General features: G+C 38.7%; 3 protein-coding genes across 4 annotated transcripts; 2 read left to right on the top strand and 1 right to left on the bottom strand.

The window, feature by feature from the left end:
* Nucleotides 1-3,356: 3,356 nt before the first annotated feature.
* On the bottom strand, nucleotides 3,357-24,187 carry ptprr (protein tyrosine phosphatase receptor type R). The gene is made up of 10 exons (XM_081363026.1): nucleotides 23,874-24,187; nucleotides 18,760-19,109; nucleotides 16,281-16,470; nucleotides 14,555-14,639; nucleotides 12,768-12,847; nucleotides 12,341-12,478; nucleotides 12,145-12,255; nucleotides 11,908-12,065; nucleotides 11,613-11,726; nucleotides 3,357-5,303 (listed from the first exon to the last, which is right to left on the bottom strand). Exons 1-10 carry the CDS (start codon nucleotides 23,874-23,876, stop codon nucleotides 5,210-5,212), a joined length of 1,323 nt encoding a protein of 440 aa, XP_081219152.1. The 5' UTR covers nucleotides 23,877-24,187; the 3' UTR covers nucleotides 3,357-5,209.
* A 20,033-nt stretch (nucleotides 24,188-44,220) lies between these two features.
* rab21 (RAB21, member RAS oncogene family) lies at nucleotides 44,221-56,583 on the top strand. Its single transcript, XM_081363296.1, has 7 exons — nucleotides 44,221-44,646; nucleotides 48,241-48,300; nucleotides 48,970-49,077; nucleotides 49,739-49,802; nucleotides 50,279-50,333; nucleotides 52,405-52,493; nucleotides 55,191-56,583. Exons 1-7 carry the CDS (start codon nucleotides 44,515-44,517, stop codon nucleotides 55,331-55,333), a joined length of 651 nt encoding a protein of 216 aa, XP_081219422.1. The 5' UTR covers nucleotides 44,221-44,514; the 3' UTR covers nucleotides 55,334-56,583.
* Nucleotides 56,584-63,341: 6,758 nt separating this feature from the next.
* trim24 (tripartite motif containing 24) lies at nucleotides 63,342-99,451 on the top strand. 2 transcript variants are annotated; one of them, XM_081363554.1, is made up of 19 exons: nucleotides 63,342-63,462; nucleotides 63,560-63,923; nucleotides 66,136-66,254; nucleotides 66,453-66,600; nucleotides 70,188-70,320; nucleotides 75,046-75,162; nucleotides 77,456-77,570; nucleotides 79,932-80,078; nucleotides 80,306-80,420; nucleotides 83,905-84,302; nucleotides 85,372-85,503; nucleotides 85,605-85,719; nucleotides 85,896-85,950; nucleotides 89,005-89,137; nucleotides 90,876-91,099; nucleotides 92,194-92,326; nucleotides 92,433-92,507; nucleotides 93,126-93,272; nucleotides 97,961-99,451. In XM_081363554.1, the coding sequence occupies exons 2-19, from the start codon at nucleotides 63,668-63,670 to the stop codon at nucleotides 98,291-98,293; spliced, it is 2,895 nt and encodes a 964-aa protein (XP_081219680.1). In that variant the 5' UTR covers nucleotides 63,342-63,462; nucleotides 63,560-63,667; the 3' UTR covers nucleotides 98,294-99,451. The 2 variants fall into 2 exon arrangements, with proteins under 2 accessions (XP_081219680.1, XP_081219679.1); XM_081363553.1 differs by having other exon boundaries at nucleotides 63,383-63,923.
* The last annotated feature ends 44,728 nt before the right edge of the window (nucleotides 99,452-144,179 follow it).

Here is a 144,179-nt window from a genome sequence, read left to right on the forward strand (position 1 = left end):
TGTTAAAAGCGCTATATAAATGAAGATGACTTGACTTGACTTGACTTGACTTTTGATTTAACTTAGCCCAATCATTACCTGACTTGTTTATCTAGGCTACATTCGGTTACAGTCTTTGATTAGATTGTATTTCTCCCCAGCCACCCCAAACAACATTGGGCTAGAGTACTGAACAGTATCTGTACTGTAGCCTACAGTATAAAAAGTACTGTATCAGTCAATGACCGATGCCATAGGACCAGAGCGCTGTCAATCACTGCCTGATTCAACTTTGGCAATGTAAAGCCTTTTTTTACCATGCCAATAAAGCTATTTAAACCTAAATTTCTCAATTGCTGATTAATTTGCGATGCACAGTTTTTGAAAGAGGAGAGACACGACTTGACCACAGACCACAACTTTATTCTTATTACTTTTGTGTGATAAAGATGACTGATAAAGCTATTATATGTAGCTAGCTAGTATGAGTAACAAAATGCTTTTTCTGTGTCCATATTTGACTAATAATAATAATGCAAAAAATTGCACTTCAAATGAACATTTCTGAGAAAAATGTCTTTTTTTAAAAAATATTCTTTAAATCTTTAATAGTCTTTAATAATAAATATATGTCCAAATTAAAAACTTAATACATGCAAGAAATTATGACTGAAAACATCCAGCAACTGGAGAATACACAGCCATGGATATGTATATACAGTATATATACAGTATATATAGGGGAGAGTGGGGTGATTTGTGCCAGGGGGGAAATAGTTCCACCCCTTGTTTCTGGAAAACCATAGAAGAAATTTGTCATGTGACCACATAATTTTGAAAAGCAATCACTTTTACTCGTCCTCCAAAGAAGAGAGACACATGGCATGAGAGTTAAGCACATTTTAGTGCAAAAAACTGTTTTTCCCCTTTCAAAGTAAAATTTTTATGATTAAGGTTTTTTGATTGTAGTGTCTGAACAATTATAGACAAGTTTGAAAACATTTCACACATGTTTTAGTGCTTTAGTAGGCTACACAATGAGTCTATACAGTTAGCATGATGTTAGCTCTTAACTGCTGGATCATGCTAGTTTTTCAAACTTGTGGGTCTGGGGTGATTTGTGCCAAAGGGCCTGGGTTAAGTTGTGCCAGATCCAGACCACCTAGACCTACATACTCACAGGGGATAATCTTGAGAAGTGAGGAGATGGGCATGCCTCATCCTTGTTTGACTTAGGCCTGCCTGCTATTTGTTTAATTTAGCTAACACTGATTTCAGTTTTGAGTTTGCACTATGTTATTAAAGAGAAGTTTTATTCCGTTTTTAAGTGGCCTATGTCACAATAGGATGTTTAGAAATTAGCTTAGTCACTTTATTCTTATATGTTACGTAATTGACAGACAGCGCTATGTTAACAGGCATTGCCAAAGCCTTTTTGCCTGAAATGATTCACAAATATCATATATTGTGTTGCTATGGTGCTCTAAATGGTTGCTAGGGTGTAGCTTGATTTCTAGGGTTTCACAATGATCCTGAGAGACTGATTGGTCGTCTGAGTAAAATGAGCCCATCCCCTTGTCTCCATGACACTGTGATCCAGAGTTATGTTCAATACAAAATTCCTATGCAATTGACCATAGTAGGAAAAACGCATGCTATGGTATTCCAGGGTGACAATATCTAAATAAACCTTAAATGAGTAATTTAGTATTGAATTTATCAGCTTTCATATAGCATTACGGTTCATAACATTAAAATGTTCTGTTTTAAGTGAACATTTGTAAGTTCAGATCAGCGATTGAAATATGAGAAATAGTTAGCAAAACATGCAGTGTATTAAAAACGAAGTAAAAAAAATTGCCTGCGATTTATTCTTTTTCAGTTTCAAAGATATTTTATTTAGTTTCAATTTATATTTTCATTAGTTTCTTGAAAAGTTACATTCATTATTATTGGCACAAGAATAATTCCATAAAAATGGAGAGAAAAAGATGCGGGTTTTCAAACGAAAAAATATTAGTGTGGACAAGGCCTTAATCAGCGTGAGCACTGATTGTGTTAGCGAACAGCTGAGCCTAGGTAGCTGTAATGAGCAGAGAGAGAGAAAACAGAAAGAGAAAATCAAACCCAGCTCATGACAACTCTATGTAAGTCAAAGTACAAATATATATATAAAAAAAAAAAAACAATTCAACAAGGCAATGTCTGGTGTCAGAGAAGTATGGTACCAGAGAAGGTCTTCAGGTGGTCACGAAGCAGCATCTGATCTCAGTGTCATCATCTTGGATATTTAAAGCTAGATTAGTGACCTCCCCGAATGAGGTCAACCAGACTGGGAATGCCCTTTAGAAAATAACTGTTTTATGTGATCTCCTCCACATTTGGCAAGCTCTTCTCCTCTTTTGCATTTTCGGCATTTTCATCCACAGCCACATGCAACACATAATGATTATAAAGTTGCTCTAATACATGTTTTCTTCTCTACTTTGAGCATAAATAAGTAATCTGTAGAATGATGTGTAGAGCAGTTTCATCCTTATCTCTTGGACCTCAAATTTAACTGTGTACAGCAGCTTCTGCATTTGCACACACATATAATTCTGCAACACTCACAGTACTTCTGGGTAAATACTATAAAACATAAAACAAATGTTGTATTCATTGTATTATAAATAAAATACATATGTAGCAGTTAAAAATAAAATAAATAAAAAAAGCACTATACATAATCTATTTGTTAAATATGTCAGCCAATGAGGCAGGGTAATTGCATATTACATAAGGTATACATGTGAATTAAATATGGGACAATGGCCTTCTTCCTCTTTACAGTATGCTGTGTAGTATCTGATGCAAGGAATTCATCACTCATTTCCTACCAGTCACTGTCCTAACAGTCCTCACTCATGTTTAACAGTGCTTTAACACCACTTTACCTGCTTGCTTTAAAGGCTTTGAGAATCTTTCATTTTACCACTGATAATGTTTAAAGCTTAAGTGACTAACTTTCCAATCTAAACATTCAAATTAAATCCTACACTTTCCTTTCAGTTCTAAGAAAGACTTGTACCTTTAGAGAATAAGAGGTTTAAAAATAACAACAACTTTTATGTAGTCAGATTCATTATATTGGAGTCAGATAAACAAACAAATGCACGTCATCCTTCAACTGCTTTTTGTTCTGATTATTGGTTCAAAATAGCAGCGTAAGCTTCAAGCCTTGTAATTGCCTTCTCTTCTGCTACACACTCAAAAGTATAAACTTTTTCTTCACAAAAGCATTAAAAACATAGGCAGCTAAGGGAAAAGAACTGAACACAATGGAATGAAATGAACATTGAAATAAGAGTCTTAGAAAATAAAATAAAAACCCTGATCCAGACACGATAACAGGGTTCATTTATTGGCAGTAATGACCATAAAGTCAGAATCCTAGTTTCTGTATGCTTTCTGACTTGGCAGTTTCACTTATTTATTTACAAAAACACTTCTTCACATGACAGGTTTTAATAACAGAATAAGCATATTTTAACATATATAAAACATAACTTGCAGTGCCAAAAATGTAAACATGAGATATTATGGCTTTAGGTGAGGGTTTAACATTGTTATAGGACCAAACACACACTATAAGTGGAAAGTATAGTAGTATAGCACTAACAAATAACTTCTAAAGGATTATCGGGACCAAGTTATGCATTTATAATATACATCCCATTATACGAAACTAATTAATTCTACCACAACCAAAGTTTCATATAAAAACAGCTCAGATCATCAGTTTGGGTTGCTAATACTGCTACCCTCACAGTCTGAGGCATCCATATGTGCAGATTATAATACTGTAATTGTGGTTATGATGGATTTTTTTATTATTGAGAGTATTCACATTCATCATTATTAAGGATAAATAGGAAAAAGTCACTGACTGCCTAACATTAAGCCCACATAGTGGAAAATATATTGCGTAACAGTGCACAATGACATTAACCATAGTTTATAAAAGTATTGAGTAATAATAACAATAATTTTTAGAATAATAAATACAATAGAAAATAAATGTCTTAGAAATATTCACTCTCATACAACATATTTAATTCCTAAAGCCATAAACAATTGCAGTATTAGCAGCAAAACCCATGTGGTCCCAGGATACATGAACCCTTAAATACACAACAAATGTATGCATTTGGGGGGAAATATTAAAACATTAATATTTAATAAAACACTAGAATAATATTACCACTAGATAAAAATACAATCTCATAAGTTTTTGCTATATTATATAATTACATCATTTCCTCAAATGTATTTGCTTTTGTTGTTGTTATTTCTTTATATATTTATTCATTTTGTTAATTTTATTATGATTCTTTTCCCTAATAATGAGGATTTTTTTATATTACATTTTAATCCATTTAATAATGAGTATCTAGACTGATTGAGAGATTGTCTGTAAACCGAAAAATCATGAATTCCATATTTGTTTGTTATTTAAAAGAACCCGCTTATAAGAGCCATTTGCTGTTTTGCTGTTGGTTTGTTGTTGTGTGCATTACAGCGATGACAACACAATATAAATGTTGAGGCATCCAGTCTTTCTGTCTCATAAAATTCAATTCAGACTTTGAACTCACAGCTGTAGATTCAGCAGCAGCAACACAGGAAACATTCAGAATATTTCAAAATTGTGTTCTGCATCAGCATAAGAATATGCTCATAAATGAACAAATAGGTACAAAAATGAAAAAATTAATATGTATTCTGATGAAACATGATCGTACTATTATACACAGAATATTAATACCTCATTTATTTTGCAGCATAAAGACAATTAAGTAATTTTGCCCATTGTGTTTTGAAACCTATAATCAGGAACAAATTAAGGAAAACTGATATAGTCTTTATGCTGTGTGTATTGTGTTTAAAAAAGCATTATTTAGTGGAACTATATCTTGTACAATGACACTGATACACTTTAACACTAGTGGCAAAACCATTTGACAGCCTTGAAAAGCATGACAGCGGCAATTGAAAAGTTATGACAACTAATACATTAGCCGACAACACCGGCTTTCAGACAACATCAGATGTGTGCAACCCTTGCCTTGACATGCACAAACATCCTTCTTCACGGACACAATCTGGCGCCTTCTCTCTTGATTTAGAAATTTCATGGCAATAGCAGATCTCTTGGTATGAAAACTGAAGCTCCTCTAGGAGTTAAAATTCATTGTCCAGGCTCTGCAGGAAGGCGGCTTTCATAGAGACTCAAGGCATGATGCACAAATTCATATTGTTCCTCGGTCTGGATCATACCACCCCTGTGGAAAAAAAACCCACACAATTACAGGCGAGTCTCAATTTTATGAAAATCTTGTTTTGTCAGGTACATTGTTATACTGATAAATGCCATATAATTGTTTTTGCTGCTAAAAAGCAAAGGTCGTTTTTATGGCATTTGTTTTTTCAAAGAGTGATACCAAAGATTTGATATTAAACATAATTTTATGTAGACTATATTCTTGTTTCAAAAATTATATCTTGTGGTAATCTTACAGAAACAAAGATGTCCTGAGCCCGAGTCAAATTGGCTTCGTTCCAAATCACAGAACTACTGACCACATTTACACCTTTTGATTCTATTTGGCACAACAGATTATATTACAAACTTTTACAAAGTGGTGTAGGGGGTAAAATCTATGATATTATAAAATCAATATGACAAATGTGCAATACGAATTTGCAAAAAACATACAGAATTCTTAACCCAGAAAAGAGGAGTGTGGCAGGGCTGTAGCCTGAGTCCAACGCTGTTCAACATTTACATGAATGAACTAGCAGTGCAGTTGGAACAGTCTACAGGCCCTGGACTCACACACAAAAGCATCAAGCTCTTGCTCTGCTGTCACCCACTGCATCCGTATGGGACAGACATCCAAAAGAAGCCCGACACACAAAATTCTGCAAAATTATTCTAAAATTACAAAGGAAAACACCCAAAAATGCATGTAGGGCAGAATTAGGCCGATTCCCATTGATTGTCAATATGCAAAAAAGATCCCTCAAATTCTGGATGCATTTAAGTCCCACAGAATCACTACATTTTAAAGCATTACAAACCCAAGAACTGAACCCCGAAAAAAGTCCCCTCAGTCAGCTGGTTCTGAGACTTACTAACCTGACTAATTCTACTAACACTAACCAGTCTCAGACCAGCACTGCTTCTCACACAAACATCAGAATAAACCAAATTCTCAAACAGTCTAAAAATACATATTTGGAACATTGGGATCAGGAAACTAAAACACAAAGTAAATTACAATTCTATCGAACTCTAAAATCAAATTATGAATTGAAAGAATATCTCCAGTGTCAGAGACACAAAGCAGAGACGGATCCTAAGCAAGTACAGGCTCAGTGAGCACAGTCTAGCCACCGAGACCGGCAGACACAGAAAGAGCTGGTTACCCCGAGAGCAAAGGGTGTGTGTTCACTGTAGGATAGGAGAGATTGAGACAGAGACGCACTTCCTCCTTAACTGTCAAAAATACACTTCAATCAGAGACCTCTACTTAAACAAATTCACTAACTTAATAAAGAACTTTACAGCCATGACTGAAATAGAACCGATAAAGATCATATTAGGACAGGGATAGACAGCAGCACTGGCTGCGAGATATGTGTGGATGTGCCACAGTCTGAGAGACAGCAAGTGAACGTGTGTAATGTGTGTATTGTGTCTGACCTCAGTATGTTTCCCTACTGTCCACCACAGTGACCCTCAGTAATGTGTGTGTGTGTGTATATGTTAAAACACTGTGGTATCAAATGTTCACACATATTCTAATTTGTTATACTGTTAATTTGTACAATTAATTTAATTTGTACATTTCAATTTAAGTTATGTTATAATATTTTATTATTTTGATGTCTTTATTATTCTATGTATTCCAAGCTTTGGCAATATTGTATTATGTACAGTCATGCCAATAAAGCAATTTTGAATTTGAATTTGATAACATGCACATCATTCATTCTGATTCAAGTTGATAGTCTGATAAAATGTTTATTTCAAAAATACATTTACATGTTGGTGTTATGGGTTAACGGGTCTGTGTTCATTCTGACATGTCATTGTTTTGTTTTTGTCACTGGTCTGATTGCTTGTCAGAGTTGCCTAGCAACCAACTGTGATGACGAGCTAATCGCCATCTGACCACGATGGATCCAGTGAGTGCTTCGGAACTGAGAGACATCTTGTGAAGCAACAACCCCGACTGCCACCTCCAGCTGCTTATTCTGGTGGACACGTGGCTGCAGCGTCGACATTCTACAACCACTTCCATCGATACAGCCGGCCCCTTGTTCAGTGGTCAGTTTCTCCAATCCATTACTCATACCACCAAACCGGTGAGTCTCATCACCTCAGGCAATCTCAATGAGGAAGTTCATGTTATTTTAACAGACTCTCCCTTGGCTCCAGTTGTCCTTGGTCGTCCCTGGCTCACGTTATATAACCCTAAAAGAAAAAAATCTGAACACTGTCTTGTCATAGAGCAAATATTGTCATGCTTCTTTCTTCTTGGTGTCTGCGTGCTCTTCTCTGTCTTGTTCTGTGTTGCAGGATGAACATGCGGACCTGTCTAACGTGCCTATTGACTTGCAGGGGCTTCCTTTTTCACAAAGTTGGACCTTCGTAACACCTACCATTTGCTCCGCATCAGGGAGGGGGTTAGTGGAAGACTACTTTTAATAACCACAGGCCCTGCAGAGGTTTCTGGACATTGCCAATTTTTACCAGAATTTTATTCGCAATTACAGCCAATTGCCCCTCTGATTCCCTTGACCTTCACCACGCAGCTGAGACCGCATTTTCTAAACTCAAGAGCTGCCTTGTTCCAGCTCTATTCTTGTTGCCCCTGATTCCTCTCGTCAGTTTGTGGTGGAGGTCGATGCATCAGAGCTGGGGGCTGGCACGGTTCTCTCCCAGCGCTCTTCTGTGAATGGCAGGTGCATCCGTATTTTGTCACCCGCCGAATGCAATTACGACATTGGTAATAGAGAGTTGCTGGCAGTCAAGCTTGCCTTGGAGGAGTGAAGTCATTGGTTGGAAGGTTCAGGGGTACCTTTCATCGTCTGGACCGATCATAAGAACCTCGAGTACATCAGATCTGGGCAACTCTAGGCAGGCCAGGTGATCTCTTTTTTCCAGTCATTTAGATTTTTTCATTTCCTACCGTCCGGGTTCCAAAAACACCAAACCCGACACGTTGTCCAGTGTTTTTGACCAATCTGAAAGCCTGCATTCTCCCAAGCCCATCCTGCCACAGAGATTTGTGGTTTCAATGGTAACTTGGGAGATTGAGTCGAAGGTCTGCGCTGCCTTAGATGGGGTAACGTCTCCACCTGGGTGCCCATCAGATCGTTTGTTCGTGTCTGAGAGTTTATGATCCGACGTCATTCGATGGGGTCATTGTTTTATGGTGGCTTGTCATCCGGGGGTGACCATGTTTCTCATAAAGCAAGGGTTCTGGTGGCAAGCTATGACTCGCAACATACGTCGTTTTGATTTGGCCTGCTCGGTTTGTACCAGTTGTAAGACTTAAAATCAACCCCCTGCTTGACTCCTTCAATCACTGTCATTTCCTTCGAGACCCTGGTCCCACATTGCGCACTAACTGTAATAAACTTGCTCCTAAATTCATTAGCCCAATTACTGTCACCAAGATTCTACATCCAGTGGGAGTCCAGCTCAATCTTCCTCCGGCATACAGAAGTCATCCTCTCTTTCATGTTTCTAAATTAAAACCCATTTTTATTTGCGTTTTTCATTCTACCATTAATCCGCCTGCCCCAGTTCCCCCTCTGCTAGAAATCGTAGATGGGAAACCTGTTTATTCGGTCAATCGTGTTCTGGATTCAAGGCGGAGGAGGCACGGGTTCCAGTACTTGGTGGACTGTGAGGGTTACGGTACGGAAGAGAGGAGTTGGGTTCCTGCAAGAGACATTTGGATCACATTGGATCACTACCTTATCAATGATTACAATCGCCAGGCAATTTCCCCTGGGAACGGCAGGAGGCGCTCTTAGGGGGAGGAGTACTGTCACGGTTCATGGGTCTGTATGTATATTCTGACATGGCTTTGTTGTGTTTCTGTCACTGGTTTGATTGCTCGTCAGTGTTGCCTAGCTACTAATTGCGCTGACGAGCTAATCAGACTAACCGTACCTGCAGCTCGTTATTGTCACCCATATCTAAACTTGTGTTTGCTGTGTTCCTTGTAAGATCGTTCTTGTGCTCATGTCTTGCCATTCTGTTCCATCAGTATTCTCTCAAGTCTTCTGTTCCTATGTGTTTGCTCCCTGTTTGAGTGTGGATTACTCGCTGCCTTGCTGTTTCAGGGAAATGACTGACATCATTGCAGTCTCCTCGCTGCCAAGGCCTGCTGCTATCTCTGCATGACTACATCTGACCACACTGCCTTTTTTATTTTTCCTGTTTATTTACAATAAACTGTTAATTTGTATTCGTGACTGGATCCTGTGTTTTTCACCAAACAGTTAAAATATGTTAATGTTGATATTGAAATATTCCTGTGTGATGTAATCAGCATAATCTGAAAAGACTAAGACACAGTTTTCCCTCTATTCACAGTGAAAATACCGGAAATTCTTGCTCTTACCATTTATTATACTGCATTTATAGTAATATTGGATGTGTTAAGTAATGTTCTTAGTCTTTCCATCCTGTGGCAGTTTATGTGGAGTTAAAAGCAAGATACAGTTTAATGTGTAACCAAAACACCAGCCTGTAGGCTTTCTCTCTAATGCTTCACCTCCTCCAGCTCCAGCAAATGAGCTGCTGCTCCCGGCACAGGGGGCGGAGCTTCAACAGCTTGCACTCACACAGACATGCACTGGAAATTTCAAAAACTTTTGTGTTCCTTTTATCCTTTATGTTCAAACCGGAGTCAGACAATGATGGAGAGACTCAAGAAGAAGTCACAACATGTAAACAACATTTCTGAATGGTTAGTTGATGAATTTATGTAACTTATATGTAGTTATCTTTAGGGATGGGACGATACACTTAAACTCACGATACGATGCAGCTCGATATGCCAGGGTCACGATACGATACGTCACGATACGATATCAAAAAAGAAAAAAATATTACTGTATAACAACAACTTTATTATGGTGACGTTGAAGGTGGTGGTTCATGTTTGATGTGTTGGATGTGGTGTACGGAATGACAGCATGGCATAGCTTACAGACAGTCTTAAGGCCATTGCACACTGAGTCCGAAATTTTCGTATGCGTTTTTTCGTGTTCGTCAGCCTTAAAATTCGTCACGCACAGAAACCTTGCACACTGAGTCCGATGCGTATTTATTAAACCTTTGCGCAAAAAACCCCGCAAAAAATACTAAATGGATTCGTCAAGCAGTGAGGATGATTTCGTTGCCCTCTTTCTTCTTAAAAAGAGAAAAAGAAAGAGGAAAATATTGGGTCCATCCAATCCTGAGATTGCGCCGAGAGGAAGGAGAGTTTCACCTCCTTATCAAGGAGTTGCGAAATTATCCCGAGCAATTCAAAATTTACCTCAGAATGTCAGTGGAACAGTTTGATGCTTTGCTAGCGATACTGGAGCCACATATTAAAAAGAAGACGACCAATTTCCGTGAACCAATCGATCCTGAACAGAGACTGGCAGTATGTCTAAGGTATGGACACACACACACACGGCCGGCGGAAGCGCTGGGCAGACAGAACCAAACAGCTGGATTTTGTCGTTCGCTTGCACGGTGGCTCTGAATTGTCAAACACCATTCAAAATACAGGCTGTGGATACGAAAAACGCAGAAAATCGAAAAGAAAAGGTGAAATGTGACGTTCAGAGATATGTCTTCCTCAGCATAGGTCTTATGATACAATTTCCGGTTTCTTCGTGTGGGAAAATCACGCATTTATATTACACTATTTTCTATTGCAGGTGCTCACCGAGACTGGGGTTCGAATCCAGCTAAAGCCAACTTTTTGTAATATTTATTATTGAATTAAATAAGCATTCTTTTTGAATGCATACTGTTCCAGTGTCAATAAAATATACATATTTTATTACATATACTACGCAAATCATGCAGCAGTGCCATCTATCTTTATTTCGCGATCCATTTTTTTCGACCTCGATGCGTTTCGTCACGTTTTGTATCGCGATATTTCGTCAAACGATATTTCGTCCCATCCCTAGTTATCTTCTAGTCATTGATTAGCATATTCTAATCTATAAATCTATAATTGTGATAATCTATAAATCGTGTTCCGGGGGCGGGGTTTATGTACATTTTAAAGTTCATGATGTCACTAACCCGGGAGGAAGCTTGTGTAGTCCCAACCAGCCATTTGTTGTAGTCCTTAAAAAGCTTTTTCTTTAAAAGCAAATATCTCCCTTTGCCTTGAACTTTAAGCATTGGAACTTTGCAGATGTTGTTTATGCTCAAACAGCAACATTACACACTAACTAAATTTAGAAAAGTGAAATCATAATAAACCACCCCTTTAACATTTCAATTGCTAAACAGTGAAACAGTCGCAAATTTTAATTGCAAAACAGTGAAACAATTGTACCTGTCTGTCCTAAGTTTGCACACAATTCCCAGCACATCCACAACTCTCTCCAGCTCCAACTGGCGACAACCAATTGTTGTAGCCATGAAACACCCTGTCCGACCAATTCCAGCACTGCAAAAATTCAAAGGTAAGTTAAATGGTTTTCAAGCACTTTTTTACCAAGCACTGGATTATAGTAGTTTTATCATAGTAGTATAATAGCAGTTTTTCACAATGACACATGAATGATATTTTATATATAGTGCATCAACCGGTAGACACTTTTTAATGTTTTGCTGATAAGCTCCTGTACCTGCAGTGTACAATAATCGGCCCACAGGATGTAAAGCCCTTCCTGTCCTGCTCAACATCATTAACTAACTGCAGCAGGGGTCCAACGCTCTCTGGGGTCTTATGGTCCGGCCATGAGGTATACCAGTAGTGCTGCACTTTACGACTCTGGCCTCCTTGCTGAGGGAATAAAAATATATGATCCATTAGAGTATCTGACAATAGTATTTCTTTTGGATTATTACTTTTACTTTTATACCTTTAGTATAAGGGAGCGGATTATATAGTGGTCACATTCCTTAACATTATTAACGAAGACCTCCACTTTCCCATAGATCCCCCTCTTCTCAGGCCAGTACAGAACACATTTCTGAAACAGTAAAACAAACTCTTTGCACATGCACAGTCTATTTAGTCATACTAAGAGCATTATAGATCTCTTGAATTGAAATTACTTCATTTTTCTCTTTCAATTTAGTAATCATGACAATGACAGGGCAGTCCTCTTGCCAGGCCATTTGCCAGAAGTCATTCACCGTGTTGATCATTGGACCCTGAGTGGCAATGAAGGCCCTCTCATCTCCAAGATAGCCCTGGATAAAAAAGTGCTGAACTTAAACAGATATAATGACATAATGGAGGTGAACAAAGTATACCCCCATCAGAGCCAAGTTAGAGCAACAAGACTCTTCGATACTTCAAATCAATACTTGACTACAAATCGATACTTCAAATACAATCAAATTAAACTTTCTTGTTTATAATGTTTAACTTTACAATTTCTGATGGTAGTAGATTTAAGTGAAGTTACCTCAAGAAGAACATTAAGAGGCCCTGGCATAGGCTATTGAAAAAATTGCGAGTGTGTCACTGAAAACTTACTCGTATGTAGTTGGCGTTAATGTAACTGCTGAGCGGGTCGTTCGAGTTCTTAGTCTTCAGAATAACCCTGGAATGTGGATCTGAAATGAAATGTGTGAAAATTTCTGTTGCATTATAATTGATTCACCAGTATACTACAGTGGCCCACTAGTGCACAAGACGATGACATTTATAAAGCAAACATATGATATAATTAAAGGGGTAAATGGACTTTCAATAAAACTTGGCTGCAAAATTAAGCTCCAACCCTGATCAAACACAATGAACCAGCTAATTAAGATCTGCAGGAGTAATTACAGACGTGTGTTGGATCAGGGTTGGATCTGAACCCTGCAGGTAAGAAGATCTCCAGGAACCTTTTCAAGGATGTGAAAATGTCAAAATTTTCTCGAGGGAGCATTCCCCCTCACCCCCCTAACTACCTCAAACTTGGGAACACCTTTGGGATCTCTGTGATTATAAAACCCTGCCTACGGCCCTGTATGCTGCCTTAGCAAATAGCACTACATTACTGCTTTTCTCAAATATGTACCTTTTATAGATTATATTGGGATAAAATATACCTAGTGATGTAAAAATAGAAAATGTATAAAGTGTTCTTTCTGACCTAACTACAAGCAGACAACTTTAAAGTGGTCCACATAGTCATGAAGGGTCCCTGAGACATTAACAAGCCACCATTCCACTATTAACATACTGCAAATAGTTCACCATCTCTAGTCTAAAACCCTATAAATCACTGTTTAACTTCACACATTCTTATGTTATGTTTTATTGAAAATAAAAGTGCATGCTATGCTGATTTCAAAATAATGGTAGTACAACCACATTTCCAAAAAAGTTGGGACATTTTGTAAAAATGCGATAAAACCACGAATCTGTGATTTACACTGATTTTCGTCAATCCAAATAAATTCAGTCTGATTTCAGATTTTGAGAGTTCTGTTTACACCGTATTTACCCTAAACTTTGAATCTGATTCACATACGCATTTACATGTGCATGTGCGTCTATCATGAACAGAACCACAGTTGCTGTGTTTTTTTTTTTCAAATCAAGCTGCTGAGTGCTCGTTGCCGCTGCTATCAGTAGCATGGATACGTGTTCTCTTGTGGCTCGCGCACACAGTCTTCACTCGGTAGATTAATCTATTGCCGTTGCGGAGACTCTCTATTCGTTCCGGTGAAATCACAAAAGTAAGTACACACAAACGTGTCCCGGCTTGATAAACATCGGTTGAGTGAGTTTTATTCCGTTTTCCAACTGTACGTTGGTCAAGAATGAAATGGCTGGAATTTATTCACACATCTACTACTGAATCCAACGTATCATCAGCGCTTGGATTCGCTTCCATGGTGCTGTCAAGTACGACTTGCAGTCTGTGAGGTAAACTAAGCGCTATTGGCTATTTGAAAAGGGGAGAAGCCATTTAAAATGTCCCGCCTTAGCTTCCTGTTTCAGTGGAAATTACGTCAATGCATCATACAAAGCTGCGCATTCCAAGACACTTCAGTGGGCTTCAGATACATACATACAGGTAACTACACAACCCATTTCAATTGGATTGAAATGCCAATCTGATCGAACTTGGTTGTATCGATCAATGAGTTTGCAAGAAGGCTTTTCAGTTAGATTGAGCCACCAATTCAATTATTGACTGATTTATTTTAGTGCATGTAAATGTAGCACTTAATGTTGCCACTATACCAAAATTTCAGTAGTTGATACCAATACCATGGCATGACTCAACTCAAATAATAACAAAATGTAGAAATTCAGATACTAACTTGGCAAAATGGTCTTGTATCTATTTTTTGATCCATGATTTGGGATATCCAGTTCTTTCTGATCCACAAAGTTCATGGGAATTTCCTGTGGATAAAAAAGTTACATACTCAGCTGAGTAGAATGGAAATGGTCAACACCATTACATCAGCACTTCAAAGTGTACAGCCTTACAATAAATTTCAGCATATTACATTCAGATATAACATAAAGCATCCATTAAATCCTACATCTGTCACAGTTATGCTCAGTTTTGGTTTCATTTTAATTGTATTCAATCCCTATTTTGCCTGCTTTAGTTATCTAGTTAGTTTTCCTTTGTTTTCTGTTTCCCACCACTAGTCTGTCACCTTGGTTACCACCCGCCTGTCAGTTCTTTCAGTTGTTTGTCTGGTGTTGTTTGTGTTTAGGACACACTGTTACGTAACACCTTCTTGGATTATTGCCTTTGTTTTGTTTTATTAGTTTATCACTAGTAAGATAATTATCACTATTATTTGAACTCGATATTCCTCATCGTCATCCTTTGAGAACTACTACGTGACACAGCACCAGAAAAAAAGAAAAGAAAAAAAAATGGATTATTCAGCAGACACCATCCATCCAGAGGAGCAACTCCAATCCTTATTTCAAGGAGGACAGCTACTGGAGGATTTCATGGATGATTTACTGGAACTGTGCCATCAGGTTAGTTGGGACAAGTACACCATAAAGATGCACTTTTGGAGCAGGCTTTATGACGAACTGATCCAGATATTGCTGTGTCATTGTCACTGATCCCACCCAGCCTCCCTCTCCCGCCTCCACTTCATGATTCAGCCAGTCTGTCAGCCTCACCTCCACTGGTTTCCTTCAGCCCCTTGACTTCTCTTCTAACACCACTCAGTTGTGTGGATCTGCCTCGGGTCTTCTGGTCTCTAGTGTCGCTCAGGCAAGTGTATCCCCTGGATCCGCCTCTAGCCACTGATCCCGTCACTCTTTTCGGTTCGTCAACCTGTTGGCTCCACTTTGGCACATCCCTCCCTCTGCTCCACCAGATACCATCGTCCTTACGGCTCGACCGGGCTCTCTCATCCGTCCGGCTCTGATTGGTCAGACTTAACCCTGCCCCATGGACTTACGAGCCGTCCACTACATCTCTCCACCCCTTCGGCTCCATCTGGTTCCGCCTTCGCTCAGGCTCCGCCTTGGTCCTCTGTCCCACCAGCTCTGCCTTATTCGTCAGGCACTCTGGCCGGTCTTACCCGGTCCAGTCTGTGACTTGGGCTCCACTACCATCGGCTTCATCTCGATTAGCCATCCCCCGGGAGTTGTCAGCCAAGTCTCCACCATGGCTCCTCCCTCCGTCGACTCCGGTGTGGGCTTTCATCCTGACTGTGCTCTGGATCACCACCTGGCTACTCCTGCTCCTGGCTCCTCCCACCATCATCGCCACCTTGGTTTTTCCCACTACCATTCGCCTCAGTTGTTTGTCTGGTGTTTGTGTATAGGACACACTGTCACATTATACCTTCTTGGATTTATACCTTTGTTTTATTAAAGTAAATAACCTTATTTGTACTCTATTTTCCTTGTTGTCATCTTTTGTGGAGCACCCCCGTGACAACATCAAGGAAACAAACCTTAACTGAACCTCAACTGTGTGTAATTTCCATGACACATAAAAGTCAAGTTGAACCCCATTAATGCTAAAAGTATTTATTAGTGGTGCACTGGTGTGTCACTTACGACAAATTCTGCATGCAGTCTCTGGGTGTTCAATGTGATGTCACGAAGCTGTTGTCGTGAGAGGACTCGACTGGCAGACTGCAGGTACTCCTGAGTCACACGCTCTCGTGGAGTCACGACCCCACAACTTATAGGCTCCACTGATCCCAAAGCACTCATATCCAGCACTAGAGAGACATTAGATCCTCGTCTGCGAAAGACATAAAAATAACATTATATTTGAGGAAAACATTTATTTGGTCTTGTAACATATATAATTTGGTCTTATACCATACAGTACTGTATATCCGCACATGGATAAACATAGACAGGAGACATAGACTGCTGCTCCAAAGAGCCATGATAGATATCACGTTGATTTTAACAACTGCAAGACTGTTAAACATGACACTTAGTTTAATCTTGTTATGATTGCACATTTAGGAATTAATAGCAGACCACACAATATGCATAGAGATATGGAGTGAAATAGTGTTCACTTATCTTAGATGTTGATTCCAGTTGCTTTCTAATTATACAGTTTAATTATACAGTTTAATCCTTCATAAATATCACAGTACAAGTGGTCCTCTCTGTACTGTGAGCATCGCGTCGACGACATTATTAAAAAACATTTTTTTTGTAACAAAGGTTTTATTTTGTAAACGATAATAAAGACAAGATTTAAAATGTTCATTATTATGACAATTAAACGGTTTTAATTAAAACATACTGTTGGCAAAAATATGACAAGAAAAATAACACCTCAGACATTGCACAATGCACTAACAGTTTGTTGTTTGTTTGGTTGTTTTATTTTTGTTAGGTTTTTTTACGATAAAGAAAGAAAAATATAGAAAGAATGATAGTTTCATAGAAACAAGTCATAATGTTGGGTACTTAGTCGCTTGAGCTGCGAGAGTTGAACAGCGGTAAAATGAAGTGCTTTACAGTAGCAGGTTAACTCACTCACTCATAAACATTTGAAATTAATCAGACATATACACAACTTAAATGTTACATCTTACATCTACAGGAATTAATCTGAACTAAGTTAGGTGTGAGTCAGCATGTTTAAGTCATGTTGTGTACTCCGTAACAACACACTGAAACGTATATAACATGGATAATGATAACTAAAATAACTAAAGCATCATCTCACAACATTGTAGTTCAACAGTGTACCCATTATAATTAATATTTCATATTTAAAATGATTAATATTTCAAGAGACTGGGTTTTCACAAGGACAGTTTTAATTTCACATGTTTTAGTTAAATGTTGATACATTGAATATAGCTGAATAAATACCTATACATACTTGAATGTCACCTATTGTAATTGTAATGTCCTTATTACTTTTGATCAATAGGTGGCGCTGTGACAAAATTGATGTTGTGTGGTCAGTGTGGGGAGACAATAACACACAAAAACTTTTATGTCATATATGACATTGCAGATTTATAGCCTCATGCTGCGTCCCAGTTCGCCTACTTACACTATGCCCTAAAATTATGTACTGTTTTGGGAAGAAAAAGTACATGCCTTTGAGAGTGTAGCAGAAGAGTATATATATTGCGTCACAACTGCGTCTTTAATGGACAGCTCTGTCGCATAGTTATGTGCATCCTATCACCATTTAAACTGCCCTGTCAATCATCTTGTCACAGTTAAAATCCTCCACATTCCATTTAACACATCCGCCATGTTTGTTGTTTTATCACTTTTTATTTGTGTTTGTAGTTCTAGTCGAATCTTCGTCAAATGGCCAACGCGCAATGGGTTGTGGGCAATATTAGCCTTTAGAGTGAGCACGGATCTGCACTTTGGATCCTAACCGGAAAAAGTAGACCATCTGGTATCTTTGGAATACTCATTGAAATACTCATTTCAATACTCGAATACTCTTAAGGACTAAGTGTGAAGATCACACTGCAAGCCTTAATGCTCAATTCTGATTTATTTCTCAGATGTTTTTTTTTTTTTTTTGGCTGTTCACATTATCTTTTAAATGTGGCCACTATCAGATTTGAGTGTGAACTAATAACAGTCCTGAACTGACCCGCATGCACAAAAGAACAATCAGATTTGGTCCACTTTTGCCTGCAATGTGAACGCAGTCTTAGAAAAAGTCCAAATGTCAAGACCATGGTGCCCTGGGGCACATCACATGAATAATACCCACTGCATTATTAATTTACTGTCTAAAAGACTAAATGCTTTATTTGTATGCCATTTGTAATTAGACATTTTTGCCATTGAACTTTTATATTTAGTAAAACACTAGAAAAATAGAACTCTACAAAAGAAAAATGAGCTACAAAATATATATATATATATATATATATATATTTTTTTTTTTTTTTTTTTTTTTTTTTTTTTTCTCAAATTCTTCTAAAATTCTCCTTTTTGAGTTTACAGAAAAATAACAGCATGTGGGTTTGAAACAAAATGACTTTTGATTTTATTAATGCACTTTCATGCACAAAATAAGTCTTACCGCTCCTGAAGGCCTCCAACAGGCTTCATCCTAAAGGGGGAATGTGTGGAGGACACACTGGGTTTGAGTTCAGCCACAGAGTGGCTGGGTGGGCACTGCGGCTCTGACGTCGTCACGCTGGAAAGAGTTTGATTGATGTCGATGTTACAGGACGGGGTGCTTGTACTGCTGGTAAAATGGGTGGCACTGGGTTTGGACGTCTGGTTGGCCTGGACCATGCTGTTCTTGAGGGTCAAAGGAGGCTGAGCACCATGAACAGGGATGGGTGCCAGCTGGACGTCCCGGGTGGATGGGGATGGGTCTTTAAGCTGCTGATCCAAGAATTCCTTCTCCTTTATTCGGTAAAGCACCTGAGGAAAGAAAATATTGGCTATGTTTGCTATAGTTATAGGTTAAATCTCACAAAAAAAACACTAAAGAAAGTAAATTATTTTTGTCATTCCCATTAATGATTATTACTGTAATAATGATTTTTCGGCAAAAAAATCAGTACAACATATACTATTGCATGTAATCCTTCACATCCACTGCGATCTAAAAATTCTGGCCAGTACCAAGAATATCAAAATCGACTGTGGGCGGTAGATCCTTTTCCTATTTAGTGCCCAAACTTTGGAACAGTCTTCCTAGCCTTGTTTGGGAGACAGGCACACTCTTGTCAGTTTAATCCTAGATTAAAAACCCATCTCTTTAACCTGGCATACACATAACACACTATCACATTTCTATAATTCACGTGCGTTAAAGGATTGTTAGGCTGCATAAATTAGGTTAACCAGAACCATGAACACTTCCTATGACATCAGATGTATGTTACGTAGTAAAATACTAATATTAATCTGCCTCATTCTTATCCTGAGGTAACGTAGTACACCATATCCGGTCCATATCCAGATCAGATGGGAAACCTGCACCTTGACGACCACAACAGCCCTGAATGTCAGGGGAGACCATGAAAACTAGGCGAGCCCTAAAGATAGACCTCGTGTAAAGACCTTATTGACTAGACAGCCATCGGCACAGATCCTCACTAAAAACAACGAGAACCAGACAAGTCCTCTGCACAGACCCTATGACCAGCTTCAACTTTTCCTCCCTCTATATGCTGGCGTGATATATCCCCAGACTGAATGAAGTATTCTGAATGAAATCAATCCACAATCTGGTTTGTGATGCAGCCTGGAATCATAATCACACCATGTTCATTCGTCTGGCCAGAGGTTTTTTCTCCATATCTGAATTTGGGTTCCTTGCCACTGTCGCCTCTGGCTTGCGTAGTTGGGGACACTTAATATTCCATATTATTGATCTGACTGCACTGACAACATTGGATGAGAACTGAACTGAGCTGGAGGATGACATCACTGTTTTCTCCAGAGCTGCTTTATAGAACTTATTCCATACTTGATGAACTTTACAGTTATTGAACAGAACTGAATCAATTCTGAACTGATTTCAACTGAATAACAACTGTTTACTATTGTCTCTTTAGAGCTGCTTTATAGCAGAATTGAATTCTGTTTGAAAATTGCAGATTGGTGAACTCATCGAAAAACTCTACACACTCATTCATAGAATAATATAGAACATGGGAGTAGAGTTAAGATCAAATCCCAGTTACTGTAGTACAAATGCAGGTTTCACTTTATTTTGATGGTCCCTTTAACATTCTGTTGACTATAAGTAACTTTGTACCTACATGTCTACTAACTAGTGTTAGTAGAGTATTAGTAGACTGGTAGGGTTAAAATAAGTAGACATGTAGTTGCAAAGTTACTTATAGTCAACAATAGGTTCAAAAGGAACCATCAAAATAAAGTATTACCCAAATGCACAATGTTCACATGTGAAGATGCAGGGCACACTTGCTGAATTGCATAAATGTGACCCTGGACCATAAAACCAGTCACATGGGTCAATTTTTGGAAATTGAAATTTAATTGAAAAATTAAATTGAAATTGAAAATCTGGAATCTGAGGGTGCAAAAAATCAAAACATTGAGAAAATGGCCTTTAAAGTTGTCAATTTCTGTTCGCGATTGTGCTGCATCCACTCACAAAAATAAATGTTTTATATAGGAAATGCTTCATGGAACATGATCTTTACTTAATATCCTAATGATTTTTGGCATACAAGAAAAATCAATAATTTTGACCCCATACAATGTATTGTTGGCTATTGCCACAAATATACCCGTGCGACTTGTGACTGGTTTTGTGATCCAGGGTCACAAATGTGCAACTTTTGCAGAAGTACATGAGATGTTTTTACGGAGTCAGCTTTGCAAACACCTATTTCTGGGTCAGGAGAAGATATGAGATTTTAATTTTTATTGATAGAGTCGTCCCAGTTTCCACAAAACTTTACATCTAACCATTTCCCACCAGTTTTTGATGTAAAAAGCAATTCTAGACATTTGCAATGAAGGAAAAAATGTGTAATGTATCTTCATTTTGTAAGTATATTTTTTCTTCTACATCATAATTTAAAGCGTATCTTAAACTGAATACTTTCAGTCAGTTTCAAATCTTGTTGAGGACTTAAATAAGCTATTATAATCTTCATTAAACTCTGCATCACATTAAAACACATGCATCCATGATTAAATCAATTACAGCATTGCTTTGAGGGTCATAATTTAATTCAAAGCCATCTTCATTCTCATGGTTTTAAATCTAGTTGGAAAATACTTTAACATCTATGTTAGCAATGCCTCTAGATCAGTAATTATTCAAATATGAGTGAGTATGTTTTTTCTTACCATTAATAAACGTTTACATTTTTACACAGTAATTCCCATGTTTTCCACCAGAGGTCTCTATCTCATCATCATAATGAGCTGTGTGGTATGGTTCAGTGCTGGTTTCTATCAAATGAACTTTACCTTTGTACAAACAACACTTTTATTCATGTTTGTTTTCCCGGATACTAATGTGGTTTTTAAATTGTCTAATGAAACTTGCAAATGGATCCGGCTGCCCTACAGGGGCAAAAAGCAGCTTTCACAATGCACACTCACGATTCACATGTCAACTTCTGTCATCAAGTTTAAAAAAGTTTAATTTGAATAAATACTGTTGTTTAATGCAGATTATTTGTTAATCTACATTTAAATTGTTTGAAATGTCTAATTTGACCAATCAGAATCAAGTATTCTAGAGAGCCATGTGATAGTATTTATGAATGAATTTTTAATGAACACTATTATATACTGTTACTCAGTAATCAAAAACACTGTACCACATGCCTTCTTCAACATAAAAATGCATGTTGTGGATGTAAACATGGAGTAAATGTGTAAAAAAAAAAATATAAATAATGTTCAATGCAGATAAATTACATATGTTACAATTCGTGTTGTTTAAGTTTTATTATAGTTTAATTCATATTTTGAATTATCTATATTTTTATTTTTCATGTTACTTTTAGTAATAACATTGTGCATTAGTCATTTTATTATATATATATATATATGTGTGTGTGTGTGTGTGTGTGTGTGTGTGTGTGTGTGTGTGTGTGTGTGTGTGTGTGTGTGTGTGTGTGTTTTATATATTAGTACTATTTAGTTTCAATGTATTTTTTGTTTCAGTTTTAGTTTTATCTATTTCCAGTCAATCATTGTAGTGCTTCAACTTATTTCAATTTAAATGCCAAGTTAACATTTATCCTTTCCGTTTAAGTTTTTCAACTAATATTTTAATTTTAATTTTGTTTCAGCTTTATTTCAGTTAACATAAATGTATTTAATAGTTTCGGTTTTAGTTAACGATAATAAACCTGGTCACAATTTACCAAATTTTTTATAGTATTACCTTTTTCATACTGCTTTCTACAGTTGGAAATCATGAAATTAAACAGTTTTATTATCTGAACATAGCCATAGTTTTATGTTTCTTTTCACAAAGATGTTATGTTTCTTTTCACAACTAACAGTAAGCTAATGGTGGGTAGAATTTTTTTTAAAAAGTAAATATTTTCCAGATAATGTTTTACCGTATTTATAATATTTTGATCTTTCACAATATAAATAGAAATATAAATTTGAAAGGGGTGCCACCCGCAAAAGGATCATCATAAAGAGTTTATTTTTTACTCTTTAAAAAATAAAGAGTATCTTTTTTTAAGAGAAAACTCCTGTCCTAGTATTTACAGATTCACAATGCTAATAATGCTTTAGCAGACCCTGTCATTGAGATCGGCTCACAGCTTAACGCGGTAATTATTCCTTAAGCTCTTCAGTCCGTCAGCGCAAGAGAGTGCGGGTGCTCTGAGGACGTGCTATGATGTCATCGCCAGAGTTAGGACAGACTTAAAACGTTAAGAGCAAACGTCGACCAATCAGAGGGCGGAGTCAGTTGTGACCAAGATGGCAGTGCTGATCCTTTTAAAGTGCTGAACCACTAGAGGAAACCATGCGACTTCCTCTGCCACAATACATCCGTTTTGCAATGACTCTTTTCTGTATCATATCCTGTGTCTCTGCTTCTGTTCAGGTCTTTTTCACTATTACTCACTGCCTTTAGTGTATGCAGACTTGAATGATCTAAGTTTTAATGTTAATAACTGTTGGTGTTTACTTCACGAGGGTGTTTGCTGAGACAAGCATGAAACAGGAAGTATTTGAACGGTTCCAAGTGAATTAACTCAATTCAATATTTAAATTCAATATTCAAATTCACAATTCAATATTCAAACCCGCAGGACAGAAAAAAAATCACAAACGAGAACTCTTTAATAACTTATTTGTTTCTCCAAGAAGGCACTGAGATGGAATGGAGAGCAAATGGAGACTTTTACGTAGGTTTCCTGCTTCTCAGATGTTTCTCCAGAGAAAGATCCCAGCAATCTCACATGTATCTACTTTTAGTCTCAATACGAACTTAAACATTTCTCATCGAGTTGTCATTTCATCAAGTGTTATTATCTTCCTCTATGACAACTATCTACTCACTTATATCTATATCTATGAAGGAATGTTAGGAGAAACTTCTGAGACAAAATCAATAAAACATTAGGTTTCCTGAGATAATAAAGTGCATTTATTAATCTTCCCACATAGCATCATATCCTATTCAAATCAACTGAATGGTAAAAGACTGTGAGAGATACGTACCATTAAACAGCTGAAGATGATGATGAATATTGTGAGACAGATAACCAGCACGTAGAATCCGTCTTTACCCCAGATGCTGTTCTTCTCATGGTGGTTTTTGAAAACATTCTTCTGTTCAAAAACAGACACAAAAAAATATCAAAAGTGTCCAGAACCAACGTCAATGCATGCTACATCGGACATGAGTTTTGAGAGCCCTAACATGCATTTATACTGTGGTTGAGAGAAAGTGATATAAGGATTAACAAGTGCGATCTTAAGGAAGACATTGACATTGAGCTAGACAGAGGCTGACTCCACCCCTAAACCTGCCCACACAGACACACACTCACTGGATGAAAAGTCCTGCAACACATGCACCTGTCCTTGGGTAGTTGACAGCATGGTCCTGAGAGGTGACATATTCAACATAAAAAATATTCGAAAACAAAAAAAATCTTTCTTGTTGTTTTATAATCATTAATAATGATCTCATATTAGTGGAGAGTTTACATGAAACAACTATACTTAAAAATGCACTTGTTATACAGCAAAAAAGCTAAAAATAGTGCAAAATCAATATAATAATTATATAAATAATAAATAATTGATATTATATTATATTAAGACAATAATGTATTACAAAACATCATCAACATCAAATATGATGTGCTATGATGCATTAAAAAATGCTTTTCCAGAGGTGAAGTGAACTTGTATATTAAAGATCTACATAATGTGTAGTAAAAGTTTAATTTGAAACTATAAATTTGCACTTACTTAGGTACTTTGATGCTACAAACAATATCTTTATTTAACATTAGCGTCAAAGATTACCCTGTTATTGTATATAACGTTCTCGTGACGTGACGTGAAACACAGACGCGCTATGCTATTACACTACGTAAAAAAAACTCGAGGTCCAGAGAGAAGGAAATGAAAAGTGGAATAAAGTCGTTATTTTTGTTTGTTTTTGCGCACAAAAAGTATTCTCGTCGCTTTATAAACTTAAGATTAAGCCACTGGAGTCACTTGGACTATATTAACAATGTCTTTAATTCATTTTCTGGGCCAGCAAGTTATAGTGTCCATAAGCCTGCAGGAGGAGTGATCCAGCACTCAGATTTCATCAAAAATATCTTAATTTGTGTTCCGAAGATGAACGAAAGTCTTACGGGGTTGGAACAACATGAGGGTGAGAAAATTACTGACAGAATTTTCATTTTTGGGTGAACTAACCCTTTAATAGTTGAGAACTCAGTTTAATGCTGGAGTCTCAGTTGAACATTTATGATGGTGCGGCTAGCACTTTGCCTTGCCCCCTTATACTTCCGTGTGATCTGCCGACCAAGGAAGGCTCGGAGCTCCTCTGGTCTCTGGACCCCAACAGAAAGTGATCTGTTCACTTTGGGTGAACCTCTCCTGTTGTACGGCTGAGAGTGCTGGAGTCTAGAGACCAAATCATATTACAGGTTTTACAATGGTTGTAGCTGTTAGCTCCCATTGGTCATTTAGGATGAGCATGGAGTAGAACCTTCCCAGTTATGGGCAAGGTCCTCTGCAATGAGCTTGTTCTGACTTCAGTATCATTCTGCTATAGACAGTGACATTGAGTGGTATGGCTCTCAGTGAGCCTCCTTGGTGGAACTGTCTTTGGTGGAGTAAAGAGTCGTCCTGCTGAGACCTCCGCTCCCCAGAGCTCCGCTTGGATAGCAGTATTGACTTGTAGAGCTCTTGTTGAGCTTTCTTGGTAAGCAGTCGTTAGCTTAGAGCGTATTTAGGCCTCCTCTCGTTTTAGAGAGTTGTCCTACCAAGGCCTCCATTCTTACAGCTCCGTCTGGGTGGTCACTCCAGGTTGAATGGCTTTCTGTGAGCCTCCTTGGTGGAACCACCGTTAGGGAAGCATTGTTAGGTTTCCTCTTGATTTAGAGGGTTGTCATGCTGAGACCTTCACTCCCTACAGGTGGTCTTTTGCGTTGTCATGCTGAGACCTCCACTCCCTACAGGTGGTCTTTTGCGTAGAGCGTAGTTAAGCTCCCTCTCGCTATAGAGGGTCGTCATGCTGAAGCCTCTGCCCTCAGAGCTCTGTTTAGTCAGTGGACTAGGTTGCAGGCGCTTTTTTAAGCCTCCTTGTTAAACTGTTGTCTGGGTGGGTGTTGCTAGGCTTCCTCTCGTTCTAGAGAGTCATCCTGCTGAGGCCTCCACTGCCCAGAGTTCAGCTTGGATAGCAGTATGGAGTTGTCAGGCTCTTTTTTGAGCCTCCTTGGTAAGCAGTCCTTAGTGTAGAACATAGCAGGCCTCCTCTCGCTTTAGAGAGTCGTCCTGCTGAGGCTTCTGTTCTTAGAACTCCCCTTGGATACTATATCAGGTCATTGGTTCTCTGTTAGCCTCTTTGATGATATTGTTTTAGAGTGTTGCTAGGTCTCCTCTTGTTTTGAGAGTGGTTTTCCTGAGACCTCCATTCGTCAGGGGTATAGTGTCCCCTGAAGGGCCAGAATACCAGTGCCCGGTTGCATAAAGCACCTTAAGTTTTTCCCTTAAGTGTGATCCTTAAGGGGCGATTTCCCCTTACCTAAGAGAATAACTTAAGGGTGTTGCATATAATCTCTTAAACGGTTCTCTTAGGTAAGGGAAACATTTAAGTGTTTCACGACAGCGATCCTGGATTCACGTTATAAAAGTCTGTTGTTGCCATAGATACGCAAAACACTAACACGCCGCGTCGCGTCTAGGACAACTGTATCAAAGGACGCGCACTTTCTCAGTTTATGGCCAGCAATATTGTTATGTTTAAGGACATTATGGAATTAAGATAATGTCTGTACGTTATGTTATGACTGTACTGTTCAATTAAATATAGCTATATAATAATAATATAATATAGCTAATCGTTGCTATAAGTCTGCAGTCTGAACACTTTACCTCAGAGCGTCCGTTAACTGAATGAATTGAGAATATCACCTGAAAATCTGATACACACTAATTGTAGCCTTTATTGAATGGTAGCTGATTTATGCACATGTAAAACATATCCCACTACTGAAAACTCCCAGTTGCAAAAAAAAAACAAAAAAACGCAGTGCTATAAGCAGTTGTAACACCGCAGGTAAAGAGTGGTTGCGATGTGTGACATGGTCAAGGTCGCTCTCTAGTTTGTTAGCGATGTATTGCGCAAATATTGCGCGTCGATCAAATCGGTATTCTTGCAACAATTTTTCATCCCTAAAAATTATTCTTGGCATATAATGATCTTCAGCTGGTTCCATACATTCATCCATGTCGTCTTATTTTTGTCCGCGTTACTCTTAAGGTTACGATTTCCAAACCTTAAGTTATACTTAGGGAAATGACCGTTAAGGGGTTTTATGCAACACTAAACACTTTTTAAGGGATTATTAAAGTGAAAAAACAGCATTTAAGGGAAATTCTAAGTGTTTATGACGTTTCACTTAAAGAAAGCCTTAAGTAACACTTAAGGGTTTTTTTCTGCAACACCCTTAGGTTTAAGGGAAACATAAGGGCGAACTTAAGGGAAAATTACACTTAAGGTGCTTTATGCAACCGGGCACTGGCCCTGAGCTCTGCCCATGGAGTATGTATAGCCAGGGTTTTTAGGCCTAGGGAAGAGAGTCACTCTGGAGCAGGGAACTGTTACTTCGGACCTAGCTCCATGTCTAACCACTAAGTCATTGACTTTGTCAGTTCTCACATTCCCTCTTCATTCTTTCAGCAGGTTGGAGTGGGCATTTCTTCCCCATAATTTCTTCCAAATAATAGTCTTAGGATGTAGAGCGAGTTTCAATTCGATAGGGAATGCCTCAGGTTACGAATGTAACCATGATTCCCTGAGAAGGGGAACAAGACACTGCATCTTGTTGCCATGCTTCGGGTATGCCTGCCCACATCTCCTTCAGACAAAGAAGCTGTTGATGTGTACTAAAGGTACCCTTTTAAACTCTGATCACACCGTTAGTGATGTCATATGCTGTCACCCACCAATGTTATTGTCGTGATTAGGCACGTGCTTCAGACACCGGTCACGCTGTCAACACCGGTTCCCCATAGAGACTTAGGACACAGTGTCTCATTCCCCTTCCTAGGGAACCATGGTTACAGTTGTACCCTGAGACATTTTTCTTCAAATGTGACATGTGAATGTATTTTCTTAGATTAAAAAACATAGGGCGAAATGTATTTTTAAATGCTTTTAAAATATATATTTATATTTTCAAAAATGGTTTAAAAAATATACAAAAAATGTCCAAAAACATATTTATGTAAATATATTTTGAAATATATTTTAGCAATAGATATTTTGAAATATATTTGAAAAAATCCCATAAGGCAAAAATAAATAAATAAATAAATACATACATACATATTTCTAATCCGATCACAAGAGGTCAGAAACACTGTTGCTCAACACAAGTCTCTGATTTCAAACATCACTTAGTACGTCAGTGCATGATGATAAAGGAGTAAAAAACATGATGAATCGCTCGCTCGCACGCACTCACTCACTCACTCACACACACCTCTGTATATAACATTTAAATGCTCACAGCAGCTCACAGTCCATACTTACTATGCAGCAGCATTTGTATATTTAGTCCACCAAGACCAAATTCATTAATTTAACATTGTCATATCCATTAACATACTCTAACAATACCAAGAGTTGTAATGACTGAAATGTATGTTTTGTAGTTTTAGTTTGTAGTTCATGCAAGAGCAGTTAGGCCACACACCTCAGTGGACGCCTCAGTGGTTGCAAGCGGCCCAGGGCTGTGGTGAAGGGTGTTGATGTTGAGCAACTGGATCATTTCCTCATGAGCCATTGGTTCTGATACTCCAACAGACGACACATACAATTCTATGTCATCATTTTCCTCCTAAAACATGAAGAATGGTGTATGATCAATATCCTTTATAAGATAATTAGAATCAACAGAATGGTTTTAAAGCCCATGCAAAAATATATAGTACACAATGAATTTATCCTATATCCATTATACACTTATCAAGCTCACTGGATGATAAGCTGTCATGGAAGTGCAATTCTTCTTGTATTATGTTTTTATTTTTTTGTTGATAGAGCTTTGTATCAACATTATAAACTAGATTTTTAGATTTTCTTGAAAATAGCAAATAAATAATATATATATATATATATATATATATATATATATATATATATATATATATATATATATATATATATATGCCTAGAATTGCACCTAAACTAACAAGACTTCACATTAATTGAGTTACCAAATTGCATATCTACACGGGTCTACAGGAGATATGGGCCAGGAGTGATTGGGGATTGTGCCCTCTGCTGGTGGAAACAGAAGCTATAGCCTCAGATCTTCCTGACAGAGGAACACCGACATCAAAGATCAGAAAATAACTTTTAAGACAAATCTTTCATTGACTCTCTCCCAAACCACAATGGGAACTGAGAGAGGTAGAAGAACAGGGACAACCCTGTTTGATGCAATGAAAGATTAAACGTTTGCAACACTGTAGAGGCCTCATATCATAAAGAATCACATTTTCCTTGATCTTTTGAGAAAAGATTATTGTTCAGTGAAAACGATGAAATGAAAGTCAAAACTTCCTCCTCAGTTAAAAAGAGCTTTTACTGAAACTGAGCGGTGACAACTTCTGCAGCCTTCAGATCTCAGACAGATGAACATCAAAACACATGACCAAATTTATATGTCAATAACGCCTACTGGATGATAAGTAACTTCACGGTGTCAGTTACAGTGAGGTAGACAGTAGAATAGATGCTTTTTATTCGTAACAGCAGAACAACTATCAAAATAAAGTTTGCATTCAATGTAAACAAGCAGTTTGGTTATTAGTAAGGGTGAGTGTGTGTAAAATGGTCATTGAAAATTAAATAAATGATATGTTACTAAATTATCACTGTTTTAGCCATAAAAAACTAACATTATAACTTGACCCAAGATAAAAAATATATGATTATTCATGATAAAAATGGATGTACGGTATAATATTTCAAATATTAAATATATAAAAACATTTAATAATTTTACATATAATGATTGTAACAATAATAACAATATAAATAAAATATACCTGCCATTCTACATGTAAACTACAAAATCAAAATATGTCTGATTATGTGAATATAATGTTAAGCATAAAAAAGCTGTAGTGTGAGGGTACAGGAGAAATACTGCATTGTTTGACATGAGTTGATTTATTGAAATTTAATTTAAATTCATTTAAAATGTCTCTATCACCGGTGGTTAAAACATGCAACACCTACCGGATGTTGCATGTTTCTATAACTGAAATTTGGCAGCCACAAACATGCCACGAAAGTGGAGTATTGAGAAAGAAGATCACCCAAAGTCTTTTTTTTTAACAGAACGCACTCCGGGAGAGCCAGCTGACGACGTCGATTGTCCTCCATTCGGTTTTCTTCTTAAATCACGTTGGGTCTAGCGTTGCCACCCGTCCCGGTTTTCCAGTGATTGTTTTCTTTTTTGACAAGTTTTTTTTTGTGAAAATGTACTTCTAAAGTAGAATTTCCTGGTTTCAAATGAAACCGTTTCCTTCTACTGTTACTGTGTTTTCTTCATGGTTGTCAATCCTGTGTCCGTAAACGGGTAAAAACGGGTAAAACAGTGGATTGGCCAATGCCAGGCATTTACTTTTATTTGATTGGAAGCTCAACTTATCGCCTATCGCCTATAGCAACTGCCTGTGCTGTCGGTCAGTCGCACGCATCCACACACATCCAGGATGAAACAGTGTGAGTTCAGTTGCTAGCTAGCTTTTTTAAAACTTTCTATTTACTCAGTTTTGTGAAATGGGGGGAGAGACGGACGAGGAGGATAACACAAAAAAATCGGATGAGCCACCAGTGTCAAAGAAAAAACGATTTACAACCTACAACTCAGACTGGGCGAAAAGAGAAAACTTTTCTGAATCTACGTCAGGGAGAGCATCTACGTCAGGACAAATGTGACCCTGCATCACAAAACCAGCCATAAGTGGCACGGGTATATTTGTGGCAATAGCCAACAATACATCGTGAACATAAATGAACAACTTTAAAGGAGATTTTCTCAATGTTTTGATTTTTTCGCACCCTCAGATTCCAGATTTTCAATAGTTGTATCTCGGCCAAATATTGTCATATCCTAACAAACCATACATCAATGGAAAGCTTATTAAATCAGCTTTCATGTGATGTGTAAATCTCAATTTCATAAAATTGCTCCATGTGACTGGTTTTGTGGTCCAGGGTCACAAATATAGGTAAGAGTGGCAATAGGGAGTCCTACAACTGTTAACATAGTATATTTGCAAATATGGGTTGATCCCCCCCCCCCCCCCCAAAAAAACAAACAAAACAAAAACAAATTTCATCTGAGTGTCCCGGTTTTTCACAAATCAAAGGTGGCAACCCTAGTTGGATCTCGCGAGTCTCCATAGGATCTCGTCTCACTGTAAAATCGTTCCAACAATCAACAAGTGTGTGGTCTCGTGGTCCGGCTGAATCATCTAGTGTGTGCATTCAGAGGATTATAATTCTAAAAATCGGTTGAAACTGTCATTATGTCTGTGTTCTGTCACAGTTTTAAAATCGGTTAAGATTTAAAAATCGTCTAGTGTGTCCCAGGCCTTAGTTACTGATTGTTTCTATGGTTACTGATTATGTTCTTCACCTGTGTCTTGTTTAGTTGCTAATTTTCTCTTGTATATATTGCCCTGTGTTTCTACCTTGAGTTGTTAGTAATTGTCTTTGTTAAAGGTATAGCGGAGGATTTTTTACTTCCGGGTGGATCACCTATACTATTGGTCCTCCTAATTGTCAATCATTCTGGTGAATCAATAAAACTTTTCAAAAAGTGGAGAGGCCGCCCTTATCTAAAAATTCGGAAAGATCCTCCGCTATACCTTTAAGTTTGTAAAGTTGCCAAGTTGCAACTCACCTGCGGATTTCCTTCTTTGTTTTGTTAAAGGTGAAGTATGTAGTTTTAATTACAAAAATAAAGCATATTTTCACCCAACCTTGAAAGCACCCTTTTCGTGCGTCAAGCCTCCCCCAACTCAAACATCACAAAAACAGAACTTACAGGTGCAGCTCCTATGGGTGAATCAGAATTAATAATGGGTTCTATTTGCTTTTGTCATGCTTTTTTCTTTTTCTTTTTCTTTTTTGGACACCACTAAAAATGGCTGTCTTCTCAATTAGTGCACTATAGTGTATAGGGGGCGATTTTGGACACAGCCAAGAGTTATCCTATGTACAAAGGCTAGGACACAGGTATAAACCATGAGGGACTAATGTGGAGAAACTAAAAGTCCACATAACGAGCACAGAAAACAGGGCAATCATGACATAAGCAGGGTCGATGTTGATTTCATGTTGACTTTAATTACCACCCACACTGAAGTAGTTCTCAAACCTGCATTAATTTTGACAGGCAAATTGCAATGACCTTTTGTGTACTGAGCACATCCCATATTAAGCTTCACCGGCATTAAAGCAAATAAATATATAAATGTGTGACTCTCACAGGCAGTGCTGTGAGCTGAAGTGGTGATATATGCGAGCTGTGATTGATTTTTTTGGACACCTCGTGGGAGTGTGGAAGCTTCCAGAGGTCTCGCATCAGGTGCATTAGTGTAATTAGCTCTGAGGGTGAAAGAGTTCATCTCACTCCACCATAAAACACATCCTCCTCACTGTAATACTCGCATAAACACATTATTTAATCTGGTACGTATAGACAGTTGCCAAATGTTCAGCGCCAAACTTAATGTCAAACCTATTCATCTTTATGAGAGGTGTTGCTACAGCAAGTATATATATTAATGTTACTCATATACCTAAACTACCATATAAAATAAAACACCTTAAATCATGCAAATCACTGAGGAGAGGTGTGTTGTTTCTTTAGTCAACATGAAATTAAAATCTATTTTCTAAATGCATATTGTACATCATATTGTAAACAATTCACCTTTGAATATGTTTGATTTTTTTTTTCTTAAAGTTTAATCAAAATATCTTAAAGGGGTCATATAATGGTACATGCACTTTTACAAGTTGATTGTACTGAAATGTGTGTTGGCAGTGCCTGTACACAACCATCATAAAATGATAAAAATCCATCCAGTGTTTTTTTTTTTTTATCGTCTTATATGTTTCCTCCTGTCTCAAATCAAGCTGTTCGATATTGTGACGTCACAAAATCAACGCCCCTCCCACGATGGCTGGTGTAATAACGAACACAGCAGTCATGTTGATGTCCCTAAATCCGAACCGCTGAAGACGCAGTGGCTGAGTTTGTTTTCGAAGGGAATATTCCCCACGATCAACGTCAATGCTTTCATGTTTGCGTGAATCATTTCACCAGACTGCTTTACAAACGAGGGTCAGTATAAAGCTGGATTTGCTAAGAAGCTGCTCCTGAAAAAAGGATAGGTACCAACTTCGTGTTCCTGCTGAACCTCCAGTAGAACAAGTGAGTGTAACGTTTTATTGACCTTTATATTAATCTTTATATTAATCTTTGCAAATAGCTTGCACGCTTCATGATGAATGTGGCTATTTTTACACTCAGGGTACATTATGGCATGTTTTCTATGTACGACGTTATCAATATAATTCATAATCCCACATTTTTAATGAACGACGCGTTGTGGTTATTGTGTTACAAACGGTGTACACACAGAACAGAGGGGCGGGGTGAGCAAAGCTCATTATCATTTAAAGACACATGCACTGAAACGGTGTGCTGAAAACAGAGCTGTTTTCTTACAATACTAATGAGAATTTTTAATGAAAGTATATTACAAACTTTTAATTTAGACCCTAAAGAATCATATTAGCTTGTACAAAACCAAGTTCCCACAAGTTTCAAGTTTCTTTTGATAATCCATTACACTCGGATGTGATAAAATACAGAAGAAAAGATATGTCGCTTGTGTTTCATTGCAGCTTTAAGTGATCCGACTTACGATTTTCATATGGTGGACAGTAAAATAAGTGAAAAAATCCCACAGACTTATTTTACGGAAAGTAATGTGTTATGTTGGTTTTTGTGTTACTTTTTCAAAGCTGGGCTGGGCTTGCTTGTTTTTTATTTTTTTAATAACAAAAAAAAAATTAAAGGCCCTTTCATACCAAAAGTGAAATGAATAAGCCTCAGGCTGAAGTAAATGCAAATTCACGCCTGTACAAACTTTTCATCTATCCAGCTGACACGGAAGAAGAAAGTTCAACACTCTTACTTCAGCAATAATAACAAAAAAATGAAACAGAAATGTAATGTTTATCTCAAGTAATTTTTGCTTATTTTTATTGAATTAGATCATGAAAGGTCAGCAATGAAGACACTGGTTAATAAAGTGAGATTAAATAAATAACGTATATTTGTGTAATTTAACATATTTAATTATTGCAGGTTTGCGTAATATTCTGAGTTTGCATTTGACTGTACCTATTCATTTTGAGGTTTCATACCGAATCGATTAAGAGACGATGATGTCATGCACATGCATATTACATGTTCAATCTACAGTATTTCATCGCCATCTAATGGCCTGGCAGCAGAATACAGCGTTTTTAGTCGTTTTCGCGGATCCGTGTGAATGGTGATCGTTGTGACAATGATGTCGTCTGTACGTGGAAAACTCAAAGGAAAAACATCTCAGTTTTAAGCATATCCTTGTCGAGTAAACGTAACCGTCGTTTGTTGAAAGAATGAAAGTATTGCTTTAAGTGGGTGCTCTAGCACCCAGGGAAACACGGGAGTATGATGCAAGTGTCCGTGATTGAATCAAACATCTGTAAAAAAAGCAAAACAATGGAGAACAAATATAGTAAAGTAGACATCAAATGACAAGTTTGTTATTTCCAACAATAATCTAACTGTCACGGGTGGTAGCAGGAAGGTAGACGAAGATGATGAATATAATTCCAACACGAAGTTTAATGACGATAATACAAAGAATAAACAGACAGGAAGGGCAACACACACTAAATGCAACATAGACCGAACAGAGAATGAATGTGAGGGATCAACTTATAAAGCAAACACAAACGAGGATAATTAATAGGGCACAGCTGAAACCAATGAACACAAATGAGGAGCTGGAAAACTGAACAAAGGAACACATGATTAGAATGAAAACAAAATGAAAGAATGAAAGTCCATGATGATAATGGTGACATGTCGCCCCCTCTGACAAGGCGTGACCTCGCACCGTGGCAGAACAGAGAAGGGCCGGAGGGGGCTTTTGAGGAGGACGAGGAGATGGCGAAACGATGCAGGGAGGCTGAAGTGAAGGGATGGAGGCAGGATGTGGTGAAGGGCTGGTGACGACGAGACCCAGATGTTGAGGGTGGAGAAAGTCAGATGGCACAGACCCAGAGCTCCCCAGAGCCGACAGCCCACGGCGCAGACGAATGCGGGAGGAGCCTAGATGTAGAAGGCGTGGCTGCCGACATCGGACAGAGACGATGCTGAAGGGAGAAAGGAGCCCGCTGCAGCCATAGGGGAAAAGGGACGTAGCGGATGGCCTGTATGTCCGTGGCGTAAGTCGAGCATTACGACGTCTTTAACAACGACTCCATATTTTGGTTCAAATAATGGATGTTACAAAGTCACTACAGTTTCGAGAAAAAGTCATGACTAGCTAGTTAATTTCTCCAAATGTACTGTACTATGGTACTTAAGCAGAATTCACTGTGCATTGTCATTATACATCAAACGCACCCCACAATAACCACCTAGAAAATACCCAGAACACCCTAGCAACATTGCTGGCACCTTGCCTGGCCACATCTGGCAACTTGTTTTGATCCAGTCAGTATCATGTTTATTTCAGTGATTAAAGTCCGCGTGAACCGGAAGTTGCAAACGACTTTTCTCCAGTGCTGTGACGTATTTCCCAGTGAAACGGAATATTGGGCAGGGTTTTACTCTAGCGCTCCTCCTCTCCATCTCTCGCTCATTACAGACTAACGATTTGAGGGGAGTGGTTAAGCGTTTCCCAACCCAAGTCCTCAAACCTACGTCATCAGAGAAGGGACGCCATTCCAGACCGGAAGTAACTTTTCAGACTTTGATTAAAGATTACGACGGCAAACAATTTTTTTCTGTGTTTTAACTTGCACGGATTAATTGTTCACCACAAGACTAGTAATATGCGCTAACAAAGTAAATAGGGTCAATTTTGATTTCAGTTGGACTTTAAGACACGCAGGTTTATGTTCGGAATTGGTTGATTGAGAGACCACTAAACACACTATATAAAAGGCATGTGCAGGTGTGTGTGTACGTCTTTAAAAATATGCGGCAAACATTTCATTTATCTGATCTCACCCTTTTCAAATTAAAGGGTTAGCTCATCCAAAAATGAAAATTCTGTCATTAATCACTAGGCCTGTCACGATAACTACTTTTTGTTTTGCGATATATCGTCCCAGAAATGATTGTGATAAACGATATTATTGTCATTTTAAGACCATTTTATGCCACTGAATATATAATCCTAATATAACAGCATAATAATGCAAGTAGGCCTACACACTTTTAAATGACAACCTTTTAATTATTTAGATCACGGAAATTAAGGGTCAAAAATATAATATCCTAAATAAAATAAAATAAAAAACTTTAATAAATAGTAAATATTTTCTTTAAAAAAAGTGCAAAGTAACAAGTAGAAAAAAAAAAACACTTGCAAATGTACAAAAGGTACTTATGGAGATTTTCCATTTGCAGATTTTCCCTGACCTTCTTTTCTCAGTAAAGCACTATTGCTAAAAACACAAACTCTACTTAGCAGTCAGATGTCCATATGAACAAAGGCAAAGATGTCTCAACTTGTCATATTTCTAGAGGCGTGTTTTTTAAAAATTGAACTTCTTTTAACTTGAGCGCCACATTTGTTATGCATGAGATGCTGCAAAAGAAGTGCAACCGTCAAACATGTCTGTTTACATAGAAAAACAATGGAAAAACAGGAATGAAATTCTCTGTGAAAATGAACCAGACACTCTCAACTGCTGCGTCCCTTGTGAAACGGCCTTAACACTCGCTATTGGTGTGCACCATTTACATTTATATTTGCATCAGAATAGGGAATTGCAGCTTTGAAATCGAGTCCATTTGGACTTATTCTTCCAATCTGTCTGTAGTTGTTAGGAAAACACTATAACGCCTCAAATGGTGCCTTTTCTTTTTACCTGTCGATGACCGCTCTGTGTATGAAGGAACTGCCCGAGCATTGATGAAATCTTAAAGCTTTCTGTCCCTCCATTGACAGCTACGCAACTAACACTGACGCTTCAAAAAGTTCATGAAGAGATCATAAAAGTCCAACATTTTCTGAAGAGACTCGATCGCTGTATATGATGAACAGATTGAATTTAGGCTTTTATTCACATATAAACATTCATTAACTCACACATCAGTTGTGATAAACGGAAGCTGAAGCATATTCGCTTGACGTGTGAGAACCAATGATATCGCAATTCTCGTGTTACGCAGCACGTTTGAGCTTCCGCAAGAGGTTTGTTCTCGTGCGTCAAGCTTCTGTTGAGCTTCTGTTTATGTTTCACTGATCAATGTTTATATGTGAACAAAAACCTAAATTAAATCTGTTCATCATATAAAGTGATTGTGTCACTTCAGAAAATTTGGACTAAACCGCTCAATTCATATGGATTAGTTTTACAATCTCTTTATGACCTTTTTGAAGCGACAAAGTGGTAGTTGCATAACATTGTCAATGAAGGGACAGAAAACTCTCGATACATCAAAAAGATCTTTATTTGTGTTCCGAAGATGAACGAAAAAGTCTTACAGGTTTGGAATGACAGGTTTGGTGAGTAAATGATGACAGAATAAAAAAATGTGTGTGAACTATCCCTTTAATTCGACACCCCTGGCTTCTAATAAATTTTTTGCACTAAAATTTAAAAGTAACTAAAACATCTCAATGTGTGTAGGATCTCACCATTGTGACCGTGTGGTGGGCAGACACAGGCTTGTTCTCCACACGGTCGATGTTTTGCACTAGGTTGAGGTCTGACTGCCTCTGTGGAGCTCTTTGGAAATGGGATTCTAGAAACACTGCAGGCATCAGCTTGGCCAACCGACCACGGGACTGAGTCGGAAGCAATTCCCCATGAAATCCCAAAGCCTTTCCCTGGCTGAGGACACCCGTGTGCTGATGCACGAGGCCAGTCAATCCATTAGGTATGCGTCGATGCGGTCTCTGATAAAATTCATCGTCCTCAGAGATGCCCCCTGAAACAAGAGTTTCACGTCACAACTGTTTCTATATAACATAATGACTGGAATACTGTATTAAACCAATTTCAATCCAGGGCCACAACAGTACATTTTATAATATGTTTTGCATATTGAATACTTTTGTTGTCTTGTTTTGTAAATATGCACATGAAAACACAAGTGAATAACTTCAATAACAACATTGTAATGAAATCTGACTGACTGGATGCAAGAATGTAAAAAAGAGTGTAAGAATGTAAAATATCTAGTGATCATGCGTAAAGGAAACAATTTTGATGTCCGATACAAATGAAACTTGGACCACTTGAAGCCAAGAAAACCTGAGAATCCAATTAAAATAAATGGCATTCACTCTTAAAAATGAAGGTTCTTTATTGGCATCTATGGTTCAATTAAGACCTTTTAATATCCATTATAAATATCTTTAAGAGTATTGATGAACCCAAAGATGACAATAAATACATTTTATCTATCTATCTATAAGAAAGAAAACTCAACACTCAAGTCAGCCTTAATAAATTATTATTGCAAATTATCAAGAATATAATATATTGTATCATAAAACATCAAAATAAATATTGTATGAGCATGACACAGGCGCAAGACAACGGCTACAGTAAAAAAAAAAAAAAAAAAGTAATGAATATCTGCGTTATCTGCTACTGTACCTGATCTGCGCTTCAGAAATGACTGTGCATAGGTGATATTCTTATTCATTTTAGCATTGACTAGATAAACATTTCCCTGTCTAATATAGGTTCGCAAAATTTCACTATTTCCATGACATGAATTTGGTTTTATTTACTCCTTCTAGCCTTCAAATAATCCAACTGTCCATATATTATTAAAAACACACAATATGCATTGGCCAAATAAACGCCGAATTCACTCTTACATTAGCAAATGAGGAAATTATTACAGCAAGAATTAAAACAAACATCGATATCGATATTGTTTTTAGCCTCACCTGTGACGTGAAATCCCATCAATAAAGAAATAACGACTAATGCCGCGTTGACGAACATGATTCTCCTCGTTTTATTAAAAATGCATTATGCCTTTATGAATGTCAGTCGAGGCTGCAGTGTCTCTATGTTGAGACACTGAAACGGTGGCTGTTTAATACAATAATTCCGCTTCTTCTGTGATCACACACCCTGATGTGTCTCTCTAGCGCTGAGAGGATTCATTTAGCGAGTCGATTCGGTTGATCAATTCATTTTATAGAACCGATTCAGGCTATGTTACGTCTGGTCCATACCAAATCAAAAATAGTTATCTTTTAAACCTGTTGTTTATTTTAGTCAAATAAAACGAGAATAGCATACATTTCTATAGCTCGTGGAAAGATAGAAGAATTATGATTTTTCTGTGATGAATTAACCATTCATAATAATGTTTGCAGCTGTCTTCACTATTTACTTCTGTGTATTATGTTTAATGCTTCGTTGTTTAGAATTCAAGTAATCACCTCACAAACTAGTCCAGTGATTCAAAAACGCTCTGCGATTCGGTTCTAAAGAATGGAACCCGCTCAAGGGAAATTGTTATTTCTCAAAAGAGAAAATGAGTAGGAGAAAAAAATGAGATGGAAAAAAAAATGAACAAACTTTATTTGCCAACATACATTTTACTAATGAATAAATACATCTGCAGATTCTGCACATCTCGAAACTGATAGCACACGTACCCCACGAAGATGTATATTTGATGTTTACATCTGGAAGACAATTTTTTTAGACTGTTTGCTCATCTGCAATAGCCTACATCTATAGGACGTTTCCTGTCAGATGTCAAATAGACATTTTAGAAAATGTCTTTTGAGATGTTTATGATTTAGAACAGGGTTCCTCAAACTCGGTCCAGGAGGGCAGAGTTTAGCTCCAACACTGATCAAACACACCTGAGCAAGCTAATAAATGTCTTCAGGATCACTAAACTCATAGGTGTGTTTGATTAGGGTTGGAGCTAAACTGTGCAGGACAGTGGCCCTCCAGGACCGAGTCTGAGGAACCCTGATTTAGACCCCGTTTACACGATGGGAAAACGCAGATATTTCCCTGCGTTTTGGCCTGTCATTTACACGAAAACGCCGTTTTTATCCCAGAAAACGATTATTTCTAAAAACTCCGGCCAAAGTGGAGATTTCTGAAAACGCCGGTTGTGTTACCGTGTCAACTGGGAGAAACAGGGTTTTAGGTTCTCAAACGTCACATTATGCGCCAGAAAATGCTTACGTCATGTGAGCGCCCTATTAGAGTTTGTTTGGCAACTATTTGATCATGGATGCTGTTAAAGTGGTACTCATTTTTACTTTTGTGCAAACGCTTTTGGCCTGTTTGCATTTGCTTCGCTGTCTGTCCACACGAACGAACCTCACGCCATGTCTGTTGTTTTAAAAGGAGCAGGAAGTCGCTCGAGCTATTCGTTGTTGTCGATTTTGAGGATTCTGATTTGCTTGCATGGCTTTATCCTTCTCCCTACACTGCCGCCCATTGTATTTATGCGGGTTGATGTAAACGACAACTTTTTTTGAAAACGATGTTGTGTGCACGATGTTATTTTTGAAAACGGAGGGGGAGAAATATTCGTTTCTCTAAATACCCGGCTATGTATAAATGTGGCCTTAGAATGTAGGCTATGTAAGACTGACATCTTAAAGACGTCTCTCAGACGTTAGTAAACAGCAGATGCTTTCCAGATGAAGTGATCTTTAACAGACATCTTGCAGACGTACATGTGCTATCTTATATCATAATAATAATTGATTTGATCATTGCAGCCATTAAAGGAGCATTCCGTAAGTTCTGAAATTTCTAACCGTTACTGACACCAGTGGCCGTTAGAGGAACTGCAGCCAGTCTCATGCTCGTTCTCGGTGCGCACGCTCATATGAGCACGACCACATCAACCAGGGTTGCCGCGGCAACCACTGACGGCTCATCGAGATTCACCACTCACCAGCATAATGTTTGAGGTAAGAAAAGTTACAGTACTGTAAGGTTATTGTTTGACAGACCATATTTTAGTAAAATGTTGCAGTGCTGCTTTATATTATCAACTAAAGTCTACTTCTAAAAGTATTTTAACACAACACTGTAACACACACTCCCAGCACTCACAGACCCCTTATTTTGACTATTGTAGAGTAACGCTTTTTTTTTTACACTTCCGAGGAGTGTCCGTGGGTGTCTGAGTTGTGCTGGGGGCTGGTCGCTTCTTTCCATCCGCAGAGTCCATTTGAAAACACCGATTGCCGCTGCTTACTATAATGGCTGCCGTGCCGTACAGTTGTAAGCCCAAGTAGACGAGAACGCGCATGACGTCACATTTTGTGAATTTTCGCGCCGATTCGGGCCCGACTCCTCCACACACGATTGAGTTTACAGGCTGATAGAGGCAACCGTGGTGGACAGTCGAGGTGTCATTCTTTTTATTACATCATGGTTGGCTCAAACATGTACAAATGAAAACTCTATCTTAAAGATTTTTTTTTAAGTAAAAACCTACGCAATGCTCCTTTAAGAAGACCAGGCAACTCGAATGTTGTTTGCTCAGTCAAGTCAAATAGACTTAAATCTATCAAAAGTTTAATCCCAAGGCACAGGAAAGAGAGAGAGAGAGAGAGAGAGAGAGAGAGAGAGAGAGAGCAACTTAAAAGCGAGGTAAATATTAAAGTAGTCTTGCATGAAATGTAGTCTTTGATTCTCAGTCAGCATCACTTGGTTCTTTGTGCGAAAGCTCTTTTATAGACCAGGCTTGATCAAGAAAGGGCTGTCAGACAAAGTCACATGATGGCCTTCTTCATTCAGAACTCAGGTTAGCATTCATAAAAACCAGGACCTTGACTGCAATGCAATGTTTTTGCTTAGTGACTCCTTAAAGAACATGTATTTTCTAGTATGTTCCTTCTACAACGATGATGCTCATCCAGCACAACTCATCGTCATCTTCAACAACCTCATAAACACCCCACAAATCCTCCATTTCTTACTCATGAGCTCTTAAGAGGAGATCATGTTGGATGATTTTCTTCTTAAACAATTCAGATCTGCCAAAGTCAGTCTGCTGTGTCGTCTTGTGGCAAACATGTACTGTAGCTCTCAGCTGTTGCCATGGCAATCTGAAGTCTGACATTCACCATGCAGCAAAACGCTTCCCTGCCAAAATGCATCGCCCAAAATAGATCTGATGTATTTTATGCGATTAGTTGGAGGGTAACTGCACTCCTGGAGTTTTGAATATCCATCTTGGATCTGTATTTTCTGAGACCATAACAATCAGATCTAATACAAAGACCATAAGAAGCAGCTTATCTGTAAAGATATTTGACAGATTATTTAATCATGTTTAAATTCATTTTAATTAGATAAAAAAAAGTAGGCTAATGACCAAAAAAAAAAAGTTGTATTTTAGAAGGTTAGCCTAAACTAATCTGTTTAAATAGTTTCCTCATTGACACATTTCCATAAAGATCTTTCATTTTGATACATATTTTAAATAGTTTCCTCATTGACACATTCCCATAAAGATCTTTCATTTTGATACATATTTTGAAACATTTCATACTAACAATAAAACACAACCAATAGCCTACATGATAGTTTACTTTTGACAGTAGATCAATTTATAAGAAATACTTGGCCAAGTATTTCTCCTTTTTTATTATTTTACATATTTTTTTACAAGTAATATGTCACTGGTGAATTATATGGTATCTGCTGCTTTTAAAAGTCATAAGACTTTCTAGCAACTACTGTACTGTCAGTTCTGACTATACAAAAATAATCAGTTGGTAGAATGGAAAGAAAACTTATACAAAATGGGAGGGGATTAATGGCCCAGATGTTGTCTCTGATTGGTCAGATGTTTATAACTATCATAATTTATATCTCTTCTCTTTCCCCCAGTTCAAGGTTTAAGCCTATAGTCCCAGACTAAAATACATGTTTGAGATGTTTTAACTGAAAGCAACTTGCACTGACACAGATCTTCAAATATCTCAGTGCCATTGTAACCAGTAATGTTTTTTTTTTCTTTCTAAGGCACATTTATTAAAGCTAGTTAATGCCATAATTAAACGTAGGCCTTATCCTGGCTTAATCTAACCCCTGTCTGTGAAACCAGGCCTTTATTTTTTATTTTCATTTAAAGGGTTAGTTCACCCAAAAATGAAAATTCTGTCATCATTTACTCATCATCATGTCGTTCCAAACCCGTAAGACTTTCGTTCATCTTCAGAACACAAATTAAGATCTTTCTGAGGAAATCTGAGAGCTTTCTGTCCCTCCATTGACAGTATGCAACTACCACTTTGATGCTTCAAAAAGTTCATAAAGAGATCGGAAAATTAATCCACATGAATTGAGTGGTTTTGTACACATTTTCTGGAGAGACTTTAGATGAGGAACATATTTAATTTAGGCTTTTATTCACATATAAACAATGATCAACAAACATAAACAGAAGCTCAACCGAACATGCTTGACGCTTGACAAACCTCATTGGTTCTTAAGAAGCTCAAACAACAGGAGAATGAACCTAATTGGTTCTCACGTGTCAAACAAACATGCTTGAGCTCCCATTTACCACTGGTTTGAGTTGATGAATGTTTACATGTGAATAAAAGCCTAAATTAAACATTTTCATCATAGCCTATAAAGCAATCGTGCCTCTTCAGAAAATTCTGTTTTACGACATGAGGGTCAATTAATGACAGAATTTTCATTTTTCGGTGAACTATCCCTTTAAAGTCATCGTCGTTATTATTCAGGTGGCTTTCGCGTGATTCGTGTTACTTTTTTCTGCGCTGAACCAAGATTGACGAATCACAGACGTTTTGGATTACCGTTTGCCTAATAGACAAAAACATTTTTGGGGGATGGTTGAAGTGTGTGAATTTATTTATCTTAACATTTAAAAAAAAAATCTATTTAAAATTATTACATATTTTAACAAACTAATGTCTGCACCAGAAATAAATAAAACAAAACGTCTGAAGCGGCTCAATGCATGATTGTCTCTAGTCTGAGCCACCGCGCGCCCCCTGCAGGAATAAATCGTGTGAGTCTCATAGGAAACCGAGCCGCGGCCCCGTGGATCACCTGACCACCTCTCAGGCACGTCACAGACACAGAGCGCCATTAGACTGATGGCAGATCCTCAACAAGAGTGAATCAGTGTTTAACTGTGGAATCAGTGCGAAGACTTCATGCGAAGCGCAGATCGGTGGCTCTTTGTGTGCGTTACTGTCATCTGTGGATCTATATGGCTGCTGTGATCGGCTAGTGGGGCTCGAATCAGGGTTTGTTTTTGCGTCCGGGAGAGAGAGAGAGAGTTTGGGCATGGCGGCGGCTGGAGGGAAGACGTACTCGTTCAAGGTGGTGCTTCTGGGGGAGGGTTGCGTCGGCAAAACATCGCTGGTGCTGCGATACTGTGAGAACAAATTCAACGACAAACACATCACCACCCTTCAGGTGAGCGAGTCTGCTGAACTAACGTTACTCGACGTTATTATATGTGTGAGCCAGCTGTAATATATCGATTATATTGTGTGTTTACTTGTTGTAATAAGCGATTTGTTAGCTTGTTAAGTTGTTTTGCTCGTCTTATTTTGTTTTCCCTATAGTTAGTAGATTATGGGCCTAGATTGTGATAGATTGTATAGCACGATAATAAGATTATATATGCAATTCGAATAAAAGTGGTGTATATAATCATATACTGTGTATAATAACTATATATTTAACATGAGATGACGAGCAGTGGCCTGTAGTGCCACGCGATAAGCTTTCATTTGTAACGTTAATCCAAACACCGTTTGACTAACGTTAGTTCTTGTATAATTATGTTTACTGTTTTTCATGCTAACGTTACCACTTGAAATGATTGTTCTTTAAAAAAAGCATTTGGACATTTAACCCTAAATCTTTATGTGGTCACTAATTTATGTCCAAGTTTTTCAACAACTAGCCTACCTGTAGGCTATATATTCAATTAGAGGAAACTTCTGCTCTTCCTGATCTTTTTTTTTTTTTTTTTTTTTTTTTTTTTCATAAGAACCAAAACATGTTCAGTTCATTTGTGATTTTTGTGTACACATATTTGATTATGATGGAAATGAGTAGTGACAGAATTATGACAGAAAGATTAGAATTGATGTTGTGTATTTCCAGTTGTGAAATATTATTGCAGTTTAAAAGAACTGCTTTTCATTTGTAAATATCTTAAACTAATTTATTCCTGTGATCAAAGCTGAAATTTCAGCATCATTACTCCAGTCTTCATTGTCACATGATCCTTCAGAAATCATTCTGTATGATGATTTGATACTCAACTTATTATTATCAATGTTGAAAACCGTTTTAATATTTTTGTGGAAACCCTGATGATACTTTTTTGCAGGATTTTTTGACGAATAGAAAGTCCTAAAAAACACGATTTATTTGAAATAGTTTTTTATGAGACAATGAAAAACAATACTGGCACTTTTGACCATTTTAATGTGTCCTTGCTGAATAAAAGTATGTATGTACTGTATATATATATATATATATATATATATATATATATATATATATATATATATATATATATATATATATGAAGACCTCCGATGCAAAAGCCTCTAAAAGCCACCTCTGTCAAAAATTAGATAATAATATTTTGTGAATGCTCTCCGCACATAGAAGGCTATACATTCATCAAATACTTTCACTTCAAACTCACTAAATCCCAGCCTCAACCCATTTAGAAATGGCGGTACTTGGGTAGAAACCTATACATAGGAGCCTGATAAAAATGTTAATATTAAAGAAAAACTTAGATGGACTTAGAGGCTTTTGCATCTGAAGTCTTCATATATATATATATATATATATATATATATATATATATATATATATATATATATATATATATATATATATATATATATATATATATATACAAATAGCCTAATAAATCTTACTGATCCCAAACTTTTGAGTGTAGTTTAAAACATTTTTTTTTATACTTTTAGTCAAAACTAGTCCATACACCAGTCAAGAGTCTAAATAATTATTATACTTTTATTATTATACAAGATTAATATTTCCCACATTTTAGGAAATAAATAAATAAATAAATAAATAATAAAATCACCAAAGTTATGAAATAACATAAAGGGAAGGATGTAAATGATGTATTGATTATATAGCCTATTAGGTTTTGCAATACTGTCTCCCTTTGTCCTTATAACAATTAACACGTCTTTTATCAGTTATCAAAGGGTGTGTATATCTTATGTAACTATAAATCTATGTATATTTATGGGGTTAGTTCACTCAAAAACATGTTCATCATTTAACTACTCTCATGTTGTTCCAAACCTGTATGACTTTCTTTTCTTTTTTTCTGTGGGAAAAAGGGTATTTTTATGTTTTATTTTAAACTGCTTGGTGAACATAATTCTTTAAAACTCAACATTAAATATAATGAAAGGCCATCAAAGATTGAGATTGACGCTTGAGATTGACGCAAAGATTGATAAGAGTTTAGAATGAGGATGGATTTGTAATAATTCATCCATGTTACTGTGTAACAAACTATAAAGCATACAGGAAAGTCTGCTGTGGCCTTTATGTAACACTGTGAAACCTGCTACATGTTGTCAATAATCTATTATAATGATTGTATTGATTATAATCACTCCTCTTTGACCAAGCTTTTTTTTTTCTTCAGCCTTCTTCAGTCTTACTAGCCCTGAGTGAGAATTTAAGTTAATATTTCATTAACTTAAATGTTTAATTTCATAATTGTTGTTGCTCATCACAGTTAGTACAGGCATCAGAACCGTGTCTGTGTGTGTGTGTGTGTGTGTGTGTGTGTGTGTGTGAGGGATTCCTGCCGCTGTTTTGACTCCGTTTTATAAGCTTTTCACGAGTTCTCAAGTGGTCAAAATACCATCAAATGTCGGCTACGCACAACGAGCGCATTTATCCCAGCACACAGCATTTTTTTGGGCGTTCTGTGAGTTTCGTCTCAAAATAGGCAATACGTCATCAAAGCCGACTAATCAGGTTGTGAACATATCCCTATGCCTTTATGTTCGGTGTTAAAAATGCCAAATTGAACGCTAAACAGACCAGGACTAAATGTTTTTTTTGTTCCGGACCAAACTAACCAAGCAAACCGAACTAAGTGTGAACACCCTTAGAGGCCTCTGTCCGCTTGTTTGGTGCGCACCAGGGTTTGGATGGCACCATTCACACATGTTCAGGTGAACTGCACTAACAGAGAAATCGCACCAGGGTTTGTTTTAATCAAACCAAACATGCCAAGTGTGAACACACCCTTAATTAGGCATTCTTGAACATTAGGTGTCTGAACTACTATGTTTAAAAGTCTTCCAATTACTGTATAAGTTAGTGGCACGTCAAGTGAAATTCATAAGTTTGAAATGAAATAAAATGAAATGAGGCATTTATACAGGGCTTTCCTTTGTACTACTGTACAACCAAAGCGCTTTACAATCATGTCAGTGGGTCTCCCCTCAGACCACCACCAGTGTGCATCTACTTGGATGATGCAACGGCAGCCACAGTACAACAACACCAGTGCGCTCACCACACACCAGCTATAGAGAGAGAAAGAGTGATAGAGCCAATTCAAAGCATGGGGATTATTATTAGGAGGCCATGATTGATAAAGGCCAGTGGATGGAATTTTACCAGGACACCGGAGTTACACCCCTACTCTTTAAGAGAAGTGTCATGGGATTTTTTTAACGACCACAGAGAGTCAGGACCTTGGTTTAACATCTCATCCGACGGTGCTTTTTGACAGTATAGTGTCCCCTTCACTATCCTGGGGCATTAGGACCCACACAGACCACAGGGTGACTGGCCTCACTAACACTTTTTTCCCAAGAGGTCTCCCATCCAGGTACTGACCAGGCTCAGTGCTGCTTAGCTTCAGTGGGAAACCAGTCCTGGCCTACAGGGTGATATGGCTGCTGGCATGTTGAAATGTAAATAGACTTGAATCTTCTGAATTAATACAAATTTATGCATGTATGCCTTTGTTTGCAGGCATCGTTCCTTACAAAGAAGCTCAACATCACAGGAAAGAGAGTCAATCTGGCTATATGGGTGAGTCGCACACATTCCTCACTGTGGTTGTAGCATTTGTGTAGCAGTTGATCTTGAATAAAAAGATTAAGCAGTCTTGTTGTGGAATGAAGGTAGTGATCCATAGTCTGTGAGAATGAACACCTCGTACTCAATAGTTGATGAGATGCAGTCTTAAATTAGCGTTCACAAACCTTTATTTATCCAATGAGGAAAATGTAGGGTTTTTTTCTATATATTATTTTGTTTTTGTGCTGATAAAAGTGGGCGTTACCAGAATGGAGCCCAGTGATTCGAGGGGATGTCAGCTGTAACGGAAAGATGTTTCAGAAGCGTAGCATGTTTGTTGAAATATATATTTTGCGTTCTGATGAAAGATGACTTTCTTCGCAACAACACCAGAAATGTGTTCAAAATGTAAATGGAGTTTGACTTTGAATTGTTTCTTGACTTTATGAGCCAAACACAATAACTCTCATCTCGTCAGAGTCAGGTTTGCGCTTTACTACCAAGTTTCTGACAAGAATTTTCCAGGCAGTTGCGTATCGAACACAAGATGCCTGCATGAGCATTGCAAAAAGTAGTTAAAATGCATAATTCTGTCATGAAACTTTTCACAGTAGCTAATTGGTTCTTCTAAGTGGACAACCAGTCGGTTTCTGTTCTTGAATATGTTTACTTTTGTCTCAGGATACGGCTGGTCAGGAGCGTTTTCATGCCCTTGGACCAATCTACTACAGAGATTCCAACGGCGCCATATTGGTGTACGACGTCACGGATGAGGACTCGTTCCAGAAGGTGAGTGCTTACATTAAATGATCAGAATCTAATGAGGTGTGACGATACGCTTATCTCACGAGAAGACGACTATACACGAGAATGAGGCGAGACGATATTTTAACACTATTTTAAGAAATCTTCACAAAATGGAAAACAATACAGGTGCATTTTGAAATGTTTTCTCTAATCTAGGGCTCTCACGATTATTTTGTCATTCGAATAAACGGTCGATTATTTTGATTGAGTAATCGGATAATATTTTTTGTGGTAATAAAAATAGACCTAAGTGAACAATAGCCTTAAAATACATATAAAATAACGAGGCAATAATAATGTTAACGAATGAAACTCCAGGTCAACCCTTCTGAGTGTGACATAATGCAAGCACTGTAAAATGTTTTTGCCACAAACTCAACTCCTTCAAGCGAGACCGCTTTCACCTCGATGAGAAATATCATCACGTTTTAGTATTGCTAAATCTCGTAGCACTCTCGTCACACCCCTAGAATATAATAATGACTATGAAAGCCAACGATTAATGTATTAAATCAATTCTCAAGTTTTTTCTATTCTTCAAGACTGATATTATATTATTGGGTTCTAGTTTGTAGATTAATATGGTAAATGGGGTTTTTAATGATTTTTTCTTGCCGTAACCTAACTCTTGTTTTCTTGATAGGTGAAGAATTGGGTAAAAGAATTGAGGAAAATGTTGGGGAATGAGATCTGTTTATGTATAGTAGGTGAGTAACATTGGGGTGATTTTGGTGGGGAATCTGGCAGATTGGTTTAATTGGGTTCCCTAGTCATGGACGATATGAGAGAATTTTAAAATGGTGATTGTCTGGGAAACTAGAAATGGATAAAATCTCAAGATCATGGGAATATCCAATTTTTTCCAGTTATGCTCAGCTCTAAAACATATCATCAGCTATTTTTATCGCTCTCTGTGAGCACAAACTCAAAAATGATTTACTCGAAATGCTTAAACTGGAGAAGTCATGGGAATTCTTTGGTCTTAAAGAGTGGGAACGATGATGGTAAATGTGTTATTATTGATAGCAGAAAAGCATTATCTTATTAGACTGAATATTTAATAAAGATGCAATGGATGGTTATGTCTTAAACTTTCCATAATCATGACTTTATATGCATTATACAATTTTGATGTAATATTTGTTATTTGCATTTTTATTTGAATTGTATCTTTCTTTTTTAGGCAATAAAATTGACCTGGACAAAGAGCGACATGTTTCAGTGGAGGAAGCAGAGGGGTATGTACATCTCTCATGTCTGTAATGTGTTTTTACTGCAGATAATGTTTGTTTTATTGAATCAGGATGTTTTTAGTATGCCTTGTGGATATTAGATTATGTGAAGGAAACCTTGGATGCGAAGGACAGAAGTCAGTCTCTCTGTCAACTTTAAAAAATGTTCTATAGCTTTATTTTTATTTCATCTAAACTTCAATTTGGCTCTAAATTTCAGCTATCCGCAGTGTTGGTTAATAAGTTATCGGATTTGGCTTGTAAATGGCTGTATGCTTCAAAGTGACCTGAAACACTGTCATCATATAAAGCATTATATAAAGTCTTTATGCCTAAAGACATATTAATATATTTTGGTTTTGTATATGTTACAAAAGTACACATACAGTTTTATATAGTCATAGTCTATAGTAATATCTCTTAGATTAGCATTGTATAATACACTATTTGAGCGAGGATGTATGACGTTCACATGCACTAAAAGACTGGTCACATGATTAAGACAGTCACATGAGAAGATGAGTCTACACAAGATGCACTGAATGTGAAGGGAATGGAGCAGTAAAATGTGCTCTTCTGTGTTACTTTTCAAAATAGGTTTTATTCAGCGGAACAAAGTTTACCTTAGAAATGTGGGAATATCTTTTCTTAAACTGCTCTTATCCTGATTCTCAATCAGTGTTTTTGTCCTGTTTTCCATTAAAAAGATCTAAACATCCTTAAAACAAGATATGTTTATTTGAGAAGCAAATTTCACTGATATCTGTCAGTATTAGGGACATTTTATTCATAATATCACGAAATGAAAAGCTTACAGCTAGGGCTGCACGACAATGGTTATACGCGATTATTTCGCAAAATATTATAATCGCAATTTCTAATCAATCAATCTCATTTGAGAAATTCCAGAGAAGTGTATATATATATATATATATATATAGAATTATATAGAATATAGAATTTTATATATATATATATATATATATATATATATATATATATATATATATATATATATAAATATATAAATATTTATATATTATATAAATATATATAATATAATATAATATATAATATAATATAATGCACTTATTGTAGCCTATAATATTAACCTTCAATGTAATAAAGGTTCTGGCAGTCATGATCCGAATCCAAAACAATTCTTGATCTACTTTTTTTTTCTTATTAATTAATCTTATTAATAAATTTATTTAGTTACATATGTAATTATTAGTACTTTTTAAAATAATTACATATTTAAAAAAACACACAAAAGCTAGTAATAAAGAGGAAAAAAAAAACATTACAAGCAATAAACAAAGAGTGCTTTCAGTATTTAAGAGTATCTAAATGTTTTCCATTCAAGAGCAGTGAGTGATTTTTCTCTTTCTCAGCTTTACTGTTGTTTGATTTACTGATGACATCAGACAGCAGGAGAGCTAATAAGCTGCGTTCACTTTATAAAAGATTGCTTTACGGAAGGTTCGAGTGGTGTGTGTGAGAGGAAATGGAAGCAAGCAGAATACGGGGGTATCTAAAGCACATGCAGCGTTTATTCAACAACCACAATCACAAACAATATGATCAAGAATCATGTTTGGATTTATTACAGTTCTTCGAGGATGTATGACACTTTAATTCAAGCAGAATTTCACAATGGACATCAGTAAACTCCAACATGCATATTTGTCAGTGTTGTCAGATCATCAGAGCTTTTTTGCATCCCAGAGAGAGCTTCTGCGTGCGCATTGGTTGCCAAATTGTCAAGATTAAGTAAAACACTCGGCGGAAAATGTATCCTTTTAAGATAAAAGCTCCATTTAGGGGATTTAAGCTTTTAGCATCTGGAAACCCCTAAGCAAGATAGTGGAGGTGTATTACTAGTGCAAGATAACGTAAATGAAAAAAAAAAAGTATTAGGACAAATAAACAACAGGCCAATATCACAATGATTTTTTCTTTTTACATTATAATTATCATGATTAAAATACGATTAACCGTGCAGGCCTACTTCCAGCGCCTTTACGTGCTTTCTGAGAAATTATTATTTTGTTAATTTTTTTTTGTCCTTTTCCAGATATGCAGAGTCAGTGGGTGCAAAACACTATCACACATCAGCCAAATTAAACAAAGGCATTGAGGAGCTGTTTCTGGACCTGTGTAAACGTATGTTACTTTTAGATGCTGTGTATTCTGTCAGTCTGTCTGTTTCCCATAACAGGGCCTGAATTTTATTTCAGAAGCAGGGAGGAGGGGGTGGGGATGGAGGTGTTTGAGTTTAATTTGAGGTGAAGCAGAATTATTATCTCACCTAAATGTTTGATCACTCAGTGTTTTTGTGTTTTTACAATTGATGCAATTTATATGCTTAATCATATTGTTAGGAAGATACTTTGAAATTTGAAAGGAAGTTTGTTTTCAAACTTAAAATCTATTTATTTTTAAGATGACCTTTTTCGAAATCTTGATTTAGTTTTTTGGGTCTACTAAAAACAAACAGAAAAAAACATTATTTTTCAAATATTTGACATTGTTGCAGCACCTCTCTTCCCAGTCTGTCAGTAACGCTCTCTTTAGTTCTGATCTCTATTAAGCCCCTCCTTCTGAAAAGCACAATGTGCTCTGATTGGTCTGCTGGATCAGTGTGTGGTGATTGGTCAAACACTTCAAGAGTGTTTTGGAAATGTCATGCCCATTCCATAACCGCGAGTTTCAACACACTATTAACAGAACTCTGACAGACCTTGTCCCTTTTTTTTTTTTTGCTTATGCCTTGGGCGGGAATTATTTAAATGAGTAATATTGAGACGTGTTCGTTCCAGGAAGACTACAATCGAGGCGTTTCAGGGAACAGTTCTTGCTAATAAAGAGAGTAACTCCCTTTGGAGTCCATCAACCTTTTTCATGCTAAAACACCAACATTAAACACTAAAGTGGAAAATGTAAAAAAGCATAATAGGACCTCTTTAACTAAAAATGTTAAAAAGTGCAGTCAGTTTAGACTTTGTAATGTTCACCAAGCATAGAGCTTGGCGGAATGACCAAAAATATGTTTCACGGTATTTATTAAGATTTTGGCGATTTCGCTGTATATCACAGTATTTTTTTTTTCTTTTTCTTTTCATGACTAGACCTTTAAGTTTATAGTGGCTTATTTTAACATTGTAGTGTCAAAAACAAATTTACTTTCATAAATTAGAGGTAATTAAATTTATAAAACTAACAATTTGGTTAACCCTTTAAAATCGAATCAAATGAAAATGTAATAATTTTTTGGAAAGTTTACTTAAAATTAAGTTTACGGTTTAAATTTAAACGTGTATGAAAACTTGTGTGATGTTCGTTAAAAATAATTCTGAAAGTGGACCATGTTTTTTGGTTCACAGTGTTAATGTTTTACACATTTCAGATGCATATTGTGCAACCAGGTGATCGTCTGTCAAATTAAAGAAATCATCTTCTGTCAGTGCGCGTCCTGTGTAAATTTGATGCATCGTGAACCCTGGGGCTCAACTCTTCATTAGACGACACATTATTTAGTTCTCTTCGGTTCTTGATTAGACTATAGATATAGGAATTATTGTGAAGCTTGGCACTGTGTTCTTTTACACTCCAGCAGCTCATGATCCAGCATTTTCATTAGCTGAGTTTTCATTACCCTTCAAATTGTGCAAATTACGAATTGAAAATACGCCCAATGGAAACACGTCAATTTCGCAAAAACTCCCATATACAGCAAAAAAAGTTTTTATGCTCGCGTGAGGTGGTTTTTCAGGCAATTCAAAAAAGGAATATTTTGCAAAACTGATAATGGGAAGAGTTTTTCCACATTTACAGGCCATCTGGCGGACGTAAAAGTCGATCATTTTACTGAATACTGGATTCTAAAGGTAAAGGACAAGGAAATGCCACAATTTATCAAGACCTTGAAGCAGACAGGAGGGAGAAACGCCTCATACGTGGCGCTCTCAAGTATAAGGGATTTTTCTTGCCATGAATGCTTGGATAACACACCTACATCATCTTCGATTACAAATAATGGCTAGTGCGTTAGATGCGATACATGTAAACCTACCAACATACCAAATTACGTTTTAGTCGCCGTCATTTCGCAATAGTTTTTTATCGACATTCATAAAATACCGCAAAAGTTTTGCACAAATCTGTAACAAATCTATTGTCTCAGAACGCCATTGTTCAAATTAAATGCTGCTCCACACGAACTTCAAACTCTTTGAGTTATAACGTGGATTTTGGAACTCAACATGCACCAAAAATCTTCCCAAACCTTAATGAGAAATGCCTCTATATATATTATATATGTCTCTATATATTATTATTCTTATTATTCTTATTATTTTATTTTGTTGGCCAAATTGTACAGTCCTAGGACTGTACAGTTTGGCCCAAAAAATTAATTAGTTTGCTACCTTTTTTTCTTTTTTTTTTTTTTTTTTTATTGCAATTGCGGTTTTAGCAGAAAAGGATAATCCACCCAAAAATTAACTCAACTTTATGCTTTCCCAGATGTATATGACAAGACTTAGTATAAACTTATAGATGTATATTATGGCGGCCTCAGTGGATGAATCAATGTCTTCTGAAGCAAAACGATTGGTGTGTGTGTAAGAAAAACTTTTTTTTATTATAAACAATCATTCACAACCAATAAGTGGCGGTCCTCTGTGCTTCCATGTTACTTTTCACGCAAACTTCAACACTCTACAACGTCTTCAAACTTTTTAAGTCACTCCTCAAAACATGAAGACATTTAGTCATCCACTTGCAATATATTTGTTTGTCTATTTTATAGATTCTTACTTATCTCTCTTTAATTTGTGACGTTTTCGCCGGCATCTGTAGGGATGATGGAGACGGCTCAGGCGGAGGAGAGGTCAAGGGGGAACGGCGCGAGTCACACAAGCACAGCCCGGAGAGGCGTACAGATCGTTGATGACGAGCCGCAGACTGCCATACCCGCCGGAGGCTGTTGTACATCCGCCTAAACACACTTATACACTTTTACCATACCTGGGACTGATAACGGCCTCTCTCGCCCTCCTCTGTGTAAGAACTGCCACTTCCCACAGCTACACTTATCTGCGACCGCTCTACAGCTCTGTCAAGTCATTGCTTTAACAGTTTATTCCTTATTGAAACGGTTGATTTATAACTCCACCCTTTTGCTGGCAGCCTTAAGGGGGGAAAAGATGCGAGACTGACCTGTTCTGATGATTCACTTAGGCAAGTTATTACAAATAGGTAGCAAACTATAACAACGCCCAATCTTATGAAACACATGCACTGATACATTTCCCTAACAATCTGATGTTGGCTCTTCTTTTTTTTTTTTTTTGGCAAGGTGTTGTGCATGTAGAATCTTTAAAATCCTTGTTAGATTTTACGTCTGAGAAAAAAAAGAAAAGATATTCTTTATTATTTAATAACTTATTTACAATTTCATCAAACATCTACATGTCCAAAGACCTTTGTACTTGTCATTCTTATACGGTCTCATCCTCCTGTCTTTCATATCTTCTGTATCTTTCTTAAAAATGCAACATTAAAGTCCATCTAGAACATTTAAACTCCTTGTAGATTTTGTCTTTTCTCTTCAACTTGCCTATTTACTAAATTTGAAAATGGGAAAAAAAATTGTTTGCTTGCTAAATTCTTTATAGAGAAAACTATCCAATACTGTGTACTTTACTTTTTCAAGCTATCAAATGCAGTCAGAAAAGTGTACAGATATTCAATATTATTGTATGAATGTAAAATGAATAACGGCTGTGGTAACTTTTTTTTAATTTGTTTTTAATTGTTGCTTTTACTATGTTAATTTTTTTTTTTCTTTTTTTTTTAATAAGATCTGAACATTTGGACAGTTTTTGGAACTACTAATAGTTTCCACAATCACATCACCTGTAAACACTGAGGTGCAGCTGTGAGCCTTCTGTGCCTTTAAATAAAAGTGTCTAGATTGACCCACCTATTGTCTCCTAGCATATATTATTAGTAAAAACTTGTTTACTTAATTTTGAGGTCTGCAAATTATTTGTTTAGTTTTACAGTTGCATGATGAAATGTTGGTTAAGCGTTGTAACTGTGTTTCTATGACTGGTGGAAGACCACTAGAGGGCATAAATGAGTGGAATACCTTCATGTCCTTCTGCTTGTTAAGAACCCTAAATAGTAGCTTTCGCCTTGTGACCTTAATGATGTATCTCAATAAATGCTTGCCTACAAATCAAAAATCAACTTTCTTAGAAGTCTTTTCATTGACCTGAGTGACTGGAGACTGGCGCTCTTCAGCCAGTCAGAGAACCACCGTTATATGCGTAACCAATATATTCTGTTTCCTTGGCTTCTGACCGCCACAGAGCATGACTGAGTGGAAGATGAATAACAAATCTTTCACGAGGGTCTGCGATGTGCATCACCCATATATTTATCACTAAAGGGCCATTCTGAACCTGCACAGAATTAGTACCCCACCAATCATTCAAGACATGGATAAACAATTTATTGAACAAAAGCATACACAAGGTTATTGAACTTTCATTAGAAAAAAATTATTTTGAATGGTACAAAGATCTTGAAAAGCTCACAAGTGTGTTTGGTTGCCCAGTTGTGGTTGTGGTGTGGAAGCCACATTAAAGTCTTATTTGGACGGGATTAGTTTAACATGGAGAGGTAGGGTAAAGTAATTATTACCAGAGCTTCTCAATGATTTTAGTCCCGTCCGAATGTGCCAACTCAGTAATCATTAAAGACAGTGTCAGTAAAGATTACAGCGACTTATACCTTCTGTAAAAGGTAATAGACCCGCTGTAAATATGTACGTAAATATTCCATCATTTCCTGTTTACAAGTAGTTTTCCGCGGTTTTTCAAGTATGGAGGCGCTTGAAAAAGCATTCAGTTGCGTTCTAGGCGCTGGGACAAGTCTGTGGCAAAACTCAAGTGTTTTCTGCATACCATTCAGATCAGAAAGAAGATCGAAAGCACTTGATAGAGACACAAAACTTCTTTTAGCGTTAGGTAAGTGCCTATTACCAACATAATCCAATCTGAATTTAATTAATATATCATTCGACCGGACTTAACTGTTTTTTATAGTTATATATAATTTTATTATATATAATAAAATTAACTTATTTTATATATAAGTTTAGCTTACGCTACGGGAAAACTCCTTTTCTCGAGAATACTGAAGCAAAAATTATCCTTTTAATTTTTAGAATGTAAAACGCATTTGCTGCAGCAGGCAGACATAGGCGAGACAGCTCGCGCGCCTATTGGCTGCTCTGCAGCAACTGCTGCAACCTATCAGTGCATCTTGGCATGACTCCAGCGCCAATGGGAAGCCTTCCCGCGCTGTCGTCATAGCCCGCCAGAACAGGGTGTGGCTTCGCCTATAAAACCCCACTGCACAGGTTGCACAGGTTGCACAAGTGATTTCGTCTCCTTCAGCGAAGGACTTCGCTGGATCTAGAGAGAGAAGCAACGCCGTCGTTCAGCATATCAGCGGGACGAGCCCGAGTCAAGGACCCGGCTGGATATTCGCCACCTTCGCTCGCCGTACCTGCTGCGCTCCCGACGCTCATATCCTTTTTCAAATCTCTCCATGTGTGTTCGCCGCTGCGACACGCACGTTTCTCTTCCTAAAAGAGCAAAGGCATTTTTCAATGCCCATCATGTCCTGCGACTCGTGCCGAGCCATTCTCAGCGACGGGGACCGCCACGAGCTGTGCGCTTCCTGCCTGGGAAAGGACCACGCGGATCACGCGCTCGCCGAGGGCGGCTGCCGTGAGTGCGAATCTTTGCCTGTCTCGACCCTACGGGCTCGACAGGCTTTGTTCGCCACCAAAACCGCTACCTCTACGCCTTCTGCTGGGCCGCGCCGTAAAAAGCGCCGCTCACAAAGGCCGCAAAGCACTCGCCGGCGGGGTCCCCGCGAGCCTCTTTCTCTGAGTCCCCCGTCTCTTTTCTCGACGGCCAGCGCCCCGCTGTCGCGGCGCCCGACGAGATGGAGCGGGACATCGAGGAGGAAGACAGCTCTGGCGTCCGAGAGTGAGGGCTGGTCCATCCCGGACCCCTCCCATCGACGCAAGAATCCAGCGTGAGGGCTTCTGTCGACGCCGAGTTTCTCCGCCTTGTTACTAAGGCCGTAGAAGACCTCGGCCTCGAGTGGTCAACGCCCAAGGAGCCCGCGCCTAACAGGTTGGACGGCTGCTTTCTGCCTGGACGCTGCTCTGCACCTGTTTCGAGGCCCGCTCCCTTCCTCCCCGAACTGCATGATGAGCTCTCCAAGTCCTGGGGAGCTCCGTTCTCAGCCAGGCTAAAATCCTCTGTCTCTTCGACGCTCTCCGCGGTTGACAGCACGAAAGACAGAGGATATCTTTGTGTTCCTCCCGTCGAGGAAGCGGTAGCGACTCACTTGTGCCCGCCCTCTGCGGGATGCCGGTCCAAGCCGAGCCTACCCACTAAAGCCTGCCGGACGACTTCATCGCTGATCGGTCGCGCCTACGCCGCCGCCGGTCAAGCTGCCTCCGCTCTGCATACTATGGCCGTTTTACAGATCCACCAGGCCAACCTTCTCCGGTCACTGGACGAGGCTGGCCCATCTGCAGAGCGCGTGACGGACTTGAGAAGCGCAACAGACTTAGCTCTCAGAGCTACCAAGACCGCTGCTCAAGCTATCGGCCGCAACATGCTCAAGCTATCGGCCTCACCGTCACTGAGCGTCACTTGTGGCTGACGCTGTCCGACATGTCCGAGTCTGACCGCGCCACTTTACTCGACGCCCCCGTGTCACCAGCGGGTTTGTTCGGTCCCTCGGTGAAGGGCTTCACGGAGCGGTATACAGAGGTGCAGCAAACGTCCCAGGCCATGAGACATTTTCTGCCGCGGCGCTCTAGTTCTGCAGCGGGCCGCGCTAGGAAGCAGCCGCCCGCTCGGAAAACAGCGCCCCCACCGCCTCCACCGCCCACCTCGCAACGCCAGGGCCGGGATGCACGTCAGCGTTCGCGCTCCACCAGCCGCCGCAGACCGCCTCCCGCCCGGGGACCCAGGCACAAGCTCGCGCCGAGCTTTGAGCCTCCCAAGTCTTCCTAGCCATTCTAGGAAAATGCCGATGGTCAAGCCCCCCTGCGGCCGGGAAGCCATCGAAGTTTGCACGAACCGCTCTCTCAGTTCCCTCAGCAGAGGTGATTCGAAGGGTATATCCAGCAGCCAACGAGTCAGTTCCACAACTCGCTCGCCTGCACACAAACGCCGTTTTCACGGCGACCCACATATCTCTCAAAAAGAGCATTATTTTGGGTCATATTCCGGCTCAGGCCGAAGGTGTCTTAAATGTAGGACAGGTGCCCACTGCCCAGTGCCCACCCCTACACGAAAACACTACCCTCACTGTGTGTCACACTCATTCAAGGTCGAAAACAATAAAGCTGGCTCTAGCCGCCCGACCGCTAAGTGTAATAATTGTACCCACTCCCCAGTGTTCACTCTTACACACAAGCACTACCAATGCAGTGTCCCACACCACCACAGGGTCCATATCAGTCAAACCGGCTCACGCCGTTCATGTTTTAAGTGCAGGGAATGTGCCCGCTGTACAGCGCTCACCCCCGCTTGTGAATATGACTGTATCTGCGCCGCGCACACACATAGAGCCTCAATGTGTGAGCGCGCGCGCTGCCAGTGTGGTGAGTGCAGGTCACGTGTCTGCCTCTCAGTGCACACACTTTGTGAACAATTCCCACAGAGCTGTATCTGTATCAAAGCAGCTGCCCGCGCTCAAGGCTGGGCCACCAGTTACAGAAATACTGCGCGAAACACTGTATGCCCCACATTTGAAATTAACGTGATGAACGAAGTACGTCATCATGGCTGGGTCTCCGGGTCCCCGAATACGAGCGACCACAACCCAGATTTCATTCAACCCCTGGCCATTCACGCGAAAGCGTGGGAAAGCATTCCAGGGGCTTCGAAATGGGTGCTAAATATAGTGAAACGGGGATACTCGCTTCAGTTCGCTCGCAGACCACCGCACTTCATAGCCCGGGCCGAAACCTCTGTGAATCAGGAAGTAGCACACCTACTTCGCACCGAAATAGCGAATTTACTGAGAAAAGGGGCTGTGGAAGCAGTCCCCTCGGCAGGAAGCGAGTCGGGGTTTTACAGCCGTTACTTCTTAGTACCAAAGAAGGATGGCGGACTCCGCCCTATACTAGATCTCAGACACCTGAACAAAGCGCTGGTGAAGCGCTCTTTCAAAATTATTACAACCAGACAAATTCTCGCTCGAATTCGACCCGGGGACTGGTTTATATCAGTGGATCTGAAAGACGCTTATTTTCAGATCCAAATAGCAGCCCGTCACAGGCTCTTCTTGAGGTTCGCCTTCGAGGGCCGGGCTTATCAGTACACCGTTCTTCCCTTCGGCCTGTCTTTGGCACCTCGTACATTTACGAAGTGCATGGACACGGCCCTCGCGCCCCTCAGACGAAGGGGCGTGAGAGTCCTGAACTATCTGGACGACTGGCTAATTATAGCACAGTCAGAAGAAGAATTGGTGTTACACAGAACACTACTGCTGACCCATCTCGAGCAGTTGGGTCTCAGAGTCAATTGGGCCAAAAGCAATCTACTCCCCAGCCAGAAAATTTCCTTTCTGGGGATAGAACTAGACTCCAACTGTATGGCGGCGCGCCTGACGCGAGAACGCGCGGCAGTGATACAGCGCCTGGCAGCGACATTCACTGTGGGGAAAAATCTCCCCCTCAGGGTGTTCCAGAGGATGATGGGTCTCATGGCCTCAGCCTCGTCAGTTCTACAGTTGGGTTTGATGAATATGCGCCCTTTTCAATTATGGTTGAGACAGCGAGTACCAGCGCGAGCATGGACCTCAGGTCTGCTCCGTCTCACGGTGAATCAGACATGCGTTTCCGCCCTGAAACCGTGGACGAGACCCGGCTGGTACCAGTCAGGCGTGAACTTGGGCATCGCTTCACGAATCAAAGTGGTCTCCACCTTCGGTTCCGGTTTGGGACCTTTCTACGGTCCTCGAGGCCATGAAGGGCGAACCGTTTGAACCTCTGCACACGGTAGGGCTAAAATACCTATCGTTTAAAACCGCTTTTCTGTTGGCGCTAGCCTCAGTAAAACGGGTGGGCGACCTGCACGCACTTTCAGTAAGCGCTACGTGCTTGGAATATGGGCCTAATGACTCTAAGGTCATCCTCAAACCAAGACACGGTTACGTCCCTAAAGTGCTTACGACTCCCTTCAGAGCGCAAGTTATCTCCCTCTCGGCCCTCCCTATGTCTGATAGTGAGGCAGGGGTTAACCTTCTCTGCCCGGTGAGGGCATTAAGGATTTATGTGGAGCGCTCCGCCGCTTTCAGGCAATCGGAGCAGCTTTTCGTTTCGTTCGGTGGCCGCATTAAAGGGCTAGCCATTTCGAAACAGACCCTGTCCAGATGGATAGTGGACGCTACCGCGTCAGCTTATGCATCCAAGGGTTTAAACTGCCCTTTGGGGGTGAGGGCCCACTCGACTAGAGGCATGGCCTCGTCGTGGGCATGGTCAAGTGGGGTTTCTATCCATGACATTTGTATGGCAGCAGGCTGGGCCTCGCTGTCTACATTTGTTAGGTTTTATAACCTAGAAGTACCCGCATTACAGGCCAGACTGCTCTCAGTCTGATAATGCTATATTGACGTTGTCTACTCAATGCGGTTTGACTAGACTGTTGATATACTGCAAGTCCTGTGACCTATGCAGTTTAAGGGTGGTCATACTGCCTTATCTGTATGTATACACGCTAATGCACCTATCTCATAACACCGAGTCGTCCCGCCCTGTTATGCCGCTGTGATTGCTTCACTTTACATGAGCCCCGGGCACTGCCCTTGGGACATAAGTGTTTGATTTTCAGCATGCACAGCGTTTTACATAGGGTTCCCGTAGCGTAAGCTAAACTTACGCAACACGAGAGTACTCTCGTAAGAGAACGACACTCGGTTACTAACGTAACCTCGGTTCTCTCTAGAGAGGGAACGAATGTTGCGTAGCCTGCCGTGCTTGTGCTGCACTTTGGTTTTCGCTTCTAGTCGACTGAAATCACTTGTGCAACCTGTGCAGTGGGGTTTTATAGGCGAAGCCACACCCTGTTCTGGCGGGCTATGACGACAGCGCGGGAAGGCTTCCCATTGGCACTGGAGTCATGCCAAGACGCACTGATAGGTTGCAGCAGTTGCCGCAGAGCAGCCAATAGGCGCGCGAGCTGTCTCGCCTATGTCTGCCTGCTGCAGCAAATGCGTTTTACATTCTAAAAATTAAAAGGATAATTTTTGCTTCAGTATTCTCGAGAAAAGGAGTTTTCCCGTAGCGTAAGCTAAACTTACGCAACACTCGTTCCCTCTCTAGAGAGAACCGAGGTTAGGTTAGTAACCGAGTGTCGTTTTTCCATAGTTAATGACATTTTAAAATCGTTAATTTTGCTTGGGAAGTTTTAACTGATTCCTCCATTAATCTGCATTTAAATCTCAATCTCAAATTTTCCCATTGCTAAATCCTCAGTAATTAAATCAACTGTGATTGGTGAGTCCTTTCCATCGCCGAGAAAAGTAGCATGATGACAATGGTGTGTAACACGCTCTGTTCCCGAATAACTTGACATTGAAATAAAATAAAAAATAAAAAAAAGGCTACATACTGCAGGGAAAATTATTATTTTATTATTATTTATTTATTTATTATTAAAAATTATTATTATAGATGTAGTTCGTGCTAACTGTCATTCATTTGCATTACAATAAAATAATTAAAAGAATAAAATGAAATAAAAAGTTAATTATTTACAAATCACATATACACTTGGTAGAATTTACTAGCTTTTCAAAGTATCTCATTGCTTATTTTTATTTATCCTATTAAGAATTTTTTTTTTTTACAAAGTGTATCTGCGTTTACGAATGTATTAGACGGCTCGTTCACATTATACCTTTACCATGCGATTTGTTTTTCCCTGAGACATTTGTCCTCTCCCGGCTGCCGTGGGACACGTCACAATGGAGGCCATGGGACGTCATTACTGTGGCCTCCGGTCGTCATCATCATATGCGTCTGGTAACAACACAGCACTGTGTTACATTTCTAAACTTAATTCATTATTGATAATGCGCTAATAAGTGAACGGGATTCTCTATGTTTTGCATATCTTCAGCGTTGTGTAAGTTAGATTTATTCAGATGTTTATGAAGATCACAGCGCGGACTGCAGCACAGCAGCGGTTACTGATGCGAATCTGAGATGGTCTTCCTGAAATAAGAGGATGGATGGAAGTGAGAAGATTGAATCTGATGATGTGGTGATTGTCGTGGAGAACGAGGCGGAGAGTAAGCGTGATGATGAAGACCAGGGCAGTGTGAGGATGATGATGATGATGGCTCTGATGGACGTGTGTCCCGTGTGTAAACTCAGCTTCAGCAGCAGAGAACCGAAGCTTCTGCCCTGCCTGCACTCCTTCTGTAAGAGATGTTTACCAGCTCACAACACACCTGCCAGCACAGCCGGCAACGCCAACCAGTGTAAGAGTTTGCTTTCACTATTACTCGTTCACAAAATTCATCTTAAGATGGCTGTAACAGAAGAGCTGATGTTCAAAGAACCGAAGCTGCTGTAAAAGTTCAGGCTAGAACAAAGAACATTCGATGTTTACAAAATGGTAGAAGCATGGCACTAAACCCCATGGGTTCGATTCCCAGGGAATGCATGACTGCTCAAATATGTGCTTGCTTTGAATGCACTGTAAAGCTCTTCGAATAAGGTTGTCTGTCAAATGCATAAAGGTGATGTAAATACAAAATGACTAAAGTATATAGGGTAAAATGACCCACCCCACTTATTATTATTTTTTTTTCTTAACATTTTGTCATTTCATGAGAATGTCCACATTTGGAAGATCTAGTCAGTCGAAACAGTTTAAAGATTAAGTTATCTCATTGTGTGTCTCTGGGAAATAGTGATCTGTGACATTGTATTATGTTGATTTTGTATGTGTGTCTTTTAATGAGGGGTTTGTGGACACATTCATATATTTTTAGATTTGTGGAGTAAAAAAATGTCGTTTTTATTTTTAAGTGAAAAGGTGAAGACCCTGGGGATAAGAAGGCCCTGAGTGACATGCTGCTATTCATTTCAAATTAAATACTTATGATTCATGGGTAGGATTGATTGGGTATCTTTAACTCTTAAAAAGTCTTATTGCAAAACAGTAAACGTTTTGTTGTAGGTGAATACCATGAACAAAAATTAACAGGCTAAATAATGCTTACACAAGCAACTTTGCCTATGGTTTAAAAATACCACAGATTAACAAAAACAACTAGCCTAGCCTAACTAATTTAAATTTCAAGCATTATTAAAGACAAATAAACACTCCGTAATTATAAAAGAACAAATAAATTAGCAATCACACAAATAAATACAACTGACCAAATATACGATTGAAGTAAACAGCGTTTTAAGATTTTTAGGTACAGAAACTGTAATCAAATGTAAAATAACTCTGTGCTTTATAAATAAATATACATTACAAAGTTACAAAAGTTATACAGATAAACGTTAGGGTTTCTTCAATCTTTATCGAGACGAAGAACATAGTAGACCAATCACACCAGACTGGGCCGTCTGACCAATCAGAGCAGAGTAGACCAATCACAACAGACTGGGCCGTCTGACCAATCAGAGCAGAGTAGATCAATCACAACAGTCTGGGCCGTCTGACCAATCAGAGCAGAGTAGACCAATCACAACAGACTGTGGCCGTCTGACCAATCAGAGCAGAGTAGATCAATCACAACAGACTGGGTCGTCTGACCAATCAGAGCAGAGTAGACCAATCACAACAGACTGTGGCCGTCTGACCAATCAGAGCAGAGTAGACCAATCACAACAGACTGTGGCCGTCTGACCAATCAGAGCAGAGTAGACCAATCACAACAGACTGTGGCCGTCTGACCAATCAGAGCAGAGTAGATCAATCACAACAGACTGGGTTGTCTGACCAATCAGAGCAGAGTAGATCAATCACAACAGACTGGGTCGTCTGACCAATCAGAGCAGAGTAGACCAATCACAACAGACTGTGGCCGTCTGACCAATCAGAGCAGAGTAGATCAATCACAACAGACTGGGTTGTCTGACCAATCAGAGCAGAGTAGATCAATCACAACAGACTGGGTCGTCTGACCAATCAGAGCAGAGTAGACCAATCACAACAGACTGTGGCCGTCTGACCAATCAGAGCAGAGTAGTCTCGCTGAAAGCAGGGGTTTAGAGAGACTGAATCGTCGAGAAAAAAAAAAATTCTGAAAGAGGTGATGTGCAATGTACATTATGAGACATTTTTTTATTTTTATTTTTACAAAGATTACAATTTTAAGAACTTGCCATGGTTTTTAAAACTAGTTCTTTATTCGATCCAAACAATCACACAGGTTTCTATAATTAATTGTGATTAACCACACCTACAGTAACAATCATAGATATATGGTCATTAAATCTTAATGAGGGAACAGCACAAGACTTTTAATTTGTTGATATTATAAATATTTGTTTAATGGCATATATTTACCAAGTAGCCTACTATGAATTAAGGCCAGTGATACCAATATTGATAATGATGGCTCTAATAAATGTATTTTATTTTATTTTATTATTTAATAATATCTCCTCTTTTGTATCTTGTGACATGCTGGTGAATATGTTTTCCTGCTCTTCTCTCTTGTGTTACATCAGTGAACATGATCCGCTGTCCAGTCTGTCAGCAGGAGTGTATGGATGTTGAGGTCTTGGATAACTTCTTTGTCAAGGATTCTGTGGAAGTGCCAAGCAGCACGATGGAAAAGAGCTGTCAGGTGTGTGTTTACGCCTGTCAGCGTTTATAACTCCACACACAGTGCCATAATGCTCCTTAAAATCACAATACTGATGCTGCATAATGCTTTTTAAAGCATTTAGGGCTGGTTGTGAAGAAACAAATGTGTTTGTTTATTCATTCAAGTCCTGATGATGAAATGATATGCATTAGTTGACATTGGCTCTTTTGCTCTCAGCTCTGCGTGAGTTGCGACGATAACACTGAGGCCAGCGGTTTCTGCGTGGAGTGTGTGGAGTTTCTGTGCGTCACCTGCATCGATGCTCATCAGCGTGTGAAGTTCACCAGAGATCACACGGTCCGGCAAATAACGGAAATGTCCTCAGGTTTGACCCTAAACATTTGTAATTGATATCAGCCTGTGAGACCTGAATAAGGGTTTGGGTTAGTAACATTTTGGCAATTAGACATTTTAAGTGCACTGTAAAAAATTTACATCATTTTAATGGTAAAAGTCTGTAAAAATGCTATAGTAAAAACCTGTTAATTGGTTAACTTAAGTTACCTTATAAGATACGTTCTTAAAGGATTAGTTCACATCAGAATTTAAATTTCCTGATAATTTACTCCCACGTCATCCAAGATATTCATGACTTTCTTCAGTCGAAAAAAGAAATCAAGGTTTTTGAGGAAAACATTCCAGGATTTTTCTCTATATAGTGGACTTCAACGGGAACCAACAGGTTGAAGGTCCAAATTGCAGTTTCAATGCAGCTTCAAAGACCCACGAGCCCAGCCGAAGGAATAAGGGTCTTATCTAGACAAATGATCTGTCATTTTCTAAAAAAATAAGTATTTATATAGTTTTTAACCACAAATGCTCGTCTTGCACTTGCTCTGCGATGCACCACACATTACATAATCATGTTGAAAGGTCACAGATCGTTTCGCTGTAAGACCCTTATTCCTCGGCTGGGATCGTGTCTTTGAAGCTGCGTTGAAACTGCAATTTGGACCTTCAACCCGTCGCTAACCGTTGAAGTCCACTATATGGAGAAAAATCCTGGAATGTTTTCCTCAAAAACCTTCATTTCTTTTCAACTGAAGAAAGAAAGACATGAACATCTTGGATGACGTGGGGGTGAGTAAATTATCAGGAAATTTTAATTCTGAAGTGAACTAATCCTTTAAACTGTAATAAATCTAACAGGGCATTTAATGTAGAAAAACATCTAATTCACACACAGTGAAAAAACGTACATTGACATTCCAAGGATTCCTTGTGTGACTCTTCACATTTGATGTTTTTCATTTTAAAAATCATGCTTCTTAGTTTTTTAGTGTTTCTTAGTGTTGTGTGTTAACATCACAACAAAAACAACTTTTGTTAATCGATTTGACAGCAATAATATACAGTATATACTGTACATAAATACAGTGTTGTGAACTCGTATATTAGTATTTACCTCAGATTGTGGAAAAGCAACTTGTAATGTGCTTCTACATGTGGATTTCTCTTCATTACCTGTGTGTTTTATGTTTGTCAGTGTATTATAAAGACACAAAACCGATTTCAGCATTTCAGTTAGTTGGCTGGCTAGATTAACTTTAATTTATCAGTTAATGAAATAAACTTTTTTTATTTCCTGTAAACTAAATGTGTAAATCCTAAAATGTTGCTACTTAATTTTTTTCACTGTAAAGTTCTGGCAACCACAGTTAGTAAAACACACTGTTGGTAAATTCTCATCTGCTGGTTATAATGTTTTGGCTCATCAGTATATGTATACAGTGGGGAGAACAAGTATTTGATATACTGCCGATTTTGCAGGTTTTCCCACTTACAAAGCATGTAGAGGTCTGTATTTTTTATCATAGGCACACTTCAACTGTGAGTGACAGAATCTAAAACAAAAATCCAAAAAATCACATTGTATGATTTTTAAGTAATTAATTTGCATTTTATTGCATGACACAAGTATTTGATACATCAGAAAAGCAGAACTTAATATTTGGTAGAGAAACCTTTGTTTGCAATTACAGAGATCATACGTTTCATGTAGTTCTTGACAAGGTTTGCACACACTGCAGCAGAGATTCTGGCCCACTACTCCATACAGACCTTCTCCAGATCCTTCAGGTTTCGGGGCTGTCGCTGGGCAATACGGACTTTCAGCTCCCTCCAAAGATTGTCTATTGGGTTCAGGTCTGGAGACTGGCTAGGCCACTCCAGGACCTTGAGTTGCTTCTTACGGAGCCACTCCTTAGTTGCCCTGGCTGCGTGTTTCAGGTCGTTGTCATGCTGGAAGACCCAGCCACGACCCATCTTCAATGCTCTTACTGAGGGAAGGAGGTTGTTGGCCAAGATCTCACGATACATGGCCCCATCCATCCTCCCCTCAATACAGTGCAGTCGTCCTGTCCCCTTTGCAGAAAAGCATCCCCAAAGAATGATGTTTCCACCTCCATGCTTCACGGTTGGGATGGTGTTCTTGGGGTTGTACTCATCCTTCTTCTTCCTCCAAACATGGCGAGTGGAGTTTAGACCAAAAAGCTATATTTTTGTCTCATCAGACCACATGACCTTCTCCCATTCCTCCTCTGGATCATCCAGATGGTCATTGGCAAACTTCAGACAGGCCTGGACTTGTGCTGGCTTGAGCAGGGGGACCTTGCGTGCGCTGCAGGATTTTAATCCATGACGGCATAGTGTGTTACTAATGGTTTTCTTTGAGACTGTGGTCCCAGCTCTCTTCGGGTCATTGACCAGGTCCTGCCGTGTAGTTCTGGGCTGATCCCTCACCTTCCTCATGATCATTGATGCCCCACGAGGTGAGATCTTGCATGGTGCCCCAGACCGAGGGAGATTGACCGTCATCTTGAACTTCTTCCATTTTCTAATAATTGCGCCAACAGTTTAGCCTGGCTAACGTCAGACCTGTTTCTCATTGAGACGTGGTCTGGGAACCACATGTTCATTTTCTTGTATTTGAGGCCTGGTTTACAAATGCCCAGAGCCGTTTATTGGGCGCTACGAATGTCTATCAAATGCGCCTGTACGTAGCTCATAGCCAATCGTTTCAATTATACCAGATGACGTATGTAGAGCGACGAGGAATAAGACAAAATAAACTTGCGTCCTAAACTACTTAGAACACTATCTAAGGCTGCATTGAAAGGTAACTTTGCGTCTGCTGCCATGTTGGATCCATAGATATAAACAAACTGCTTCGGTGTGTCGCATAGACGTCGTCATCGTCTTGCTGCTCCCTCCCCGTTCTGTGATTGGTCCCCTCGCTGAGGCGAAAATCTGGTCCATGGAATCCAGGCTGCCTAGCAGCATGAATAAAATCGCACTGCGCGCAAGGCAGCATGGGGAAACCCAGGCTATCAACAGTTGTTGCCTTCTCACCAAGCTGCTTGCCTATTGTCCTGTAGCCCATCCCAGCTCTGTGCAGGTCTACAATTTTATCCCTGATGTCCTTACACAGCTCTCTGGTCTTGGCCATTGTGGAGAGGTTGGAGTATGTTTAAATGAGTGTGTGGACAGGTGTCTTTTATACAGGTAACGAGTTCAAACAGGTGCAGTTAATACAGGTAATGAGTGGAGAACAGGAGGGCTTCTTAAAGAAAAACTAACAGGTCTGTGAGAGCCGGAATTCTTACTGGTTAGTAGGTGATCAAATACTTGTCATGCTATAAAATGCAAATTAATTATTTAAAAATCATACAATGTGATATTCTGGATTTTTGTTTTAGATTCCTTCTCTCACAGTTGAAGTGTACCTATGATAAAAATTACAGAACTTTACATGCTTTGTAAGTAGGAAAACCTGCAAAATCGTCAGTGTCCAAATACTTTTTGGTGACACTACCGTTCATGGTCTTTTACAGAAACTAAACTTTAAAAAAAACTTGCAGGAGTGCATTTCTGAAGGTACACAAATAAACTTGTCTTCCCGTTCGTTCACAGAGGCGATGGGCGCTTCCACACAGAAGCCCGTCTTCTGTGACATCCACAGACAAGAGCCGTTGAAGCTGTTCTGTGAAACCTGCGACCGCCTCACCTGCAGAGACTGTCAGCTACTCAAACACAAGGACCATAAGTACGGCCCACATTCATGTCATGTGTAGTGACTTTATAGCTGTAGTAAGAAATCATTCATGGAATGTTTATCACTCTAGTCTCATATTAACATGCATAATGTCTTCAACCCTGCTCCTGAGGATCCACTGTCCTGAAAAAGTTGTTTCCAACCTGATTCTGATAGTCTGAAAATCCAGACCTAAATCTTAAAGATTAATGGTCTGGCATCGACTAATGAAAATCGTCCAGCTCGAGGGGCGGCACCAAGTATGCATTTGAAAATCTCACTGCACGCAATTGGATAACACTACGACCAATCACAACAAGCCCCATACTCTTAGCTACCAGCGGAGCTAACTGGTAGATTAGACTCTTGCCGTATACGGTCTGCAAAACAGCAAAAACTCTTTTAGATAGAAAGCCAAGTCTAACTCATTCATTGTAGCGGCCAAAGCCATTTCAAGCAATGTTTACCAATGACTTCGACGTCACAGCACTATCGCCATCTGTTTAGCTCGCCTCTGGCCCGCCTATATCAGATAACCCGATGTGATTGGTGCAGCTCGGATACAAGGGCATATTTAATGAGCATCGTTACTCGACGTCAGAGTAACTCGCTGGGCAATTCAACTTGTGCTCTCACGAGAACTCTGGATTGCCAGGGTATTATTTTCGAGCAATCCTGAAGACCTTGAGTAGCTACTTAAAGGTACAATATGTATTTTTTTGCTTTAAAAATAGCAAAAATCACTATATCTATGTTATATATTTATTTTTTTAGTTGTGTACTTACATTATCCCGACTGTTTCCAACAACTTTCAAACCAGGAGAAATTTGTAATTTAATTCGAAGACACGGACCGTTTCTTTATTTCCGTTTTGTCGCCGTCAATGGCGTCATATCCGCGTTCTCCCTGGTTTCCGCTCATACTGCCATAGCAACCAAAGCCCTCTGATAGTAACCAAGGCGACAGACGTGGACAACTGTGTAGTTCGTAATGTCTATCTGCACACTGTTGTTGTTTCGTTCAAACATTATGGACCATGGCAAGCAGACTTGGATAAAAAAGGAGAACTAAAACGAGAATCAATATCAGCGCGGTGTTTTCGAGATGCCTAGAGCTCCACATCCGAGACTTCGACCGCTCCTACATGTACTTTATTAAACAGGTGAGCACATTTACATAAAACTAATCAATGTTATATAGTTCAACAATGATAAAATGTTAGAATATGATCTGTATGTTATTCTAATGTTGATCTAGCTTACTGCTAGTCTCATAAAGACAAACTAACACATAGAATAACATAAATTTCAACACATTCAAATGCAGTTTAGTGTGATAGTGTAATGTTAGACCAAGTGAAACAGCGCTGCGTTACCTCACAAGTTTAATTTGTCTAATAAACTGACCTGTGAGTAACGTTAGTAATTCTGCACTTGCGTGTAGTTTGGTTGAATGAAATGTCCATATTCCTTTTATATCCGCGGGACTCGCGTCGCGTGTGGAGCTGATAGCTGTCTCTTAGCAATCCCGACCTGCTTCATATCACAGTCATGATAAAAACATCGATGTATTTACTCATCCATAAACATTATTAGATCGGTCGGCTTGACGTTGACGACAAGATCCATAATTCTTAGCAAATGTTGCGTCATCAAACGACGCCTTTGTTATTGTGAGAGGTTAGCGACCACGGAAAAAATGACATATTGTATGTTTAAGGTGTGTTTAGGGGCTTTCGCACCAGAGGAACCTTTTCATAGTTCCTAGAACTATTTTCCTATTGAACTATTACTTCAGAGTAGGGTCTAAAGCAGTACTATAGGAACTATCCATGACGTTAGTGAACGCTGATTGGACGAACGCACGCGAAACACCAGCACCTGCCATTTTTGAAAAAGCCTGTGTAAACACACAGATTATAGTCTATATATTTAGTCCACAAACTAACTTTACGAACATGGAAAACAGTGATAGATTGGCCTCTTAACCTTTACACTAAAGAGAAAATCCTACGCAACTTTGAGGGAACCAAGAGAAACATGATTATGCATTTCTGCTCAGCTTGCAACACTTGACATCAACCACACGGCAATAGCTTATAACTTTTCATTACTGTGTAATTATGTTTAACAGCTCGATCTAATAACGTATTAGACAGGACTGTTAGACAGATCGTAAACTAGTGAACACGGAGAAAGGGAGCACTGTGTGCTTGGGTGTTCTCAGCGCCATCAAAATAAAAGTCACAACAACAAGCGCGGCTTACGTCACTTCAGAGTTCCTACTGGCGGTGCGAATGCAACCAGGAAAGCGTTCCTAGGGGAACCATTAGTTCTCGGGGAACCACCCTGGTGGCTAGTTCCTGGGAACTAAGTTCCCTTTTGTTTAGGGTTGGATCTAATTGGATCAACTAATTAGTTGGAACTAATGCTGCCATGTCATAATTACCATAGTCTTGAAATGACAACGCATGATGCTGTATTCAGAGCTATTTACGTCTTCATACAGGGAATTATGCGTTTCTATTGCACTATCAATGCCTAAATGAATCTGCAGTGGTCAGTTGTGTTACATCCCGGTCTAGGAACAGCGTGCAGTAACATAAATGAAAAACGTCGCATAAGAAAAGCGTGGGTTTTCTTTCATTTATTGTAGGAGCGTTCAGTCTTTTCCTTTTACTGGCCATTACATGAGCTTCAGAAATGGGTATGTGCCAAAATAACAAACAAAACACAAAATAGCGGTTTACTTAAGCACTACTACAACCTAATAAAGTAAAAGTAAAACAAAATACATTCCACTTCCCTAACTCCCTATCTGTTTCAAACCAGGAGAAAATATACTTTTAAAAATAATAGCCATTCGTTTCATACAGGATAGTGGCATTTTTCTATTTACAGATGACCTTTTAATACCGGAACAATAGTAACAATACTAGCAACAATAACCAAAGAAAAGATGAAGGGAAAAATGTTAAGCATCAGTACCAGGCTACTCCTCTTCTAATCATCTTTACTTTACAACAACAGTTGGGAGGGACGCTGACCCAAACACATCCTCCCAGCAGAACACACACAGCCTCTTGTTTTCAGTCTTGTGCAGAAGCATGTTTTTAAAGGATTAGTTCACTTCAGAATTAAAATGTCCTGATAATTTACTCACCCCCACGTCATCCAAAATATTCATGCCTTTCTTTCTTCAGTCGAAAAGAAATTAAGGTTTTTGAGGAAAACATTCCAGGATTTTTCTCCATATAGTGGACTTTAACGGGAACCAACAGTTTGAAGGTCCAAATTGCAGTTTCAATGCAGCTTCAAAGACTCTACACGATCCCAGCCGAGGAATAAGGGTCTTATCTAGACAAACCATCATTCATTTTCTAAAAAAAATAAACATTTATATACTTTTTAACCACAAAGGCTCATCTTGCACTAGCTCTGCGATGCGCCACACATTACATAATCATGTTGAAAGGTCATGCGTGACGTAGACGGAAGTGTTTACAAAGCGAAAGTGTAACGATTTAGTTAAAACGCCATTTACTAAATAAATAAATAAAAGGTAAAACAATGATTTCGGACGATTGTGAAGTTGGAGGAGAAAATTAGATTTTCACCCTTCTCTACATTTTACGCATATGGAGGCATTTTCCGCACATTACCGTCTGACCTTTTCAACATGATTACGTAACGCGTGAAGTTGTGGACTTGCAAGACAAACATTTGTGGTTAAAAACTATATAAATGTTTTATTTTTTTAGAAAATGACATATGATTAGATAAGACCCTTATTCCTCGGCTGGGATCGTGAGTCTTTGAAGCTGCATTGAAACTGCAATTCGGACCTTCAACCCGTTGGTTCCCATTGAAGTCCACTATATGGAGAAAAATCCTTGAATGTTGTCCTTAAAAACCTTCATTTCTTTTCGACTAAAGAAAGAAAGACATGAATATTTTGGATTACGTGGGGTTGAGTAAATTAGCAGGAAATTTTAATACTAAAATGATTTTAATCCTTTTGACTCCTTTAAAAGATGTGATGTCAACAGAGGAGCCAATCCGCTTTCCGAGGTGATTAGAAGCCGGAACCTGGAGCAGTTGAGAGAGAGAAAAGAAAACCACAGTTTAATACCATACGTCCGAGGGCGTAACAGGTGGTACAGCGGTCATGTGGTACAAGTAGGAGCTCTTAGAAAACTCCCATCTTACAAGCTGTAATTATGAGCTCTACGATGACGTGAATGCTTTTTACAAGTTGAAATCTGGTAATTACAGCAATTTCAACATGGTGTGAAGCACATTGCTCATGTGGGTCCCCAGGGTTGAAGACCTGTTTAAAGGGATGGTTCACAAAAAATTCTGTTCATTTACTTGTTCCTAAACTGTGTGACGTCCTTTCTTCTGTCGAACATAAAAGAAGATATTTTGAGTGTTTTTTTTGGTCATTGGAAGTCAGTGGTCACCAAAATTGTTTGGTAACCAACATTCTTCAGTATATCTTCCTTTGTGTTCACGAGAAGAAAGAAATTAATATAGGTTTGAAACAACTTTAAATTTTTGGGTCATCTGAAAGTCTTTAGGCTGTACTTCTGAAGCAGTGTGCATTTTAATATCTGTCCCTGTTCAGTGTTTTGCCCTATAGATGTTTATTGCTGTAACAGAAATGCAAATATCACTGACATCATCAGTCTCTGTAATGACTGAACACTACAGCTAACACAGGATTTTCCATTACAGTTACCAATTTCTAGAAGATGCGTATAAGAACCACAAGGAACATCTGGAAAATATGACCTGCCAACTTCAAGAAAAGAAGAAAGCTATAGAGGATGTATCTAATACCATAAACAATGGGTATGTTTTATGTTATATATGTGGTTTTTATTTTTATTTTTATGTGTATTTACAAAATGTAAAGCCAGGGTTCCCTAATCTCAAAAAACATTGAAATAAATAAAAGGGGCTGCACAATTTATCAAAATAGAACTGAAACAGTGACATCTTATCTTATCAAATTGTGATTATCAAATCAAAGGCTGCAATTTAATTAAAGAAGAATATAGTTGTGCTGCATGTTTCAGAGTAAAGAGTGGCAATTTACACGCATGCAGCTTATAATAATTTTTTTTCAGAGCGACTAAGGCCTCGTTTACACTGCAGGTCTTGATGCCCAATTCTGATTTGTTGCCTATATCCGATTTTTTTGTTTTTTTTTTCTGTTTACACGTTCTTTAAATTGTGACCCATATCCGATTCATGTGTTTACACTTGCCATAGGCTACTATCTGAAACATATCGCGCATGCTTAAAGGGTTAAATTCTCTTGCACAAATAGACGAACACAAAATATGTTTCATGCTCTGCGATATGCAAAGTTGCCAAACACCACTTTTGAATAAGAAACTATGTCTATAAAACTCGTTAAAACTCCACGAATCACAAGCGTGTCGGTGAGAACACTCGTTAAAACAACATACACACCCGGACTTGACTGCACATCACATATTGATACTGCTTTCATTCGTAATGCAACGGACCGATCTACGGCACATAAATTAAGGGCTGTTCACTGTTATGCAATAAAGAGCCTGCACAGCGACAAGAAATAGAAATTAACACAAAAAAAAAACTGCCTAGAGCCTGTACTTACACAACACTGTGGAGATGCGCTCAGGAGTAGAGCAGCTGTGAACAATTTTTTTTTTTTTTTTGAGCGGCTGCGGACAAATACTTTCTATGCACACACAATACATCACAATCTGCGCGTATGTTTTAAAAATATAATTGAACATGTAAATAGTCCTAGCACTTTTTAAATTTAAATAGCCCACTTAAAGCGTTTATTACAAATAAATTACTAATTGCTTGAAATGAATAAATGTAAATGAACAAAAATTTTCGTTAAATTTACAATCATGTGAAAACACTTCCCCTGCCCCTCTCCACATTCCTCTCCTATGATGACAACGTTTCGTCGGGCCATCCGTCCCTTTGCAGATGTGCGTCGGGGTTTCTCTCGTCATTAAACCGCGGAGACGTTGCCTAATGCCTCAGAAAATCCGATCTGCCTGTTTACATGACAGTCGCATTGGCACATATCCGATTTATTTCCACATATGAATGAGGCCTGAAACCGATCTGGAAATATCCGAATGCATGCGTTTTTTTCCTGTTTACACTGTCAAAGAACACATCCGATCTGTGTCACATGTGAGCAAAAAATCGGAATTGGGTCACATTTCACTTGCAGTGTAAACAGGGCCTAAGTTGAATGCTGTATCTCACGGCCTCCATCTTGCAAGCACTGAGTTTAACATGCATTTGGGAACGCAATGCGCTAGGTTTATTTTTTGTAAATTCTCATACTTTCCTATGTTTTTGTTGACAGAAGTTTACAGTGTTTCGCCAGTATTCCTCCAATAAAAGCTTTAGGACTTGCCGTTAAAACATTTGCAAGTCAAGAATTTAAGACATAAATATTTGTAATGTAACTTGTAGTGTTAGTTGGTTTTTGTAAAGTGTGAACACCGTTAAAAGTAATACCATTGCATTAGCAGTTGGAGTCTTTGTTCTTAGTATCTGGATTTCTCAGCAGTGGCAATATGAGACATTTTACTTTACATATGAAATTAAATGTGATAACGCAGTTCAAATCACAATATATGACAAAATATCCTTTTTTTTATTAAAAACTATCAACATTAAACTGTTACCATATACAGTGTAATATGTATGTGTCAAGTATATATCTATATTCACCATTTTATAACATCAGGAAACCATGAACATGTGAATGTGTAATTAAATTATTGAAATGTTAACATAAAATCTCAGGGGGTACTTTGAGTAAATATTTTACTTCTAACAGGTTCGGCTGGCAAAAAAGTTTGGGAAGCCATGCTATAGTGGATATACAGTTCTTCTAGTTGTGCTCAGCTAGATATATTTCACTAGAAATGTTTCTGTTTGATTTTAACTTGAAGTCATTGTTTGATGACTCCAGAATCCGGAAATTACATGAAGTAGAAGTCATAAAAAATGTATTTGTCAAAAACTGGGAACCCTGTACACTGTTAAGATATATAGTATGTGAAAACTGTTCATTTTTATTTATTTTAATGGTCTATTTTTTTCATGTTTTTGTCAGTCTTCAGCAAGTGGATGAGAATCGCAAGACTGTGGCTAATGAGATTAAAAAGTCCATCTGCAATCTCATAATGGAGATCAACAGGAAGGGGAAGTTATTAGTCAATCAGCTTGAGGTACTAGTGTCCAATATTTCATCATCATCAAGAGCAGTGCTCCCAACTAATTGGTCTTAGGTGTGCTATTATGGGTTACATACAGCAGGGAAAAACAAATGCTAGTAATAAAATTATACAACATAATTGACATAACAATATTGATAGGCTTATCAACCTAAAGGGATAGTTCACCCAAAAATGGAAATACTGTCATCTGTTACTCACCCTCATGTTGTTCCAAACCTGTAAGACTTTCGTTCATCTTCAGAACACAAATGAAGAATCCTTTGATGAAATCTGAGAGCTTTCTGTCCCTCCATTGACAGCTACGCAACTGACACTTTGACGCTTCAAAAAGCTTATAAAGAGATTGTATTTTAGTCCCAATTTTCTGAAGAGACTCAATCGCTTTATATGATGAACAGATTAAATTGAGGATTTTATTCGCATTTAAACATTGATCAGCAAACATGAACAGAAGCTCAACCGAACCTGCTTGATGTGCGAATATGCTTCAGCTTCTGTTATCTCAACTGATGTGTGAGTTGATGAAGGTTTAGAATAAACCTCATAAAAGCCTCAATTAAATCTCTTCAGAAGATTTTGACTAAACTGCTCGATTCATATGGATTAGTTTTACGATCTCTTTATGAACTTTAAGTGTCAAAGTGGTAGTTGTGTAGCTGTCAATGAAGGGACAGAAAGCTCTCAGATTTCATCAAAAAGATCTTCATTTGTTTTGAAGATGAACATGACATGAGGGTGAGTAATAGATGACAGAATTTGAATTTTTGGGTGAACTATCCTTTTAAATCACTTAGACTACTAAAACAAGACTACATTAGCTTCCCTTGCAGCAAAACACATGCTATCAATATGCTATACAATTTTGGGAATTTTTTTGGGGTTGCCATTTGATGTCCATTGTCAAGTTTATGTGCTGGAGCAAAACCAGTTGAGAAGTAGGGGTGTCAAAATTAATCGTTTCTACGATGCATCGCGATGCAGACGAGGACGATTCGGTTTCGGTTCAGTAATAGACCATAACCGATTATAATGTACTGACGCTTTTCTGACGTCATTTGTTGCGTACGTGCTTTGTCGCGGTAGCATACAATGGCAGAGGGAGGCGAGACGCGAGTGCGAGAAAATAAAAAATGCTCCAACTACTTTAAAGCCGACATCTGGGCACATTTCGGCTTTTATGAACAACCTGGTAAGCACGACCTGCAGAAGACACGCGCTGTGTGCACTCATGTCACGCACAAATAGAATATGCAGGAGGTAATACCACTAACTTGATAAACCACGTTAGCCGTTTTCACCCCGAGCTGTTAACGCCTGGCAGAGTCTGACTGCTTTAGAGTAAGCGGATGAGCCCCAACGTCACCCGAATCCGCAGCCAAAAACAAATCATCCACCCGCCCAATAATTTTCTCTTATTTAAGTAGCCTATACGCACCCGATGGTCAAATTAAAATTATTCTGTGTTACGCGTGATTATAAATGGATGATCGTCACCTTCAACAGCGGATTCGGCGACGGTTGATGCGCGCATCTTTAATGGTAACATACACTGATTAATGAGCGCTGCTTTTAAATGAACATTTCTTTAGAACAATATTTATTTGACAGATTTCCTTTTCTTAATGGCATAAACAAGCTTTACTCCATAGACTGTAAAAAAAGCTTTACTCCCTTGAAACTTGAACTGGAATGTCACTGTTTCTGTCACTGCGACTTCCCGAACAGGCGAGCACACGCACACACATGCGCGCACACATCACTTTTGAAGTAAAATTTTAAATTGAGGATGCGGTGCATCCCGATGCATCGTGATATCGAATTGAACTGAATCGATGACATGATAATCGTAATCGAACCGAACCGTGAGACCACTGTCGGTTCACACCCCTATTGAGAAGCATCGCTGTCATATTTGATTGGTGTAGATTACAATAGCTATGTTTCCATTCACCTATTTTGATGTGCATTTTGGGATATGATATGAAAAAAAAACTGCTAAATGGAAACGCCAGGATGTGGATAAGTTCTAAAAATGCACAGACAATTTATTTAATTGAGGCGCTAGACAACATGAAAGGGTTTATTGCGAAGTCATTTATATGATGTGAGGAAAAAAGAGCCACAGTTTCTGCCCCGATTACAGCAACTTCCATTTTTATTACAGATATTTTGTACCAATTTCTCAGGAAGTGACAATTATGTTCTCTTGATGCAAACTGCTTTATTCGCAGTTTTTTTTTTTTTTTATACAATATTCCAATTTTGCCCACAAGTTAAATTCGCAATTTTAAATATAACATATTATTGTGGTGTTACATAAGCTAATAAAATTTAAAATACATGTTTATTTAGGCCATCACGAAGGACCATGAAACCCTCCTGAAAAAGCAGCAACAGGATGTGACGTCACTCTCCACACATCTCGAACATGTGATTAACTTCACAAAGTGGGCCACAGCCAGTAACAGTGGAACGGCCCTCCTGTACTGTAAGCGGTTGGTAAGTGTCTTTCTCTTGTCAAGATGGGTATAAAGTGAAACGTGTAAAAAAAATATGGCATCTCTCCTGTGTGTTTTTTTTCATTATTAATCTAAACTTTGTGTTTGAATGTCAAGTGGAAATCTGTTATCTCAAATAATCACAAATTACGTAGTGTAATTATTATGACAGGTCTGGTCATCCTGCTGTTTGGCTGATGGTCTCTCACATTCCTTTTCCCCTCTTAGATAACATGTCAAATCCAGTACCTCATGCGAGCAAAGTGCAACATCTCGTATGTTCCCCAGAGCTTGGTTCGGTTCCAGTGTCGATCTGCTTTTTGGGCCTCAAATGTGGATCTTGGTAAGATGCTTACAGAATCAGTTCACAGACATTCATGGCAGTGGTTTTCAACCAGTGGTGTTTTTTTTTTTTTTACCCACTTTTGGCATGTTTGAAATTAATATTCGTTAGGCTAAAAGAAAAGCAAATCCATATCAGTACAATAGGTATTCAATAGGTATTCAATAACCATTCACAGCCAAAAAAAAAAAAAAAAAAACGTAGTAAAGAAATAAAGTGCTGAAATTACCATTTGCTATACAAGTCTTCTGAAGTTTTGTGATATTGTAGCCTTGCGATGAACAGAGCTAATTAAGTTATTATACACTGTATAATGTTTATAATAACTTAATCCCTCATCACAATATTCAGATTTGGCTTCCAAGAACATCATTTTACATAGCGATGCACCAAAATTTCGCAAACCTAAATTATTCAGCCGAAATTTTTTGTTTCAAACAAAACAGTTTTTGGGGTCCGAAATCATTGACCAAAACAGTGACGTTTAATTAGTGCTTCTCCGATGGCACATTTCAATAGCGTTTCGCACGTTTACACAAAAAATGTCTTGTCGTTTGGTACCAAATTTTGATAGCTAAGCTAAGGGGTTAATCTCGTCAACATCAATGAGCCAATAAGCTTCAATTGCGCGAGGCATATATTCTGTCCTCGAGTGGGCCAGTGGCCTTTATGAGTCTTTGAGTCTGTAAAAAAAAGATAACAAACTGAAAAAATAAAACCAAAGTTTTTTTTTTTTTTTTTAGGTAATATGTAATGTAATCTTGTTAAAACGGATTTCATAAAATTTGTATCGAAAAAAGTATTGTTCGGGAACCGGTATCTAAGACAAGGTGTCGGTATCGATATCGAAATTTTTTTAATGATACCCAGCCCTAGTCAGCAGTGTGGAAACTAAGGTTGGGTTAACAATATTGATTTCTCCTTTTTAGTCGATCTCCATTTTGATGAGCTGAGATCTTTTAGTCTATGCTGTTTTTAGTTGATGCATAAACAATACTTCTCTAAAAACATTATTTGTTGCCATCCAATAATCAAAATAAGCATTGATACTTTCGATATGAAACAAATTTGGTCAATTAAAAAAATAAAAAATAAAAATGTCATTTTGACACCTTTTAATGTGGCGTGACAGATCGTTGTAGTCATCTCTTCCTCTTTACTACTATTAATTTAAAGTGTCACGAAATCCCTTGTTTAAGCACTGGTCATTTTTGAAAAAGACTGAAGAAATGGCCGTGTAAAGCTGAAGAAAGTGGGAGTGTAGAGGGTACTGACAAATTAATATTAATATATGAACGGAGAAAAAGACAACACAGTTGAGGGCACCTTGATGTTTTTTAAAAATATAAACCTATGACAACAAACTCTTATCATTAGAGACTCATGAACGTTTTGATAATAATTCTTAGAAATATCAAATCAACATTATAACTTTGCGAAGTTATTGGTCTATAAAAAAAATGTGGAAGAATTAAAAGGTCTAATAATATTTTCATTATATTTACCAGCACTACAATCTCTGAACAACGGACACATCAGTTTAACACAGAAAGAGTAAAGGCATTTTTTGTTCATTTTTCTTTGAATTTTCAGTCTACATGATTGTCTTCAGTCAATCAGAATAATTCATTGTGTTCATGATCAAATGTGTACAGCTGTATCAGTGTCCTTATTGCAACATATACATTTCATTTGAAGAAGACATGAGGAAAAATGTGTGCATTTACGGTGCTTGCTCATGTTTTTGGAGCACTAGAGTATATGAAATATGTCAAGAAAACGTTGAAACAGTCCGGAAATGAACTGTGATCTGCGTTGCTAAACTCATCGTGTCCTTCCACACAGAAACTGCATGTGTGCTCCGAGTGTTGTTACATTAAATATTGTTCCAACCTCATTTCACATGTGTAAGTAGTCAAACTTCAGGTCTGACTGCATTGTGTGGAAAATGTAAACAACACTTTTGTGCCACTGTACTGAGGAAACATAGTCTTGAGACACACTTCTTCAACTTATTTATATAGCACATTTAAAAACTTTGTTGCCCAACGTGCTTCACAATTGTATTAGAAGTGTATTTAAAGAGTAAATAATAAAGATAATAAACATATAATAAAAAATAACAATTAACATGCCTACACACAAATAGCCACACATGCCCTCCCTTCAAAAGCTAAGTTAAAAAGATACATTTTCAACTGAGACCTAAAAACCTCTATAGTTGCTGAACATTGTTGATATTTGAAATCAACCCAAGCAAACACAACCCTCTCTTAATTGCTCCGCCTCCGAAGTTCACCCTCCAATTCTAACCGCCCTGCTCCGAGTCGGTCTCGAACCCTCATTGCTGGCATGCGGGTGTGCTAGCAAGGACGCTAAAAAGTAAACACAGCATTCTCTATCAGTAATCAGCCTGCACATTCCATTACACACGCAATCCAAGAGTGGATGTCTATTTATTGTGGCAAAAGTGCAACAAAATAATGCTAATTGAAAACGTACATTTTTTAAAGCCCGTTTACACCTGAATTTAGCATCGTCCACTTGTGATCCGATCGATCAAAACACATCTTAATACCAGGTGTAAACATCTGTCCATTCTCTCCCTGCAATCTCCTCTTCTCTGACTCTCTCTGAAACTTCATGTCCTCCCCATTAGCTCGAGCAGCTCATCCTCTGTCTCTTTTTCTCTTGGCTGGTGCTGGTGCTGCTCCTCCTCGTCTTGCTCATCCACTGCTGAACTTGGCCCTGGTGTGTCCTCAGGGATGGAGGCAATAGCCGCATTTCCACCATCGGGCCAGTCCGAGCCAGGGCTTTAAACAGGCAGGGCTGGGCTAAAAGCCTCAGGCCTGCAACACTGAGCCCAAAATCACGCTGTGTTTCCACCCTCGGGCCTAAAGCTCCGCAGCGCTTCACTAAAACACGCCTCTCTGGAACAACGTCACACAAATCCATCAATTCACCAACAAATAGAAGTTTTATCAGAAAAATAACCATAAAGAAATCACTGGAAACTAATGAGATCACAAAACGAACATGATAAAAGCGGCCGTTTGTTGGCATTTCAGATTTAAACCCCAAGCATTGATGTTTTACCACAGGTTTATAATAAAATGTGATACATTGATCATAATGAATTTAATTTGTGTCAAGATTGCACATTAGTGCAATATCTAGAATAGATATTGCACAATCTAAGAATAGTGGTATTTACAGTTATTTCACAAAAGAAAGAGGACACGTATTCAATCAGTGACGGGAAACATTCGGTTAATGCATCCACTGGTCCGCACTGACAACAGCGCATGTGCAAGTGATTTGAGCTCTCAAAAACAAAGGTCCACTAAATAGTGCACGTGCTGAATGTGTCCATCTGCGCTCATTGTCATTGGAGTGTACTTTAAGTGGCTTGCGTGTGTGAAAGAGTGAAATTCTTGCAAATCTACAGCTTCTCAAATGGAAATGTTCCTGTATCTTTTCCCAGGTTCTTTAGTCGTAGAGAAAACTCCAGTCCGTCATCCCAGCGGTCCACAGCAATTCCTTTTCCAGCAAATGAACCCAGGCCCCAGACCCGATGGTCTTCAGGCAGGGTTCCGGAGCTCACCGTCCCAGCAGCAGCAGCAGCAACAGCAGCAGCAGCGGCAGAGCACACTGGCCCAACTGCAGATGCAGGTGGAGAAACTCTCCCAGCAAACCAACCGCCACCAACCACCCAATCAATGGTCATGGTACCACGGTATGCGCTTACCGGGGCCGCCTCCACATAGACCCCTACAGGGTGGCTCGCCATCTCAGACGTTACCCAGCATGCCTCAGCACGGGCGCAGATATGGCGCACGAAGCCCTCCACCTATGCTTCAGCCCTCTAACTTACCTCCTCAGGTGAAGTGTGACTTAATATTACAAGAAAGTTGCTGTAAATCATAGGACACATATGTCAAAAGTTTGGAATGATGAAATATTTTTGTCTCTAATGCTCACCAAGGCTGCTTTCATTTGATCAAAAACACTATTATACACTAAAATGTTATTGCTGTTGAAAAGAACTGCTTTCTATTTGAATATATTTTAAAATGTAATTTTATTCGTGTGATCAAAACCCGTGAATTCTTAGCATCATTACTCCAGTCTTCAGTGTCACATGATCTTTCTAATATGCTGATGTGCTGCTCAAGAAACACTTTTTCTTATTTTCTTCATTACCATTCAAAAGTTCTGGGTAAGTAAGATTTAAAAAAAAAAAGCAATTAATACTTGTATTCAGCAAGGATGCATTGAATTGATCAAAAGTGTCTTATGTGATAAAAATAATAATAAAGGATATTTGCTGTTTATTGAACATTGAACTTTGTCAAAAAAAAAAAAAAAAGTTCTAGAATTTTTATCATATGTTAATGTAAAACATCTTGTATAATATTAACTGCTGTTTTGTTTGGTTTTCATTTTTATTGTATTTATGCAACACATGTTTTTGCGTTGACGATAGCCTGAGATGCTGACATGGCATTAAAAAGCTATACTATTACAGTTTCCACAAAAATATTAAGCTGCTATAAAAATTTAAACATTAATAATGCTAATAGTAAGAACCATTAATAATAATTGAGCATAAATCAGCATTTGAATGATGTCTGGAGGATCAAGTGACACTGAAGTCTGGAGTAATGATGCTGAAAATTCAGCTTTGCATCACAGGAATAAATTACACTTTACTATATTCAAATAGAAACTAGTTCTTTTAAATCGTAGCAATATTTCACAATATTACTGTTTCTACTGTATTTTTGATCACATAAATGAAGCCTTGGTGAGCAGAAGAGACTTCTTTCAAAACATGATTTTTTTTTTTTTAATTATTCCGAACATTTGAACGGTAGCGTATGTTAATATAATGTTCATTTATGAATGGAAAACAGTTGTCTCTGAACTTGCTGTTTTTTCTGTCTTTAAGACTCTGAGGGGTCTCATCAGCAATCCCACCTTCCCTCCTAAACCGATGGAGGTGATGCCTAGAAGCCGCTATCCGCACAGTGCTGCTCTTTCCAGTGGAGCTTCACTTCCCTCTCCACACACGCTCCATCAGGTGAGTGTGGCCATCGTATTCCACCTTAAACAGTAATATTGGCACTGGCCAAGTATATATATATATATATAACATGGAAAATTCTGTTTGGGCTTTTTAAGCAAAACATGCAGGCAACATCATACCTGAACAGGAGATATGAACCAAGCGCGCTGCTGTCGGCTCAAAGGCCCAGTTATCCACCCAGTCACCCCTCCACGCCAACAGAGCGAACTGGTATGCTTAATCAGCAAAAAAACAAATGTCTGACATTGGTAACCACCTTGTCTTGTCTTGTTAATTGGAGAAATAAAGGCTTGCTGTCCAGTTCATTATACTGTTTGTTCTGTGTTGTCAATTGCTTTGTGTTACAGTACTAACTGAATATTGCCTTGATTTTATCTGACTTTTAGCACAAGGAAGGCAGTTTTCTCAGATGTCCATCACCTCATCGGAACCAAAGACCAGGTAAATATTTTATCAAAAATTTTCTGTTAATTGAAGGTTTTGAGTGCTTTTAAGTCATTATGTGTTTGTTCTCTTCTGTAATTAATTCATCCTAAAATGCTTCATGCAAAATGTTATGCATCACATCAGATGTTATATCAATATGGATATCTTTGTGATATTTGCATATTGATTGATCTGCGTTTATCTGCATACTAAATTATTATAACCGTCGGTAGACCATTTCAAGGATGTAAACGAGAGGCAATGAAAGTGTCTCATAGTGTAGATGGTTATTTTTTATCAACGGATCAGTCTGGAACATTTAATCATTCCTATTACAATTAATAAATCTGTTAACACTGTGAGCATGTGTAGCTTCATTCATTATAGTGGGAGTGATGTGAAGTTTACTTTTAGGGCATGTAAAGAAATATAAGGGAACATATTTGGAAGAATGTTGGTAACCAAGCAGATCTCGGACCCCAATAAAAACCTGACATATCCTACCATTGCTAGTACTGTACATATCCAGTCATCTCTTTTCACTGCTGTAGCTCAGCTGTAGCACTCTTGTAGTAGGGATGTGTGATATTGACGACGATAAAATGATTTCTTGAACTCTCCAAAAGAGGAAAATAATATAGATAGATTGGGTCTCTTTCACTTAGAATTATGTGGATTATTCGCATTTATACCCACAGGCGAACTTTTCACAGAAAATTTATACACAGTAAAACACCTTTTATACAGACTAGGCTTGCTGCAGTATTCTGTGCTATCGGTGTTACACGCTGTTCGGCTGTACAACGATTATATTACTTGGCCACCAACCCACTGCCCCACTTATTTGTTGAAATAAAAACTAGGGATGCACTGAAATTTTGGCCACTGAAAATTATCGGCAGAAAATTTAATTTTCGTATTTTGTCCAAAAGAGAAATAGGGCCGAAAATATGAGCCGGAAATACATGCCACCCCCGTCCCTCAGTGTTCAGTGCTTTGCGAGCGGCTCCGCATTTCGAAAATGCACAACTTTGAAGCGACTTTCTTGGGCACGGCCCAAGAAAACGCTCCACTCATGTACCGCTCACTGGAAATACAAAGTCTGCTCAAAAAATGTGCCAACATGAAATTTCTCTGTAGTAGACTTGTTTCTGTTTGCAATAGCCCTTCTGTGCTATAACATGGTGTGTATAGCCGTGCTGGGCAACGCTGGTAAAATGACGCTATCCTCTTGTTCACTGATCTGCTTCCCGCTATATGCTCACATGCTCTGATAACAATAACTTTGTAGGACTATAGCCTACTTTATTATCTTTTTCATTAGTATTTTTTTCATTTCACATTCAAAAAAAGTTATTGAATTTAATTGAAAAGTGTAATATACTGTGTATACTGTATGTATATCTTAAATATATTTAAACGCGTTTAGAAGGCCATCCATGTGATTTTTGTGTAAAAGTGGTTTCAGGTGTTACTAAATTAGCGTTAATTTACAATAATTTACAAATTTTAGTACAAAAGTTATTGAATCTTTTTTTGTGTGTGTGTGAAAAGGTTTGTATGCAGATTTCACACACACATTTGTGCGTACGCACTGTTAGTGAATGAGACCTATTCATTACAGCAGTCAGAAGAGAGAAAGACCCTCACGTTAACTAATTAACTCTAAGGTATAATACCCTCGTTTCACAGACAAGGTTTAAGTCTAGTCCCAGCCTAAAATGCATGTTTGAGCTGTTTTAACTGAAGCCAACTTGCACTGACACATCTTCAAAAATATGTCAGTGCCATTGTTTTGTCTCAAGATAGTAATGTTTTTCGTCTAAGGCACGTTTATAAAAGCTAATTAAATGTCCTAATTGAACTAATACCTAATCCTGGCTTAATCTAAGCCCTGTCTGTGAAAACAGGCCTTTATGTTTTAAATTACTTTATATATATGTGTGTGTGTATATGTATGTACAGTACCAGTCAAAAGTTTGGAAACATTACTATTTTTAATGTTTTTGAAAGAAGTCTCTTATGCTCATCAAGCCTGCAGTTTAAAAACAAACAAACAAACAAAAAAAAAAACAGTAATATTATGAAATATTATTACAATTTAAAATAATGGTTCTCTTTTTTAATATATTTTAAAATGTAATTTATTTTTGTGATGCAAAGCTGAATTTTCATCAGCAAGTACTCCAGTCTTTGGTGTCTTATGATCCTTCAGAAATCATTCTAAATGATGATTTGATACTCAGTTATTATCAATGATGGAAACAGTTGTGCTGTTTAATATATTTTTTTGGAATACTTTTTTTCAGGATTCATTGATGAGTAAAACGTTAACAGCATTTATTCATAAAAACAGCATTTATTCAAAATAAAAACATTTCTAACAATATAAATCGTTACCATCACCTTTTATCAATTTAACGCATCCTTGTTGAATTAAAGTACTAATTTCTTAAAAAAAAAAGTTATTGTTCCCAAACTTTTGAACGGTAGTGTATATTGTTACAAAAGATTTCTATTCTAAATAAATACAGTTCTTTTTAACTTTTTATTCATCAAATAATCCTGAAAAAAGTATCTCAGGTTATAAAAAAAATATTAAGCAGCACAACTGTTTCCAACATTGATCATAAATCAGCATATTAGAATGATTTCTGAAGGATCATAAGACACCAATGACTGGAGTACTTGCTGATGAAAATTCAGCTTTGCATCACAAAAATAAATGACATTTTAAAGTATATTAAAAAAAGAGAACCATTATTTTAAATTGTAATAATATTTCATAATATTACTGTTTTTTTTGTTTTTTTTTTTTTTTTAACTGCAGGCTTGATGAGCATAAGAGACTTCTTTCAAAAACATTAAAAATAGTAATGTTTCCAAACTTTTGACTGGTACTGTATGTAAAAAAAAAAAAAAAACTTTGCTAGATAGTAATATCAGAAATACATTTTCTCAGTTTGTAAAAAGGTCCATTCTTTTAATACCTTTACTACCTTGCTATTTCCTTGACGAAATGTGCTTCTAGTCATTTAGTTGTTGTCCTGTTTTTTTTTTTTTTTTAAGTTCTGTCTCCTGGAAACGTGCAGAAGCCCCCCAGAGTGGCCCTTCAAACCCCTCCACCAAAAGAAGACGCAGGTTGTCTCCAGGACCGGTCATCGTCATCAAAGATGAACCAGAGGATGATGAAGTTCATTTTGTAAGCTTTTACTCATTCTGCACCAGATCAGAGAAGAAAGAGATCTGAATGTCAGACTAATATATATATATATATATACACATATATATACATATACATACACACATACACACACACACACACACACACACAGTGGGGAGAACAAGTATTTGATACACTGCCGATTTTGCAGGTTTTCAAAAATCCAGAAAATCACATTGTATGATTTTTAAGTAATTAATTTGCATTTTATTGCATGACATAAGTATTTGATACATCAGAAAAGCAGAACTTAATATTTGGTACAGAAACCTTTGTTTGCAATTACAGAGATCATACGTTTCCTGTAGTTCTTGACCAGGTTTGCACACACTGCAGCAGAGATTCTGGCCCACTACTCCATACAGACCTTCTCCAGATCCTTCAGGTTTCGGGGCTGTCGCTGGGCAATACGGACTTTCAGCTCCCTCCAAAGATTTTCTATTGGGTTCAGGTCTGGAGACTGGCTAGGCCACTCCAGGACCTTGAGATGCTTCTTACGGAGCCACTCCTTAGTTGCCCTGGCTGTGTGTTTCGGGTCGTTGTCATGCTGAAAAAAAAAAAAAAGCTCTATTTTTGTCTCATCAGACCACATGACCTTCTCCCATTCCTCCTCTGGATCATCCAGATCAGTGGTTCTCAACCTCTCCTGCAGGGACCCCCTGACAGGCCATGTTTCTGTTTTAACCCTGAAATGGCACACCTGATTCAAATAATTAAAGGCTTAATGAGTAGTTGACTAATTGATTAAGTGACTAATTCCTACTCTTCCTATACTCATTAATTGAATCAGGCGTGCCATTTCAGGGTTAAAACAGAAACATGGCCTGTCAGGGGGTCCCTGCAGGAGAGGTTGAGAACCACTGATCCAGATGGTCATTGGTAAACTTCAGACGGGCCTGGACATGAGCTGGCTTGAGCAGGGGGACATTGCCTGCGCTGCAGGATTTTAATCCATGACGGCGTAGTGTGTTACTAATGGTTTTCTTTGAGACTGTGGTCCCAGCTCTCTTCGGGTCATTGACCAGGTCCTGCCGTGTAGTTCTGGTCTGATCCCTCACATTCCTCATGATCATTGATGCCCCACGAGGTGAGATCTTGCATGGTTCCCCAGACTGAGGGAGATTGACCGTCATCTTGAACTTCTTCCATTTTCTAATAATTGCGCCAACAGTTGTTGCCTTCTCACCAAGCTGCTTGCCTATTGTCCTGTAGCCCATCCCAGACTTGTGCAGGTCTACAATTTTATCCCTGATGTCCTTAAACAGCTCTCTGGTCTTGGCATTGTGGAGAGGTTGGAGTCTGTTTAATTGAGTGTGTGGACAGGTGTCTTTTATACAGGTAATGAGTTTAAACAGGTACAGTTAATACAGGTAATGAGTGGAGAACAGGAGGGCTTCTTAAAGAAAAACTAACAGGTCTGTGAGAGCCGGAATTCTTACTGGTTGGTAGGTGATCAAATACTTATGTCATGCAATAAAATGCAAATTTATTATTTAAAAATCATACATTGTGATTTTCTGGATTTTTGTTTTAGATTCTGTCACTCACAGTTGAAGAGTACCTAGGATAAAAATTACAGACCTCTACATGCTTCGTAAATAGGAAAACCCGCAAAATCGGCAGTGTATCAAATACTTGTTCTCCCAACTGTGTGTGTGTTTGTATGTGTGTGTATACATATAAATACTTTTTTTTTTTTTTTTAAATGCTACTGTAGGTAAACACTAGTGCTAAAGCCAGTCTTCCAGACAGCACGGGGGTTCAGTCTCAAACGCCACTGCAGGGTGAGCAGCAGACAGAGAAGACCCCAGAAGCAGATGAAGACCCCAATGAGGACTGGTGCGCAGTGTGCCAGAATGGAGGAGAACTGCTCTGCTGTGACAAATGTCCCAAAGTCTTCCATCTTAGCTGCCATATCCCCACTCTGACTGCTTCTCCAAGGTAACGGAAATATCGAAAGCAGATAAAACAACCCCCACTGAATATAAGAAATTATTAAATTAAACTGATTAGATAATTTAATCTGTAGAGATTTCATATCTAATGGCCTGGTTTCACAGACAAGGCTTAGATTAAGCCAGGATTAGACCTTAGTTCAATTAGGACATTTAAGATAGCTACATTGTTACATTGGCTAGTTGTTTATCTAATCAGATTTTAAAGACAAAACTATATTTTATAATTGAGTCTTTTATGTGAATGTTTTTTTGTTTTGTGTCTATGAAAAATAATCAAATGAGACCTAGGATTGTCATTTGAAAAGTAATTTATTTGATGTATTGTCTCAAAAAAGGCATTACCATATACAATGCCCAGCCAAAGAAAAAAGTTGCTGTTTGGATTTAAATGAATTAAAAAAGGCAAATGCTTGAGTGTCTATGATTGGATCATTATTGCAGTGATTATTGTGTATTTATCATGTTTTATGTTTGGCTACAGTTCTTCTTACTCTAATTGATGGAGAGTGTAGCTTTTAATTTCTTTAAAAACTTGTATGAAGAAACATCATGGCCATATTCCAGGATGTCAATGTCCAGATTTATCAGGCTCAAATTGTGAAAGAATGTTTGGGAGAATGAAGAATCGTTTTCACACATGAATCGGCACCTCTGAGTCCAGGCCTTAAATTTATTGAAAGTCTTTGGGATGTGTTGGAGGAGACTTTACAGAGTGCATGACTCTTGCATTGCCAATATAAGATCTTGACCAAAAATTGATGCACCTCTTGATGGAAATAACATCACAACATTTATTTCCATCAAGAGGTGTATCAATTTTTGGTCAAGATCTTGTATTGTGCAATCAAAATTCCTCTGAAACCCTCAACCACCCCCAGCTCCACCTGTCAGAATCTGCTATGGGATTTATGTACGTCTATTTATGCAACATATATCCATACTTGCTCTGAAGTAGCAGCAGTAGCTCAGCAGATCTATTCCACCAAGACCAAATAAATTAACATTGTTTTATCCTTTAACACGCTAAAACAATTCAGAGAGTTGTCATAATTGAAATATGTATATGTGTATCTTTAGTGGTGAGTGGTATTGTACATTCTGCCGTGACCTTACCTCACCTGAAATGGAGTATAACGTCAATGCTAGCGGAGAATCGAACAGCGTGAAGCAGGATCCGGATTCTGAGGCTTTCACTCCTGTGGATAGAAGAGTATGCACTACTTTCAATTCAGCTCTGCTTTAATTTTTAAAAAAAGTTCTTAAAATTATTTTACATTTAACTTTTATAATGGCTGCATTTATTTGTGTCCATGCAGAAATGTGAGCGACTACTGCTTCGTCTTTATTGCAATGAGCTCAGCACAGATTTTCAGGAGCCTGTAACTCCGTCGGTAAGATCATCCATCTCACATAGCATTCTACATGCATGAACTAGATTGGATTGATTTTTATTGAGGAAACTGTGGAAAAACAAAACAAAATAAATTAAAGTACATGCCTGGATCACCACAAATTCAAAGAAGAAAATATTTAGCACAATAAAAATTAAGCCTATTTTATGAAAACTAGTGTTTTTTGGGGTTTTGTGACCATTTTCATGATAATAAAACACATTTTACTGTCAAAGATCTCAGTAGCCTATTGTAATACAGAAAATAATTATTAATTCTTATTCATGTACAATTTAATGATTTCCATTAAGTTTTAAAATTGTTATACATTGTGGTAGTGTTTTTCCACTGCCTTCAATTTATGCTGATTTTATTAAATTATTAAATAAAGAAATCATTGTGTATGGAATCAGAGTTTTTAATTGTCATAAAAAATGACAAATAATCACCATACCAAAATATATAATTATATATTATAAAATTTCCATCAAATGGAATAGGTTCAGATGTTGGGGTGAAATGGCACAGACAGGCTCACTAGGGTTTGAATCAAAGCTTCCATTTTAATGATAAGGACTGTTTTCTGTTCTGACCCTGGTTCACTCTTCACATTTGCAGTCGATGCCAGAATACAGTGAGATAATAAAGATGCCAATGGACCTGTCTGTGATCAGAGGCAAACTGGGGGACAGCAGTTATAAGAGCACTGAGGACTTTGTTGCGGACGTCAGGTTGATTTTCAAAAACTGTGCAACTTTCCACAAGGTATGATGACTTGCAAGTTAACATATTATCTTCAAGATATGTCCCCTTGAAACTGGATTGTGCTTGATGAAAACTAGGGGTGTGACGATATTCTTAGCTCATGACACGAGAAGATGCATGATATCGGGTTCATGAGAACAAGACAAGATATTTTTAAGAAACGCCATATTTAAGAATTCTTCAACTGCATAATATGACTGGAAAAATAGTCTCTGACTGAAAGTCACAAAATGCAAAACATTGCAGGTGCATTTTACTTATAATTTAAAGGAGAACTCCGGTCAATTTTAATTTTTTTGTACATTTGGAGTGCTGTCAATACAGAGAACAACGACAAAAATCGGTGTTGCCTACACCGAGTTATTCTATTTTTAAAATTTGCACCCTGTTGACTTCAATGGGGCAAGTTTTAAACCTGCTTTTAGCCTCTTAAAGCTGCAGTCGGCAAGTCTGGCAGATTGAGTGGACTTAGCCAAAATTTTGAATGTTTACAACTCCCATGCCCCTCCCCCACTACCAACGAGCACCCGCCCATCGTCAGTGCGTGTGTACCTGATTTTCTGTGAACGCGTCCGTCTCTTCAGCATCGATCAACACCATGGACTCGGAGGTAGGCTGCCCTGGCTAATCTATCCATAGATAGCAATAACCGAGGAATTGGAAGCTTGTTAGTAGATTTTCTCTCCGCCATCACACTTCATACAATCTTCAGGCGAACTTCAGGCGTGTCGTGTGCATGTGATATTGTAACGTGCGCGTCTGCGTTAGGGAGAGGGGATCTGTGGCGTGTGCACGACCTGTGATTGACAGCCAGATCTCACCCCCCTCCCCCTCCTCCGCTGATTGGACCCGATGAGACGGGAGCGGTGGATTTTTGCAAAACAAATAACACGCTCCAGGTGGAGTTAGAAGCTCGGGTTTTTTTTCTAAAACCACCTTATTTATGTTGTTCTGTTGGATTATAGTGTCGATTTCACTGAATTTGATCAAAAAAATGTTGCCGACGGCAGCTTTAACATCCTGCAGTAGTCGTTTGCCGAGTTCACGCGCGTGATCATAGGTAACTAAACCTATGCGGGTGAACTCGGCAATCGACTACTTTGGACTTCAACTGAAAACAGGATGCAGGGCTTAAAATATTCCGGCACCGTGCCGGATCTCCGGCGTGCGGCCGTGATGAAGAAAAAAAATAAATTTGAATCTTGCATGCGGTTCAATATTTTCGAGTCAATTGATTTCACCTACCAATCATATGAAAGAAACGCAGCTCTACTAACGTTACAAGCCTATCAGAAGCAGAGCAGGGCGGGGCCTGGCAACACAGTGTGATTGAGATTTATACGTCACGTTAGCGTTGTCGGGGAAAGGAGCGCTAGTTCATGAAGCTTTGGATGATGTCCTGCACGGGCGTAATTTCCTATGGGGACACTTTCCAAAATCCCGTTGTCCTTCCCACCCCCACTAAAATTCGTTTGTTATGATGTTTAACCGCACGCCGTCATTGACACGGAGGAGCAGGACCGAGCCTGTGTAAAATAGCTCACTGAATGTTCTAATGAGCGAGTAACTTAGCGGTTGCAGCACAGACAGCGATGAAACGCCAGAAACAACAGGTAATGGTACGTGACTTAATGTCATCATGGATGAAAAGAAAGAAAGGAGAGGTGTGAGTTGGTTTAGTAAATTAGCTCAGGTCAGGATAATCATATTTTCTGTCTACACCTGTTGATAACTGAGCTAACGTTAACATACACTGCTCCTTGGTAACTTCAGACTTGGCTAAATATTTAATTTGAATATTTAATTAAATATTCTGTGTAGCTTACAAAAAAAAACCACATTCTATGTAGGCCTACCATGAAAACGAGTCCACTTTAAACCGCAACATTTTCTGTCAGCAATGTATGACAAGTAGCCTAACGTGCTGTCAACGTAAATGCATGCGATTAATTTGTCCAGCTCTACCGTGTTAAAATATTTATCGCAGCGTCTGTTCTTTCTGTCATCCTTTGGGTTATATGATCATGCTCTCCTTCACGCAAATGTTTTAAACTATCAATGCGCGAGAAGACAAAAGAGAACGCGCTGTCAGTGAATGAATGTCCTCCTGAAACACACACACACACACACACACACACACAGAAAGACGCGTGCCAGTATCGCATTCGCAGCAAGCGGCAACCTCCCCGTCTCTCTCTTGAAACCAACACGGAAGTGAGTTAAACTGCAATTCATTGACTGGCCGCTTGGCCTGGCTGCAGAAGTGAGTCAAATCTGTATCTCCCTCATGTTAAAATTACCAACTTTACAGCAGAAAAAAATATGTTTACAGCCTGGATCTCTATGTGGCTTTGGTCTATACAGCTAATTGTGCCCTTCATAACAACTGTGAGGGGGGTGAATTATTTTATAACCCGTCCGTTTAGTTGATTAATATTTAAATTTAAGGGTGTGGCCAGTGGCCACTTGAGTGACAGATGGATTGCCGCTGTCAGTGCTAGCCGTTTGTCTGCTGTTACTAGCCGTCACTTCACCTCAGCAATGTTAGCTGCTGAACTTGCCATCTCTGCTGTGTTTGTGCTTTTTTTCGGGATTATTTCATACAATTTAATACTTGGGTACAAAGCCCACGTCTTTGGATTTCGTCGTTATCGTTCGAGACAACAACCAGCGCTGTATTTCAGTTGTTTTCCTCCGTGAACCTGTACTAATGGATGTCTGACAATTTCGTTGCTTTTGGGGGTTTTCAAATTTAAAACGTCAATACATGCTCGTTCGTTCTGCTCTCACGGAACAGATGGATTATAATATGCTTATGTACCGTCAGATGAAATCATGCGGGCGTCAGCGCTTTCTCCGTCCATGCAATAAATGCACATGAATGAGCGCGGATTTTCTAGCGCATTTACTTGCTCTTCAAAGGCAATATATCTATGGTTTAACCCATTTGAGAGACGGCCAAAATCAGAATCTAAAATGGACTGAATAAGCTCTCTACGAACTTGAGTGATGCCGCGCTGACGGACCATGAAAGAGTGACGGACATGTATGCACATAAATCACTGTCACACACAAACACTCTCGAAGTAATACACAGTCTCACTTGTAGCCATGTCTTTTAACTATTATAATATTTCGAAGGGCAAAAATAGGAACGTTTAATTGGCTTTACATCATCAGCTAACTCGATCACGTCGAGCTAGGTGATTTCAGATAGCCAGGCTCCTCAGCTCCACTCACGCCCCGCCTGTTTGTCTATTTTCTGTTATCCGGGAGTGACGCAAGGCCAAGATGGCGACGGCCGGCTCCGCCCACTTTAGGCTTCAAAAATGCTCTTCAGAAACCTACGGGTGACGTCACGGACACTACGTCCATATTTTTTTACAGTCTATGATTCGCAGTCGACAGCGCGCCATCGAGTTCCCTTTCGCGCTTGTACGAACCATAACACACACATTTAGGCTATGTCAAAATGTCAGTTTTGTCGAGTATCTTCACAAGAACAGTAAAATTAGTTAAATACAATCTTAAATAGTTCGTAAAGAGTAGAGAATGCGTGAGATCCTGTCAGCAGCGGCGGGTAAGTGACAGCAATTCTCTCTGTTAGTAAAGTTAACCAAAGAACAATGGGAACAGAGAAAATTACTAACTGCCAAACGCTTAAGGATTAATCTATTTTTCATTTATAATTAATGCAGTGCGGACTGTTTTATAAACGTATTCAATTTCTATATAATTCACATTGGTTAGACAGGTACGGTACAGGTAAATATTACATTTATTATGAGTTTAAGTGATGATTGTTTTAAGTTTACTTAAATTAAAAGTTGTTATATTTTTTTAAGCTTAATAAATGTTTCAAATTTTGGACAAAGAGACATAAGTAGCTATATCAGTGATACTGGTCTTTATTCATAAAAATATGCCATTAACATGCTTGAAAATAAATGGTGCCAATGAAGCCCCCCCCCACCCCCACCCGCGCCTCCCAAAAAATGTTCAGGCTCAGGATTTTTTTTCACTTTAACCCCTGAGGATGTAAACACAGGTATTTGCGCTGGCTTAAATAACATCATTTTTATACATATCTTTCACATCTACTGCAGTCAGATTCACTCGAGTTCACTCTGAAGGAATCACTCACATTTTCTGTGCACTTGTAATGACACATCAAGGATGTTAAGAGGCTAAAAGCAGGTTTAGTACTTGCCCCATTGAAGTCAACAGGGTGCAAATTTTAAAAATAGAATAACTCGGTGTAGGCAACACCGATTTTTGTCGTTGTTCTCTGTATTGACAGCACTCGAAATGTACAAAAAAATGAGCTCAGTGTTAAAATTGACCGGAGTTCTCCTTTAACCCTGATAAAGCCTAAGAAATAAGAAAGCCTGTATCCGGAAAGGCATCTAAAATCTCTGTTTTTTTATGGTTAAAATTGGACATGAATATGACTGTCATCTGATATATATATATGGAATGAAAGCCATTGTTAATAGATAAGTGATGAGTGTTGAGCTGTTTTTAACCAAAACCCGCTTGAATGTTAATCTCGGCTTTGATCAAATAAGTGATAAATGCTCTAACGTAGTAAACGTTTTTAAGATTACAAATAATCAAATAATCAAAAGTGCCTCTAATTGAAGAACACGCACATGACATCTAATGTTGTGTATTCACGCTGTTTGTAGGAAGACACTGAAATGGCCAGTGTGGGTGCTAATCTGGAGAGTTACTTTGAGGAACTGTTGAAGCTCTTGTATCCAGACCGAACGTTTCCTGGCGTGAAGGAGGAGAGCATTGCTTCTTTGTGTCCTGATGAATCAAGCCCCATATCTAAGACGCCTCCACAAGACACTTCCCCAGTAGAGGAGGCTGCGAGACCCTCTGGTGAAGATCTCCCTCAGGAGGAACCGCACACTAAAGACATTGAGGAGAAGCCAGAGAACTTGAGCTCTCCTGCAGGATCCAGTCCTGTAAATGCTGAAACGGACAGTAATGCGACTAAAGAACCAACTTCCTGAAAGAATCTTCCTTGTTTTTCCTCTAAAGACTGGATGGTGACATGCACTTTTCTAGAGCGTGAAATATCTGGTTCAATTGCAATAATTATACTGTATATTTTAATTGTTTTAAGCATTTGGAAAACAAGCTAAAAAAAACATACTAAAAATGTATTATAACAATGCAGTGTGTAATATAGGCACAATAAATATCTGAAATATGGCCCATCAAATTTTCATTTTGTTGATGTACAGTAAGAAAAGTGAAAAGAAAGATGCATTCAATTTACTTTTCAATTATAGTTCTCTCAAAAATAAAAAAGAATTTTTTAGTTGTCTATTTGATTACACTATTTTAAGGTGATGTTACTGTGCAATTGTACAAATTAAATATGAAATAATAACTACATGAACTTATATAGGGTTAAGGATAGGGTTAGTTACTTGTAACTATGCATCATTTACTGTTATTATTATTATAGTAAGTACATGTAATTTGTAACTCCACCTTAAGATAAACTGTTACCATTTGGTTTCTTACTATAGTTATTTTCTGTTGTTCAAGAGCTTTACTTGTACACACAAAAAAATACAATTTAATTTCATCAAGGGGAAGCAAATAGTTATTTTTAATCACCAAACCAAAGAAGGTTATTGGCATGTATCAATCACAAAATGCCTATTATTATTTGTGTCCTGGCTGATTAACTCAAAAGTTGTGTAATAAGGTATACAAACAAAGAAATATTTGTTTAGAGTTTAATTGGCTGAATATGTCACGGCTGAGTTAGTTGTGACTTATTCACAATACAGAACTATAGGGCGCCGTTTGTAAAGCGGCTCACGCTGAAAATAACAGCAACATTTTGTCACATTTAGCTTCAAACAATGTTTAAAAAACTGGTATGAATTTTTGAAGGTCACTTTTTAGCACATTTACAACAATATTTGTCAACTTAGGGATATTTTAAATAGTTAAATCTAAATATTAAATGTTACACCTAAATGTTAAATCTAAATGTTGAATCTAAATGTTTCGGGTGAAACTAAATATTTAGCTAATATGCAAATTCAAAATGCCGGTAATCGGAAGTGCCAAAATAAAAGCTTGAGGAGGTCAGTGTGTGTTATAGCATGGTTTATAGTGTCAAAAAATGAATAAAAAATATCTCATCCTAGGAAATTGACTCTTGGACATGGATTATCGTGATAATAACTACCTAAAATAATAAACACGTTTGGAGAAACTGTATTTGAAGAGTAGGCTAGTGTCACTTTTATGAAAAGAGCGGGACTTATGACCTGTAGCCATAATTGCCAGCCACGAGGGGGCTCACTTTGACTGAATGTCATGTCATCACTCTGTCAACTACTGTCGTTCAAAATGTCCAACGAATCGGCATTAGCCGAGAGCATTGGCTATTATGGCTACAGGTCATAAGTCCCGCACTTCTCAGAGGGCTGAGAAAACAAAGGAAATTAACATTTGAACCCTCTCTTGTGAAATTAGCATCACCATTTGAGACACAAGTCTCACCTGAGTATCATCCTAATCTACGTCTCTTTCCCTCTTCCCCCATTCTCTCTCATGCTGATATCACCAAAATTCACCCAAAAATCTACATGGTTTAATGTGAACAATTATCATACAACATTATACATGTCTGGTATCATTTGAAACGTCTCAGTGCGACTGGTACAAAGGTCTCATTCTCCACAGAAGTAAACCAAAAGGTAATACAGTTTTTAAGAGTTTAGAAATATCTTGCTTACAGAGGAGGGTGTGTCTTCCAGGCAAACGGCATCCTGTCCTCAAAAGGTGTAAACTCTGAATGCAAATTCCCTTTGTTAGCAAATGTTTCCATGAGAAATAAGTTTCTGTGTCGGTCTGTGTATTTAAAGAAAGAGCACAAGAGGCTCGGTGCTACCGGCTTCTGTAACTCAGATCAGCCCATAATGTTGAAGGTCCTCAAAGACTTCAGCATTATGTATTTTTCGAAATGTCGGGTTTTCATCTTTTACTGATGTTTGATGTTATTTTATTGATTGTCTTTGAACTGATTATGAAATTGGCATGATACATTTACCTGACATAATAAAATTGTAAACATTTTAATTTTATTCTGACTTTGAAATTGTTTTCCAAAGTAGATAAAACAAATTCGTATGTTAACGAAAATTTGCGTCAGATTAGTGACGACTAATATTTGGCACTAATTCAAGTGTACTTGGTTTTGTAAAGACAAGAAGAAATTTCCGTTTAGGACAGTAAAATGCTGCTTGACCAACCTCTGTTTTAATTTAATATTACTTTAGATAAGTGTACGTGGGAAGCCACGGCATAGCCAATCCAAAGCTATGTATCCAAAGTAATGTTGGTTGACTTATATCTGTGGTAGTGGCCATACTTCTGTCTGAAGTAAACGTTACTTTAATTTAAATCCAAGTGTATACAAACCAATGGGGGGCTAAACAAAATATCTTTGATTGTGTAAGCGTGAATGCAACCATCTGAGATATAGCCAATTACCTCTGTTTAGTGACCGAAGCTGGTGAGTTTGTGATCGTTAGACCCATGTTAAACAGTAGGCGTGAGGACCTCAGAGCGACATAGCTTCCTAATATGAATGGGTAAAATATAAGTAAAGAGTTCAAGAATAATCAAATGTGCTGCTAAACTATAATATAAATGACCATAACAAATTGGCATTCTAACCTAAATTCAAGGTCGTGATAAAATGGAGTCAGATAAAAGCTTAATTAGAATCAAATTGCTTTGCCACGTGGAAAAGACAGTAAGGCTTAACCTGCTTAACTGTCGTTGGACCGATTGGGCAGGCCTTACAGAGTTTAACATTGTCTCCACTCCGATAGATAACAGATAAAATTCCAAAGAGAAACAAAATTGCAATTTAAGGAGATCTTGTAAGTTATGTATTTTGGTCCAGAAAGGGATGATTTTATCACAGTACCAAAAGCAGTGAAGAAATGTTCCCTTGCATTTTTTTCTTTTACATTTAAATGAAGTACACTTAAAATACGGCAGACCAATCAGCATTATCAATTTCATGACCTAAATCATTTTTCCAAACTCTTTTCAAATTATTTTGAAAGTTTTGAAAATTTTGATCAGTTATTTTGAAAGGTGAAATAGATGAAAGGTCAATCGAGGTAGAGATATTGAAAGGGAGGGCCATAGATTTAGATAAATACATTTTATATCCAGATAAGCTACTATAATCGTAAATGAATTAATGAATGAGGCATTTATATAGCGCTTTCATATGTACTACTGTACACCCAAAGCGCTTTACAATCATATCAGGGGATCTCTCCTCAACCACCACCAGTGTGCAGCATCCACTTGGATGATGCGACGGCAGCCACAGTACAACAACACCAGTGCGTTCACCACAAACCAGCTGTAGGTGGAGAGGAGAGAGAGTGATAGAGCCAATTCAGTGGACGATGTGAGGACGGTGCTCTTTTGACAGTATAGTGTCCCTGTCATTATACTGGGGTGGTAGGACTCACACAGACCACAGGGTGAACACCCCCTGCTGGCCTCACTAGCACCTCTTCCAGCAGCAATATTTACAGGATTTATACGACTGAATAACCTTTTGAAGTTACTCAGTCGTACATGATAGCCTCTTGTTTGCACCATAGCTTGTGTGCTTTGTTTGGGGGAGAGGAGATGTCCCCCAATGTAGTAAAAGTGTTTCCAATTCAGAGTAATGATGTGAATTCTTTTTTCAGGCTGGTCATCCAGTAACGTACTGCAGGTTAAACCATAATGTGCCCATCTTGCGGTTGTGGTTTGATGTGGAATTAAGCCTGTTTTATACTTCTGCATCGGACCTACGCCGAAGCCTCTAAGTTTTTTTCCCTTGGTTTTCATTTATATTTTTGCGTCGTTGTCCGCGTTGACGCGCAATTACACTTGCAGAGAGAGCATGTGAAACCCGAGGGAGGGGTTCTAGCAGACCAATCACAGCGCTTGCGTCCGTGTAGAGTTGACACGTTGTTACATTTTTGGAGAGGTGCACGTCAGGGTATGCCGAAGGGTACGCGCGCTACACACAGCCTACGACGTAGCTGCGGCGTGAGTTCGACGCAGAAGTATAAAACAGGCTGAGCTGAAGCAGGATTTTTGCATGAGCAGAAGAGCAATGAATGCTTTGCAGAGGCAAAGAGAACAGGACCATGGCTGGGGTTATCAGCTGGAAACTTTAATCTATGTTTACTGGCTGGCTCATGGACTATCATATCGGGTAGTGTCCAGTGTTTTCAATGTGCCAAAAGCAACAAAACGTATGGGTAAACCTGAGGAAAGCCATCTCCTTCCCACAAGCAGAGAAGCTGCAGGCAGTGGAGGATTTGTCCAACTATCAAGAACCCCTGCATTTAACAACGTTGTTGGTGCAGTTGATGGCGGTTGAAGGACTTTTATTCCATCAACATGCAAGCAATATGTGATTCCAGCGGACGATTCCTAGATGTATTTATTGGCTAACCAGGGTCAGTTCACAACACATGAACACTGAAAAACAGTTCATTTTATAGGGCACAACGGTATCCCCCTACAGGGTACATTTTTCTGGGTAATGTGATCAAGCAGAGTAGGGTGTCTAAACAGGGATAGCCCCTATCCCTGTTTAGACACCACACTCTGCTTGATCACACCCTACAAATAGCCAGTGATTGGACAAGTCCAGGGGCGCTTCAATTACTACCAGTCAAGGGCGCACAGCATAATTGAAAGGGCTTTTGGTATCATGAAAACAAGATGGAGGTCTACACTTTTTAGAGCCTTGGAAGTCATACCAACATTTGCACCCCACATTGCTTCCTGTGCCTTTTTGCACAATGTGTGTTTGGACAACGGGGACATGCTCAAGCCAGATGACGACATTTCAAGGGACAATTCTGACTTCCAACCTCCCATTGAATCCATGGCATACAACAAAACCTCTGGGAATGCTACAAGGGACAGACTGGCTGCCTTAGTTTCAGGCATTGTGCAAGCCCCATGAAGAACACCCAGATGTGTATACAAATGTGTGCGTAAATAAATATATTGTTCTTACTTTTTTATCTGTGTATGTTATTTGCAATAAAATGTTTTCAAACATATTGCATAATAAAAAATATAGCTTACATATAGTAGCCTATAAAAATAGCCTATTGTGCCCTTTATTACAAACAACATTTAGCCTATTTTAAATACCAAGCCTAAGCGAATTTATTTGAATCGAAACTGAAACTGTACGGACCTTGGGTTCGTGCATCTCTCATTTGGTCCAAAGTTTCCATATTTGGATGCTATCAATTAATATAAAGAAGGCTTCGTCACTTTGAAATAAATCACAGCGTCTTTAATGAAAAAAAAAGGGAGCCATCACCTGAGGGAGGGAGCCATCACCTGAATATTGAACTCTGTTACTTCCTGTTCCTGCCACATCATTTCCTGTCTTGTCATTTCCTGTCACCCTGTATTTAAGCCATGTGCTATCACTGCCTTATTGCGAAGTATTGCCAGTTCTCTGCCTTACTAAGCGTTCTACCATTCTCTTTTTGTTGACTACAGTTATGACCATTGTTTTGCCTTTTGACTCATGCTTTTGGATTGCTGTTTTTTGGATTTGTCTGCTATTGGATTGTTTTACCTGTGCTTCGACCAAGGCCTGTGACCTGACTATGAGTTGTGACTATTGTTTACAGAATACTTCGCCTGGCGCGAATCCAGCGGAAGTCTCTCAACTCCTGGTTACCATTGAGTATCAAAAGGATCTGCTCAATGGTTTTCAACACCAGTTAAGGACACTGCAAGCCTCAAACGAGCATCTGACACAGTATATTCATTCTCTTCCTGCCCCACGTCCTGACCCGGTAAGATTCGCTTTACCCGAAGTTTGATGGCTCTCCTGACAACTGTACTGGTTTCCTACGACAGTGTTCTATTTATTTTTCCAATCAAACTGAAAAGTTTATCCAAGACCATACCAAGTGTTCCTTTATCATGACTTTGATAACCGGGAAGGCCTTAGAGTGGGCCACAGCTGTTTGGGATCACGACACTCGTATCAAACAGTCATACGATTATTTCACTCAATTGATTCGTGATGTCTTCCAATATCCTGCTGGGGGCATGGACGCAGCTTCTCAACTAACTCAGCTACGTCAAGGCAACAGATCTGCTTCTGACTATGCTATCCAGTTTCGCACCCTTGCAGCCCAAAGTGGGTTTAATGATGTTGCTTTGAAGCACATTTTTCGTTCAAGTCTGTCTGCTAAATTACAAGCAGAATTGCTTTGCAAAGATGACTCCCTTGACTTCTCGCAGTTTGTTACCCTTGCTATCAAGATTGACAATCTCTTACGAACACAACCAAGTCCCAAGTCAGCTTATTTTGTGCCTGTTACTACTGCTCAAATACCATGTCAGTCTAGTCCTACTGAAGCCATGCAAATAGGACAAACTCACTTACCACCTGATGAACGGAGAAGAAGATTACTCAATCAACTCTGCTTCTACTGTGGTGAATCAGGTCATCGTTGTTCCAACTGTCCTGTTAAACCCGTGGCCAACCCCTCTCCAAATTATCGAGTGAGTCACATGTTTAATACTTTGCAAATCAGTCTATGCTTGTCACTTCCCATCATTTTGTCAGTTGCTAATCAAGACCATCATTTCTCAGCGTTAATAGATTCTGGAGAAGCTGCTAATGTGATTCATCAAGATTTAGTGAAGCAGTTGAACATTCCGACGACTAAATGTGAATCACCTATTGCTGTTACTGCCGTTGATGATGGTCCCATCGGTAAAGGTCTTATCACTCATCAAACATTCCCATAAAACTCAGAGTTGACCTGCTTCACACTGAAGAAATCACTTTCTATGTCATATTATCACCACGAAACCCAGTCATCCTTGGATATCCTTGGTTATCTTCTCACAACCCACAATTTTCAAGGAAGTAAAAGGAATTGGTCCGTTGGTCACCTCATTGTCACGCTCACTGTCTGGAACACCAAACTTACAGTCTGCACTACCCATCTAGCCAAGAATCCTTTTCCATTACCAGATAAGGTCCCCAATGAGTATGCTGACTTGGCTGAGGTATTTTGTAAAGACAGGGCCACCAAGTTGCCACCTCATCGCCCCTCGGACTGTGTAATCGACCTCCTTCCTAACACCTCTCCACCTAAAAGCCGTGTTTACCCATTGTCCATTCCTGAAACCAAGGCCATGGAAGTATATATTGAAGAAGCCTTATCTTATGGATTTATTAGACCATCCACCTCTCCCGCAGCATCTGGGTTTTTCTGTTGACAAGAAAGACGGTAGCTTAAGACCTTGTATTGACTATCGAGCACTCAACGCAATCACTGTTAAGAATCTTCTCTGGAGCTATTACGGGAGGCCCAGTATTTCACCAAATTGGACCTCAGGTCTGCCTACAATCTCATTAGAATCCGTGAGGGTGACAGCTTTTCTCACCACAAGAGGGCACTACGAATATTTGGTTATGCCTTATGGGCTGGCTAATGCTCCTTCAGTTTTCCAGTCCTTCGTTAATTAAGTATTCAAAGATCTCTTGAATCAGTATGTGATTGTCTACATCAGGGGTCGGCAACCTTTTTGTCATAAAGTGCAATTTTTAAGTTTCCGAGTTCATCACTGTGCCACAACACACACATAGCCCATATATATATATATATATATATATATATATATATACATATACATATTATATACATAACAAACACACACACACACACACATACACACACACTCATATAAATACACAAACATTTTACATTTTCATAATGGCTTACACAGAAATAGTACAGAAATTTAAATATTTCTCTTGAAATTTGTTTTAGATTTAGAAAGACAATTTAATAGTATTTATAACTCAGATGCACCGATTACAATTTTCTAGGACGATTCCGATTTCCGATTTTTCATTGAGTTTGACCTGCCGATACCAATTTTAGCCGATTACGATTTCTTTTTTTTCTAACACTTTACAACACACAGAAATAAATAAATAAATAAATATATATATATATTTCATAAATATATAAATATATATATTTTATATATATATATATATATAAATTATCATATCCTTTTACCCAAACTGAATAATAAAAACAAGTTTAAATGGGTAAAGTTTTTTTTTTGATCAAAGTCTTTTTATTGTATTTTAACCCTCTGGAGTCTGAGCTGTTTTCCGGGCCCTGGAGGTGTTCTGACATGCTCTGACATTTGTGCTTTTTTGAGTTATTTATAAACATATTAATGGCAAAGGTGTAAATTCACTCTATATAGCACAAACAGGGCTACCAAAATATCTGATCAACATGCATGTATATGTTTGAATTTTTAAGAGAATAATGTTTATGCGTGGTTATTGGAAAAAATTTAAATGAAAGTTGCAGAAATAAGACCACAAAACACGTACTAAATATGTGTAAATAAGACTTTTGACCAATGAATTGTGTAGCTTTGAGTTCTAGCTTCAAAATGATGTGAAAATTATCCAGCCTTATCGTTCTCATAAAACAGTACATTGATTTGAACTTTCTAAAACAGTTTTTTTGTCAGAAGAGGTTTATGCCTGGGAGGGGTAATGGCCCATCAATATTAATGAGATTCAGACCAGGGGTGTGACATACACTCTTCCAGTGGCTAATGGGCCATCAGGTGCCTGAACAAAGAAGAGGAGATTCAAAGGTTTTGTTTTTCAATCTGTTTTATTGTAATTCCTCTATGTGGAGGAACTAAATGTTCTAAATTTGCTCTAAGCAAATCAAATGTGAGCAAAATAAATTAAATTAAATTAAATGCAGTTGCCTTGGCAGCGTGAGCATTTGTGTTGTGGCACAGAGTTGACAGAGCACTTTCTGAAAAAAATTGTTTGAATAGACTCATAGGCGAATGTGAGTCTACAGGGCTCAGTTGTGGTCCAATTTCCCGTGCAGGACAGAATTGCACAGTCTGCGGAACCATGTCAACATCAGTCTCTGTTTTCCATGCCAGAGTGGACTGCCTGTTGTTTCCATGCTGGTTAGACTTGGCTCTCTTCGGGACAGGTGCTTGGACATGTTCAATGTCACATCTGTAAAAAAAAAGAAAAAAAAAAAAAAACACATGAGCATGCTGATAACACAATAAAAGAACTTGTATTATCATTATCAATCACTAATGGCCATGGATAAAAAAAAGACAACGGTTTTTGTCATTTCACACAAGAATAGGTATAGGCTACTTTTATATTATTATGATGTAAACACAATTAGGCTACATTTCATCTGTAAAATATTACGTATATGTACTTACTCAGTATGATTCTCGATCGCACTGAGAACTGAACGACACCTGCGTGCCCCTCTGCGAGGTGCTGGAGAAGGAGAGCTTGAAGCAGACACATTCCTAAAAAAATAAAATTAAAATAAAACTGTTAGCATACATTATTCAAAGTAAACTGATGAGCAATTGATGGTTATGGACCATTGATGGGCCATATAGACCGCACGCATTTAGTGAAGCACGCAACGGATCGTTCGCGAACGACACATCACTAAAACATTTACACAGTCTGTATTCAAAAACATCTGCAGCATGATAAATACTGTCATAGGCCAACCAAAACCAGAACATTTATATAAAAATATAATGTATTTAGACAGTATCACATATTTTACCGGAGGCTGAAATATAGTTGCACTAAACCACATAGGCTATAACCTATAAGCAGATATTCGCAAACAATCTACATTATGCATAATGCAGTATTTTAGCATGAATCAGTGTCATAAGCTAATCAAAACTGAGTGAAATATATTTAATATACAAATATGTTAAAAGAGCAATATCACATTTAAAAAAAAGTTTACACTTGAGCATATAAGTTCCACGGATGTTAGGGATATTGTAAGGCAATCGTTCCTGTAAGTTGTCAAAAGCTAGCCAAAACTAGGGAAAATATAGTCTGAAAATTCAGAAATTAAATATATATAAAGTTCTATATTATCAGAAAAGGAATTATATAACAGTAAACAACTTACTCTGAACTTGTATCCTCTGCGGGATCAATTCGCTCTTGAAAATGCTGCCGTTCTTCGTCTGAATTACAATCTTCCTCTGAGGAAAAGGTGAATTCTTCCTCGCTGTCCAGAATCATCTGAAGGGCGTCTTTGCCGGAGAAACGAGCCATCCTCTCTAAACACGATGAATTATCAGTGAATCTGATCTGATGAAACTTCGTGTTTTCAAGGCATTGATCAAGGCATTCGCACGCGTGTGCGAAGCAGAGATTACCTAAACTATTTACATGTGAATAGCCGCCGGGGGTGGGGCGGCCTCAGCTCATTAGGAGATAATGAGGGAGAAGGAAAAAAAACGCACCTCTCCTTGCTTTCAAACGGATTACATGAGTTGAAAACATTTGTTTTTTATATTAATTACTTCACTTAAAAGAAGAGAATGCCAGCTTTATAAAGACATATCTCACGTGTCTGTGTGAGAAGTATTCGCTGAGTTACAGATCATTTTCGGACGCGTTTCAGAATGACAGAGAGGAGGCAGAACTCGCATCATGTTTATTTTTCTTTATTTGGCGAAAAGCACAACACTTTGTTTTTATTGTGAGTATACACAAAAATAATACACACTTAACAGGATCGATTGATGTATAACACAAGCATATAAGATAAAAAGTAGGGCTGTCAATCGATTAAAATTTTTAATCGCGATTAATCGCATGGTTGTCATGAGTTAACTCGCGATTAATCGCATTTAATCGCACATTTTTTATTTGTTCTAAATATACCTTAAATTATTACTTTTCAAGTTTGTAATACTCTAATCAACGTGGGCATTGATAAATATAGATGCTTTATGCAAATGTATGTTTATTATTGAAACCATAGTCAATATAGCATGAAGACGAGACATGTTTCAAAGGTCATAGATGTTTTTCAAAGAACTTGTTCATGTCTATTAGACACATGTAGAAAGAACAAAGAAATACCAGGTTCCCATTACTTCTCTTTCTTTGCACTGAGCAATTTACTAACACAAACATGTTTAGATTTTTGCATGATAGGGCAGCTCTTCTGAAAATGCTAAATGTACATTTAGCATTTATTATTACATTGTAGTTTGTCTCTCTCTGTGCCCATTTTGATGAAGCTAAATTCTCAATACATTCTCAATAAAACGTATATTTTACTGTTTCTGTTGTCAAACAACGGAATGAATTTGAAATGGTGACTGAAACGCGACCAAATAAACATAACCAGCTCTCCCTTCCAAGACGTTAATCTGCACAAAAATTCTGATAATCGAGCCGTCGTCTGGTGAAATCAAATACACATAAGCTAAAGACAATATCCGTGCTCTGATTTCGGCTATATTTGTAAAATTAGAGAAGCAACATAATATCTGTGTTTAACTGAATTAAAGCGCTGCTCCTCCGCGTGAGACGCAGAGAGAGAGAGAGAGAGAGAGCGAGAGAGAGAGAGGCGCGCGCGCGTGCTGGGAGAGCAGTACCGGCAGTACCGGTATATTCTCAGAAACTAAATAAGGTTTGGGCGCTTTGTTGAAGGGAAAAAAATCGCTAAAGGGGTCTGCAATGTGGCTAAGTTGCCAACACTGTGTATCTGCATTTCTCCAACTAGGTTTTGGGCCACGGGTCAAACAGAAAATACGCGCTGCGTTAATCGTCCGTTAAAAAAATTAGTGCCGTTAATATGATTTTGCGTTAACGCGTTATTAACGCGCTAAATTTGACAGCCCTAATAAAAAGTAATATTTTTTTTTTATTTTTTTTTTTCACTGATAGGGAAAAAAACGAGCCTATCACGCCGGCGCGATAGCCGACCTCAGGGGGTTAAGGGTGACAGTATTTGGTCGTCTGAGCAAAGGAGTGGCATATCGTAGAATGCCGTCCACCTCTATCCTAGAAGTGCATGTTTGGAGTACTGTCAGAGCATGCTGGTCCTGTTTAGAACGAGTAGCTGCTGTTTCATTAATGTAGGGCAGGGTGTCAATCTGCCAGAGACGCTCAACGTTCTTGAGTAACTCAGCATCCTGAGCATCTATAGAGATGTTCAGACATTGTTGATCACAGGGAGCAGTTTGGCTGTACCCCACAGGGCCTTGCAGAGTCCAACCAAGTCTGGTGTGAACAGTTATTGGGGCATTAGGAGGTCCCATTCGTATGGGTTGAACTGGTACAAGTAAGTGAGGCATGTCTGACCCAATGAGTAGCAAGGGTTGTGCTCGCTCAATCTGTGGCAATGGTAAGGACCGGATATGGGCATATTTGCGTTGAAGAGCAGCTACTGGATAAGAATGTTCCGACAGTCTCAGATTCGCTGCAGTGAAGACATGATTAATCTGAAACTTCTTAGTCGGTCTGTTTAGAGGTGACACAGAGAGGGAAACAGATGCTCCATTTAATTGAAGTACATCCTGACGTATTGTACGTAACGTGAGAGTTTCAGGCACTTTGGTGAGGTTTAACTGCTCCACGGCTTTATCTCCGTTATGAAGTAGGAGCTTAACTACCTTAAGCATCACCTTTGGAGATCGGTTCGGACGATCTAAGTATACCTTTGAAGGGGGAACATTGACCAGAAGAACACTCTTTTGTGTCTGCAGTACTGCTTCATGAAGAATGGTAAGGTGCAGCTCTTTACAGGTCTTGCACCCTCGCTTCAGAGTGCAGTTGTCTGGAGCATGTGTCCTTCCACATTTCCAACAACGCTTTCCATCCGTTATCCACTTCAGTATTTGCTCTGTGGTTAGTAGCTTAAATTTAGAGCAAGAGTTCAGGAAATGGTCCTTATTGTTGCAATATGGACAGTACGGTTGAAACTTGGGTGTCTTGATTCCTGCTTGTCCTTGAACAGGTGAGGTACTGTTAGTGGAGTAAAGGATTGAGGTGGATCTGTCCTTAGAACGATAAGGTGTGCGTGGATCCTTCTTAGGTGTCCTGGGTACCTCACTTTGATAAAGCGCTGCTGCTCTGTTTGAAATGCGCTTAGCCTGAGACTTTAGCTGCAGCCATGCAGAGAAATCAGATAGGGTGTAGGTGCGGTCGGTGCCAGTCTGGAGAATGCCTTGGCTAAAGCAGTACTCCACAAAACTGTTACGGTATGACAGTGGCATTTTGCTCAGAAGGCGATCAACATGAGATCCACATCTTAACTCATAGCCATTCGGGCCTTCTAAAGTCCTGAGCATCCCTACAAAAGAATGGATAGATAAGGCGAAATCGTCAAAAGCTTCAGCATCTCCAAACTTTAGAGCAGGAGCATTTAGTATGGCACCTATCTCACACTGGACTAGTTGGCGTGGTTGACCATATTTATCTTGCAGTGCTTGTAATGCAGCTGTGTATGGCCGGGGATCGTGCATGTATGCCTTTGCAAGCTGGAGAGCACTGGGAAGCTTTAAGTGACCTAAAAGCACTTGATACTTGTACTGTTCACTTAAGTGTTGTTGGTTGTTCATTAGGTTGTCCAGTGCCATTTGAGCAGTGCAAAGTCACTTTCACGTCCAGATTCAAAGGTCGGTATGACAGGTTTTGGGACACCATAGGCAGAAGCAGCTAACATCTCTATTCCTGGCGGCTGGGCTTGAGGGATATACATTGTTGTCTGAGCTGGAAGGGCATGAGATGGAACTGGGTGAGTGGCTGGGAATGCCATTTGAGAGTGAGGATACAGTACTTGGTATGGCTGAGGATGTACTGAAGCCCCTAAGGTTAAAGGGTTCAGAGGTGAAGCTACTGAGGGAGGCACACTGACAGCCGGTATTTGATGGTAGGTTACAGTGGTGACAGGAGGGGTTGGCTGCACTGTAACTGCAGCTGGGTAAATAGGTGCAGGAAAAGTGAGAGCAGTTCTAGACTCTGAAGTGGGCTGAGCTGCTGCAAGAGGGGGTGATGACCATGTCACTACGTTAGGATGGCGCACATCAGGAGTAAAGTCTGGGGCACTGAAGGAAGCTTCAGTTGCTAAGGCTGTGGTTGGTAACACATGTGGTGCTGGAGGAGGCAATACTGATGCCTCAGAAGTAATAAAGACAGGTTGTGGCGTGGAATTTCCCTGTATTTGCTGGTCAGATGTTATGAAAATATCACTAGTAGCAGCTCTCTGTTGAAGTGGGCTTGCTTCAGGTAGTGCTTCAGGTGAGTTACTGGTGATGCTAGATTGTGATCCAGATTTGCTACCATCATGGGTGTCCTGTTTAAGGAGTGAGGTGACTAGCTTAGCAACCTCAAGCTCCTTTTGTACTTTCTTGAGACGCCGTCGTGTCGCAATTTGTTTAGCCAAGGCTTCTCTGGCTTTGAGTGCTTCTCTAGCTTGGTCATCAAGTCTCTGACATTCTTTATCTGCTGTAGTGTCCTCTTCGATCTGGCGTTGTAGTTCCTCTAGTTCAAGAGCCTTTAATCTCTCTTCTAGCAATGCAGCTTGGACGTCAGAGAGAGCGTGTCTTGGTGATCTACTTGATGTACTGTGGCGTGATCTGGATGTAGTGTTGGAGGCTGTACCAGAGGAAATGGACTTAGATGAATGTCTAGAATGTCTCTGTGAAGAGGCGTCAGCTGGGGTTGGAGCTGAGTGCAGGTGTGCAGGGAGCTGGACTTCATAATCTTCAAGATGGGCTGGGAGATGTCGCTCTCTTTGTGTGCGGGGTCTGACCGCGAGATCTGCTGTGCTGGCAGTATCAGGATCCATTTCTACTGAAGTACATCCGGCTCGAAGGACCATATACGAGCGTATGGGACGCTCAAAGGGTTCGTTAGGCACTAGTAGAAATGGTGGTGGGAGTTTCCGGTTAGAGAAACTGGAGCAAGAGAGAGATTGTCCCAGCAGAAGGGTTTTATTTGGACTATTTCAGCATGTATGAAGTATTACAGGCATTTGCCCATAGGTATATGTGGTCTACAATGAACAGAGAAAACAAAATACAATATAAGTTTGCTAGTATAAACAGTATTACCGATAGCATAAAGAAGAGTCACTATACAAAACAGAAGTAGTAGTAAATCAGGTTATCATTACTCTGGTAAAGTGTATTCAATTATTTCGAATCTAAATATATAGCATAAATGATTTGCTTACATATCTGAAATATACTGCAGAACATAAACCACTGAACAGTATCAAACTAGTTTCAATATGACTTTACATGAATTTAGATAGCATGCAATTCACACAGAAATATAATTATTCAAATTACTAGTTGAACTAGTACATTGCGCAGATTACAGTAACTGAATACACAGAATATTAAAGTTTGAACAGCATAGAATGTAAAACAGATAACTTACTTCTTAATCAATCACTCACGGGAACAACAAACATGCAAAAGTCCGCTTTGTGTAAGAAAGCAAGTCAGTCTCTCCACCTATGTATATGGACTGCCCTCTGTTACTAGTTCAGACATGCCCTGACTTGTCCATGCCCGTGCAAGCACCAACAAAGTCACATACATAAAGATACCTCCAGGGGGCATTGTTGGGCTTTCGTACACCATGAGTCCTAATAAATGCAATTTCAACTATTTCTAAAGTGCTTCTTTTATAAAGAACACCGCTTTCTCGCATAACTCAGTGAGGCAGCCGCTGCACGAGAGAAAAATTGATTCTCGAGCCATCGATATCAACCAATTCAGCACCTTCGCCACGGACAGCACCGGGTAACGTCACACGTAAGAAGGTATATCTAAAGCAGCTTCCTAAGGTATGGTTCGGGGAACACGCCTAGCAATGGTATACAATGGTATGATTCAGTTAAGTTATACCTTTGCTTTGTAGCGCGCTAAGAGACAACGTTATCGGGAAACTCAGCCCAGGAAGATTATTAATAAAGCAATCTTTAGTGGCAGAAGTGATAGGTCTAACATATTTATAACACGGAGTCGGTTTTGCAGCCTTGGCTAAATGAAGTTTACACGAGACTAGATAATGATCTGAGATGTCATCGCTCTGCTGCAGAATTTCAATGGCATCAACATCTATTCCATGTGATAATATTATTCTTTCTAATAATTCTACAAATGCTAAGTAGAGTGGGCCCCCATTGGGGCCAGTTGTGGGCCACAGCAAACCCCTTAGGGGCCCGTGTGGGACCACGTGTGGAAATGGTCAGATGCATCTCCACTTCCTTTACCTGGCTGACAGGACAGCCTGACAATGTTAGGCTGCAAAGACTTGTGTTTCAGCTTCTTCTGGTCTGATCAGTGATCAGCTCTGCTCAAATGTCCTTCTTTTCCTCTGCATGGACCGCCATAAGTTTCATGTCTAATCTTTAACTACCCATACATTAGAGTAAGAACATTAGAAATGCACTTGGTCAGAAAGTGTCTTTAGTACTGTGCTGTATGTGACAGCCCTTGCCATCACACTTTTTTTGGTCAGTCGCTTGTAACACTTAAAGAACATTACTTTCATGTATTCCAGTTCCTAATATTCTCACTGAACTGCATAACAGTGTTGAGAAGAGTGCAAGGTTTATCAAAAGATCAAAGATAAGATTTACATCTTCAAAATATACAATAATTGGTTCTGCGTCTTAATTTATTGCAGGGTGATCTTGCTGAAAGGTTTGGTGTTTCTCAGTCCATTGTAAGCAAGGTGATTTCGCGTTGGCTTGACATCATGGAGGAGAAGATGAGGTGTTACATACCATTGCTTCCCAGGGAGACAGTCCAGGCAACAACGCCTCAATGTTTCAGAGAGCAATTTCCAAACACAACATGTAGGGCTGCACAATATATCAAAATATCGCAATATGCATAACTTTTTTAGCTTTAATAAGAATCAGTATATATATTTAATTTATACTGTGAAAACTAAGCAGTGTTTTATTTTTAAATTTGATTATTCAGTTTCTGTTGTTAAATAAACCTAATGTAGGATAACCTGAAACCCTAAACCCTGTGGTTTACACTGATGTTAAAATAACACTTCTTATGCTACAGTAAAACACTGCTGTTCACTTTCACAAGTTGAAGGGATGTTTTCTTGTCACAAAAAGAATGTGAAACACGTATGTAGGTTATATAATTTTAAATCTAATTTAAGTTCATTTTATACACTTTAAGCATTATCGTTTCGCATATCGAATATTGCATTGTTTAATGAGTTATCGCATATCGCATTTTTCTTCAATATCATGCAGCCCTAACAACATGTGGATCGACTGTTCAGAGACACCCCTTCAAAAGCCACGCAACCTTGACTCGAGAGGTGAGTCCTACAGCCATTACTACGGCCAGAATCGCCAATGTATGTGTCCACGTTGAGCGGGTCATAACTTCAAAGTCCTCTCTCAAACCGTTCCAATTAACCTCACCCCTAAAACTGATCAAATTCTAAGAATTTGTTCAGCCCTGTGCAACCTTCGAAGCGACATCATTTCTGATATAGAGGATAAATAAATGTTTATTTGTAGGTGTGTTCCACATCTGCCGATACTTTTTGCTTTGGTTTTGCTTTAACTAATCAGTGTAAATAGTGTAAGTAGATATTTTGGTAACACTTTAGAATACTGTATCTTACTTACTGCATAACTAATAAGGAATTATTGAAGAACTAATAGGTAATTCTTCATTAACTACTTCTTCACTACTGTTAACTACTAAGGAAGATGTGTTAACTAATCAGTATGTAATAGAATTTTATGATTGTGTTAAGTATCAGTAAGTTAATTAATAACTAATGAATTATGTCATATATCCTGAAGAACTACTATTAATTATCTACTAATTAAGGTTCAAGAAAAATAACTTTGAAGTAACTACTAATGAACAGTTATATACAGTAGTTACCGGTACTACAATAATCCAGGTTTTTTAGTGGAGTGGTGGATGAAGTACACAAATCAAGAACTTGAGTAAAAGTACGGATACCCCAATAAAATATGACTTCAGTAAAATTATAATTAGGCCTATTAATTTTCAAATGAACCTTAAAAGTACAAATGTAATTAATTTTTAAAGTACTTAAAAAGTAAAAAGCACTGATCAATGTTTTTTTTTTGTGACAGTTTTAGTCATTCAGCACTAATAAGAAAGATAAGTGCAGACCTATAGGCTATATATTGATCAGCAAATAAGCAAACTTTTTATTTCATTAGCAAGACTACATTTTACAGTGATTTGGTGATCAAGACTAGAGTGCGGGCATTTGCATCCTCTTCTGGAGAGTTCTCAGCACCGCTGATATGGTGCATTTCTTCGGCGAAATGCAGGTTTGTGTACGTTTCATTTAATCTATAAAATCATTACTGTGCTGTAAATCATTTTATTCTATGCAAGCAACATACAAGGACGCAATGTCAGTTAGCCTACCTAGCTAATGCGTTGGTCTTTTTTGCGTGATGGAAACGCCTGGTCCCTTGCATAAAACAAATACTTTTATTTTTAAAGATGTATTTTATACATCAGACGTTAAAATATGTTCTCAGAGCTGTGCACTGTTTGTTTATGGGCAGGTTATGGAGTCACAGCATCTTTCGGCGGCAGTCTGAAGTTAGCAGTTTCCCCGCCAAACACGAGCCCAGCTCCCGCAAGAGATCCAGCACCACTACCGTGGAAACGGGAGAACAGAGACCGGGTGATTACACTTGGAATAGTTTTTATCTGAGTTCCAAGAGTTTTCAGATACGCAAAATGAACTGAGTTTTCAGATATGCAAAATGAACACACGGATCGATTAACCGTGACAAAAACAAAATAAAATAAGCTGTATTAAGAAATGTCCTTATCTGAAAAAAAGGAAGATATCATGTACCCTAAACGAGTCATTGTCATGTATTTTACAAAGGTTAAGATGATAACGTTAATAGTGTTTTTTTTTTTTACAGTAAGTTTGATTTGAGTGGGAAGTATGTGGTAATTCTTTATTAATTACTAATGGGTTTCCTATATTTTCACTTTAGAATACTGTTTCAGGTTCTAAGTAATTCCTGAAGAATTATCTAATAATTATTTATTAATTACTAATAAGTTCCCTATATTTTCACATTTAGAATCCTGTTTCAGGTTATAAGTAGGCTAATTCCTGGATAATTATTTGGTAATTCTTTATTAATTACTAACGGGTTTCCTATATTTTCACTTTAGAATACTGTTTCAGGTTTGAAGTAATTCCTGAAGAATTATCTAACAATTATTTATTAATTACTAATAAGTTCCCTACATGTTCAGTTTCCCTCAGTTGTTGCCTCAAATACATGAATTTACTCAATGGCATTCTATGCTGAGCAATACAGACACACACAGTACTGTATTTACAATATAAAAACTAATCTGAGGTTAGTTAAGGCAAGGCACTTGAGTGGGGTTCCTTTCTGAAGTTTATTTCTTACAGAACACACTCACAAAACCACATAGGCCAAAACCTCTTTAACATTTATATGCATTTGTTACAATTGTATTTTCTTCTATTAATAACATTAGTAAATAAGGAAGGTCACAACTTTTGTATGACTGTTCATTAGTTACTTCTTAGCTATTTTTCTTGAACCTTAATTAGTAGATAATTAATAGTAGTTCTTCAGGAGATATGACATAATTCATTAGTTATTGATTAACTAACTGTTACTTAACACAATCATAAAATTCTATTACATACTGATTAGTTAACACATCTTCCTTAGTAGTTAACAGCACTGAAGAAGTAGTTAATGAAGAATTACCTATTAGTTCTTCAATAATTTCTTATTAGTTATGCAGTAAGTAAGATACAGTATTCTAAAGTGTTACCGATATTTTTATAAACCTTTACAATGTGACCAGACGTTACCTGTTATGAAGTTATTTTTATACACCTTTACAGTGTGACCAGATGTTACTTGTCAGTCATTTATTATAAAACCACATAATGTGATCTCTGTAGATTTCCCTTAAAACTTAAAGGAATTAAGTCTTCTTGTTAGAAGGAATAAGTAATGTCAAGTTTGCAAATGAATACCATCTTGGTTTATTAATTATGAAATTTAAATGGTGAAATGTATCTACATGAAGGTCAGTAGAAGGTGTCTCTAGCTTCCTGAAAACATCAAACACATCTTACAACTGATTTTATACAACTTATTTAATCATTTATATTTTCTAAAACGCAAAATCACAAATGTATCTCATTTAACACAACCAAATTAAAATGCATCCCACCCCAATTACCTAATATCCTATCCTTAACCCTAATTATTCTCATTCCTTCTTATTTACAAATAATTTTGCATTGCTGCTCCATCAACTCCTAGCTAACTATAAACAATCTTCTAACTACTGAGCTAGCTACCGGATGTGCCGTGTCAGTTTAGCGGAAGTCGAATGACAAAATGCGAAAGCGCGAAGTATTAAAAGTGGACGGGGCGGAATAAGGTGAATAGGTTTTTGGTCCAATCATTAGAAACTGTTTTTTTTTTCCAGAATTAAGTACTAGTAAATTACTAGTCATCCAATTTTTATATCAGCTATGCATTCCGTTCATTTCTTGAATTGACAAGTTTCGTCGGGGCGCGAAGAGATATAGAGCTGAGTATCATCGGCATAACAGTGAAAACTAATCCCATGCTTCCTAATGATATACCCCAAGGGTAGCATGTACAGAGAAGTACTAACAACGGTCCTAGTATTGAGCTTTGTGGTACTCCATAATGAACTTGTGATCGATAAGACATCTCTTCATTTACTGCTACAAACTGATAACGGTCATAACTGATAATGATTTAAACCATGCTAATGAAATTAACTAATGCCAACATCATTTTCGAGTCTATTTAAAATACTGTTTTGGTCAATGGTATCAAATAAGATTGAGTAACACTAATAGAGAGATACAACCACAATCACATGAAAGCAGCATTGTATCTGACTGGACTGGTCCATTTTTGACTGCTCAAAATCAGTTATTGGTCTAGTTTTGAAAAGTAAAACCTATCAAACTTGGTTATGTATCTACATGAAGGTCATTAGAAGGTGTCTCTAGCTTCCTGAAAACATCAAACACTTCTTACAACTGATTTTATACAACTTATTTAATCATTTATATTTTCTAAAACGCAAAATCACAAATTTACATTTAGCAGACGCTTTTATCCAAAGCGACTTACAAAGTAGGACTAGATTAAGCGAGTCATCATGAAGAGGCAAAAAACAAAAAGCAGCGCAAGAAGTGCTCCAGATACAAAGTTCAGGCATTATTCAGAGTAGCATAAGCCCGATAAGCGAGGTTTAGAGGGAAAGGGGAGGTTTTTTTTTTTTTTTTTTTTTTTTATGAGGTTAAGTGCTCCCGGAAGAGATGGGTTTTCAGCTGTCTTCTGAATGTTGTCAGGGATTCTGCATTCCGGATGAGGGTGGGGAGAGCGTTCCACCAGCATGGAACTGTGAATGAGAATGTTCTGGAAAGTACATACAAATGTATCTCATTTAACACAACCAAATTAAAATGCATCCCATCCCAATAACCTAATATCCTATCCAAAAATAACACCCTATTGGAGCCTTTCTACAACATTACTAAAATATAATCTCATTAAAATGTTCTAAATGTTTAAACAAAATTGTAGTGTTATCAACAGAGCCCCACACATGACATGCGGACAAATATACATATAGTGGCCAAAAAATATGAATTCATACTCACGATTTAATTATAATGTGTTCCCTTGTTTTAGGTCATTGTGGCTGTTTAACTCATTTGTTCCCTCGTTTTAATTTAACTATAACAAGGGAATGAATTAGCACAACATGGCCACAGTTTAGTAAATCACAAATTATTATATTGTGCGCACAATTTTCTTAAAACGAGGGAAGTAAAATATGCTGACGTATTAAGTCATGGGAACAAATTTTCAAGTGCAGGGCTCCGTAGTTATCCGTTCTTATCAAGCTCAACCGTTACTAAAACCGGTAGGCCTATACTGTTTTGGAACAGTGTTGTAAATAAAGCTTAACCACTGTTTTCTAATTGTGTCCTCTTTTGGAAGGTCAAACAAAGTAGTTTGGCTTTCACAACGAAAAACACAGCGTCTCCACGACATGGCGGCGCCGGCGGCAACAATACACCGAGAATAAAAGTTATGCCTTCTTTCTGTGTGTAAACATTTGGGCATTCTTATGAAACTCTGCCCCCACACACTGACGTAGAATTGTGGGGGTGTGTTTGAATGAAGCGTTTTAGGTAGGTGTGTCTGAGCCTTAACTTTTACAAAGAAGATCTCTTTGGGTTTGAGACTTTGAGCTTTGTAACTCTTATGTAACTAGCAAATGCTGGCAAATGCCAAACGTCCTGCACGGTGTTGGGCTGTAAGCACAACCCCCCCCTGTGGACGTCGGGCCCTCATACCACCCTCATGGAGTCTGTTTCTGACCGTTTGAGCAGACACATGCACATTTGTGGCCTGCTGGAGGTCATTTTGCAGGGCTCTGGCAGTGCTCCTCCTGCTCCTCCTTGCACAAAGGCAGAGGTAGCGGTCCTGCTGCTGGGTTGTTGCCCTCCTACGGCCTCCTCCACATCTCCTGATGTACTGGCCTGTGTCGGTGCTTCTTCAGAAAGTCTCCTCTGGTGCTGGTGATTTAACAGCAAGAGTGCAGCGGTGGTTGCAAGCTTTCTGAGCTCTTGAATGCTGTTTTAACAGCATTTACTGAGTGAATACTGTCAGTTGGTTAGAGGACATTCAGATTGTGAGTGCTTCACTGTACAGGCTGCACCATCTCCTCTCAGTGTCGCCGTGGCCATTCCCGTGTGCTCCGGCACTGGTGAGCGAGTCATTTCCTGAAAGAACAACACGGGTATGTCTGCTTCTTTTTCAAGATGTCATTCCACCCCTGCGTTTCTGGATGCGGTCGTTCCCTGTCACCGGCTGATGGTCACAATCACTGCATCCCGTGTTTGGGCATTCAGCAAGCTGAAGCAGCTTTTGTTGATAGTTCATGTTCTCACTATGGCAACATGACTATCTCTGTGTTGAGATCGAGACTCACATACTGTACCTCATGAGGGTGGAGTTCCCATTCCCATGCCCCGCTCTAGTGTCCGTTCTAGCCAAACCCAGAAGAGAGCTACTGCGCCGTGTGGGTGCATCCTTGATATCAGGATGTGTATAGAATAGAAAAAGTAAGTGCTAGTATTACAGTTTTTCTCAGTCGCTTTGGTGCATTTCTCACATCACTATTTACATTTGCACAACAGTTAATGCAGTTCTCAAAACAATTAGTACAAACTGCAAAACCTAGTTGATAACCTGCAAAAGTGTGTCACTTGCTCAAAATGGATAGCTCATTCCTCAAAAGCAAGTATTCATGTCAATGAAAGTGTCAGTGTCATCAAGATGAAAAGTCCTGACACCATTGTTTATGAAAAAGATAGTCAAATGGCTTAGTCATGTTTTCATTATGACAGTTTACTCTGTAAATGTTTTTCAAAGCAAAAAAGTCAGATCTTGGTGACACTACCTGAAAATGCTCAATACAGCACTAAATACTATTTGCACTGACAATGCATATGTACTGAAGACACTGAATATGTATGTTTCACATTTTTACTGCATATGCTCTTTGCAATTCTAATTTGTTCACAGCATTGTGCAAAAGAAAAAATACACCCTTATTTACAACAAACATAAACTCCCTTTGGGTAGAGCTGTGCACAACTGTAAACAATATTGCAGTAAATATTGGAACTGAACATCCAACATACTGTAATCATTCATACATCCAGACGTTCCTCATCAGTGAAAGCTGAGATTCACCTGAGAGAAATTGTTTTATTTAGGAGACATTTTCAGAAAAAAAAAAAGATTTAAAAAAATGTGTAAAATTTGCTTGACAGATTTTGACAACTAGTTCAACATTTTTGTATGTAATGACTCAAGCAATGAAATGAGGACTATTAGTTTTATATTGAAAGACTATTCAGCATTCACAAGTATAGTTAATTTTGACTGACATGACATAAGCAAATGATAATGTTATAAAACAGCAGAGAGTTGTATGAAAGCAATTGATGCATGTCCAAAAGCATCTGCAATTTGTTGGAAGGAATGAGAAACTGCTACTATGATGTGCACAAATGACTAAATGTTGTAGAGGTTGAACTAACTGTTGTGCAAATGTAAATAGTGATGTGAGAAATGCACCAAAGCGACTAAGAAAAACTGTAATTTGTCAGGTCCGCTCGCCGAAATCCGCTCGCTGGGAGCAAGTTTGGGTAATATTGACAGCAGATTAAGTGTGATTGACAGCTGTTTGGACAATATTTCTACTTCAGTTACCTCAATACAGGAAGCCCTTTATAATTTGTCCGGGAGAGTGGCGTCAAATGAGAGGCGTTTAACTGAGGCTGAATGCAGAATCTCCGCTGCCAAAGATGGCATGCTGTCTCACGGTAGCAAAATTATGTCTTTGGACAAAGAAGTGGCACTACTTAGAACCAAAGAGTCCTCCACTAGAGCAGTTGTACGGATTTTAACGCGTTTATTTCAACTACTACATTTCATCTTTTTCTCATCAAACAACCAGACTGTAAGGAGGATGTAGGCTGAGTAGAATCCATAAGCGGGTCTTTATTAAAGGATCTGAGCATAAAATCCAAACAATAGTCACAACTCGTAGTCAGGTCACAGGCCTTGGTCGAAGCACAGGTAAAACAATCCAATAGCAGACAAATCCAAAAAACAGCAATCCAAAAGCATGAGTCAAAAGGCAAAACAATGGTCATAACTGTAGTCAACAAAAAGAGAATGGTAGAACACTTAGTAAGGCAGAGAACTGGCAATATTTCGCAATAAGGCAGTGATAGCACATGGCTTAAATACAGGGTGACAGGAAATGACAAGACAGGAAATGATGTGGCAGGAACAGGAAGTAACAAAGTTCAATATTCAGGTGATGGCTCCCTCTGATGGACTGGTGCCTGATCAAACGTTACAGATTCCCCTCCCCTAGGAACACCTCCAGGTGTTCTTCTCCTAGGACGACCCCTTGGTCTGGGAGCCGGATGATTCGGGTGAGCTTGCTGAAAGTCTCTGATGAGTGATGAATCCAAGATGTCCTTAGTTGCTACCCACGATCTCTCCTCCGCGCCGTATCCCTCCCAATCTACAAGGTATTGCATCTGACCCCTTCTCCTGCGAGAATCTAGGATCTCCCGAACTAGGTAGGCAGGAGTTCCATCGATCTCGAGCGGTGGAGGAGGTTCTTCGTCAGTGGTCTCGGGGCTCGATGAGCCGTGGGCAGGTTTCAGGAGGGACACATGAAAGGAAGGAGAGATGCGGTAGTTATTGGGCAGCAGTAAACAGTATGTGGAAGGATTAACTTGATGTATAATCTTAAAAGGGCCAACATACCTTGGACTTAATTTCTTGCAAGGAAGTTTCAGGGGTAGATTGCGAGTGGAAAGCCACACCATTTGACCTTGCTGATACTCAGGATGAGGACGTCGGTGTCAATCAGATTGGATCTTTTGAGATCGAACAGCTCGCTGGAGACGGACATGAGCACTGTCCCAGACCTGTTCACTTCTCCTAATCCAATCATCAACAGCAGGCACTTCAGATGGTTCCCCAGCCCAGGGGAATGGGGGGGCTGATATCCTAGGACACATTGGAAGGGGGTCAAACCAGTCGATGAGTGCTTGAGGGAATTTTGTGCATACTCTGCCCATGGGAGGAATATGCTCAATTTTTCCTGTTCCTGGCTACAGTATGATCTCAAGAATCTACCAATTTCCTGATTAAGACATTCCACTTGTCCATTAGCTTGAGGATGATAGCCCGATGTGAGACTGACATTGATGTTTAAATGTTTGCAAAAGGCTCCCCAAACCTGTGATGTAAACTGTGGCCCTCGATCTGTTACGATATCATCAGGTAGTCCATAAATTCTAAAAACTTGATTGAACAGAACTTGGGCAGTTTCCATGGCAGTGGGCAAACCTTTCAATGGAATGAGACGACAAGACTTAGAGAAGCGGTCAATGGAGACCATGATGGTGGTGAATCCTTGAGAGTTAGGAAGATCAGTGACGAAGTCAATGGATAGGTGTGACCAGGGTCGTTGAGGAATGGGTAGTGGTTCTAGTAGTCCTGCCGGTAGTTGTCGAGGTGTACGTGACTGAGCGCAGATCTGACAAGCAGTTACATAGTTCTTAACATCTCTTGATAATGTGGACCACCAAAATTAATTTCTGACCAATGCGGTGGTGCGATTAATTCCAGGATGTCCAGAAGCAAGGGATGTGTGGACCCATTGAATGATTCTGTTGCAAAGACTGGATGGAGCATAGATTTTCCCAGCTGGGCACTCTGGAGGGGATGGCTCTTCATGTAGGACCTGCTGAATCTCCTTCATAATATCCCACTGGATGGGTGCGATGATGATGGAGGGTGGTAAAATAGTTTCTGGTCTCATCTGTGAATCAACAGAGTCATGGATACGTGACAATGCATCTGCCTTACTATTTTTGCTCCCTGGACGGTATGTGACTGGGAAATTGAAACGCGTAAAAAAAAGAGTGCCCATCTTGCCTGGCGAGGATTCAAACGCTTGGCGTCTTTGATATACTCTAGGTTTTTGTGGTCTGTAATGACTTGAAAGGGATGAAGGGCACCTTCTAGCCAGAGTCTCCATTCTTCAACCGCAGCCTTGATAGATAGTAATTCCTTGTTTCCAATATCGTAATTTGTTTCTGCTGGAGTTAACTTTCGTGAGAAGAATGCACAGGGGTGTAACTTGCCTGGCGTTCCATGACGCTGAGAGAGGACAGCACCAATTCCACAGTCTGAAGCATCAACCTCTACGATAAAAGGAAGTTTTGGGTCAGGATGCTTAAGAATTGGAGCTGTGGTGAAACTGGACTTGAGCCTGTTGAATGCTGATGTAGCCACTTCCGGCCATACTAACTTCCTGGGTTTTCCTTTAAGAAGTGAGGTGATGGGTGCAGCTATGGTACTGAAGTCACGGATGAATCTACGGTAAAAGTTTGCAAAGCCTAGAAATCGTTGTAATTCCTTGACAGTGCTGGGTATGGGCCAGTCCAGGACAGCTTTTACCTTGGTATCATCCATCTCAACTCCAGAATAACTAATATTGTATCCCTGGAATTTGGTTGACGTAACATGAAACTCACACTTTTCGGCCTTTACAAAAAGGTCATTCTGGAGTAAGCGTGACAAGACAGTTCTTACATGACAGATATGTTCTTCCATGGAGTGTGAATAGATCAAGATATCGTCTATGTAGACCAGACGTCAGCAACCTAAGGCACGCGTGCCAACACTGGCACGCGGAGGGTTAATCGCTGGCACGCAAGCAAATGCGAGAGAAGTGTATGTATTTCATTCAGATAAAGTAGTCTACCTGCACACAGATCTACATTTTGATGGAATAATTCCTCATAGTAAAAAAAGCTTATTTTATTAAGTTTATTAAGAGATGCACCGATTGATCCGCAGCATGGTGACCGAAATCAGCCGATTTTCACGTGATCGGCCATAACCGGCGACCGGCCGGTCAGTCTGACATATGCTGATTTTATGCCGGTCAAATGCACTTGGGCTCCCCATGATTAACATCGCGCAACACCAGCATCATATGTGCACACGGAACGCACATGTAGGAAACCTCGTGAATTACGGCCGTTTCATGCATATTTTTTTCGGCGTGCACGTTAATCAAGAAATGCATTCACACCGGGAGCAGGAGCAGCGCGTGAGCGCCCAACAGGAGCGTCGCGTGAGCAGCAGTGAAGCGCGTGTTTCGGCGCCGAGTCTATTTTGTCTGCGCTGCTCACGTTCAATTAAAGTGAAAGCACACATTTGATGGACAAAATAAATATAATTTCAAACAAAAGTGCCCAAAATGCACAGAATGTTCATGTCTAGTGTGTTTTAACAAGAACTGGATTAGGTTATGTCAGAAAAGAAAATGAAGACTCAAAAATATTTATATAAACTTTACCCATTTAGGGGGGCGCTAGCGAGCAGGCCATGGAGTAAGCCACGTTTTGGGAAGCTCTGCTAAATTTCATATAAAAACTTTATTTCTAGCGCATTACACTCTCCAAAAAGGTCTAAAATAGATATCCAAAGTTAAACATTAGATAGTCTGCATCTTTGTTTTATTTTATTTTGAGCAAACTCTGTCAATGGCGAAAAATCTTCGACAATTTACCTATACGGGAAGAAACACGGCTAACAGCAAACAAGCCAGCATGACTGATGCTAAGACTGAACTTCTTACCTCGATGAAGGAAGACATATCTGCACTACTCAGGTCAGAACTGAAAGATGTCCTTGCGAGTGAATTTGAGGCCGTTAAAAGCGAAATACAGTCTGTCAAAACTGAAGTCGTCAATAGTATCTCACTGCTTCGCTCCGACCTGGACTCGGTGAAAACTACAGTCGCTGACATGGAACACAGTCTGACCACATGTTCGGATGATGTAGCGTGTCTTCAGACTACAGTTAACAAACTTCAAGCAGAAGTCTCAGCTCTACAGAATAAGTGTATCGACATGGAAGGGAGAATGAGGAGGTCGAATATCCGAATATTGAATGTGCCGGAGGATGCTGGGTCAGGTTCGCCACCTTTTGTCACCCAGCTGCTTAAAGAGGTGTTTGCCATGGATAAAGATGTGATGGTAGACAGATCGCACCGAACTCCTCAACTGGAGAAAGCTAAGGGGAAGCCTCGAGCCATTATCGCGAAGCTACACTATCACCAGGACTGCGTGGAGATACTACGCCGTGCGAGGCAAGCGGGTGGCGCTTTGAAATACGGAGAACTGTCCATCTCAATTTTTCCAGATTATCCCCCCGCCGTGGCACGCGCAAGATCTGCATTCAACGAAGTCAAACAACTACTGAAAGACCGGTCAGATGTTCGCTATGGTGTCATTCACCCGGCGAAGTTTCGTATAACTTACAACGGGATTAGGAAGGACTTTCTTGATCCGAAACAAGCACTGTTATACGTCCAGTCGAACATCGTCGATGGAGGGAGACCCACCTCTAATGATGACTGAGAACTTGCAGAATAAAGGCCTAGCGTGGCACACTTCATTGTAACTTATACCGGTATATTGAGGTTCTGGTGAGTGAAAGTAGCCACTGAATAACAATTATAAGCAGCTTCATTTTTTTTTTTTTTCTCTCTTCTATTTTATCTTATTTTATCTTTTCAAGAAAGCAGGCTATCAGCTTCTGAATGGACAATACTGTGTTACCTATAATGTTATAAAGAAGCGCCATCTTAATTTTGTTTAAACTCTTAGCAGAGCAACCTGTTGGAACTGGAGTTCCCCAATACAAGCACTAATGTGTGGATACCACTGTAAGGGGTTTAGGGTTCACCTTGTTCTGTTAATAGGTGACTTGGGGCGGGAGGTAATCGCACTAGGGTCTTCTTTAAGGGTTTTGTTTTGTTTTTTGGAGGATATATCCTTGCTATGTTTATTAAAATTAGAGTCCATTAATAATTTTGCACAAAATAGAAAATGGTTAATGCACAGATGTTGACAGGAGATATAGGATGCCCTGTAAATTTTGTGAGCTGGAATGTTAAATCTTTAAATCATCCTGTGAAATGTAAAAAAGTATTATCACATCTCAGCCAATTTAATGTGGGAATAGCATTTCTCCAAGAAACGCATTTGCGAACATCTGATCATTCAAGACTAAAGGGAGGGTGGATAGGCCAACTATATCACTCTGATTTTCATAGTAAATCTAGGGGTACAGCCATCTTAATCCATAAGAACATTCCATTCACAATGTCGAAAGTAGAGGCGGATAGATCTGGCAGATATGTTATTGTCACAGGTAGATTATATGAAACTCTAGTTACTCTAGCTAATGTATATGCACCCATTTGGGATGACCATGCTTTTTTCTCAATTTTTTTTTCCTGTCTACCAGATATGGACACACATTACCTTATCTTAGCAGGAGATATGAATTGTGCTCTTTCTAGCTTGGATCGCAGCTCTCTTAGAGTCATATCTCCAACCAAGTCTGCCCAGACTATTGAACTATTTCTCCACTCATACGGAGTTTCAGATGTTTGGCGTTTCAACAATCCCACCTCTAGGTGTTATTCTTTCTTTTCACACGTTCACAAGACATATTCACGAATAGACTATTTTTTCATCGATAATCGTTTCCTTCCTATTGTCAGTAAATGTGAATATGATGCTATAGTTATCTCTGACCACGCCCCAATGTTGATGACACTACAGATACCCGTCTCACAAGTCACATACCGCCCATGGCGCCTAAATAGTTTATGGCTTGCTGATGAATGTTTTGTTCAATTTATCTCATCTGAAATAGCTACATTTTTGGAATACAATCAAACACCAGGCATGTCGTTCTCAACAATATGGGAATCCATGAAAGCATATTTAAGGGGACAAATTATCTCATATTGCGCCCAAAAGAAAAAGAGTGAAATGGCACGGCTCAAGACACTAACTGATGCTATATTACATATAGACACAATACTTGCACAAGCCCCATCATCAGATTTATATAAGCAAAGATTGATACTTCAGACAGAATTTAATCTCCTTTCAACCAAACATATATCGAACCTCCTCAATAGGACACAACACAGAACTTATGAACATGGAGAGAAGATAGGCAGAATCCTTGCACACCAACTGCGCCAAAAAGCCGCAGCTCAGTCTATATCTGAAATAACAGATGAGTTTGGCACCAAACATATAAATCACTCCAAAATTAACCAGATATTTCATCAGTTTTATTCAAAACTATATACTTCAGAGTCACATAAAGATGAATTCCTGTTCAAGTCTTTTTTTGACAATTTAGAAGTCCCCTTAGTGGGTGACCGAATGGCTTCTGAACTGGAAAAATCATTCACAGAGGAAGAATTTCATTCTGCTATTAAATCTATGCAAAATGGTAAATGTCCAGGACCAGATGGATTTCCTAGTGAATTCTTTAAAAAATTCGCTAGAGAATTAGCCCCTCTGTTGCTCTCTACATATAAAGAATCATCTACATCTGGCTCACTCCCTCCTACTATGCGTCAGGCTATTATATCCCTTATTCTTAAAAAAGAGAAAAACCCAGTAGAATGTGGCTCATATCGTCCCATTTCTCTGCTAAATGTTGACAGTAAAATACTTGCTAAAATGCTAGCCCTACGATTGGAAAAAGTATTCCTTCATTGATCTCAGATGATCAGACAGGATTTATTAAACATAGACAAATATCTTCTAATATACGTAGATTACTTAATGTTCTTTATGATCCCACTCCACCCAAAGGCAAAGAGGTATTAATATCCCTAGATGCAGAAAAAGCCTTTGATAGGGTGGAGTGGGATTACCTATTTTATACATTGAAATGCTTTGGTTTTGGACCAAAATTTATACATTGGATTGAGACACTTTATTCTCTACCTATGGCAGCTGTTCGGACTAATAACAACTTGTCTGTTTTTTTTTATCTACAGCGTGGCACTAGACAAGGCTGTCCCTTGTCACCCCTTCTATTCGCCCTAACAATAGAACCACTAGCTATAGCACTGCGTAACAGCGCAGATATTAAGGGCATAATGAGAGGAGGGGCTGAGCATAAAGTGTCGCTATATGCTGATGACATGTTAGTATATATGACTGATCCTGTGACCTGTTTGCCAAAGATGTTTGACTTGTTAAATTCTTTTGGCAATATATCAGGATATAAAATCAATGTGCAGAAAAGTGAGCTTATGTGTATTGACCCTAATTACCAGCCCACTACAATCCAGTCCCTGCAAGTTAAATTATGCACTAACAAATTTAAATATTTAGGTATTTGGATAACCCGTAAGTTTAAAGCTCCAAAGGAAGCCGTGCTGGCAAGCCTTCGCAACACTGAACGGAGACTCGCCAAAGACTCAAACCTCTCTGAAGCATACTGCACTGAGATGAACAAATTAGAGCAAGCTGGTTACGTGGCAGAAATCTCCACTCAGGAAGCTGAGAAGACCACTGAATCTTGGTACATTCCACACCATATGGTGAATCACAATGGCAAAAACAGGATTGTGTTTAACTGTTCTTTCTCGTATCAGGGTCAATCATTGAATGTGCTCCTCATTCCTGGTCCCATACTTGGTCCATCTTTACTTGGAGTTCTGCTTTGGTTCAGACAACACACCGTGGCTGTGAGTGGAGATGTGAAAGGAATGTTTCACCAAGTTTGCATATTGCCAGATGGCAAGGCAATCCTGCGCTTCCTCTGGAGAAACATGCAAAGGAGTGAGCAGCCAAAGATATATGAGTGGCAAGTCCTGCCTTTTGGCACAACGTGCAGTCCCTTGTTGTGCCATATATGCACTGCAACAAATAGCCCATGACAACAGCGAAATTGATCCCATTCTCGTAGAATGAGTTACCCACTCATTCTATGTAGACAATTGTCTTCAAAGTATGGAATCAACGGAAAAGGCTAGAGCTCTTGTAGATGGCCTACGGCAATTGCTGCTTACTGGAGGGTTTGATCTCCGCCAATGGGCCAGCAACAAACCAGAAGTCATTGAACACCTTCCATCAGAAGCAAGGTCACAAAGCAGTGAGCTATGGTTATCCCAAAAGAGTCCAGATCTCTTAGAGGGCACACTTGGATTGCGATGGAATTGTCTCAGTGATTCCTTAGGATACAAGACCCGCCAAGTGGAATTTCTCAAACCAACCTTGAGAAATATTTACAAGATATTGGCATCGCAGTATGACCCTCTCGGGTACCTGATCCCATTCACCACCCAAGCCAGGATACTCATTCAGGATCTGTGGAAAATTCAGGTGGGATGGGATGACCTCATTGAATCTGACAGCCTACGAAATAGATGGCAAACCTGGGTAGAGGAACTACCTGATTTGGAGGAACAAGAGATTCCCAGATGCTACACTCCATTTCAAGTGCATGATGAAACATTCACCAGAGACCTACACATCTTCTGTGATGCCTCGGAGAGAGCATACGGCTCAGTATCATATATGCGCACAGAAGACAAAGATGGTCATGTACACATTTCATTTGTACTGGCCCGTTCACGTGTAGCCCCCAGGAAACAAATGTCAATGCCACGACTTGAACTAAGTGCAGCACTTACTGGAGCACAAGTAGCTAAAGTCCTCCAAACAGAACTCACAGTAGCCATCAGGCAAGTGATTCTCTGGTCAGATTCCACCACTGTCCTTCTCTGGCTGCTGGCTGACTCCTGCAGGTATAAAGTCTTTGTAGGAACTCGAGTTGCTGCAATTCAGTCCCTCACAGATGCTAATTCCTGGAGGTATGTGGACTCTGGCAATAACCCAGCAGACGACATTACCCGTGGAAAGTCCTTAAAGGAGTTGACACAATCATACCGTTGGGCTAAGGGACCTGACTTCTTGTATCAACCAGAAACATCCTGGCCAATCATGCTTGTTGCTGACCCTGAACCAGATACTGAATTAAAGAAGTCAGCACTCTGTCTGCACCTACGCACTAGTCCTGATGTACAACTCCCAGACGCAAAGCAGTATAACACCTGGAAAGACTTGGTAAAGGCTACAGTGGCGTGCCTACACGGGGCGGCTCAATCTTCCACATTGCCAGCAGACGTAGCTGAACATTATGTTACTGCAGAAAGGCTCCTTCTCCAACAAGCCCAAAGAGACTCATTTCCAGAGGAGGTTAAGGCTCTATCATCAAATCGATCCTTACCATTCAATAGCCAGCTAGTGTCTCTGTCTCCTGACTATGATAAAGATGCTCTGCTAATTAGGGTTGGAGGGAGACTGCGTCATGCTGAACATATAGACATGAATGCCCTGCATCCCATAGTTCTTGATCTTGACATATTTGGTGTTTGAAATGCCATTGCCAGGTTGCTGAGTTTGCTCTTTTACTTAAACATTTGTTTGGGCTTTTTAATCATTTTTAATGATTTAAACATACTTTCTTACTGGTTAATGATACTGATACTGATGTTGTTATTATACCAATACCAGTATCCAATGTTCCCTCTAATATTTTTTCTTTATGAGCAAATATTTTCTCTATTGGGTGGACATTTTTTGCCACCTGAGCAAAAACTTTATTTATACCAGGCCTATACAGCATACGTAAACACACACACACACACACACACACACACACACACACACACACACACACACACGGTTTCATCATGCAGTTGTAACTTTTAACTTTAATTTGCCATTTCTATTTTATTTGACCCTTGATGTGGTTTTAAATCATATTTTTTAATTAAGAAGTCACTTAATGAAGCACATTTTAGGTTATTTGAGTTTTTTTTTTTTTTTTACATTGCTGTGTTAACTGTACCAGTCTTTACCAAGAAATTCAATTAAAAATCATTAAAAAATTTCCCACAGGACAGTTCAATTCTTTACAATAAAATAATATAGCATGACAAAAATTAAGCAGTTACACTGACATGGTTTGGGGCAATCATAAAGTGTTTTTGTACAGTCTTGTACACCGGTTCTTACTCTGGCTTGATTTATTGCTAATGAATTTACAATATTTTTTTTTTTATCAGGGGTTTTGACAAGGAGCCCTAAACAATCCCCTTGTGAGATCAATTCTTTATTAGGCTTATAATATAATAAAATATAGGCATAATATAGGCATAATATAATATAATATAATATACAAACTAATTGTATTTAAAATGATACAATATATTATTATATTATTATAATATGAAAACAAACTGAAGAATTTATATAGATCTAATAGCTAAATATTTTCAAGAAAAGTGAATGTGAACTCTTTTATAGTCATTTAATCATCTCTCAAATCAGTAATTACTCACCCTCATGTTGTTCCAATCCTGTAAGACTTTCGTTCATCTTCGGAACACAAATTAAGATATTTTTCATGAAATCTGAGAGCTGGCTCACTACTTCATAGGCTTCTATGTAATTGCATCTGCCAGCCCAGAAAAGTTAGTAAAGACATTGTTAAAATAGTCCAAGTGACTACAGTGGCTCAACCTTAAGTTTATCAAGCCATGAGAATACTATTTGTGTGCAAAAAAACACACAAAAATAACGACTTTCATTTTCATTTCAGAATCACACACATGACCAGTTTCAGCCAATATTGAGCCTACGTTCTGACGTACAACCCAGAAGCGCTGTGCTGTTACACTACGTGAACTCACTCAGAGGCCCACACAGAAGAAAATGAATAGTTGAATATAGTTTAGCGCACAAAAAGTATTCTCGTCGCTTGATAAACTTAAGGTTGAGCCTCTATAGTCACTTGAACTATTTTAACAATGTATTTTATTCTTACTCTATAGTGACGCTAACTCTATAGTGGTTGACCAGAGCACTGCAATTATTTCTCAATACAATCAAATGGATTTCCCCTCACATTTCACATCTGTCCTCTGCGCAGTATTTTATTCTTTCTGCATGGCAACGGCATCAGAAGTGCGAAGCTTAGAGGGAACATTGCCAGTAACCTAGATCAGTGGTTTTATCCCACAGCATCAGTCAGACAAATAATACAGTGAATGAAGTGACATTTTCACAAGGAACTCAAGGAGCAAAAACATGGGTTGAGGAAAAACTAAATGTCTGCAGCTGAGTGAACTGCACAGGTTGCTGTGTGATGTCTGATTGCCAAACTAATGTCATGTGAACTGTTGCTGTGTGTGTGTAGATTGTCTGGCTGTATGGTGACAGAGGAAGGCTGCCGTTATGTGTCTTCAGCTCTGAGGTCAAACCCCTCACACCTGAGAGAGCTGGATCTGAGCTATAATCACCCAGGAGAATCAGGAGTCAAGCTACTATCCGATATACGGGACCATCAAAAATACGCACTGGACAAACTGAAGTATGTTGAGCAGGAATAGTCACAGTACTTTGTGTGTATATGTATGTGTTTACTGATTGAATCTAATGGGCAGACTGTGATGTTTTATAGTGTGGATCATAAAGGAGATTTCAGGATTACAGCAGGACTAAAGAAATGTATGTCTACGCACAAACACACATACACTTTTAGTGATTGTTGTTGTGTTGTATTGTTCTGTAAATGTTCTCTCTTCTTGTGTTCAGATGCCTGTAATCTCACACTGGATCCAAACACGGCAAACATTCGTCTAATTCTGTCTGATGAGAACAGAAAGGTGACAAATGTGGAAAAAAAACAGTTATACCCTGATCTGCCAGAAAGATTTGATGGGTGGCCTCAGGTTCTGTGTAGAGAGAGTCTGAATGGACGCTGTTACTGGGAGGCTGAATGGAACGGATATGCTGTTATAGCAGTGACATATAAAGGAATCACCAGGAAAGGATGGAATGAATACTCTGAGTTTGGATACAATAGAAACAATAGAAACTCTTGGAGTCTGATCTGTTCTGACACTTTCACCGCCTGTCATGATAATAAGGAAACTGTCATTCGTGTCCCTTCATGCTCCTCTAAGAGAATTGGAGTGTATGTGGACTGGCCGGCCGGCACTCTGTCCTTCTACAGCTTCTCTGACACACACGCGCTCACACACTTGCACACATTCACCTCTTTATTCACGGAGTCTCTTTATGCTGGATTTGGAGTTTATCGTTTGAACTCCTCAGTATCTCTATGCACACACACCTGACTGAAAGATACCCTCTTTATATATACCGATAAGGCATTACATTATGACCACTGACAGGGGAAGTGAATGACACTGAATATCTCTTCATCACGGCACCTGTTAGTGGGTGGGATATATTAGGCAGCAAGTGTCTAACCCTGTCCACCGCCGAAAGTGACAACAGTTGGCAAGTAAGCATAAGAACTAGACCACGGAGCAATGGAGGAAGGTGGCCTGGTCTGATGAATCACGTTTTCTTTTACATCACATGGATGGCCGGGTACGTGTGCGTCGCTTACTGGGGGAATACCTGGCACCAGGAAGCACTTGTAAGGGTCAAACAGGTCAATTTAGTTCAAGGGGAATTATTCATTAATTTATAGGGAATTTTGAAAGAATCACTTATATGGCCGAGCAAATGACTCATCCAGTGTTCATTTGAACGCACTGTAACTATCAGCTCTGCAGCAGATATAAAATACAAACTAGTGAAAACACTATTTATTAGCAATGTAACTTAGATCAGCAGTTTAAGACATTAAATTCATATGCACATAACACAAGAACACTTATCTTTAAAATACAAACAAGACTTTACTGATTATTCTAACACATAAAACTAATATCTAACAAACACACGCACACACACATTCATACGAGTTGCAGAAAGAAAGAAAGCGAGGAAAGAATGAGTTTTAAGAGTGAGATGATGAAATCCAGGCCAGGGCTGTTTTGGCAGCAAAAAGGGGACCAACACAATATTGGGAAGGTGGTCATAATGTTTTGCATGATCGGTGTAACTTTAAAACATGCAAATAAACTGAAGTAAATGTGAAGGTCTGTTTTATCTACACACAAGCTGATTTATCTTTCAAATAATGCATTATATCAGGCCCTCTGTGGGTAAAGAAATTTTGGAGATTTGAATTCCTACAATTAAAATTTTTATAGCTCCCTTAAGTTTGACAAACACATTAATACAGTAGTTAAGTCGAGCTTTTTTCAATTAAAACTTTTGTACAGAGTAAATTCCTTCCTATTCTTAAATATCTTCAAAGACTTATACATACCTTCATTTTAAATTATTGTAATTCCTCATAGATTGGAATATCCCAGTCCTCTATGCCTTGGCTTCAAATGATTCAAAATTTTAACCAGAAATTTTAACTGGGGCTCGTAAATGAGAACATATTACTCCAATTTTAATGACTTTTAATTTGTTGCCAGTGCGTTATATAGTTGATTTTAGCTGTTTTTAAAATCCTAAATGGCTTGGCGCCTTCTTATTTTTCTGAAATTTTAAACTTGAATATGCCGGTCAGATACTTGTGGTCCACATACAATAATACTCTGTCCCATCCAAGATCAAGGTTAAAGTCGAGAGGTGACCGTGCTTTTGCAGTTGCTGGACCTAGGCAATGGAACAGTCTACCTCTGAGATCCCCATCTTCCGTACATGAGTTTAAACTTAAATTAAAGGCATATCTTTTTACCTGGGCATTTAACTCATCATAAACATAAGTTTTTTATTTTACTTATGTCTCTCTCTCTCTCTCTCTCTCTCTCTCTCTCTCTCTCTCTCTCTCTCTCTCTCTCTCTCTCTCTCTCTCTCTCTCTCTCTCTCTCTCTCTCTCTCTCTCTCTCTCTCTCTCTCTCTCTCTCTCTATATATATATATTATAATTATTTTCTGTACAGCACAGTGGTCAACTATTGTTGTGTTTATTTGTGCTTTATAAATAAATGAAAATGAAAAAAATGAAAAAGTATATATTATAATGTACATGATATATAATGTGTAGCACCTGGGCACTATCACCATTTGGATCAGGATGCCTGGAGAGGGCCATAAAATTCTCCTCTCATTAGTGATCAAAGGAATGGCCCACACAGGCTCAGAGACATTCCAGGGGGATGGTGACCACATGCACTAACACAAGCCATAAGAAAGATTAAGACAGAAATTTAATGCCCACAAAAAGGACTTCTCTCCATTGATTCATATACAAACCTTTCTATGAATGAACATACAGTAGGTAGTCTACCAAAATGCATATTACCGCTACGGCCTACAACCCAGTCACACGTGACATTTGTTCGTGAAGTCACCACCAGGTGGCGCAAAGCGATGGTTTGCAACATTGCTCAGTAAGGCTGGAATTGTAAATGTAGCCTACTTGTAATGAAGATTAAATAATAAATAGGAAAACAATACAGCATCATGCCATTTAATCTTGTCTAGTTATGTATAAATGCTTAATGTGACCAAATTACTCTGACCAAAGTATTTACAAATAAAATGCTTGAAACTACATTTAATAATTCACTGATATAATTCAATTCAATTAAATTTATTTTTGGCATTACTGTGTAAATAATACAATATTGCCAAAGCATGGAATACATAGAATAATAAAAAAATAAATTATAAAAAACATCAAAATATTAGAAGAAAATATTATAACAATTTACATTTAAATAAACTGTAGCAAAATAGAAATGTAGAAACTATAGAAAATGTGTGAACATTTGATACCACAGTGTTTTAACACACACACACACACACACACACACACACACACACACACACACACACACACACACACACACACACACACACACACACACACACACACACACACACACACATTACCAGGCACGTGCACAGGTAGGGCTCAACCTGTGCAGAGCACATGCCCTTTTTGCCCTCACACTCCGAAGTGCCCTTTTTTTGGTGGTGTTTTTTTTATTTATTTTTATCAATGCTATTGGTCACCCTTTACGCCTGTCTGTCTGTTTTACAAATATTTAGCCAATGAAAGTTCTTAAAATGAGCTTGTGTAAATCTTATTCGATCCTCAAGCTGATAACTCCGCCCCCTCTATATTCACCGAATCAACTGAAGTTCCACAGCAGCCGCACAGTAGACAGCAGCTGAGCTGAACGAAGTTTTGCGAAGGGTAAATAAATATCTTGTTGTTTGAATAAGTACTACTAAACACTATGTCTATAAAGGCTCATATTTTATTTATTTGATGTCTGACTCACTGACTGAGACGTGGGACGTCGCCTGAGAGAGAGGTCTAGCATTTGCCATCTAGTCATAGCCAATACATAGCCTACACTTAAATAGCATGTGCATACAGTAGCATTTCATCTTTTATAAAATGCGATTTTGGCCAAATGTATTTTACAACAGGAAAAACTGAGCGCTCCGCCTATAGACCCCTTTTGCGCCTACGTCACGGCGCTAGCTGGAGGCAAAACAAACGGAAAACTGGAGGCGGCCATTACAAACCAGCACAGATTCGGCTACATAATAAGGAGCTTAAATTATTATTTTTATTATTAAAAGTCATCTTGTTGTGTTCTTGGGTGCAAGAATCAATGAAAAATGAGTATGCTGTATCTGGAATTTTTATTTCTAGAAAATATTCATATCATTAAAATTGCACCGTAGTGTCACTCTTTACATGGTCGTCTTCTTGGCGCTGGCTAGGCAGAACTGCGGATCGCACCACACAAGTCTTTACATGACCATTCAGCACATAGTTATATTATAGGCATCTAAATATATTTATATGTCCTCAGTTTCTCTTTACCCTCAGTTTCTCTATCGGGTAGGGGTAGAAGTCAGGCCACTCAACCGGAGGTAACGTTAACGTTAATCCTGTCAGTTCGTACATTGACTGAGCGTGTACGGTCATCTGGTTCCGTCCGTTAAAATTAACTTTTGCAAATAACAATCGGCATCCTGGACAGTGAGTGACCTTGCACATTAAGACAAAATCGGATTTTCTCCAGTCATTGTTAAAAAACAAGCTAACAAAACTTGCAAACTAACGTTAGTGAAGCGGCTAGAGGGATCTTTCTGCCTCCAGCTAAGCTCCGCCCACACAAATACGTCACCGTGTTTACCAACTGTAAAAGGGTCTATATACGTTAGCTACAACAAACTAGTTTGTAACCTGTTGATGAAAATGTAATGTGATGCCGCCGCCGCCGTTTTAATGACGGACAAAAAAATGCACATTTGCACACATTCGCTGGTCAAAAACTATATAGGCTATTGATAAGTAATACAACAACATATAATTAGTTTTTTACCATCGGAAAATCATAACAGGTGCGCCCCCGCGCTGTTTCGTACTGGAACTTACACAAAGCGACGACTGATCCTCATCACCTAGGTAACATATATTTCTAAGTAAGAAGTAAGAAATTTCTTCTTTGATTTATGATTGCTGATACACTTAATTTATTAACATTTAGGCTAATCATGTTATGGTAATAATATTAAATTATGGTTAATTCAAGGCTGTTAATATGCACGTATTCGCTATCTAGCTAATTTTTTAATCTATAGTATTCTATACTCTAGTCCTCACTTGTATAAAATGTTTTTACTACAGTAATGTTGTAGTAGTTACTAAAACAAAACATAACAGAAGATCACTGTGAAATCTTTATATGTTATCATGCAGAATGTAATTCATGATTTAATTCATTCCAAGGCGTCATTTATTTGATCCAAAATACAGCAAAAACAGTAATATCGTGAAATATTTTTACAATTTAAAATAACTGTTTTATATTTTAATATATTTTAAAATGTAATTGATTTATGTGATCAAAGCTGCATTTTCAGCATCATTACTCCAGTTCAGTAGGCTACTCTTCAGTGTCACGTGATCCTTCAGAAATGCTTTTCACTGCAACTGTACTTTTCACACTATTTTATATATTTTTTCATTGCTGGCTGATTTTAGGGAAAGTGTAGTGAATAAAGAGACTTTCAAGAGACCAACATCCCTGGCTCACAGAAAGTTGCTGTTGTAATTAGGTTTAAAGAAGCCCTTAAAACCCAGTTTATCTATGTTATCTATATTATTATTATTATGGTTGTTATTAATCGTGAATAAATCTAAAGCTTTTGAGGCTATTATTTTGTGTTATTGAAAATGGGAGGAGGGTGCCCTTTTTCAGTTTCAGCACATGCCCCTCAAAAGGTCTGTGCACGGCCCTGCACATTACTGAGGGTCACTGTGGTGGACAGTAGGGAAACACACTGAGGTCAGACACAATACACACATTACACACACGTTCACCCTACTGTCTCTCAGGCTGTGGCACATCCACACATATATCGCAGCCAGTGCTGCTATCTATCCATCTCCTAATATGATCTTTATCTGTTCTATTTCAGTCATGGCTGTAAAGTTCTTTATTAAGTTAGTGAATTTGTTTAAGTAGAGGTCTCTGATTGAAGTGTATTTTTTACAGTGAAGGAGGAAGTGCGTCTCTGTCTCAATCTCTCCTATCCTACAGTGAACACACACCCTTTGCTCTCTTTGAGGCCTCGTTTACACTGCAGGTCTTGATGCTCAATTCTGATTTGTTGCCTATATCCAGTTTTTTTGACCGTCCATTTACACGTTCTTTCAATTGTGACCCATATCCATGTGTTTACACTTGACATACTAACTGAAATATCGCACATGGGGTTCTTGCACAGATGGACGAACGCGAAATATCCTTGATGCTAGCTTTGCGATATAGCCTATGCGAAGTTCGCCAAACATCACCATGATTTTGAGGCGGAGGAGGATGAAAAGGGCCATCATTGCAGCATGCGCATATGCTTCAGTTATGTGTGCGAGAGAGATCTCAGGACTGGTGGGAACATTCAACACAATCTCATGAAAGTGCATATCTATACCACTAATTTTATTTCTTGTGCCATTTATACGCCAAAAATTATTTTTGCATGCATGATACGCACTGTAAACCCCCTGGGTAGGATTAGGGGTTTGGAGTGCATGTGTATTACACGCCATAAAGTGCATATCATATCCACGCGAAAACTACGTATCATATGCACGCAAAAACTATTTTTGGCGTAAATGGCACAAGAAATAAAATTTGTGCAATAGATACGCAGGACATTGTTACTTGTCCTTGAACTGTTACAGTGAATAAATAGTATTTCATCCCAAAAAAATTCTAAAACTGACTGATGGTTAATTTCTGTGAGTTGTTCTGTAAATGAATATGTCATTCATTAGGTTCTCAGATATTTTTTTCTTTATTAGTCCTTGTCCTTGTCCTCAGCTAAATTGGAGCTACAGCTTTCACAGTTTTGTTATGCTAAAAACTGTTATTTAGAAAAAAAACTCTATCAATAACAAGTTTAACTTGTTATCATTCACGTCAATTGATTAAAAATGTGAAATTATACATAAATTCTACAAATAAATACTATTTTACAACTGTCCCCATGTTTTCGGTCAGTCCTGTCACTTTACATAAAACTCTACATAAAATGTGTGCAATACACCTTTAAGGGTATGACTCAGAGGAAGTGACATCATTTGACAGAGGTGAAGCTGACACTGATCAAGGGTAAGTTCTCTCATTGAACTGTATGATTTTGTATGGTTTTTTTTTTGTTTTTTTTTTGATGAAAAAAATAATGAATTATTTTTAAATCCAAAACATGTCTAAAAATGTTACTGAAATTCCTTGTTTGCATGTTAAGAGTTTTTATGCTATCATGCTAGCAGGCTGAGTAATGGTAGTTTAAAATGGCCGACCATCAGGCCCTGTCACGTCAGGTCCCATCACACTCACATCCCTGTGTGACAGGGCCCGACAGTCCTGTGACACGGCCTTACAAATGAATGGCATTGTTCTTTTTTTATTACCTTCAAGGCATTTAATATGTATTTAATGCATGCCATAGTAAAACATTATTTGAATAAATCGACATTACACTGTAAATTTGAAGCTTTTTATGCTCATCTGCATTTTTTTTATTTATTTTGTCCTTCTTTTACCTAGGCCTATGTAGCACTGCTTTTAAGGGTTGCAATTTGTAAATTAATGATATTTCAATACATAAATATATATAATTGTCATTTATATTAGCTTTTAGTAACGATGACTGTAATTATTCCAATTCATACAGATTGCAGTTAGATGGCTCCAGTTTAGTGCCTCTGAGAGACAAAGGCAATGTCGGGCACGACTAAATGCAGACCCTAAGAGTAAGGAGAAACATCTTCAGAAAGAAAGGGAGAGATGGAGCCAGAAAAATGAAATAAAGAAAAGTATTCACGAGATGAATGAGCGAGACCAAAAACATAGGTGGAAATTATGGAGAGAGCAACAAAAAACCTTTAGGCATAAGAGAAAGGCTGCTGTTTCAGGGCTAGGGCCAGGGCCTTCAAGGTTAGAAAGGGCTATCATCACAGTACCACTTCAAATTACAACTTGGAAATAACAGGGTGATAGTATGTGTGATGTATGTTGCAGGCAAAAGAGAGAGGGACGAAAGCGTTCCAAGAAAGAGAGGAAGAAGCTCCAGGACAAAGTGAAAGAGCTACAAGAGGCCTTAGCAGCTGAAAAAAAGATTAAAAGAGCGATATAAAAAAGGTTCCAACGGGTGTTGACGAGATCAGGGTTTCCAGCAAGAAAAGCGAGATATGCGAGACCAAGAAACGCTCCAAGTGCAAGGAAAGCCACAACATTTACCATGAGGCATTGATTGGAGTCCTACAGCAACACATTCAACAAGCAGGTAATAGTCAGGAAAGAAGACTGATCAGTAACCTGGTGACAGGGAAGATTGTAAATAAATACAGGCTACAGAAAAATGCCCAAAGTACACTGTAAAACCTAACAGTAATATGTACTAAATACAATTGAGTTCACAGCACTCAAATCTTACCGAAACTTGAATGACTGAAACAGAACTCAAACTGAATGAGTTATAGAACATTTCTAGATCCTAGATGAGCACCTGCTGTTAAGCAGAATCACTGAAGGAAAGAGAAACACAAGAACTACAACTGACTTCCAGCCACTGCAAAATCAACTGGAGATAAAAGAAGACACTAAATATCTCAAGATCTCAGCAGAGGAGGATTAAACAACTCCACGAACAGCATTACCAGCTTCACTTATTATTAACCACTTTGACTTTATTACTGCCATTCGTCTACAGAAGTTCTTATTAGAATTAAAAAAGGTTTAGAAGTTGATGATTTGAGTTTCATTTAAGGTCACCATGATGGAGATCAGCGTTTGCTTTAGTTGAGCTCTTGACCCTTGACTTTTGCACTTAAGATTTTCTTTGGCTGCTATAATTGAGTAGCCTGGCAAGCCAGACCAACATCAAGATGTTAGGTCTGGCAACACGTACCTGTATTTTCTTCCTGTTTTTGGTCTAAGTCCATAGTAGTCGATTGTCGAGTTCACGCACATAGGTTTAGTTACCTATGATCACGCGCGTAAACTCAACAATCGACTACTGTGGACTTCGACCGAAAACAGGAAGAAAATACAGGTACGTGTGCTGGCTGAATTAACATAATTTTTATTCATATCTTTCACATCTACTGCAGTCAGATTTACCTGTGTTAACTCTAAAGGAATCACTCACATGGCTGGGCACTTGTAATGACACATCAAGGATGTTAAGAGGCTAAAAGCAGGTTTAAAACTTGCCCCATTTAAGTCAACAGGGTGCAAATTTTAAAAAGAGGATAACACGGTGTAGGCAACACCGATTTTTGTCGTTGTTCTCTCTACTGACAGCACTCCAAATTTACAAAAAAATTAGCTCAATGTTAAAATTGACTGGAGTTCTCCTCCGTGTGCTGCAACCGGATTTTACAATCGGTTAGGATTTTAAAACTCCTGTAGTGTGAGGAAAAATTTGATTCATTCATTGCTATAGAAGAGGAAGAATTCGCTAAACTCGTTAAATCATCTAAATCAACAACATGTATGTTAGACCCTATACCGACTAAGCTACTGAAAGAGATGCTTCCAGAGGTCATAGATCCTCTTCTTAATATAATTAATTCATCTTTGTTATTAGGATACGTACCAACATCTTTTAAGCTGGCTATGATTAAACCACTTGTTAAAAAAACACAACTTGATCCTACAGAATTAGTCAATTATAGGCCAATCTCGAATCTACCTTTTCTGTCAAAGATACTAGAAAAGGTGGAATCCTCACAACTATGTTCCTTTTTAGAAAGAAATCATATCTGCGAGGATTTAGACCGTACCATAGTACTGAGACTGCTCTCATTAGAGTTACAAATGATTTGCTCTTATCATCCAATCGTGGTTGTATCTCTCTATTAGTGTTACTCGATCTTAGTGCTGCATTTGATACTATTGACCACAACATTCTTTTAAATAGACTCGAAAATTATGTTGGCATTAGTGGAATTGCATT

The sequence above is a fragment of the Scardinius erythrophthalmus genome, assembly GCF_964197995.2.
Source record: "Scardinius erythrophthalmus genome assembly, chromosome: 4".
Lineage (NCBI taxonomy): Eukaryota > Metazoa > Chordata > Actinopteri > Cypriniformes > Leuciscidae > Scardinius > Scardinius erythrophthalmus.

What these genes read in the sequence shown, in the direction of transcription:
- ptprr (XM_081363026.1), bottom strand. An exon ending in GTTGGAGGCCTTCAGGAGCG is followed by an intron (nt 16,471 to 18,759) that starts GTAAGACTTATT and finishes TGTCTTTCGCAG; the next exon opens with ACGAGGATCTAATGTCTCTC. An exon ending in CCGATTATTGTACACTGCAG is followed by an intron (nt 11,727 to 11,907) that starts GTACAGGAGCTT and finishes GAATTTTTGCAG; the next exon opens with TGCTGGAATTGGTCGGACAG.
- rab21 (XM_081363296.1), top strand. Translation starts at nt 44,515, where the DNA reads ATGGCGGCGGCTGGAGGGAAGACGTACTCGTTCAAGGTGGTGCTTCTG. An exon ending in GAGTCAATCTGGCTATATGG is followed by an intron (nt 48,301 to 48,969) that starts GTGAGTCGCACA and finishes CTTTTGTCTCAG; the next exon opens with GATACGGCTGGTCAGGAGCG. An exon ending in ATGAGGACTCGTTCCAGAAG is followed by an intron (nt 49,078 to 49,738) that starts GTGAGTGCTTAC and finishes TTTTCTTGATAG; the next exon opens with GTGAAGAATTGGGTAAAAGA.
- trim24 (XM_081363554.1), top strand. Translation starts at nt 63,668, where the DNA reads ATGGATGGAAGTGAGAAGATTGAATCTGATGATGTGGTGATTGTCGTG. An exon ending in CGATGGAAAAGAGCTGTCAG is followed by an intron (nt 66,255 to 66,452) that starts GTGTGTGTTTAC and finishes TTTTGCTCTCAG; the next exon opens with CTCTGCGTGAGTTGCGACGA. An exon ending in CACGCCAACAGAGCGAACTG is followed by an intron (nt 85,720 to 85,895) that starts GTATGCTTAATC and finishes TCTGACTTTTAG; the next exon opens with CACAAGGAAGGCAGTTTTCT.